The 144179-nt window shown below is 42.0% G+C and overlaps 2 protein-coding genes across 2 annotated transcripts; both read right to left on the reverse strand.

Annotated features, from left to right (window-relative positions):
* Nucleotides 1–10893: 10893 nt before the first annotated feature.
* On the reverse strand, nucleotides 10894–91256 carry LOC147624640 (GPI transamidase subunit PIG-U). The gene is made up of 16 exons (XM_086819657.1): nucleotides 90989–91256; nucleotides 50070–50117; nucleotides 25446–25506; nucleotides 25152–25187; nucleotides 24949–25073; nucleotides 23377–23517; nucleotides 23212–23288; nucleotides 22656–22951; nucleotides 22475–22531; nucleotides 22201–22369; nucleotides 22055–22112; nucleotides 21871–21956; nucleotides 11643–11699; nucleotides 11414–11517; nucleotides 11190–11268; nucleotides 10894–11103 (listed from the first exon to the last, which is right to left on the reverse strand). Exons 1-14 carry the CDS (start codon nucleotides 91164–91166, stop codon nucleotides 11425–11427), a joined length of 1482 nt encoding a protein of 493 aa, XP_086675783.1. The 5' UTR covers nucleotides 91167–91256; the 3' UTR covers nucleotides 10894–11103; nucleotides 11190–11268; nucleotides 11414–11424.
* Nucleotides 91257–121100: 29844 nt separating this feature from the next.
* Nucleotides 121101–123849, reverse strand: LOC147624641 (heat shock cognate 70 kDa protein 2-like). The gene is made up of 2 exons (XM_086819660.1): nucleotides 123334–123849; nucleotides 121101–123003 (listed from the first exon to the last, which is right to left on the reverse strand). Exons 1-2 carry the CDS (start codon nucleotides 123539–123541, stop codon nucleotides 121256–121258), a joined length of 1956 nt encoding a protein of 651 aa, XP_086675786.1. The 5' UTR covers nucleotides 123542–123849; the 3' UTR covers nucleotides 121101–121255.
* Between the last annotated feature and the right edge of the window lie 20330 nt (nucleotides 123850–144179).

A 144179-nucleotide genomic window follows, 5' to 3' on the forward strand; every position in this document is an offset into this window, starting at 1 on the left:
CTAGTTATGCCTACCAAAACATTACCTGAACCTATAATACTTGGTTGTAAGTGGATAAAGGTTGCAAGATGTATAATTGACTGGTCGGTCGGCAGGGTGTGTCTCTGTGGGTGAAACCACAACTGAACAATCTACTCGTAAATCCCTACCACCTCTCACTATTATCGAGGGATGCAACAAGGAGCAACCTCAACATCCACAAAATCTATGGAAACCCCCTCCACTTCAGTTTCCACTATTCAAAAAACTCTTAATTCTTCTACTTCCACACAGCACCTACATATCAAAAGAATAAACAGATACAACAAGCAAGTGGCAACCCAAATTATCTTAAAATGGGTTCCCAAGATTTCTCCATCCATACTACCTCAACCGACCAAGCAAGGAGGACCTCAACACAAGAATCGGCACAGGAAGTCCAAGTTACCCCAAATGGATCCCCAAACAGTTATTAAAAGCTCAAGGCTACTATGAGAGTAACCATTGTATTTGGATACCATAACATAAAAGTATACCACTAGTCTCACTACCGCCACTTGCAAATTCTCAAGTCTCCTCAGTGATGGATAAAAGCTTCAATAGCTCAAATTCCAACAAAGAAAAAGCTATTGTAAAAGAACATTCACCACCAATGCCCAAACAAGTCTCAATCCCAAAGAGAAACCCTATCACACAAGACATGGTGCTTGATGGTGAAGCTTCTACAGCACGTTACAAAACCATTGTTGGCTATCCAAGCCCCAACCCCATTAATTTTCCTAGAGTGACCCACTATGCAAGTGTCAACTCCATTGCTCATCTATAAAGGTGAGCCCGTAATCTCCATCCAGTCTTATGAGAGCCCTTTACCACCATTAAAGCTAGAAGTTGATATGTGACAACAAGTAACAAAGGGCACTCCTAGCCAAAAAAAAACAGTGAATGGAGCAAAGTTGGAAGGAATGGTTACAAAAACCCTACAATACCTTCCGCCATGAGGTCAAGGTATGATAGAAACCAGAAAGGGGGGACATGCTAATATTATTATGTTTTCCCTTCATGTTTTCCTCCCCGTGACAAGATCATTTCCATATCAAGAGGAAGCCTGTTGGAAAAAAGTTAACCAACAGTGTACAGCAATATAACAACTATACACACACTAAAAATTTGACTAATCACACAAATAAAATAATTTTTTTTAAAGATGATGAGAAATAGAACATGTCAAATAAAAGAATGGAGTAAGACTCTTTTGTGAATCTAGGCCATGAGCATGGACTTTTTGTGGAGGACCGACACCACCCAGATTACCAAGAATGATAATATCAAGGGCAGCTAAGTATTCCTCCTTTCCAAACCCACTCACACTATTTTTATGCACCCCTAGGTGAGAAATGTTGTGGAGCCACCTTTGTGGACTTATTCTACCTACAATTCCATCCCCTTGCACCATGACTTACCTGTAGGTATCGCATGTTGTACGCAGCGTCCTACTTATGTTGGCACTATAGAACTTATGTTAGGCACTATGGGATAGGACTATCACAGTCTATGGTAGGAGAGACACCATAATGACACAATCACATGAGTGTACATTACCTAGTGGGAGGACCCTATCAAGTTAGAACTGCATAGGAACAACTTATAGAGCAAGGGAGGAGGGTAAGAACTTATGGACTTACATAGTCATTTTTTGGAGTAATACTTCTGCTTCCTTGTCCCTTCTGGAGCATGGTGGGTGATTTCCTAGATAGCTTAGCTCACGGTACCTACTTGGCTCATGTACGGATAGTAACCATGCCATATCATAGATAGTGAGGATGCACTCAAACCGTTGCCTAGTATACTAGAGGACAGATATATATACGAAGCAGAGGACCATTATGTAATATACTAGAGGATAGATATATATATGAAGCACACCCAAGTGGGGGTAAATCAACCTATTGACGAAGAATCGGAGCATGCTTACGAACTATGGTTATCTAATGATGAGCTTGCTAGATGAGTTTAATTTACAAGTTATTGAGATGTAGTCATGAAGATCAGATCTAGATTTACAACATGAGGTGCTATTGTTTTAATCTTTTTATGATTCTCCATTTAGTATTTTTTTGAATTCTTGCTTGCATCGTTATGTAACTTGACTTTCAATTTTCTAGCTATTACTTGGATAACCCTTTAGGCTTTGGTCCTAGTCTCTTCCTCCCTGAGATCAACCATAGAGTATGCTAAAGGAGTATGCCAAGTACTCCACCTTCCTTAGTGTGACCTCTTTAGTTAGAATTGAGCTTTCTAGGTGAATTGTTAAAGTGAAAATAGTTTATTTTAAAAAAACAAAACAAAAATACCCAAAAAAAAAACCCAAAAGGAGTTAACCATTGCGCAATCTAAGTAGGACTTTTGGCTCTTAGTGATGGAGCCTTGGGACTGTAGCCTTAATCTCCATGGGATGGGACCTTGTGGCTAAAATCCTATCAATAAAGGGCTTTTTTTTTAACATCGTTGTGGAGGTTCTTAGCAGTTCTTAGATACTCTTATATGAGGTCTCTGGACCATTGCTTGGGTCTTTGTAGGGTGGTGCCCTACTTTTATATTTTTAGAATCAAAATGAACGCTTATAATAATCACTTTTATCGATTTAATTTATGAGGCTAGATAATAGCTAGAGATGGTTTCATCAAAGTGATAGTGTGTTGGGACTAAGGTCATAACCTGAGGCATGATTTTTTCTCCATCTTAGTTTAGATCGAATTTGGAACAACCTTAATATTATCCTTATCTTAACTAGAAAATTTGACAAGTCATCGCAAAAATCTTTCCTCACTGCTTGATTGGTGTTTGCATTATACTTAAATTTAATTATTTTCCACAAGAGCACCTTACTCGTGGTATGATGTTGCCTTGCAGACCTTCCAAGACCTCTGACATTTCATATATCTAGCAACAACCTCGACAAATCTTCATCAACATATTCTGAGGACATAATCTGTATTAGGAAGGGGGCATGTTAACCCTCATTGGACACCTCTACATCATCGATGCCATCCATTGACAACTATCACTTCATTTACCCGTTAACATTAAAAATTCTAACATTGTATATTTTACATGTGTGATCGTCGTCGCTTGTCTATGAAAGGCGCACCACGAGATTAATTATGGAGATTTCATTCTTAGATTAAGTATTTGCACAAGCCTAGGTGGCCCTAGATAGCCATGCTCCTATATTTTGAGTATGGATGCCCAAGGTGTGAAGGTTGGGGGCCAAGATAAGGGTCATTTTGTATTCTTACCATTCATTCTCTTATATGCAACTAATAGAGTGCTCTTGTTCTCTACTCTCTTGCTCCCTTGTGTGTCTTTCTTGCTTTCCTAATTCAATTAGAGCTACTATATGCTCATTGTGTATGTGTGAGTGCATGTGAGAGAGGGAGATTGAGCGAGAGGAGGGTCAAGCTTCCATTGGAGTGTGGCGTGATGGCATTGAAGTGGAGCTTTGAAGTGTGGTTGCATGGCAACATTGTCTCCTATGAGAATCCGATTATTACAAGCATTCACAAGGTGAGTGAAACACCTTGCCCATGCAATTGTGAGCTAGGTGATGGAAGATTAGCTTCTTGGTTTGAGCTATTTTAGGCTCCCAAGTGCGGTTGGGCAAAGCTCCCCACAACCTTGGTTAGTTCTTACACTCTTTCTATGGTGCAAGGGCTTCCCACCTTTCTTGTTGCAAGAATTCACCATAGCTTCCTTTTTCTTTATTGAGCTCCTCAAGTTGAGGATTAAGCTCTTAATAAATTCAAGATCAATGCTTCTCTCACAATGAGTGTTCTCAAAGATACGGTATACGTTAAATAGACTCGTGAAGAATTGAGTGTTCACCAAGATACGGTATACATGAAATAGACTTGTGAAGAATTGAGAAGTGAAGTGTGAGGGCTATGGTGGGAGAAGATTAGATAAGGATTAGATACGTGAAATAGACTTGTGAAGAATTGAGAAGTGAAGTGTGAGGGCTATGGTGAGAGAAGATTAGATAAGGATTAGTGAGAAATTAGAGAAGCAAAAAAGAAAAATTAAACTAATGCATTTAGAGAACTAGACCTATGCTCTTGTGTCTAGTCCATATGTATTCCATAGTCGCTACTATAAAAGTTGCCATGTGCTCGGCTTCATAGCTCATAGTGGCCATTGTGCTTCTTTCTGAGCCATGATAATATACATGAATCACCAAAATAAAAGTAAAAGCCACTAGTAGACACTCATGTATCATACATCTAGTCCAATGTAAAAGCATGTAGCTGAGTATCCCCCCTTATACCATTGAGAATAGACTTAGGGGATTGAGTTCCCTTTAAGTATTGGAAAACTCACTTGGCAAAACCTACCAATGCTTACTTGTAGGAATATGTGTATAAACATGCTTGATTGGGAGACTCCAAACTCAATGTTTGACCTTGTATTAGATAGATACACGAGGCACCTAATAACCTACTAATAAAGTGATGCATCAAATGGTTCCAAGATTGAGTCTAGCACTTGTCTCTACTAGTATAGGTTTTGAGAAAAAACCATGTAAGCTATCTATGTATATACTTTGACTACACTTGCGTCCTCGAGCCTAGCACTTGTCTCTACTAGAATAGTCTTTAAGACCAAACCATGTAAGTAGTTTCTATATGTACTTTGACTACAACATCACAATACCATCATCACCATCCTACTGCATAAATTATAAGACCAAATAATAATGCAATAAGACTAAATCTCTATCATCTCAAATGACACATGTAATTTATCCTTCTTGTAGGTTGAAATCTTCTCCTCCTTAGGGCCTACAAGTACGCTCTAATGAGGAGTAGGCACTCATTAGGGCATGAGAGTAGGCCCTAATGAGGAGAAGCATATCATCATGTCATCATATCATCAATGAATATTTCTTACTCCTATTTACATGGAGGTTACTCTTAGTGGATCGTTGTAAAAACCAATTATACATTTTTTATCTCCTCCTTATTAGACCCTAATGAGAAGAAGCATGTCATCATCAATGAACATTTCTTACTCCTATTTACATGGAAATTTACATGGAAGTTACTCTCAATTATGCATTTATGTTCTCATACCATGCTTTGGGAGCCTGCCTTAAGGTCAGATAAATCTTTTCTTAACCTACATAATTTAAACTTATAACAAAACCATGAGGCTAAGATATATAAACCTCCTCATGCAAATCACCATTCAAGAAGATAGTCTTGATGTATGAATCCACAAGGCTGACATGTATAAACCTCCTCATACAAATCACCGTTCAAGAAGGCAAACTTGATATCTAACTAATGTATATTCCACCATGATTCCATCCATGATGTGATGCCAATGCGATAATACACTGCATTATAGTTAAACAAGATGTAGGGGCAAAGGTCTCATCATAATCTATGCCCTTCTCCATAGTATAACCATTTGCAACAAGACTTTCCTTGTGGTGGTGGTCAATACTACCATCATCAAATTTATGCTTAAGCTTTTAAAGCCACTTCATACCAATGTCTTTTTAATTAGAAGGCAAATCTACCAAATATCAAGTGTCATTTTTGAGGATTGAGTCATTCTCATCCTGCATTATGGTCCGAATACAATGATCGTGTTCATTTTCTTCCTCAAAAGAAATAGGTTTCTCTTCATTACATATATACTCTGAGAGCACGATCCGCAAAAGAATAAGATGCATGATAAGAATTTGTATGTGTCCTGCTAGATAAAGGAGAAGCTAATTTGCTATCCTGTAATGTCTGTACACCATCCATTTTGGTATACACATGGATGCCTACATGGTTTCCCTTTTCTCATCCACTAGGGCTAAAATTCAAGCTGATTTTCAACTGGTGTATGGGCTGGTTTGTAGCACCTTGTTGAGCAGTTATTTTCTCCATATATGGTTATATTCGACATTGATAAATGTATCAAAGATGACATGTGAGCATACATATTGATGTTTTTGGATAAAATCTTGGGTTGAATTGGGTTCTTAATAACGACAACATTCTACTCACCAAAATCGCTAGATGGTAAAGCCTGTACTCTTTGCTTTCTAAGCTATATCCCATTAAAAAACATCCACAAAAATGCATTTTACCTCCTTATCATCCAGCTTATTATGTTGTTGCTTAGGTGCCAAGAGCATAAGTAAGACAACAACAAAAAAAGAGTAAATAAACCACAAATTTCAAACTTCATAAGAGTAATGGTTTGCAACGGCTTGGTGTGGTATCTATTTAGGATGTAAGTGGCACACATAACTATCTCCAACCAAAAAACATGAGGTAAATCTTGGCCTTTAGCCATGCAATGTGCCATCTCCATGAGAGATTTGTTCTTCCTCCGTGCATTTTATTGAGGTATGTAAGGCACCATGCATTGATGTTTTATACCTCTTTCAACCATATATATATATATATGAAAATCCTTTGACATGTCGATGTGTACGAAGGGTGCTAACTTTACAAGTACACACATTCCCATCAATAGAAATGAAGTGTCTAAAGCATGTAAAAGCATATGTCTTTGTCTAGAGAAGGCTTTAAAAGTCACAAAGTAGAGATACCCCAATCCATGGTGTCCTCATAGGACCACATACATCACTATGTATAAGCTTTAATTTATGGGGATAGCCCTTATTGATCCATATTTCGGGAATGATGCCCATTGCACCATTCTCGAAATATGGCAGTCCCATATGGGGCTAATCCATATTTTGGGAATGATAAGCCCCATTTCTGGGGACAGCCCTCACTGATCTATAATTTGGGAATGATGCCCATTGCATCTCGCCCAAAATGCACCCTTCACATACATGTTCGATAGGACCTCAAGCTGTGGCAATATTGTGACACCATCTCTCTTGCCTTTTAAGGTGCAACAAACTACCAAAATTCAAGTGACCAAAGCGGTCATGCCACAGCTCTTGTCACTCATAACACGGGTGGCAGTAATTGTGACCATGATTTATGTGCCAATATCTCGTACATGTGCCTATCCAACCTATGAAGCATGTGGCTTAGAGTACCATATATTACAATGATGTCTCCATCACTCTGTTAAAGAATTGTACACTTGCCAGCAACAAATTTGGATAGTAGACCTGCTCAATTAATGGTAGAAATTGATATTAAATTCCTTTTTAATGCCAACTACAAACAAGAAATTTGAGAGAGTGATTATCCCATCATTTTTAGCAATGAGAATAACGACTCCAACTCCTTTAATTAGATGTGAGGAGTTGTTTGCACATGTTATTGTGCCTCCTTAGGAGCAAACTCAAAGGAGGAAAACAAATCACGTTGAGAATTAATATGCTTGCTAGCACCACTGTCAAAATACCATACATGTTGATATCTCATTGACATATATACATCATGGATAGAAACGCCAATGGTGCAAAAGGAAAGGCAAGGTGAGTATGAGGAAGCCATGGTAGACCACACACAAGCTTTGACAAACCAAGCTCATACTAAGGTGGTGTAGGCATGAAAGCATCCACGGGTAGCTCAAGCTCAAGCAAGGGCTACCACAAAAGTTGGCCAAACAGGATAGAAGATAGATAGTAGAGAACCGTTTGAATTATCTAAAGAGATAGTTACATAGGAAACTCTAGTGACTGTAGATAATGAAGAGGCTTAGCTGGTTATACCATGGTAATAAAAAATGGACGATCAATTAGGAAGGAACAGCTTTATGAAAGTCTTGCAAAATGCATGACAAGTGAAGCCTTGAAAAATATAGCATGATACTATAGTTGTGAAAGCAAAATAAGAAAACCAGATCGTAGCATCATATATCTGCAAAAAAGAGTACCAAAATGATAATTAATACTAGTATAGTATCATAGATACAATGCACTCCAAAGGTACTATGTCAAAGCTTGCCCATGCTCTTAAAAATTGAGAGCCTCCTCAAATTTACGAAATGCAGAAGAGATTGGAGATATTGTATATGGAATATACTCGCATAGCTAGGGACCTTCATGTGTTAAAGTCAGAGCTAAAGGAAAGAGCAAGTTTCATAAGTGAGAGTTTGAAGGGGAATGTCCTTGTCCTCCATATGAGGAAGGAAACAATCAAAAAATAGCTTACAAAGAGAAATGTAAAACAATGGTTATGATAGAAAACTCCTCCTTTATATGATTATCCTCTGGAAATACTACAAGATGATTGGTAATGGATGTGTGATCTCCACATCATAGATTTTGGCTAAGTCCAACGGCATTGTAGCCACCCCTTTGCCATCTAAATTGCTTTGGCATGTAAATTACCTTGGGCACAATGAAAATAAAGCGGCTCTTTTTGCTAGGGGCAAACATAGCATCCAAAAAAAAAAAACATAGCATGACAAGATATGATAAAAGATACATACCTTGGTTTTGGTTATATTAATCTTTGGCGCACCTAGAGAAGTTATCACATTCCCTGCTTATACTAGCATACACGTATGGGGCACCATTTTGAGCAATTATTCACACATTTGTTGACTGGAGGTTCATAGAGAAGTTACATGTGATGATGATCTCTTGTCTCAGTTATAGGAAACCCTCCATCTCACCTCACATAATTCTATAAGAGTTTACAGTCTGGCACAACTACAAATAGATGTCTCATTTTATCTTATCATATGCATGTAGAGAATATGATGTCTTAGGGACACAGTAGAAGGTAGACTTTGTTGGCCTTATCTTCATCCATGCACCTAGAGCATCACAAGGGCTAGATAGTTTCTTATACACCAAAACAACACAATGGAGGCCAAAGCACAAACCTCCATGAATGCATTGCCAACTTTTCAACTACAAATAGATAGCTCATCATATGCACATAGAGAATATGATGTCTCAGGGACATAGCATAAGTTAGACTTTGTTGGCTTTATCTTCATCCATCCACCTAGCATCACACAAGGGGTACATAGCTGCTATACACGAAAACAACATGATGGATGACAAAGCGTAAACCTCCATGAATGTATTGCCAACTTTTCAACAACCTTTTCAATCCCAAGTAATATCATGGCAAGAGAGGAGAGAGAATTTGCTAAATATATATTTATAGTAGCCAAAGACACTCTCATTTAGAATGAGCTTATAATGTTAGCTTAGGAAATGGTTTGAGCAACATCGGGAACTAATCGTATCTTTATAAAAACTTAGGTAGGGGTAAGTTTAAGAGTCTTACATACCCAATCATCATTTTCAATCTTAAGAAGACGTTCTGAAGCATATCTCTATGATTGATATATATGAATATGCACTAAGTGCTTACAACGAAAGATGTAAGAGAGAATGATTGTTATCATTTTCTAATGGCTTGGATTATTATCAACAGTCCCACCTTAGAGAGATTCCCCGTCCCATGTGTTTTGATGATTTTCATTGTTATTTTCCTTTGTTGAGTGGATTGCATGTATACTTTGATCCAAATACTACGCAAAAATTGGAAGACCTTGAAACAATGTGGAAGGAATGTAAAAATGATTCCTATAAAGCTTTAGTCTATTGTAAGTGGATTCTTCCATGGTGTTATGAAGCTCATAGCACTCTCAATTTTGTGCACTGGCAATAGACACGATAATGATGATGAGTATGATAGGGACAATAAGGGGGCCGAGGTCCTCTTGGGCAGGGTGCTACTACATTGCATGTTCCACATGCTCCAATCTTGCTAATAGGGTATCTTTGAGAGATTGAAAATTCAATGGCAAGAATGAGGAGGATCTGGATTACACACGACGTAAATTTTAAGAACATTTATTAGCTCTGATAGTTTAAAAGCAGAAATCAGTATGAGAAGGCACTCCAAGAACTTGTCCTAGAAAACACCAACAGCATCTCAAACAGCCACAAACCCTCTCAGCAACACTAAGGAATCACGACCATATTATCTGGACGGCACCTTGAATGTTCAATTGACACACACCACTTAAGTACTGCATGTTCAATCCCACCCTTAGTGAACTTGCTGGGGTGAATAGTACAGACAAAATTTGCAGAGAGGTCCGCTTGTGTTACATTTCTATCCCAATGCACAGCTTGAACCAAAGCCTAGGCGATAGTGCAGCAGAGATGCAAAAAGCAACAGAACCCATGTGTGTAAGAAGTGGGTACTACACATCCAGTGAACTCTTTCGGTGTACACCCAACAACAATATTGCCTACTACATGCTGCAAGTATATGAACCTCTACAGCAATAAGTCAATCTTTTATGATGCACAGTTGAGATCCCCTTGCGTGTGAGCCTAGATGTGGAGGAAGAACATCTCCATCGATTAGAAACAGGCTCATAGCATTGAAATCAAATGCCATCAGGAGAAATGAGTCACCCCAACTCAACGCCCCTACATACATGTACTAACATGATCCTTAATGCCACCTTACCTTGGTAAATATCCAGTCAGGTCTTCAGGCTCTCCTTTTAAGTTCATCTCAGCACCCATACAAAAGGTTAAAGAAGAAGAATAGCAATAATTGTCTCAATGTAATCGGTGGAGAACATTGCACTTAAATTAGAGAAAATCAAAGCAGAAATCTTTCAAACATCAGTATCCCCTTTGACTTGAGCTAGACTCATCAAATTGCTCTAAAAAAGATAGCTCAAGGACCATACAACTCCTGTTGTAACGCTGAGAGAAGCGCAGGATAAAAGAAACCATTAATCGCTGCAAAAATGGAACGAGTTTTACACATTCTTCCTTAAACATTTGTAAATGTGCTTTTTTGGTCCAAGAAATCGATGTTTATGCCTTGTATAAGACTTACACATGGAACCTATGACAAGGTGACCATCCAAGAGGCATAAGTTTTTCACTTCTCAATGCAAGAGTCAGTTCTATGTGTGTGAATGTTGTCTGTGACCATCCAAGAGGCATAAGTTTTTCACTTCTCAATGCAAGAGTCAGTTCTATGTGTGTGAATGTTGTCTTCCTTCATGAACTCCTATGCTCCTGAGACTCTCACTCTATTAGTCCTTTAACATCTGCTGAACTTTCAGGCGGAATGGTGCAGCACAAGCTATGGATACGCAGCTGACACTGCATGATCATACACCATTGCTTTGTACCATATCAGAGGACCCCTGAAGAATAGTAAACACCAGAGTTAAGAACAGTTTACTGGTGTGTTAATGATGGATTAGGAAGACACTTCATAAGTTCAGTTCACCTAAGGGATCACTGCACGATTTCCTGTTCCTATCTTAAAAGCTGCAAAGCTCAAATATAATGGCGACACAGTTGTTGCTCTGAAATCAATCAAAATAGCCGACTGTACATCATTTAAGGCCCCTTATAAATGCAAAATAGATATAATCAGATTAATTTAAAAAAAGCTCTCTTGCCAGCTACCAGATCAATATCGCAAATATGGAGTAACGCAAAAAAGCATACCTTATTGTCTTCTATGACACTCTCTGGGCATTGAGACCTTTGAGCTTGCGTAGGTTTCTATCAAATAATAAGACTGTACTCACACTTTCTACGATCAGGATCAACTGTGGAACCAGTAAAAGATGAGTCAGTACCTCCTTATAGCCAACATTGCTGTCATTTCCATTTAGAGAAGATGACGATTCCGTCATCAAAGGATCATGCCAGTAATAAATGGATCTGAACTTACCTGAATGCATGCGTAAGTAAGAGCCATGGCAAAATAAAAGTTTGCATTCCCTGTCCCCTGCAAATAAGTAGGCGCTGAGAACTGGAAACATTGCCACACATGATGAGGCAAAACTTTTTACTGGGCACAACTAAGTAAAGCACGAGGTAGAGCCTGGTTCCTAACACACATATTTCTCTATCGATGGACGTAAGAGCATTCAGACTAATCACTTGATTCCACTGTTCTTTTTAACCTCTTCCATTTGAATCAATTCGAATCAGAAATTGTCAGAGAGTAACAGAAGCAATTCCACTAAATACAATTAAAACTCAAACACACAGCAATGGAATTGTAATATCCATGCATGACACAATATAGCCATAGGTCTCAACGGTCTCAACACACCCCCCCCCCCCCCCCCCCAATTGAACATTCCCCTCTTTTGCTGGATATGAGAATGACAAGTACAACGGCTACCCGCCACTCCTAGCGAAAGGCGAGGTAGAGCTTTAGGCTGTGTTGCTTGAGGAGTGCGTTTGCGCCACCACCTACGATCCCTAGCCCTAGGGCAATCCCACACAAAGTGGCCCATCTGGTGATAGACTGGCACTGGTCAGGTCTACCTGATGTCTCCATACGTTGCTTCAAGGGACCATAAAGTCCCGGCTATAGTACAAAATTCTCAAAGGACTCATCATCACGAGCCAACATCATAACCTTGGGAACAGTGTCACCCAAGGCAGTGACTACCTGGGCAGCAGAAGTGGGAAAAGCAAGGATGGTGGGCACCTGCAAGACCGGTCCAAAGGCTGCCCCAATGGCCTCCAACAATGAGGGAGACCTGGGAATCTGAGTGTAATAGGGTAACGGTTCCGATCTTCTTCGACAGGGTCAAAGTAGTTGATGTAGGGTTAGGAAGAAAATCTTCCTTGGGCCCAAAGGACTGCCCTTGAGCATCCAGTAACTAGTAGATGGGGCTGGGACTGGCACTATCGAGATGTGAAGGTGAGAAACCTGAAGGGCTAGCCCACCACCTTCCTCCTCATAAGCCATGACAATCTTGGCCTCAGTGGCCCAAGCGAGAGTGCACCATGTAATAGTATGGGAAGAGGCCCTGTCCATAGTGAAGACGCAGAGAATCCACTGCCAAACATGCTGAGCCTTTGGGCAATCCTAAAGACAATGGGACTGAGACTCCTGGGGGCTGATCTACTGCAACGGCCAACCATGTGGCAACCACCCCTATATGCTAGCAACCACAAAAAGAGGGTGATCTTCCGAGGTCAAAAACTGTCCCAAAGCCTCTTCCAGAAATCTGAGCGAGATCGCATTGTTTGAGCCAGAGATGGGAGATTTGTGGCAGCATTGCCGCAAGGCACATCTGGAGAGCTCAATGCAGCGTAGCCATCTAAGGCACCCACACTCTGCCTACGGAGTCCATCAGGAGCATCTGGATCAACATCATTCATACCCTCTGCGGACAGTGGGGGAAGCTTCAAGGTGGTTCTGACCATATGCGGAAGCGTCGGGAAGCCTTCCTGAGGTTCTGGCGACCCGGTCCTTTTCTCACAGATAGTGGTGGTGAGCCCACTTGGCACCACAGACCACATGTGTGGTTATTCCCTCCCCCACCCTTAGCCTTCTCCTCATAGAGCGCCCGGAGGAGAAGAGCATCCTCCCCCCTTTTTTGTTCTTTGATCCTCGCTCCATACACGGAGGCGAGTTTGTATTTAGCCTTTTGAGGCTGTTTTTTGTTAACTAATAGAAGGATCTTGTTTCTGGAAAAAAAAGGCCTGCCCTTGAGCACTTCCAAGGCTACCTCCGCCACATCAAAGTCTACTTGAAAGAATCCTCTCCCAAGTAGCCTTACATCTTTAAAATGGAGCACGAAATCGGAGCGCAACGCCACTAGTACCCACTCCACTCATGGGCTTGTTCGATACGAGAGGGGTGGAAACCAAAGATTTCTCTAATGAGCGTCATCTTGGAGTCTCTCAATTTTGGCAAAAGAGGGTTGCAACTCATCTTGTGAAACATGGATGATTCGCCCAACCGGAGGGGATTAGCCATGAACCCTGTTTAAGAGTAATCCGTTCTTGACGCTAAAAAGAAAAAGGGGCACCCAAGGATGATGCCTCTCCCAAAGACAATGTATAGAGCAATCATGTATTGGGTCAGAGGGATGAGTTTGCAAAATCATCCTCGCAAAAGGATGTTGCATCAGGGCAGAATGACTTTGTTGAGTCCTCCTTGCTTGGGACGGACAATATGCAAGATGTACTTGGTATGGATGCACATGACACCCTGCCATCTTATGAGGCCTTGCAGAATGACAGCAGGATATATGCTACAATGCCTTGCAAGGCACCCACATTGTGCATGTATGTAGAGACTGTGCAGAGTCCAAAACAAAGTGAACATGTTGACATTGGACTTTGCTCCAAGAATTACCCCCTCCTCCAGCATTATGGGGTTTAACTTCGCCAAGCGGTTGCTCAGGTCCGGAGGCAAAACCACTTCTTTACCATAAGGTTTGTCTCATGGAATGTGTAGGGTCTAGGGAGGCTTCCCACCTGCAGTAGGAAGCACCTTGTTGAGGATCAGCTCCACCCTGCAATTACAGGTGGACCTATGGATGTGTTGCTCTAGCAAGAGCACAAATTGGATATGCTTCAGCGTGGTAAAAATGGTAAGATTCTTTCTGGACACACTTTTTGGTGGGGACCAAAAAAGGTTGGGTATGCATCTCAGTGTCAACATCACTTTTGCCTCATGTTATTGGTCATGGTGGTTTCATACTTGCAAGAGTACAGTGGATTATGGTTTTGCAGGAGGGACAGAAGTTGGGTATCTTGAATATCTATGCGCCTAATGTGCAAGGAGAGAGGGTGGCCATCTGGGACACCATCACAAAATTGCTCCCCCAAGTTAGGAGACTTCAACATGGTTGAGCAGCCTTTTGACAAAAAGAGTGGACGTGAGGGTAGAACACACCCTGTGGAGAGAGCCTCCTTGAAGAGATTCATGCTCTCCTTCTATGGTAGGGATTGTTGGACGACAGAGGGTGATTTCTTACTCATGGCATAACTGTAGAAGCAGGAATGGATGCATCTTTGCATGGTTGGATAGGTTTTATGTGGATGATTGGGGCCTGGATAGAGGAGGTTCTATTATTACTCATGACAGAGGGTGATTTCTTACTCATGGCATAACTGTAGAAGCAGGAATGGATGCATCTTTGCATGGTTGGATAGGTTTTATGTGGATGATTGGGGCCTGGATAGAGGAGGGTCTATTGCCATCTTGCATGGTACTACCAAATCAGATATATATACCGTCATAAGGCCAGATGAATCTGAACTTACGAATAATAGAAGAGAATCACCAAAAACAAACCAAATTTAGGTTTTTTTTTTAAGGCTTAATAGAGACACCCGAGAAAAAAATAATAATAATAGTAATAATAACTTGCAAAAATAGACAAAAACATAACTAAATCACACCCGTCCACATACACACAAATTCTTTATTGAACCACAACAAAAGAATTTCTAACAAACTAGCTAAACAATTTTTTAATAACTAATTAGCAAAAACAAACTTTAAATGACTAGTTCACTAAAATAAAACAAGTAAAGACAAGAATACAAAAAGTGCGAACTTTACCTCAAAGATTGTCCAATCATTTAGTATAAGATCATCAACTTCATCATGCATAGCATGGACTAGGTGCTACGACATCCCTACTCACGTCATCAGCGCCCCAGAGTAGGTGCACGTTTTCATATAATTTTTTTTCCCCTAACCAAGAGGACAATTTTTATACAGAGACCAACGAGCTGAGTTTCTATCACTTCTCCGGAGGTGAAGGGTAGACGCAGCCATGATGAAGGCTAGCACTTACAACTAGACTAGCAAAAACAAATCACTTCCCTATTAAAGCAATGAAGCAAGACTACAAACAATGATAAATAACAAACTAAGAGCTAAAATGATCTAAACAGAAAATGGAACTTATTATTTATAATCTTAATATCCAAAAGCAAAATTCAAAAAGATATATCTACTTCATTCAAAAAGCAACAAACTTTGCTTAAAACCTTTTTAAAACAATAATCCTTTTGCACAAGAAAATTGATCAGTTGGCAAACTCAAGTAATAAAAGCAAACTTGTTTGAACAAATACGAGAGAATTTGAATAACTGAGAAGAGACAACACCATATTTAGTTATTTTAGAAATGTTAGAAGTGAAGTGAGGCATTCATATGATATTTAAGTTGGAATACTCGGGTTGTAAACATTTATCATATATATTTACATCTAAACCAACACAAGATTGAGAAATCTTAACGTCCAAAAAAGAACAATGGTCATTATTTGCAGTGCAGTTAAGTTCACAAAACTCTTTGGGATAAATTCCTCCACCTAGAGAGTTAATTTACTACCAAATCAGATCACTGCCTGGTTGTTTTGTGCCTCAGGGAACTTGGGAGACAGAAGGGTTCACCTTGTGTTCGCATCCCATACTCTCTCTATCTGGATGCAGAGACCTCATTGGAGGTAAGAGAGATTTGCAAGCTTTGTGATGATCCTAACCCCCGAGAGAGACTTGCCTTGGCCTTGGAGAGGACTGGCCAGCACTATCAATTTGTTGCTTTGGCCAAGAAAGAAGAGGCTATGGACAAGGAGCGAGCTATCTAATGCAGGTTGCCTGTGCTTTAAGAGGGAACACGAGAAGCATCCTGAGCCCCCTTGGATCCCAAATCTCTTGTCTACTGTTAGAGCTGACTCAGCTGAGTTACAGGAGGCCATGGATAGGTGGGCTGAGTTCGCATTTCATGCTAATCATGCATTTTGGACACAAATGGGTGGCAAATGCAACAAACCGTTTTTCTCAACGCATGGACCTATGCGCAGTAGGGAGAGTTTGAGATGCTTGCAGGATTCACAGGGAGAATTTCACACTGAGCTAGGAGTATTGCCTCAGATTTTTATTAGATTTCGCTCTTTGCAGAGGCCAACTCTTTTGATAGAGATATTGCACAACAAAAAGACTGAGAACACATGATAATATGTGCGCTTCTTTGGATACCCCCTTTTCGAAGGATGAACTAAGACATGCTTTGCAGGCCCTCTCGAAAGGCAAATGCCCAAGGGGATGATGGTCTCTCTCCGTCCTTCTTTTTGCAGTTTTGGGATTACATTGGTGATGATCTTACTATTGCTCTACAAGAGATGTGGCATATTGGTATGATGCCTCCTTTTCTCATATAGGGTCTTATCCACCTTGTCCCGAAAGGAGGGGACAAGACCAATATTGGGTAGTGAAGGCCCATAACTCTGCTTGGATCTACTTACAAAATCTTAGCGAAGGCAGTAAGTATGAGGCTTCAGCCTGTTTTACAGAGGGTTATTCATGATACACAGAATGGCTTCCTCCAAGGAACTAGTATTTTTGATAATATCTTCTCATTTTGGGAAGTTGTGGAGTGGGCTAAATCTAGCCAACAACCCCTTGCCATTCTCTTGCTGGACTTTGAAAAAGCTTATGACAGAGTGTTGGAAGGCACAATGGCATGGATGGGTTTCTCCCATGAGTGGACTAGAGAGGTCTCTTGCATGTATAGGGTGGTCCATAGCACAGTTTTGGCCCACGGGGGCATGGTGAGCGCTTTCAGATCTCCCATTCCGTGAGGCAGGGATGCCCCTTAGCTCCACTACTTTTCCTTATAGTAGCGGTCCGCGGAGGCTGTGAGCAGGTTTTTAGGGTTACCCCAGGAGTTTCGGGCCTCAGGCTGCCTCTTCGCACAAAGGAAGAGTTACTGGACTCAGAGTTAGTAGATGATACTATGTTTTTGGAGGCCTCATAGACATGCCTCTGTGCTTTCCACACTGCTTTGAAGATGTTTTGTTTGGCAGCAAGCGCCACCATCAATTGGCACAAATCAGTGGGGTTTTGGATTATTGACTCTTTGTAGGCAGATTGGGGTTTGGATGTGTGGTTTACTTGGATTGAGAGAGGATGCACTGCCAGATACCTTGGCTGTCAGGTTGGCATTGACATCTCGCCTGCACAACAATTTGCTCCTGTGCTCATAAGCATTAAAAGCAAACTTCAACATTGGAGTGGCAGGAAGCTTGATCTGGCCTCTAGAGCCCTAGTAGCTAACCGAGTGCCGCCTGGCGACAACTGCTTGGTTTGTCACGTCGTGTTGGGTTTTTCATAAGGGATGCATTGGTCAGCTTCGTCAGCTTATTCGGAACTTCCTTTGGTCTAGATTAGATGGCATTGTACACACCAAGGCGAGAGTAGCTTGGGATACCATTATTATGCCTAAGAAAAAGGGAGGATTGTAAGGCTTTGCTTTATAAGCTAGTTGAGTTGTTAAAAAAAAATTCATGGCATTGAGCCTTGGAAGGACTTTCTATAGCAGATTTGGAGGTACACTTTGATTAGGGGAGGTGATTGGATTTACAACCAAAGTTTATCTTTTCGGATGCAGAGCACCGACCACCTTCTTCACCTCTGGTGATATCTCTTCTGCGAGCTTGGGATTGCACGAGGAGTTTGTTGGTTCATATTCTTCCGTGGTTAGTTGAGGAGGCTAACAGGCAACCCATTGTGTGGAATGACTTGATTTTGGATGAATATGGTTGGCCTCTTGGGGCAGCCACGCATATCCAGTGGACTACTTGGGCGATTCTTTTCCCCACAGTGTTGGATTGAAAGAGGCTCAAAAGCCTCACGGAGGATGAGAGAATACTTCACACATAGCACTTGAGGGGCATAGTCAAAGGTTTATGCAGATGGATGCAGCCATACCCAACCACTGGATCACAGGAGACTTCGTGGAAGGGCCACATCACTCATGGTTTGGGGGCTTGGAGAGAAGTATTGGGCAGGATATCATTGAGGGTCCAATGGTCCGGCCGGTGCCCTCAACTCACGTTTGAGGGGAATGAAGGAGATATACCAAGGGAGTAGGTTGGCGGTGCCATCTTCAAGACATGCTAGAGTCAGGTTGCGTATCACTAGAACACAGATTGGACACTACATGGGAGATCATTTGCTAGCATCATAGCCTCGCACATTTGGAAGGCTAGATGCACTGAGGCCATGGAGGGCACCTTGGTTTATGATACACAATGCATTTACAGAATTTGGTGTGATATTATCCATGGTTGTTTCTCGTACCAGTACGAACGTATTCGTACCGTATGGTTCTACAATACGAGCCCCCCCCCCCCCCCCCCCCCCCCCCCCCCCCCACCAACCTTGAGAAAAACATTCCAAATGCTCCAAAAAAAAAAATCCTACACAACAAAGATCCCGCAATACTTTGCAACTTTCGTGTCCACTCAGTATTCCATATGGGGTTGCTGAGAGACCTAAAAAATCTGGCAAGGTAGACTGGTAGTGTACACTTGATTGGTAGGATGAGGAGAGAATCTTGCTACATCACTTGGAGATCTCTACTAGTATAGGTAGGCTAGACAGCCATATCCTCAAGTTATGTACAAGGGAGAAGATTTGGACAGGGCCATTTTGATCTACAGAGGAGTCCCTAAACCTATCACCCTAGATGCACTCCCCGTATCTGTGCAAGGACGGTCCCTTAGTCAAAAACACTACATTGGGAGACCTTTGGTATCGCATTACCCATGCAGGCTCTTTTTTGGAGACAATTGGGAGATCCAACTAGGACAGACACATCTCCATGTTGTGGTTCCTCAAGCATTGTGGACTCCCCTGTGGACTCCCCCCCCCAAACCTTCCCTCACATTCAAGCTTGAAGCTCCTTAGTTTGTAAGTGTTAATAAAAAAAAACAGTATTTTATCGTACGGTATCCCAAAATTTCATATCGTACCAAAAATTCCCGTACTGTATCATACCTATTTTCGTACCATGACAACTATGATATTATCCACATGTTCATGGCCAGGATTTAGGAATCTTTGAGGGCTGCAGACAGAAAACATGGCCAGTTCATGAGAGAGTAGGATCATGGCATCTTTTTCACTACATCTGACACGAGGCACCAGCTTCGTTGACATTTCCCCTACTTGATCTGAAATCTCCCTTTTTGTTTTAAAAAAATCATACTTAATAGAAGTCTCTTTTCCATTTTTTAAAAAAAGTACTAAGGCTGTTTACTTCATCTTATGCCTAAACAAACCAGGAGACCATCAGCCAGTCTCACCTTCCATCTGAATCTGTCTGTCACTACCCCGGATTCCGTCTGCTGAAGGTTTGACCACGTACTGCTGCATTTCCAGCTATTTCTGAGGTTCCTTTGAATGTGAAGGGTTGCCTTTTTTATTTAGTAGGGGGACTAGGATGAATGCAATGGTGAGAACAGGCTGGGGGAGGCTTTTTATAGGCAAACATCACCCCCTACTCCTGGTCAGCCTGTATGACCGGAAGTCATGATAAAAGACCAGTCATGAGAGACAAATAACCCTTTTGCCCTTTTTTTAAGGGGGCTTTCACACCCTTCACCTGGCCACCCACTTTGGGCACATGGCCAGCTGCTTTTGGGGATCCCCTAGTGCCTGGGGCTGCCCCACTGCCTGCCCCAACTGCCCCCAGTCAGACTGGTCTGATCATTCTACTGAAATCGCCTTGCTTTCAGCCTTCACGCACCTCCCCTGGCGTCCAATGGCATCCAGCAGGATTTTGCGCACTTCTGCTGGACTTTGGTTCCCAGCCTGCTCGTTCTCATAGGTCTGTTACTTCCGGGCACTCGTTAACCCATTCTTGGCTTTGCACCTATGCTACGCTATGCAAACAATTACTCTCACAGTTCACTCCATGACCATGCCCCCACTCAATGAGGGCTAACAATGGTCATTCTCCCCATGTCACCCTGTAAATCATGACATATGCATCTGAGGACCGATACATGTGACAGAAATACAACACACAAGGTTCTAAAGAAAAAGGAGCACCTTCCAGGTGTAAAAGAAGACTCACAATTTTACGTATCACATCTATATGTGCGCTAAAAGAAGGGAAGACAAGTATTCATACAGTTCATATCTTTACATGACTGAAGCGACCCACCACCACAAAAAGAATTTTGATAACCATCTTAAATCATGCACCGTGATTGTATCTACGTCTGTGGTCAGCAGTCTGGACCATGCAGTTTTTTGTTGTCATGTGGGTGCCCCACACAGGTTACTGATCTTAAACCCTTCCAATCCTGATTCCTATTATGCCTCAACATCATCGTTGCTTGATGGCAGGCCCATACTTGCGCTCTAGACAGGTTACTGACATCAATCTCCTAATGCCCCCATCCTATTATGTCTCTACATTGGTTGTTGCTTGATGACGGGCCCATACATCCTAATTCTCCTTGTCTGTTCCATGGCTCTTCTGTTGTCTGCACAATATCTCTGGCATAAGAGTCTTACTGGTCCTCCCTCCTCTTTGTGTTATACAAGCTGTATTTTCCTTTAGTTACTCAACTCTCATCCTCCTAGTACCTACTAAATAACTCCATGTAGGGGTCCAAAGGCCTGTCTAAAACAAGCAAATTAGCAATCCTAGAATCACCAATCTCTCCCCTTGGCTGCAACACAGACTAGGCATATAAAGAGCCAGTAAGGGACAAGAAGGGAAGTAGAGCTGCAAGGCAAAGGCTGGCTCCACAAAGGTTGCAGACGTAACTGCACATAAGGCAACGTGAAAAGTGACCGTTGCGTGCAGACGTAACTGCACGCAAAATCGCCTCTAGATTAGCTATTAATGTCGTGACACTGATTCTCATTGAGAGCCCTAATTATCACCCCCAATTATAAGTTGTGACACTGATTCTCATTGAGAGCCCTAATTATTGCCCCCGATTATATGTTTGCATGGCCTATGTACCCACTCCCCACCAAACGCACACAAACCTCTGTACAAATACAAATACCCAGGAGTAGAGTGGAAGGTCAAACCTTGTTATTCACCAGGTGATTTTCAAGTCTGTCCTGACAAAAAGTTTATAGAGCCTCTGGGTGCCTTACGTGCCTTATAATCCTTCTTTAATACGAGTAAAATGCAAAAAAGGTAGCATAACAGCACTCATTGGAAGTTTAGACATTCAAAGAACTCATGCACATACACAGAATGTCCTCTCTGACTTGAGATTTATACGACTCTAAATACTGGAAAGAAAACTTGAACACAATTGTGAAAGAGACAAATGCTAAGAAAGAAACCAACACACAAAAACTGTGCACGGTAGTATTACCCTCCATATCCACAGGTTGTACATAACGGGACTCAGAAGTGCTACACCAATGTAACCATTTAGTAGAAAGAATGTGAAGCGCATTCCTGTAATCCAACATGAAGGCCAAGGTATGCTTGATAAGGTTAAAAACATTCCTATTGTTGGGAAAGGCCATGAGCACAGCGTTTTGGCTCTATGATACCTGAAAGCTCATTAATGAAAAGGGGCATCAACCCCATATACAAAGCAGCGTCACCAACCTATAACACAGTACATGAGTCCACGCATAAGTGATGAAGCGCTTAGGAAAAGAGAGGTGTTTGCAATCAATAAAAAATTGTCACTTACAGAAGGATAAGACTTCAACATGGCTGAGATAGAGCAGAAAACAAAGGCAAGAAATATGGGCCTGTGATGCAGTCGGATGGTGAGAGGTAAGATCATGAACAACACGTTGGCATGGAAGACCAAGAGGAAGAAAGGCCTGAAGAAGTCAAAAACCTCTGTAAAGAAATACCTGCATCAGAAAAGAATGACAAAAAACAGCTCATAAAAATTTTACTGCATTAAAGGTATATATTTAGCTGAGCTCAATCTGGCAGATGATGGTTCAAAAACTCACCAGAACACCCCCAGATTCGGTGAAAGTTCCTCTACATTTAGAATAAAACCATAAGTCCTGTCCAAGTTTAACCCCGAGAAAGTGTGGCACATGAGCACAAAAGGTTTCCTATAATCTATTTTTAATTGAAAAATTCTACAACCAAACTGATACTAAAAAGAACATCAAAAGTCATACTCACTCAGAAAACATCTTTCGAAGTCCCCCAGCTCTTCCTACAGAGATCATGCACAAGACTAGAACATATGCCCACCATATCATACACCACATGATCAAATCTCTAAGCATTTTGGCTTTAAAGGTGTAAGGAAAATTTTCCATTGAACCCCCATCAAACACTTGAGTTCCTTCCTTTGTGTCAACTGCAGGTGTATGGCTACTCTCAAATTCAGTCATGGTGGAAGCCTTGAGCAAGCTCGCCGCTTTAAACAACTTCTTTGGCGGATGATCAATTCCAACAGCCAAGTTCAAAGCTATCTGTAAAGAAAAGCAACTACAAACCTATGAAATGGATGTGGATACAGACCACAAGATATATTACAGCAAAGTCAAAGTAAGGCTGGATACAGAACAAGACCGCAGGTCAGCATGGGGACCCATTGTGGCTGCCTCTCTCCCACCTCACCACCTCCCCGCCACCATTCCACAGGCAGGCACTGTTCTATATCCAGCCTAAGACTAACGATAAAATGAAACTAAGAAAATGAAAGCATGAATGAATAGGAACAAGTTATTACAGGAATGAGTAAAATTGCAGGATAAAGAGAGCAATGTGTTGCTATCACCCATCCAAAAGCTGCAAGCGGAACATTTCCTGTAACAGACCTTGACACTAATCAACTTTACTGGCCCCAGACAACAAATAACTTTCATCTACAATGACATTATAAAAAATCTCCCACCTGATACAGATCCATAAAGTGCTAAAATGATCATAGCATTTTCAATAGACGAGGTGCATCCTCCCACACAGCTTACTATTGTAAATGGATTCCACAGATAAAATGTTGCTGCTATATCTCCCACTCCAAGCTTTGTCACATCTGCAAATATAGATACTCATCTTCAGAGTTCTTTTGCATAAAACACGTACATTGGAAAACAGCACAGCTATCAGCATTCATACAAAAAACGCCTGCAGCAGGTACAAACCTCGCTATTTGCATTTTATAGTCATAGTTGAATAAGACCTTGGAGGGGCTGGCTAGCTCACCGGTCATCACCCAGCTATAGCTCTCCTTAAGAGCAACCCCGAGCTTGAGGCTAGACCAACACCATGCCTGACTTCTCAGCCAAGCCCTACCACTAGTCATAGTTGAATGGGATCTTCTTGGAGGGACTTGCTATTTTCATGACTAAGTCATAAATGAGGTATGAGCCTTGCTATTTTTGTGTCTAAGTCATAGTTGAATGGACCTTCGTGGAGGCACTGTCTAGCTCGCCACCCATTAATTCCCCTTGTGAGCATCCCCAAGCTTGAGGCTAGGCCAACGCCATGCCTGACTCCTCATACTAATACTAGTAAGTGTCCATATTTGGGCCACTGGTTAGCAACAGTCTAACCTCATCAGTATTACCAGTCTAGTTATATTTTATGGGGACATAACAACAGCTGACCTAAGGACCACATCTTGCCTTGTTCTGATAAAAGACTATGCAAGTGTGTTGCTACTCATCGCATGCTAGGAACACAACCTCTAAAGGTGTAGGGGACAATGAAGGTTCATTTACACACTCATATTCCACTGCAATCATTGTAATTACTCAATCATTCAATATATACATAAGGAGTAGGTTAGGTAAAGAGTCTCTCTCTTCTCCTTCTCTCTACTCATCATTACAAATGTGATTAGCATTAATCTTTCTTGCTTAGTGTTAATCATCATTAATCACAGTTCCGCATAGTTAGCATGTTACATTGGGAGTTCAATCCGACCACGCTCTTGAAAGCATTCACGAGAAACTGTTGTAATGGAGTGTCCACTGCCTACCAAGCTTGACTTAACCTCCCAAGTGGTGGCAACCAACCACATTCCCCTTGCCACAGTAGTGTGTATTAGTGGTCCTTACAATCTTGCATGGGTCAACTGAGAAGCATGATTTGGAACATCCTCTGTCAGAACTGAATGGTATATAGATACAGAAAGCTCAGTAGCTTAAGGGACCATTATTCTTCCATGCATGAGGGCATCCTGATATTATAAATCCCAATGCACAGTGCAAAGCTCTTTCCAGAAAGTTGATGGTCAAGGGGCGTAAACCAACGAAGCAGCCTTTTCAAAAAGAGATGCACTCCTCTTAAGTGGTAGAGAATTGGACTCTTAAAACGAGTTGAATTTCCATGTGTTGCAAGCACTAGATCATCTTCATCTCCCTATTCTGGCATGCAGAAATAATATGTTTTTTTCATGGTCATACAGGGAAAGCTTCACAAGCCTCACACCAAACTAGAAGACTTTCAAGGTATTGCATACCTGCAATCAGTAAAAGCTCAGTTAAACACATTGATGAGAACTGCTTCGAGCGAGCAGATTGCAAGTGTCTTCCAATTCCAGCCAAAAATAAGGCTGCAATGAAATCTGCACAGACACATAGCAAACTGCAGTCCAATATCATTGTGAGCATTTTAGACAAAAGAGATCAAACAGTGTCTCAACGAATAGAGGCAGATACATACCTCAAAGTGAGTTCCAAGGCAGGTTGCCCTCTTGCTCTGTGCCAAAAAAAATCATACGTAAAATTTCATCAAAATCCTTAAAATGCCATTCAACTTGCAGGGAGGAGGAAAACTTTTTTTATTTGGGCTTTAAGGTCACTGTTGTCTTAGTTTCCATTTCACAAGATAGGCTAATAAACTTAGTTTCCATTTACAAGATAGTCTAACAAACTTAGTTCTCTACAACTATCATCTTTCTAAAAAGCTCAGAGCATTGTGTTTAGCTCAAAAGGTTGACTAAAGTTAGTTCCTCACCTGCTGGTTGTTAAAGGGCCAAGCACTGCAAGTAGCAATGGTGACCCATGATATGCTGAGCCTGCACAGTCATCAGCGAGAATTGATAAGTGGCTTCAGTTGAGCCTCTCAAACACAATTGAAATAATATTTAAGTTGCCAAAGTTGGAGAGAGAGAGAGAGAGAGAGAGAGAGAGAGAGAGAGAAGAAAGAAAGAAAGATATTAACATCTGCGAAAGGCCAAAGTGGCCTATGAGACCAAAACATAGTACACAGCTGATGGTGTCTCATCAAAAGTAAGACAAAAAGGACTAAAAAAGTCCTAAAACAGTCCTAAACAGCTATGAAAGGAAAATACTCCTGCAAAAGAAAGAAAGTTCTATTAAGGTCTACAAAAGTCCCAAGGATCTATGAGAAAAATTGTTACAATGTGTCCATAAAGTGACTTAATCATGGAAAAAACGTTTTAAAAAACCCAACTAGAGCTGAAAGAAAAAACACCCATGTAAGTGCCAGTGGTACAATGATACAATGTGAGGGGATCAAAGGGGGTCCTCGACATCTATGATTGTATAAATTCTCTCCACGTCCACTGTCTGTGGAGGGGCACTTCTATATCTCTAGAGGATTTCTCTGACCTGAAGCTGTCGGGTGGTGGAGCATCTCCTCAGACCAGTGGTTCTCAAGCATCTAGATCGCTGCACCTGGATCCTTCTATCTATAGAGATGCCCGAGTGATGGGGTGGTAACCTGTGGAATATGGCCTCTCTGCATAGTTGATATCTATAACTGCGCAGCTCTATTGGGTACACATCACTGGTCTAGGAAATCAATGACCCGAGACAGTGGGCCCTAACTAAAGAGGCAAAGAAACCTCGCTCACATCTCAAAAGTACAGTGGGCATCTGAAAAGATAGGCCATGCGATGAGACTGATCTGGCTGATCACAATCCTCATGGCACATAGTGGTTGAGTACTTTAGGTACAGTGTGGTATGGTACATGTACGGTACGAGTACGTAAAGTACGCATCAAGATAAGTACTTTAAGTACGTTCACGTTTTTTACTATATATATGTGTCACACACACACACACATATATATATATATGTGTGTGTCTGTGTGTGTGTGTGTGTGTGTGTGTGTATATATATATATATGTGTGTGTATGTATGTAAAATAAGAAATATCTAACATTCATACAAAAATAGCATGAAAGACAATGGTAATACTGAAATGAAAACTAATCTATTATCTACTGAGCAATGACCGCTAACTAAAATACTTAAAAAACGAACCAAATAAGTGTTGTACATTGAACCTTACATTTGGTACGAACACCTTATCCGTATGAGGTACGGTACGTATGGAGTGATACGGAAAGTACTAAAGGTACACATCGGATGAGTACGGGTATGGAATGCAACTATGTCATGGCATGTGTCATGTGTCTGTGAAGATAGCCACGCTTTTGAATGAAGCCATCGCCAAAGCCACATACTGTCTCGTCAGCTGAACCTGTTATGATGGGCGCATAGTGAAAAACATGAGACGAGACAATGTTTACCGGATCCCTTGCATATGTAAAGCTCAGTCTAGAAGCCACCGAGTGTGAGTGTTGAAAATATCATAACCTTGGCCTTGCCAAGGTTAACTGTGAGGTCTCACTAATCAGACATTATATCAACAGGCTGTTGGTTGCTTGATTTATGTATGCAACACAAGGCCAAACATTCAATTTGGGGTCTCTCAATAGAGGAGGTTTATGCATAGCCCAAGCTCTACGCATTGGCACTCTGTCAAGTGGGTTTTCCACTACGTACAGGGCACTCAGCACCTCGGATTGTTCTATCCCAAGGGGGTTTATTCAGAGTTGCATGCCTTTACAAATTCGGATTGGGCTGGATGTTATGACACGTCAGTGTCCACTAGCAACTTTTGCTTTCGTTTTAGTGATTCATGTATATCATGGCTCAACAAGAAGCAGCCAACAGTGGCCACTTCCAGCTGTGAAGCTGAGTACAAGGCAACTTTTAGAGCTACAATTGAGTGTGTCTAGCTTAGACGCCTTATGGCTAATTTGGGTGTTGGAAAGTCGTCCTCCACTTTCATTTTCATTGACAGTCAGAGCGCATTGGCAGTTGCAAAAAACCTAGTGTTACATGCTCTCACTAAGCACATTGAGGTGCATTATCACTATGTCAGGGAAAGACTCTCAACAGGAGAGATCAGCTTGGTATATGTGTCTACACATGATAACATGCAGATTTATTTACGAAGGCCATTTCTTGTGAAAAGATCTAAGTTTTTCGCAAAGCTTTGGACTCATCCCTGTACATGTTTACATCATCACTCCAAGGGGGTTTGTTGACATCTATGTCATAGGCAGTTGTGTGTGAACACCGTAGGATAGCCAAGGCACTTTTTGCTCTCCTTGGGAGGGGTTTTTTCCCTGTGCGCACGAGCACACCCTATGCCACTTAGTGTGTGTTACCTTATCATGTTATTGTACTTTCATTTTGGTACAATCAACATTATTGAGTTACGTGCCTTTTCCTCTCACAAGCTAACACGACTGTGTACTTGCTTCTCTATGTGTGTGTAATCTACCCAACATTCTTCGCCATACTATTCTCTTGTCTTACTTGTCCAAAAAAAGGATAGTACTTTGCGAATGTATGTTGACTATAGAGCATTAAACAAGGTAACCATCAAGAATCAATTTTCGATTCCAAGGATTGATGATATCCTAGGGTTTGGCACCGATATTTGGAGCAGCACGACGCAGCCTACATGGTTGTTTTCTTCTAGAGAAGTAGTGTACCTAGCAGCTTGTTATGTTGCTTTTGTAGCTAAGTTGCTGTGGAGATTGCTTGTGGAGCAGCAAGCTTTCCTCGTACCTGTTGTTGCTGCATTCTTTTGTATTTGACAGAGGACGACTTCTTCGGCTTCTCGGAGTATGTTCAGCATCTAGTGCTGAGAGGGGGTGTTAGCACATTCATCCCCAGTTTCTGCCCATTTCTGGTGTCCTTTTGGTCCCTTTTGCATGGCCCTTGATTGTGGGCTGGCCACCCAAATTTTATATATTTTTCTGGGATTCCTGTATGGTTTTGTCCCAGTCGGCCAACGTATGTAGTTCCAGTCTGCCAACTCTCCCCACCTATAAATAGGTGGGCTGGCCTCTCACTTTTTCATCTTGCCTTGTCTATCTTTTACTCCCTCACTTATGAGACTACTTCTGTCTCTTGCTTGGGACTGTATTGCTTCAGTATATTTAGCATAGTTGCTCCATATCTCTCTCTCTCTTGCACTCTCTACTCAGCACACTCTAGTGCTTATTTGCTTCCGTTCTGTGCACTCTTTCACCAAGGGCCTGTGCTTATTGTGCCTAATCTCTCCAAACCTTTTGTGGTAGAATGTGATGCATGTGGAGACTGCATTGGAGCACTCTTGAATCAAGAAGGACATGCCGTTGCTTTCGAGGGTAGAAGGTTGCAAAATGCCAAACTCACATATGTTGTTTATGATTAAGAGATGCTTGCAGTGATCCATGCCCTTAAAATCTGGAAGCACTACTTATTAGGTGCCGATTTTATTGTTAAAACGGATCATCAAAGTCTCAGGCATTTCCTCTCACAACCAAGATTTCAGAAAAGCATATGAGATGGGCAAATTTTCTTTCCATGTTTCATTTCCAAATTATGCATACACCTGGAAAGAAGAATTAGTGGCTGATGCTTTTTTTTTTTTCAGAAAGAGACTTCTATTAAGTATGAGAAAAACATACAACAATCACAGCTATAAGCCGGAAGAGAATAGAATCACCCCAATATGTAAGGTGATTTCAACCACTGAGGAGCATCATGATGCCATGTAAGACCTGTGGTACTAAAGGAAAAGAAGATACCATGGTCCCATTCCCGCATAAATATCACACGCTTCTCCTGCGCAGAACAAGAGGGGGCGAGCCCAAGTAGCCATAAGAGTGTGGATGATATCACCCCATATAGTAATAATGCACTGAGACCCAAAAATCTGGACACCCTCAATAGCCTCCGTGCATCTAGCTCTCCAGATCTGCCATGCTGTAATGAAGACCTAAACAGGGTTAGGGTTAGGGTTTACAGAAAGAAAACAAGCATAGAAAACCAGCAGGGAGTGAACACGACTGCTATAGATATCTCAATGAATGAAAAATATGAAGTACAAGCCACATGATAGTGACCCCTAAAGGATAAGTGTTCACATGACCGGCCATAAATGTGCCGGGTGGACCAAAACACTTATAGACTGCATATAAGTGAAAATGAACTAAACTGGGGAAAAAAACCTCCACTAACTGAAGTAAAAAGTGCCCCAGTAACCTACTGATGATCACTAGCACTCCTCTGGGTGCATACACAGCATAAAACCCAACAAACCCCCCTGGAGTGATATGTGATCACTGTACATCATCCACCAAAAGGAAACAAATTCAAAGCATTGCGGAATGCTTCAAATTTCGGACGTGGTAATGCCTTGGTGAAGATGTCTGCCACATTCTGATCTGTAGGACAGTAGATCAGACTGATATCTCCTGCCTGGAGTCTCTCCCGAACAAAATGATAGTGAATCTCAATGTGTTTCGTGCGAGCATGAAACACAGGATTCCTGGCCACAGCAATGGCACTCTGACTATCAGTATAGATAGGTGTAGGCTCCTCCACTGAAATATCCATATCAGTCATAAGACGACGCAGCCAAACACACTCAACAGTAGTAGTGTAGGCTGCTCTGTACTCTGCCTCACAAGATGAAGTGGCCACTGTGGTCTGTTTCTTGCTTAGCCAAGAAATGCATGAAGCGCCAAGGAAGAAACAATTCCCACTAGTGGAATGTCTGGTATCAAAATCACCAGCCCAATCTGAATCACTGTAAGCATGTAACTGCATGTCACCCCCCTCAGGATAAAGCAACCCAAGAGACAAGGTACCCTGCAAATAACGGAATACACGCTTCACAGCTTGCCAATGTGACAACCGTGGGCTGTGCATGAATCTGCTCAACTGAGAGACTGCATACTGAATATCTGGCCTTGTATTACACAAGTAAATGAGGCACCCAACAGCCTGAGCATATGTAGTGGCATCAAAGGAAACACTGTCATCTTGTAGTGACAGTTTCATCCCAGGCTCCATAGGAGTACTAATAGGCTTGCAATCCTGAAATTTAAACTTCTCCAGAAGTTTAGCAACATAACGTGATTGCAACAACCCAATGCCTCTGTTATCCTGCACAAACTGTATGCCCAAATAGTAATGTACAAGGCCCAAGTCAGACATGTCAAATGTCTGTTGCAGTATCTCTTTAAATGCTGCAATTTTGTCATCATTTGATCCCATGAGCAAGAGATCATCCACATAAAGACTGATGACCAGCAGATCTGTCTCTTCTTTCTTCACATACAAAGTGGTCTCTGATGGACTGTTCACAAATCCCTGAGTGAGTAGAAAAGCATCTATTTTTGCATACCAAGCTCGTGGAGCTTGTTTCAAACCATACAAGGCCTTTTTCAGCCTGCATACTTTCCCCTCATGACCATGTTCTGCAAATCCCATGGGCTGAAATACATAAACTTCCTCCTCGAGGTCCCCATGTAGGAATGCAGTCTTTATGTCCAACTGATGAACAACCCAACCACGATGTGCAGCCAATGCAATGACACACCTAAGTGTCGACATACGGGATGTAGGAGCAAATGTCTCCTCATAATCAATGCCCTTCTTCTGTGCATAGCCCTTTGCAACTAGACGGGCTTTGTACCTGTCAATGGATCCATCTGCATGTCTTTTCAACTTGTAGACCCATTTAGTACCAATGGCTTTCTTGCCTTTGGGCAGATCAACCAAATCCCATGTTTGATTCTTTTTAATAGAATCAATCTCATCCTGCATGGCTTTGTTCCAATGCACATTATCTCGTGCATCCACAAATGAATCAGGCTCATCATCATCCTGTAAACTGGCTGCCATAACCAGATTCAAATCTATGATGTGTGCATGCTCATTGGTCCTTGTCTCCCTACGAGTACGACCAGCAAGAGGACCCTCTAAATGGCTGTCCTGTAGTGTCCTCAAATACCATCTAGGTATATGTCTGACCTGTGGTGCCTGCTGTCCCATATTTGGTTCAGCTTCTGGCTCATTTGGCTGCAGAATTTCTGCACCACCTACATCATTTGCTGGCTGTCCATTACCCTCATGAGTTGGATCACCAACTGTGGAATGAAACTCCATGGGTAGAAGACCTTCAAATACATCATTTTCAGCCTGATTTGCCTCATAACCAGCCATGGATAATTCTGATTTTTCATCAAAAATCACATCCCGGCTGATAAATATCTTCCTGGATAGTGGGTCATATAACCTGTAGCCCTTGCTTTCACGGCTATACCCAACAAAAATGCATTTTGTGGCTTTATCATCAAGCTTCCTCCTCAACTCTTTGGGTATGTGTGCATATGCAAGGCACCCAAAGATACGAAAATGCGATACAGAAGGCTTGCGGCCATGCCAAGCCTCAAAAGGAGTAATAGAAACCAATGCCTTTGTGGGACATCGATTCAAAATATGACAAGCACACATTACTGCTTCCACCCAAAAGATATGTGGTAGTCTTTTTGCCTTTAGCATACATCTGGCCATCTCCATGAGTGACCGATTTTTCCTTTCTGCAACCCCATTCTGCTGTGGAGTGTAAGGAGTAGTATACTGATGTTTTATACCTCTACTCCCAAGAAAGGAATTCAGCACATGTGACATATATTCCCCCCCTCGGTCAGAACGGAGAGTCTTCACCTTGCATCCAGACTCTGTCTCAGCAAGTGCTACAAAGGCCAAAAATGCATCATATACCTGTGATTTCTGTGTCAAAGGATATACCCAGCATATACGAGAGAAGTCATCAATAAATGTTGCAAAATAAAAGCAACCACCTAATGACTTCGTCTGCATGGGACCACAAAGATCACTGTGTATAAGTTGCAACTTTGCAGTTGCTCTTAGAGCCTGATCACGTGGGAAGGAAAACCTGTGCATTTTTCCCAAAATACATCCTTCACAAATGTGATCTGGAGGCTTCTCCATGAGAGGTAGATCTGTAAACATATTATGTCGCTGCATAAGCATAAGACTACCAAAATTTACATGCCCCATGCGAGCATGCCATAACTCCGCATCAACCATAGCTGGAGTAAGAGTGAATGCATGATAAGCAGACTGATCCACTGGCTGAAATGCATCCAACTCATAAAGTCCATGACATAATGTACCAGTAAGCATCAAGGTCAAGGCATTTGCTTTGTCTCTAACCATGCATTTATCATCATCAAAGTGGACTTGCATTCCACAATGTGCTAAAGAAGAAATGGACAACAAATTCTTCTTTATCCCTGGTACATATAAGGCATCTGTAAGGCGGAGAATGGAGCCATCAATGGCTGTAAGCTGAATCTCCCCAATGCCACACACTGGATATGAAGCATTGTTGGCACACTGAACAGTTTTGCCAACAGGGGCAGGGCTAACATGACTAAACAAATCCCTGCGAGATGTGATATGCTTTGAGGCACCACTATCAAAATACCAAGTACATGCATGCTCTGTCATACTGAGTGCCTGTGAAGACCAAGAGGCATCATAGCTGCATGTATAGAAACAGTAATCCCTGTCCTCAACAAAAGAAGCAGTCTCTGGAGGAGCTTTAGGAGCATCATTAACAGACATCCCAGCTTCCTTTGCCTTCTCTTTGGCAATCCTCTTCCTACATTCCGTGATGTAGTGACCTGGCTTCTTACAGTAATGACATTTGCCCTTCTTCTTGGGCTGTCCATCACTTTTCTTGGTATCCTGTGAAGAACCACCATCACCTGAATTTTGATTTGCACTCTTTGGCTGAGATTTCCCTTTCCCCTTTTGACCTGTAGTAAATGCTTGTTCAGCATTTGTGTTCATATTCATATTCTTCCTCATTTGCTCCTCTTGTAGTAAGAGAGCAACAAGTTCCTGATACTTGAGGGGTTCAACAGCATTCCTCATGCTGAGGTTCAAAGAGGTATGGAAAGCCAAGTAAGATCTTGGCAAAGAGTGCAAAATGGTGGACACAAGCTGTGTCTCAGGAATAATCTCATCCACATTGATGAGTTGCTCTCTCAAATCCTGCAGCTTGTTTAAGTGGCTAGACATATCATCTCCTTCATTCATTTTCTGATTTTCCAGCTCTCTTTTCAAAAATGAGATCCTAGCCTCATTACGAGCAGCATACATCTGCTCCAAAGTCACCCATGCATTCTGTGAAGTGCCAGCTGAACGAATATGAGGTATAATGGACCTCTGAACTGACAATGCAATGAGTGACAACGCTTGTGCATCCCTGGCATCCCATGTCTTTTGAGCATTTGTTCTCTGAACAGGCAATGGCTGTCCTGGAGCCTGTACCTGTTGTCCTCGTCCACGAGCACCCCCTTGGGGAGGAGTCTCTGGAGCCAATGGACCTGGACGTGGTTCATCACCACTAACAAAATCCCAAAGACCTTTTGCCACAAGCACATTTTTCAGCATAAAACTCCACAAGGAGTAGTTCGTGCCATCCAATTTGTCTTCCTTAGACAAATATGTGAATACATCACTTTGCTGTTGATTTGCCATTATGCTTTACGCACAATGTTGTACCTGTTTACCAAAAAACCCAAAAGCAAAAAACCTGATAACAACTGTACTCCACTGAATACAGTTTACCCAAATCTGCCTGCACTCTCAATCCTCTGAATGTGCAGCTTAATGCACCAATGACTGAGTAGAGCAGCAAATGGCGTACACAATGCCAAAATGCCCCAAAATTTGCTGCACCCAAACTGTGCAAAAAACCTGTATATTTCCTTGCTAGAAAATCTGCCTGTTGTGCCTGTATATTTTCACAGAGAAAATAAAAATGCCCAATATTCAAGACTTGTACTGCTTACCAGAGTTGAGATTTCAACGCAAATGACTGTTGTACTGTGCAGGTACAGTGTACTGTACGGAGCAGATTGCAGGTACGGTGAAAGTACGACGGATGTACTTTCAGACAGAGCACTGTACTGAACAGTGCGTATGGGTACTCTGCAGATCTGGAAGTCGCACAGCAGGTACAGTCGAAGCAGGTACAGTCCAAGCAGGTACAGTCGGGTACTGAAGCAAGTACACAGCATGCGCAGGTTCAGTCGCCAAGTACAGTCGCCAAGTACAGTCGCCAGGTACAGTACCAACTGAAGTCGGCAGTGAGAAGAACAGTCGGCGCTGACAGTTACAGTCGGCGGTGCTGACTGTTAACCGGCTGGTACAGTGCGACGGCGCTGTCAGGTACGGAAGCTGCTGTACGGCAGCGCTGACAGGTGTAGCTGAAGGCGGCGCACTGTGTAGTTGAAGGCGGCGCTGACTGGAACAAGAGCTGCAGTACAGTACTGGTACTGTTAGCTGCAGTCGGCGAACTGGTACGGACAGGTACAGTTGTACGGACTGTACAGAAACTGTACGGAGCTCAGGAGTACGGCGCTCAGAAGTACGTGCAGCAGCAGAGGCCGGCGCTTGACTGAATGTGTGTATGCTGTACGGGCAGCAACAACAAGTGTACTGGTTGTGTACGGGCAGGGCAGGAGCAAGCTTCTTGGCTCTGATACCAATTGAAGACCTAAACAGGGTTAGGGTTAGGGTTTACAGAAAGAAAACAAGCATAGAAAACCAGCAGGGAGTGAACACGACTGCTATAGATATCTCAATGAATGAAAAATATGAAGTACAAGCCACATGATAGTGACCCCTAAAGGATAAGTGTTCACATGACCGGCCATAAATGTGCCGGGTGGACCAAAACACTTATAGACTGCATATAAGTGAAAATGAACTAAACTGGGGGAAAAAACCTCCACTAACTGAAGTAAAAAGTGCCCCAGTAACCTACTGATGATCACTAGCACTCCTCTGGGTGCATACACAGCATAAAACCCAACATGTAATACTGGCAATAATCTCCCAACTGGTGTCAGTCCTATGTCTAGGGGGTGTATAATCAGAGTGAGGAACATCCTGCAATAAACCATGCTGGGCAATACCTCTACGAATGAAAAAAACAGAATCTGTACCACTGCCCTCGTAAAAAAGTTGCGGACCTGACCTGGAAAGAAGAATTAGTGGCTGGTGCTTTGTCTAGAAGGCCACAAATTAATGCTATTACTACTATTCATCATCATGACTTATCTGCCATGCCTCAAATGTACGAAAGTGATGATTTTAAAAGTATATGGGCTGATTTAAATGTTGGTGATTCAGTCCAATGGTTATATGTATATGCACAACCGCATTCGCGTGGTGAAACTTTGCAAAAAGACATAGATCAGTATGTACGTGAATGCATAGTATGTCAAAAAGTTGAATTTGACAAGCATAAAACACTTTGTCTCTTGCAACCGTTGTCTATACCCCATGAGCCATGGGAAAGCATTGCCATGCATTTTATTATGGATGCGCCCAAATCTACTTATGGCAATGATGCCATTTGGACTATTGTTGATAAATTTTGCAAGCAAGCTCACTTTATAAGTGTGTGAGAAAGAATATCAAGCCACATCACATGGCGAGATTATTTCTTTCCCAAATTTTCTAACACCATGGAATGCTTAAATCAATTGTTGGGGACAAACTATAAGCTTATTTTGGCGAGCACTACTTGATAACACGGGCACCAAGTTGAATTTTTCATCTGCATACCACCCACGCACTGATGGACATAGTGAAATTGTAAATTCAGCCGTGCTATCCAATACAAAATGTGTGGGGGGCATGAGCCCCAATATATATGGCAAGGGGCTGCAGTCGGCCTGTAGAAACAGGGCCGACAGCCCCTACATGGGCCCACGACTAGGTCAAGCCTAGTCAGCCAGCACAAGGCATGGTCAGCTAGCCCATGACCAGAGCAGCCTGGTTGGCCAACCCTTAGGTGGCAGGCCCTCCTAGCCTACAAGTCGACCAGGGAAAAAACAGCTCCCCCACGACAAGCAAACAACTGGAAAAAACGGGAAAAATAGGAACATGATCAGGGAGTCCTCATACGGCGGGCACACCCACATCACAGGCCCTCACTTAGTATGGTACAGACAGGAGATGAATGCTGACACCCCCTCTCAGCTCTTGGATATGGAATCAATCCCAGTGAGCTGGAGTGCTGACGGAGCATCTGCTGAGGTAGACGCTTTGTGAAGAGGTCCGCCACATTGTCCTCCGTCGAACAAAAGGCTAGCAAGATGTCACCATCCAAAATCTTCTCTTGAACAAAGTGATATTGTATCTCTATATGCTTGGTCCAGGCATGGAAGATCAGGTCCCGAGCAATAGCTAAAATAAGCCTCAAATGGAGTCATCTTAGGCACTGCAGTCGTTGGAGATCAATTGAGGATATGGACAGTCGTAGCCACAGCCTCTCCCCAAAGTGGGCGAGGAAGGTCGCGATGCTCCAACATCGCCCTCGCCACCTTTGGCTCAACCACTCCATTCTCTGAAGGAGGCCCTGTATTGGTCAGCTCCCACTTGATGCCATTCTCCACACAAAACCGCACAAAAGCATTGGAAGAGTACTCTCCTTTGTCAACCCGAATAGTCTTCACCTGCAATCCAGACTCCATTTCCACCAAAGCATACCAATCCTTCAACCGAGCAAAGGCTTGGTCCTTGTGTGGTAGAAAATACACCCATGAACCAGCTACAATCATCAACAATCAGCATGAAATACAAGGCTCCTCCCAAAGATGGGGTCTGCATAGGCCCACACAAGTCAATGTAAACCGACTCCAGTGGTTTCGAAGCCCGCCCGGTAGCCTGCTTCGAAAAAGACTCCCTATGCTCCTTCCCACGAATGCAAGACCTACAATGTCCCTGCCTGCTACTACCAACATTTGGCAAGCCATCCACCATCACCTCTCGGAAAGCCTGCCGCCGCAGCACATCCACATTCAAGTGGCCAAAACGAAAATGCCACCAATCACTGAGCTGAGTACCCGTAAGAGAAGAGACTGCTGAGAGTTCGTAAATCCGATTCTCCACACCGTCTTCCCAAACAACCTGGCCTATTGCTTTGTCTCGAATAGCAACTAAATGCTCATCGAACTCCACTTGCATGCCAGTCTTGGAAACCTCATGCACTGACAAAAGATGAAAGCCAAGAGATGGGACATAAAGAACTGGGGAGAAATACTTCCCCCCTCTGCCATCAAGAACGATCTCCAACCTGCCCTCACTGTGAATTGGGATAGTGGACTTGTCACCAATAAAGATGTGACATGTTTGCCTCCGAAGGTCCTGTCGAGAATAAGTCGTGTGCCTAGAAGCACCAATATCCAAAATCCACTCCTGAGTATCCCCAACGGTGAGACCAACCGCCTCCCTGCTCGAAGAAGATGAAGCTCCGGTGTCCATAATTTCCAAGTGCACAAAAGCTCGAGTCTTCACGGCTGCAGCTGAGGAATCTGCAACTTTCTCGGTGCTCCGTTGAGGACATTTCCTCCAATGATGACCTTTCTGGCCACAATGGTTACAGGTCCACTCGGCCTTCAAAGCATCACGATCTGAGTCGGGCTTCTTCTCAAAAGACTTCATCTGTGAAGACTTTCCTTTGCCCTTGTTGTTGTTGTTGTTGCGGCCTTTCGACCGCTAGCCAATCAAAGCCTCAAAACCTCCACCCTATGGAGGGTTTAGAAATTGCTCCTCCTGGTCCAATATCATTGGCACAAGCTCCCCACAAGTAATGGTGTTGATCCTCCCACTGGTGATCAAAGAGCTGAGTACTGAGAGGATAGATGAGACAACAGGGTGATGGCCATGTCCTCCGATGATATCTCCTTCCCAGCCTGAAGAACCTCCTGCAGAAGAGCCTAGTGTTTGTTGATGACATCATCGAAGACTTTGCAGGATTCATCACTCGCATCTGCACTTCCAAGGAAACTCTCTTCATGGGTGATACCCGATTGTAAAGAGAGGCCAAGTGCTGCCAAATCCCTCGAGCCAGCGTCATGTATTTGATATGATTGATCACTTGGGGTGTGCAATAAAGAAAGATGAAAGAGCGCACACAAGCATTGACACATCCCACAACTGTGCCTAAGCCTCCCGCTCTTTAACTAAAAGTGAAGAGTTCTCCGCCGGATCTAGCCTTGAAACACCAACCGTGACAAAGTCAACCAAATCATAAGATTCCAAAACAAACTCCATCACAAATGCCATAGTTGTTCCTGTCCAACTGTCAGTCCACCGGGAACCTCGAGAGGGTGGGGATCTTCACACGTTTCTCCGCCATCTCCAGCAAATCTGCCATCTCGGGGGTTCACGTGGTCTTGTGAAGGGAGGGTGGGTAGGAAAAAAAAATGAAGAGGCTGCGTTTTCTTGCAAGGTGGTTGTCCAGCAATGACACCCACCCGCTTCTCCACGTCCCGTACAACCCAAATATTCTCCAATCAGCACCAAAAAACAGTAACCCCCCAAGCTCTCACCGTCTCCAAAGCTTCAAGCCACCTGTGGCTCTGATACCATGTCGGAATGTGCAGCAGAAATGAGACAGAAATCAGAGAGCAGAAAACTGCAGCAGAGCAAGAAAGGAGATGTGGTGTCGAACTCTGCTATATACACAAGTATATCTAGTATATATATACTTGTGTATATATATCTCGTATATATATACACAAGTATATATCTGGTTGTGGGCCAACAACTAGGTCAAGCCTAGTTGGCCAGCACAAGGCATGGTCGACTGGCCCACGACCAGATCAGCCTAGTCGGCCAGCCCCTAGGTGGGAACCTCCTGGCCTACAAGTCGGCCAGGGAAAAAACAAGAAAAACATGAACATGATTAGGGAGTCCTCATACGGGCGAGCAAACCCACATCACAGGCCCTCATTCAGTATGGTACAAACAAGAGATGAATGCTAATAGATATGCCTAAGTGCAAGAGGCCATTGACAAGAATGTCCACAAGCGTAAAGCTGCACTAGTCTCTCCTTTGCTTCCGCTTGCTGCCTTCAAGCATTCTCTCAAAGTGTCCCAAGAGGCCATTGACAAGAATGTCCACAAGCGTAAAGCTGCACTAGTCTCTCCTTTGCTTCCGCTTGCTGCCTTCAAGCATTCTCTCAAAGTGCCTAGACACACACATTGCATACTAATCCATGTTGCACACCCAGCTTCCAACACACCCCCCCCCCCGGACCAATACATGAATACCCAGTGGCACGAGATCGGGCTCAGAGGCTTCTCACACAATCGATAATGTCCCAGTTGGTGCCCTTAGATTTGATAGATAAGTGAGAAACGTTTTAGAAACTCCTATTTTTTTGGTTTCTCAAAAAAAAAATGTTTCTCAAGGTTAAAAGTTCCTATTTTTTGGAACTTTAGCAATGCAAAATTATATAGAAAAAATCCGAAACCTTGGCGCTTCTTAGCCGAAGGCCGAAACGTTTTGTCCCGAAACCTCAAAAACCCCGAAATGTCAAAAACCTCGAAACGTTTCTGGTGACTATGATCAGCAGACAGTTACGAATAACTAAAGAAGATGTCTTTAAGACAGGACTACATGGTACGGCCATTACAAGTTTTTCGTATTACCTTTTGGGCTCATGAATACTCCCGCTACTTTTTTGGCAGATCATAAATGATCTCTTTCAAGATTATTTGGGGACATTCGTTGTGGTATTCTTAGATAATACTTTGGAGATTTTAATCATACTCTTGATGAGCATGTCAAACATCTCCCGGTCATCTTGGGGATTCTAAGACGTACGCAACTTTATGCCAAAATCTCCAAGTGGGACTTCGTTTGCAAGGAACTCATACGACTAGGTCACATCAGATTTCTAGACAATGTATAAGCATAGATCTTGAGCAGATCCAAAAGGTGTTGGACAAGCCACTTCCAGACCGAAATTGGGAAACGATTGATCACCATGACTCAACCTTATGGTTTAAAGGAGATTTTCTATGTGCTATATCCTAGTGGTATGGGATGCTAGGATCTACAACATGTAGAGTTCCCTCATGTATCTATAGTTCTAACCTGGCATGTCCTATTCCTAATGGGATAGTTAACCTACGATAAGAGGAAGGAAGGCATGGTGGACAGAACTTATGCAAGATTTTGACTTGGAAAGAAAGTATAGAAAGGGTAGTTTGTGTAACTCGCGGCGGTGCCCGGGGGACTAGGGCCTTTGACACACTTGTTGATACCATCAATGCATATTAAAACATTTAAACATGGCCACAGCCTTAACACATATCCATCATCACTTTGCATAAATCATAAAGCTGGACAAAACATCCACAAATGCTGAAAATGGAGCTTGCACATGTGACACCACATAGAGGCCAGAATGGGCCGACCCCCCCCCCCTTAGAGTATTTTATTACCCAAGGAGAATAATAGCATGTACAACCTTTGCGGGCCTTACTCTACCCACGGGAGATGCCAGATTATCCATATAAAAATGCCATAACACAGCCCAACACAAGGCTACCAAGCCAGAACATGGGCTGTAGAAATGTCGAGCCAACAATATAATCCATATACCTCCGTGTGGGTACTGATTCTTCCCCAAAAACCACGGGTCTTCATGCGATAGAGCTGGTACAACAGGTTCAGCTCTCCATTCAGCTGGTACAATAGGTACACTGGCTGGTACAGTAGGTACAGTGGCTCGTACAGCCGGTACAGTGGCTGGTACAGTCGGTACAGTGGCTGGTGCAACAGGTACAGCAAGTACAAGGGCTGGTACAGCCAGTACAATGTTTGGTACAGCAGGTACAAGGGCTTGTACAGCCAGTACAATGCCTGGTACAGCAAGTACAAGGGCTGGTACAACAAGTACAATGGCTAGAAATCATAATAAATGATTAAATACCCTTGCCTTCAGTATTTCTTCGCGATGGAAGCCTCCAAAACAGTCCCCAACAGCCGGTATTCTTCATGGGCAGCCTTCAAGAGAGAGAGAAAGAGAGTAGCCATCATTAGGGCAACCTGTAACGGTGGTAGAGGCTAGTGTGCAGCAAGAGAGCCTCCATTAATGAAGAGAGAGGGCTCCAATTTATAGATTTGGGGCTCCCATGAGTGAAAATGGAAAGAGAAGGCTATGATGACAAGTGGAGAGCCACACAATAGTTGGAGTGAAGTGTGAGGCCACTTGTCTCACTTTGATCCACTTTCTTGCCACATGTTCCAAGCTAAGAGATGGGTTCTCCCATAATCTTTACCTCTAAAATATATCCCAACTAGTAGACATTCAGTCATAGGCACTTTGCTAACTCTTGGTATCTGCTCAATTCCACATGTAATGACGCGAACAGAATTTCCATCGGAGTCGGGCCAAAAATAGCAACTCTCCTAAATTTTAGGAGTGTGGTCCTTTGTATTCTAGGATAATCCCCCATTCCCAAAGCTTGTACTTTCCAAATATTTAGACATCCTGGAGTCCACCAGACCCCTTTCATACTAGGAAATGTCCAGGCTGGTGACATCCTTCCCAGCTTCTTAAAAATTGTCTGCAACTTTAAGCTTCAAGCCATATATTCAAGATATAATCATGTCCCATTAAGTGGGCGAGACGAGATAGTCTCAAAAATCTAATATAACTGAAGAATCCATGTCCCAAAGAAATGGGTGAGACTAAATAAATCTCCTTAATACCAATATCCAAATCATGTCCCAAAATAAATGGACGAGAATTCCATAGAAGATATGCTAGACATAGGCACAAGAGCTATCACCAATATCAATGAGATAATCATATGCCAATGAAAATCACGAACCAGGTGCTAAGACACTTAAATAAAGGCCATGCACAAGAAACTAGTGCCTCGCACAGAAACATGTGCTATGCACACAAAACTGGTGCCATTAAAGAGCACAAACCATGGTGACAGAAAAGTTGGTTCTCCATAGTTCTGGCAATCCTTTCTCCCAATCCCAACAGTTCCCATGTTCTCCCATATAATCCCAACTTTGATCAACAAGCATGGTGTGGAAACAATGAAACACTCACTCCACAATCGCAAAACGAATCCACGTGTATGGTGGAGTGTTCATTGAATTGCCCTCTCACAATCCCAACATGAATCCACATGCATGGTGAGATGAACAATGAACCTCTTAGCCTCTGTATGGAGAGATAGTGATTCTAATATGGCATAAAGCTAAATAAATCCATGTCCCAAATAAACTAGCGAGACAAAACAGTCCCATAAGTCCAGATATCATAATCATGTCCCAAGTAAATGGGCGAGACATATCAGTCCCATAAGTCCAGATATCATAAACCATGTCCCAAGTAAATGGGCGAGACAAAATAAGTCTCCTGCCAATAAGGCATCGGTCCACATGACCCTTGGCATAGACATAAGTCCCGTGCCAACTAGGCGTCATGCCCAATTTACCACTTGCACTCCGTGTTGGTACTCAGACCACACACCTTGGATGAGAGGTGGGCTCAAGTAACAAGATAAAACAATCACTCACAGATGTTCCATAAGCGTTTCTGCTACACATAGTCTATAGGCATTTCGGCCACCAATAGTTTGTAGGCATTTCGGCCACCAACTCACACTACCCTCTCAAGTGCCCATGTTCCTTTCCATCTGCTCTCTATTGTTTCACCCAGATATGGTAGAAACAATCTTCAAGAGAGCACGTAGGACAAGAGAACACAACACACGGTATGTTGTGCTCAACACTACCCTCTGAAGTGCCCATGTTCCCTTCCCTCTACTCTCTATTGTTCCACCCACATAGTAGAAACAATCCTCAAGAGAGCACGTAGGACAAGAGAACACTACACAGGGTATGTGAACCATGAGTTTCATAAGTCCAATGCATCCCAATTAAAGGGAGCCAAAAAGAATAATCCATAAACCTGAGGATAGATCCAAATCCCTAGAAAAGAAGTCCACAAATCCATAGACCTGTATACCATAACTCTTACCACATACTCCGTGCTAACCACACACCTTGGAGTAGAGATGGACTTTATCCATAAAAGCATCATATCGATGAGATATCCAAAGATTTCTTCTCTATAAACTCGGACAGATTCGTCCATAGAAATTGCTTGTGAAGCCCAATATCTATATAGCTCTCGTCCAAGAAAGAAACCTCCATAGATATAATCCATCCCAATAAAGGGAGCCATAAACAATGTTTCCCTGAAACCATCTCAAGGCAAACAACGCCACCTTTCTCCTTGCATGGCATATCCTTAAGACATCCCGAGATATATCTCCATATAGCTTGCCTGTAAGCTTGATAATATAGTCCACAATATCCATATGGAAAGAGTACTAAACGTGTGCCAATAAAGCCAACTCCACACTTCCAAGATAAAATTTTGTGAATTCATAAATCCTTAGATCAACAAGCTGTCTACTGCTCATGCTCTTGCTTCATAAGCTATGAAGCAGCTTAACAGCAATGATGGTAAGTGTGGTCCCCACTTGAGATCTTTTCTCTTCCTTATTGATAGAAGGAAGCCTCCGCTTCCAAGAAAACCTATGCTCTGATACCAATGTAACTCGCGGCGGGTGCCCGGGGGACTAGGGCCTTTGACACACTTGTTGATACCATCAATGCATATTAAAACATTTAAACATGGCCACAAGCTTAACACATATCCATCATCACTTTGCATAAAACATAAAGCTGGACAAAACATCCACAAATGCTGAAAATGGAGCTTGCACATGTGACACCACATAGAGGCTGGAATGGGCCGACCCCCCCTTGGAGTATTTTATTACCCAAAGAGAATAATATCATGTACAACCTTTGTGGGCCTTACTCTCCCCACGGGAGATGCTCGATTATCCATATACAAATGCCATAACACAACCCAACACGAGGCTACCAAGCTGGAACATAGGCTGTAGAAATGCTGAGCCAACAATATAATCCATATACCTCCATGTGTGTACTGATTCTTCCCCAAAAACCACGGGTCTTCATGTGATAGAGCTGGTACAACAGATTCAGCTCTCCATTCAGCCGGTACAATAGGTACAGTGGCTGATACAGCAGGTACAGTGGCTGATATAGCCGGTACAATGGTAGCTAGAACAGTGGCTGGCTGGTACAGTAGGTACAGTGGCTGGTGCAACAGATACAGCAAGTACAAGGGCTGGTACAGCCAGTACAATGTTTGGTACAGCAGGTACAAGGGCTTGTACAGCCAGTACAATGCCTGGTACAGCAAGTACAAGGGCTGGTACAACAACTACAATGGCTAGAAATCATAATAAATGATTAAATACCCTTGCCTTCAGTATTTCTTCGCGATGGAAGCCTCCAAAACAGTCCCCAACAGCCGGTATTCTTCATGGGCAGCCTTCAAGAGAGAAATAGAGTAGCCATCATTAGGGCAACCTGTAACGGTGGTAGAGGCTAGTGTGCAACAAGAGAGCCTCCATTAATGAAGAGAGAGGGCTCCAATTTATAGATTTGGGGCTCCCATGAGTGAAAATGGAAAGAGAAGGCTATGATGACAAGTGGAGAGCCACACAATAGTTGGAGTGAAGTGTGAGGCCACTTGTCTCACTTTGATCCACTTTCTTGCCACATGTTCCAATCTAAGAGATGGGTTCTCCCATAATCTTTACCTCTAAAATATATCCCAACTAGTAGACATTCAGTCATAGGCACTTTGCCAACTCTTGGTATCTGCTCAATTCCACATGTAATGACGCGAACAGAATTTCCATCGGAGTCGGGCCAAAAATAGCAACTCTCCTAAATTTTAGGAGTGTGGTCCTTTGTATTCTAGGATAATCCCCCATTCCCAAAGCTTGTACTTTCCAAATATTTAGACATCCTGGAGTCCACCAGACCCCTTTCATACTGGGAAATGTCCAGGTTGGTGACAGTTTAAACCGGGTTATAGATGCCTTAAAATAGGATAGGGGGGGTGAATCTTTTGAGTTTCACTGAGGTTAGTGCTGACTTATTTGTTCCAAGAGAGAGTTGTGTCATATCGATAAGAATTCCAATCAGTATTGGCAGCAATTTTAGGAGGGGAGCTCCATAGTTTGACTGGGACTCTGCTCCATAGTTTGACTGGAACTCTAGGAGATCATACCACTTGCCAGGGTCGCTAGTAGTCAGTACTTTATTTTGAACAAGTTGTCGTTCTAGGATGATAGAGTTTGTGTATCATATAGTGTTGGGTTTGTGAGTTTAGGAGAGAGACCTTAATTAGATGCCATGACACTCCTACAGCAAGAACATCCGAGGATACAGCGAACTTATGATTTGGTAAACAAATGATTTATTGGACCTAAGATTAAGGTGGAAGTCCACAACAATGTGGTGAAATGTCATCAATCTCGGGTAAACAAGGTTGAATGCCTTAGGATTGGAGGGTTGTTACATCCTCTAGAGTTTCCTTTTAACAAATGAGAGTGTTTCCATGGGTGTTCTATTGTCGGATTGCCACGTAGCAAAGGGCATGATGCTATTCGAGAGGTGGTAGACAAGCTGCTGAAGATCGCAAGATTTCTACCCACAACGACAACTGTGGAAGCAATTGAATGGAGACAACAATTGTTGAGCATCTTCTTAGATTGTATGGTCTACCTTGTGACAAAGTGAGTGATAGAGACTCCAAGTTTTATGGACACTTCTATCAACTAGTTTTCCACGAACTGGAGACTACACTGTGTTTGAGTTCCTCTAATCATCCTCAATCAGATGGGCAACAAGGAGGGTGAATCAAGGTTTGGGGGATATGCTTTGTGGCCTATAAGCTAGATTATCTCCTAATGTGCCATTTTATCCAATTTTCCATGTGAGTAGACTAAGGAGAAACTAGGGACCGAGGATAATACTGTTACTCCTCAGGAACTTGTTGAGGTTCAAGACTTGTCCTCTATTCCACATGAACCGAAGCTCTTGATTGACTTCAGGGAGAGCCATCTTAGAAATATGTCGATCCCTGATTGCAAAATTAAGTAGAAAGATAGAGCGGGGGATGTCTCAAATCAAGAGAAAGTGGCTAGTTGTAACATCAGCTCCCTAACTTCATTTAGCAGTAAATGTCGGAGGGGAAGTATGTTACATACCTAATACTAATCCTCAAGATTAGGGACTAATTTGGCAAGCTTAGGAGGCCCTAAGATTAGGAAAAGCAAGCGAACATGGGTGGCTATATATATGTGAAGCATTGTGATTAACAGTTGGACTATAATTAGACTAGAGTAGACATACTCTTGTCATGGACATGGTAGATCGCAGATAGTCTTGCCAAGGGTCTGTAAGGGCAAGCTCTAGTGGTATGGAACGCCAAGGCTGATTTGGCGTAGATCTATAGGAGTGACCTTTAGCTCCTAGCTCAAGGGAGGTCTGCGGACGCAAACCGTAATTGGGTGGTGGGCTTGCCTACACCCTTTTATGTTGTTTGTACTAATCTTGTGTTTAACCTATGATTTAGGTGATTTCCTTGAAGGATCATATAGTCTACTTGTTACCTCCAACGTCATATGATCGACTGGAGTGGGGCTAAGAAGTCTGAGATAGAGGTCTGAGTAGTATCCTACTGGACTCGCCCTCTTGGGTGGAACCACATCAAAGCCTCTCTATAACAACGGAGATCTATTGAAGAAGATGGACATCTGAACAAGTAGTGCTCCTCTGTCTTTATCTCCACGAGAATGCACATCTTGCAAACCCTCTCCTCTCCAGGGATGCCATCAGCTCTTCCTGCTAGTGGGAAGATACTTTGTGCTAATCAATGGCAATCCTCGTGGCATGAGACGTGTGTCTGTAGTGATATCCAAGTTTGGGAACGAAACCATCTTTTGTAACCCTCAAGAAATGCTCTTCAGAATTGAAGCTTCATAGGAAGCTCTGACAAAGTCAACTATGCCCGATGCATAGGGAGTCGGTTCAAGTTTAGCCCAATGATGCATTGCTCTCCTGTCTAGTAGGATCGAGAAAGGGGAAATCTAGATTGTAATAAAGAGGGGTAGATCTTCCATCTGCTGAAGGCCATGCGAGGCCAACCATCTGGTTATGCAAGTGATAGAAGTAAGACTTGCTCTTCCCTTCTCTATGTCAAGTGCCATCCTCAAGAGCCAATCTTTGTAGTGTATAGACATGATGTATGTAAGTTAAGGGTTGAGAGAGAGAGAAAGAAAGAAAGAAAGAAAGTTATATTAAATGTCTTCAAAAGACCCAATGGGTCTATGAGACCAAAAGTGATACAATAGTCTCCGTGTAATCTCATCATGGTACAAAAGAAAACAAAGACTAGAGCTATGAGTGGTAGCTTATAGAAGGCTCTGCAAATCCAGTGGGCGTGGGAAGGTGGCTCAATGCCTCTCCAAGATCTCCTTAAGTTGGGGCTGATGTCTGTGTTGCTGGCAAGGTCCACGAAGTCTAGGACATCGGGCTCATTGTAGTGCCGTGGTCCGATCTAGAGTCACACCAGAGTGGGGCCTGGCACGAGGTCGGGCACTCGAGAATGTGTGGCTCGATTAAGCTGTGGTTATGTCATCCATGGCTGGTGTGGCGTCCTCTTGTGGTCAGAAAAGAACTCAGTGATGGTTGCCTGGCGGCGCTGGGTGGATGTCTCCCACGGGGTCTCGACTCCCTAATCAATGAATCTCTATGGTGATGAAGCTCTAGTAGGGGCATAGTGACATGAAATGTTTTGTCGTTTCGAAGGTTTCGTTTCATCTGTTTTGGACGGAACACACAGGTTTCGAAATGACACTTCTTATATACACATACCAAATTTATAACATAGCCAACAGAAAGATGAAGATGCATTTTTTGGGACTAGTGGGTATGAAAATTATGATTTTGGGAGTAGGTTTTTTGGTATTTTCAAAATTTGGGCGAGAAAAGGAAAGAAAGAGAGGAGGAAAGAAACAAGTTGGAAGGGAAGAGAGAGGTGAGAAGAAAAGGGAAGCAGGTGAGAAGAAAAGGAGAGAAAGTTGGAAGACAAGAAAAGGAGAGAGAGAGAGGAGGAGGGAAGAGGAGGGCTGGACCGTGGAGGAGAAGAGAGAAAGAGGAAAAGGGAAGAGGAAGAGGAGGCGTGGAGGAGAAGAGAGAAAGAGGAAAAGGGAAGAGGAAGAGGAGGCGTGGAGGAGGAGAAGAGGCGCAGCAATAGGTTGCGGCCGAGAAGAAGCGTCGGATGCATGAAGTGGCAAATGGGTAGCAAACAAGGATGGAAACGATGGCAAAATTTGCATTTGCAAAAAAAAACCTTCCGCCCGTTTTTTTTTACCTCACTTTACATTTGGGCGAAACACCGTTTCGATGGGCAGGTTTCGTTTTGTTTCGAAACGTTTCATGCCGTTTCGAGAGGGCAAAACAGGTTTTTATGTTACTATGAGTAGGGGTGTAGTGAGAGATGGGTGGTGGTGGTGAGGATGGTTGGGAAAACCAGAGGATGAAGGAGAGATAGGCATGGTCAGCTCCAAGGGGGCGGGTGGGAACAGTGAAGGCATGTATGGAGAGAGAGAGGTGGTACTGTGCAACACTTCAATATGCACCAGGCAACTTTGTTAAATTCATTAAGGACTACAGCCTTTTGACAAAGACCCACAAAGCCCAAAAAGGGAATTGACAAATGGATAAAAATACACATGGAGGAGGAGGAGGAGGAATAGTTTTAACGTCATAGCCAAGCCAGCAGACCATAAAACATCCATATGACAGCACTGAAGTGCGGGGATGGGACTTGAACCCAGGATGCTCTGCATTAATTGCCCCATGCATAAACAGCTATGCCAGCAGTCCCGAGAGAGAAGACCCATGTGATTGGAGACTGTCATCCTCAACAATCATGGGAGTCACTCTGCACAGAGGAGACCCATGTGACTCGAAGTTGCCATCCTCAACAATCATGACAATGCGGTCACATAGACATCGTCCCAGCAACTTGTACAAGCCTTCTGCCATTACTGCTTAAGCCAATCTCGGAGGTGAGCAAGCTTCAGCACGAAAAGTTCCAGCACCTGAGTGTCATCACTTTTCTGAAAACGAATTGCAATGAGATGGTGTCTAATTTGCCACTGTTACATGTAGTGTTAAGACATACAAAGCTTGCTTAAATTCTTGCCAAAGCCAAGCTCGCAGCCACAATTCCGTTACAGCTCAAACATACAAAAAAAAATGAAGACATAGGGCAAGAAAGGGCTTCTCTTTTCATTTGGGCCAAAGCAGTAAAGACAGCAATCCACATCGACAGATGAGAGCACATCAAAGTGACTGAAGGGCATGACCCCCATAACAAGCCTACTTTCGTAAGAAACCTTGAGCATCACATTCAATAAAATTTGGATGCAAATGACATATGCATGTGGTTAGATGTCCAAAGAACCACATTCGACCGAACAAGCCACAAGTGCATCTCCTTGGGATAAAGTGAGGTCCGTGGAATACAAAGGTTGATAGAGCTATGTCCCTGGACTCTCAGACAAGGATAATCATGGTGAGCAGACCTGAGGGTAGCAGTAATGACTAGTATGCTACGCATTTAATTAAAAGTGGTCCCTTCTAATGCCATAGGCATGCACCTCTTTTTGTAGAATGTTAGTGCAGTATTTAAAATTTGTACCTGCATAAGGAGAGCTTCCAATCTGCTTCAACCAATAACCTTCGGCTACTGCACAAGACAAAGCTCTGCTATCACTATTTTGCATGTAAATCTCTAAGCAAAAGTGACGTGCATAGCCGTGGGCATGGCTAGTCCTTAGTTAATCCCTGATTATGCAGCAGTCTACAATACAGAGGATCGAGCAGGTACAGTAGAAGTCCCTAACAGGCACGGCCGACTGGGGCTGCCTGTTGGGGACTTCTACTGTACCTGCTGGAGCCTCTGTATTGTAGACTGCTGCCTAATCAGGGATTAACTAGGAGACTAGCTATGTCCATGGCTGTGCACGTGACAAAAAGAGAGCAATCATCAGCACGCTTTCACTTATATAAAAAAATCATAGAACGTGAACATATGCATAATCCATAATCAAGTAGTCTCTTTTTTAAATTTACTGAAAACAAATGCAAAAGTAAGATTCAGAGTCTACTTCTCATGACCAAAAAATCATCCATGCTCAGACCAAAAAATCTTCCTCCACAAGTAAGAACATTTAGAACCATTAAAGAGAAGCTGAGATTCCCCATTCAGCTTAAGTTTAGCATAAATCAAATGATAAATTAAGGAGATTTTTTTAATGTATTTTGTTTGAATCATTTAACAAATGTTAAGTTTCCCTTACCATTATGTGCCTAATCTTATAATTATTGGGCTCGCTTATGACTGTTATTATTGCTGTTGCTGTATTATTGACTCCAAGTGTGAGGATTTCTCCCTTTAAATTATGAAAATGACACAAAATTAAAACTTAATACTGAAATCAAACGTGTAGGATGGATAGCCAAATGTGTTGAATTGAAATTAAGGCTCTCTTAAATAGAGGCCGAATGGTTACACTGAGAAAGCACGTGAGGAGTCATGCCGTGTGTGTAAGAATGAACTCCCATGAATGGATGTCTGGTCACATAACACATTGCAAGGGTTGAAACCTTTCACAAGTGTCCTTTAAGGTAGTAATTAAGTGTAAAGAGACCTAAGTCACAATTGTAACATTCTCTCCAAGTCAAAATGAGACCCTTTGCTAGAAAAGTAATCGAGAATGTTGAAAGAACTATTGGAGCAACTAAGGATTTCTCCCTTTAATAATTAAAATGACACATGATTAAGACTTGATATTGACATCAAACAAGTGAATAGTGGAAAGTTAGATCTGTTGGATTGATATTAAGGCTCTCTTACATAGAGGCTAAATGGTTACATTCAAGAAACATGCGAAGAGTCATGCCTTGTGTGTGGAGCTGTGAAATTCCATATATGGATGTCTGTTCACGTAACCTCTTGCAAGGGTTAAGACCTTTCAAACTAATCTTTGGGGTGATAATCAATAATTAATTGAAGGTAAGAACTCTTGCTAGGGTTGCACAGTAACCAGGCTATGGTGGCTGAAAGGCTAAGGCAACCATGATGGGGAGGGAGAGATGGGGAGGGAGAGAGAGAGAGAGAGATGAAAGTACACGTGAAACAGTTATTTGCACGATTCAAATGATGGGATTAGATTGATGTGAAGAACACCAAGTACATGCTGTTTTTAATAGGTTGCAAACCTTATCTTTTGCGTCACATAAATCACATACACATATGGGGACATGACACATAGCACACACTTATCTTATCTAGATAAGAGGGTGTTCACACACATTTATCGGGATTTTTTTCCTCTTTCTTTGGACCTCGCGGGGGAAGAGAAGAATGCCCCTTGGAAATGTTAGTGAGGTTTAGTCATTTCGTTTGGCAAATAAATAATGTATATGTTCACATAGTCTTGGCATTTTAATACCCTAGAATAAGCCTTGTAATTTTTCTTTTTTGGGCAAAGGTTTGGAGGGGATAGGGTTTTTTTTTTCTTTTTTTGTTGAAGCCGTGAGCATGAAGGCCCCTTTTTCTATCCCACGTGCCCTTCTTTTCGCTGAAAGGAGAGCCTTTGTAGGCTATAAACGCTCCCCTCTCTCATATCACTTAGAGGGGGCGTGGTGGCCTTGGCTTGTGGTTGCCTTGGCTTGTGACTTGTGGTGCTTGTGCGCCCGGTGCTTGGGCGTCTTCGATCCTTCACCTATGTGAAATGGCGCCTTTTTCCGGTGCCTCAGCTGTTGTGAGCTGCATGTTGGTCGTGGTTCTCCTCGATGATTATGCGCTGCCGTCGACTGTGCATGTATCCAGCGCCGCACCACACCCCAGTTTTCAGGAAAAAAGATGAAGAAGAGGCCAGATTTGAAAAGAGAATTTTTTGCTCAAAAAAAGAAGCTTTTTTTTTGTGATAAAAGGACGCCATTTTCTACAAACTCAGCGCAGCACAAGTCTTTTACAGCAGAAAAAGAGAAGGGAAGAGCTCTTGAAAACCTATATAAGCAAGCATGTGTGTGACAATGGAAGGGATCAAGGTAGAGCACAACATCGCCTGTAAGAGGGGAGCCCAACTTTGTCACGACCTTTGTGGGTGCATTAGCAAGAGTTCAAGTTCTTTTCACTCAAGAAAACCTCTACCTGATAAGGACGAGATTACCGTACTAGCCGAATCCTCACAGCCACTGCGGGTGTCATGTTGCAATTGTTCGTCACGAATGGTGAAAGTTCTTCTTTGTACATGTTGCATGGTTGATAATGGTGAAGAAGTGGAGGATTCCTCCTAGTTTTCTTACTTCAAAGAATAATTTTGTATCCCCTTTGTTATAGAAGCTGTATTCATTGTCATTTTATCATATCCATTCTACTCAAATCAAAGTTTTTTATCAAGAGAAAGAGAGTGTTTCACATTGGGCGAGTTTGTTTCTCTTCAAGAAATCTAAGAGTGTGGGTTACACAAGATGTGTGCGCGTAAAATACACCACATTAAGAGCTTCTCTTGGGATTCTTTGCTCATCAACATCAACTTTCTTCTTCTTCCTCTCCTCTAGATGTTTCCTCTCTCTTTGGTTTTCTTGCAACTAAGGGGATGTCCGGTTTTTCTTTTGTCTTGAGAGTATGCATGTGTGTTTGACAAAGTGTTATCTTCCAATGAGAGAATAGAGGACGCTATAGAAGTTTATTCTCCTTTATTGCCTTCTTTTTGGTGCCCCCACTGAGGAGTTTTCCATCGACGACTTCAGTTTACAAGAAGCTGATATGGCTACGCAACAAGCCCATGAAATGGCTACCTTTCATGGATACCCACTACTTTATGGTGGAGCTAATGAAGATGCTGAGGATTTTCTAGAAAACATGAAGATGTATTTTTTCATCTTTGGGAAAGAAACACTGGCAGAAAAGCTGTGCTTCACAATGGTGTTGCGAAAGAGTGCTCGTACTTGACTATTATCTCTTTATCCAGGAATTCGTGAGAATTTTGCAGAATTGGAGGCAGCGTTTCAAGCAAAATATATCAAGGCTCAAACTACTGAAGTTCTCTGGCAACAAATCTAGTCTTTACATCTTGTTGCCAGTCTTTACATCAAGAGAACCTGGAGGAATATGAAGATTATGAAGAAAAGTTTAGCACAGCCTGGACGAATTGGCCTCATTCTGTTGGTTTGCTGTAATTGTAATGAACGTGAACATGGTATGTATAACTGTCCACATCCTAGGGGAAATCCAAGTGAGGCTTTTCCCGTCTCTCCTGTTCTAGTGCCTCAAAGAACTAATATGCCGGGAAATCCACCTGTTTAAGGAGGGAATCAAGATAGGGGAGTAGTCCTCCACCTAGAGAATCAACGGAGATGGTTGCACCTATTCCACCTTTACCAGGTAGGGGGGTGCATGTAGTTGAGTTGGAAGAAAGAGATAAAAAGTAACAGAAAATAGAACAAGAGGAGACAGGGGAATGTTTTGCTGAAAAAAGAACACAAGCTCATAAGCAATCAGAAAATAAGGAATCATCTGATGTGGCACAAAAGAACAAGATAAGGGAAGATATTGTGGAAGGGAGTAAGAAGAGAAGAAGGAAAAGAAGAATTGGGTTGTTAGATTTTACTCTTGACCATGGAGTGGAACCATACAACTTGAGAGAAGATATGAGGATGCACGGACCTAACATTAATTGGCCTCAGTTTTTTGCTTTGTGTCCACAGGTAAGAAGGGAAGTAAACAAAAGTATGAGCATCAAAATCACTAGAAAGAGGAGTGTGCAGCCAGCTCCTATTGTTCTCATAGCACCGTTGGAGGTCCAAGAAGATGTCGATCCCACTTTGGATTGTGTGATTAAAGGAGAAACGGTTTCCAAGATCTTAGTAGATGGAACCTTTAATACATCAATTGGGACTAAAGATACATGAGGTTTCTCCAATCAAGGTGAAAATGGCAAATAATAGCAAGGTTAATTGCATTGGAGTCATCAAGAATTTAAAGGTAAGTGTCTTTGGGGTTTCTATTGCCATTGACTTCTATGTTATGGCAACCAAGTGAGATAGCAATCCCTTGATTTTGAGTCATCCATGGTTGACTACTGTCAAAGCTACTCAAAAATGGAATAAAGGGCAACTGGTGATGCAACTCGATGGAAAGCAAGCACTGGTTTACGACATGAAAGAAAAGAAACAGAAAGGTATCCAGTATAAGGATTCGGATGCTGTGGAGACCGATGAGGAGTATTCATATTCAGAGGAAGAATTTGAGTCCTCTAGTGCCACTGAGGATTCATCTTTGGAACACTTTATTCACAAGGGAGCAAGGGAACTGTGGCTAAGGATCAAGAAGAGATGAAGACAGATCAAAATAAGTTGGAAGTTATGTTAGCACAGATGACTTGGAGCCTAGAAAGCGGAAGGAATTTTTGGACATGCTAAACACGTATCCTAACTTGTTTATTTCTGATTTTACACAGATTAGAGGAGAAGATACCATAGAACACCACACTAGGTTGAAAGAAGATGCCAAACCGGTAGCTCAAAAATTGCAACGATTGGGAATAGTACAGCATGATGCTTTACTTAAAAAGGTACAAAGCTAGATTTATTTACCCTATCGAGAATTCTAAGTGGGTTTCTCCTATGTAGTTACTCCTAAGAAGAACGGTAAATGGCGGGTATGTGTGGATTATAAACCACTCAATGCGGTAACAAAGCGAGATCATTTTCCCCTACCCTTTCAAGATGAGATTCTTAATGAAGTGGCTGGTCATAAGCGTTATACAGTATGTGATGATTATTTAGGTTATTTCAAGATACAGATTGCAAAAGGAGATTAGAAAAAGACTATTTTAATAACCCATGGGGATGTTTTGCGTATCGTGTGATGCCTTTTGGATTGACAAATGCTCCTTCAACTTTTCAGAGCTATATGACTTACGTCTTTCAGCCATTCTTTGGAAAGTCCATTAGGGTATACATTGATGATTTTTGCATCTGTAGTCCTCCTATTTCACATTGCTAGAGGGTGGAAGGTCTACAACGATTGGATAGCTAGGGTGGGCAATAGATTATGAATGACATGCCACCAATGGTTTACACGCTATGTGACAACCACTTTGGTGTACAAGAGTTATGGCATAGTTTTAGTGCCAGCTCATGTAGTCGGGTTCACACTATGGACCAACCTTATATGTTATAGTAGGAAAGTATTTTCCCTTATTGTACGTACTCTTATCTTTATCTTATGGTTGTGGAGAAGATCTCTCTCGTGTCCTTGTCTACTCGTGTGTGTGTGTGTATTTGTGTAACTCAACTCCGTGTTGGGACACAAAGGGGTTTTGCAAAACACTTGACCGTTAATGCAATTAAACACTTAAATTGGTTAGATCCTTAAACATATACCAATTAATTCCACAAAACTGTAAAAGAGAAATGTGCACATTTGACACCACATAGAAGCCGGAATAGCTCCCCCCCCCACCCCCTGCCCCTGTTAGAGTGCACAATGCAGAGTCAAAACACAAGAGTGAGGGAGAGATGGAGAGATGTCAAACAACGATCAACTTGATTATAGCAAAAGGTTTACACAAGGCTTATACTTACCAAGAGATAGGTGAAAACAATAATGAATGGATACAACAAGAGGGACAAGGAGCCTTTATATAGGGAAGCCTTTAATAAAGTGCCAACCCTAATATAAGACCAATTCCCACACAAAACATGGGATGCATATATTTTATCACCCCCTCTGCAACTCATAGTGTACAGATGTCTGAAGAAGAAAAGCTGATGAAGACGCAATCATGGACACCCCAATACTACAGATACCAGATACACCGCGGAGCAGTGAGCGTGTCCTTTGTTACCTTCAAGGCACTCAAGACTTTGCATTGTTTTATAGCAATGTGTCTTCTTTATGCTTAACTGCCTACACTAACAGTGACTGGGCAAGATGTTATGACACTAGGATGTCAACCAGTGGTAATTGTTTCCTTCTTGGAAGTTCATGTATTTCATGGCCCAACAAGAAGCAACCGACAATGGCCACTTCTAGTTGTAAGGCTGAGTACAGGGCAGCATTCACAACTACTGTGGAGTGTGTATGGCTCCGCCATCTATTGGCAGACCTTGGTATTAGACAGTCGTCTTCTACCACCGTTTTCACTGACAGTCAGAGTGCATTAGCAATCGCGCGGAATCCGATTCTTCGTGCGCGGACACAGCACATTGAGGTGCATTATCATTATGTCAAGGAAAGGCTCCATGCAAGAGAGAGAGCCTTGACTTACGTGCCTACACAGGCCAATGTGGCGGCAGATAGGTTTACCAAGCTTTCCGCAAAGCTGCCTCCGGGAAGTCTTGGTGTGAACAATCTTATACATGGGCACTTTTTACCCTGTGCTAGCAGGGGTTTTTTCCCTCTGTGAACACACTCTAGTGTGTTGGGCACGTCGACCCTAGGTGTCACGTGCATCCCCCACTTGGATGCCACATAGACATATCTGTACAAAAGGTGCAGGACCTAGGATAGAAAACTAGTTCCACGTGAGCCCAGTCTGGGACGAGTCAACCAGGGTTCCATTCCAATCGTCCGAGGTCAGGTGTGCATTGTCCTACACATGAAATAGTGCCAGTCCGCGCTATGAGTCTCCCTCTACAATGATGTCAGTGGTTCCTTGTATCTGGTATGACACTGGATGCCAAACCGCTGTTTAGACACGTAGGATTTGCAGGTAGAAGGGGGCATCCATTAGTGCTACCCCACAAAGGGGATTATACCCCATGGTTGGGCAGGGGGTAGGCCTTAGGCCACCCCAAGGGGCCCATGGCCCTTGCCCATCAGCCCAGGAGGGGCTGGGCAGGCTGCCGGCCAGCCCAAGAGGGCTTGGCCAGCCAGCCAGCCAGCCCAAAGTGTTGACTAGCCCATTGGGCAGCCTGGACTGCAGGCGGCCAGAGCCCAGCAGGCTGTCCAGCAGCCTGCGCAAATGGCCAGACAGCCCCAGTATGAACAGACATGATATTTCTAGCATTTAATGCTATTGGATGCAGTCGTGAGGCACTGACTAGCCAACCAGCATAAAAGATGGGTATAAATACCCATTGCATAAATCAGGTCATTCATCTCAGATTTCACCAAGTGCTGAAGCCAATCAAAGGGCCAGGACAGCCAAGGATAAGCTAACGCAAAGCGGTGAAGGATTGAAGGTCAAGGGCAGAGGATTCTCCTCAGCCAAGAAGGTTCAGGTTCAGTCTTTTATTTCAGTTTTGCATCATTCTAATAAAAGCAAATACACCATTCGTGGTGGGGGCCCTACAGAGGGTATTCGGGACCCAATACTGTGTCCTCTTCTCCCCCGACTTCTCCATTCCGCCACCCCCTTTTGAAGCTGACCATGCCTACCTCTCTTTCACTCTTACCTGCACACCACCCGTCCCTCCACCACCCCCCCCCCATCTCACATTACACTCAGGTCCTCTTTGCTCACGAGCTTGACCTTGTTTACTCCAACCACATCTACCGCCAACTCCAGGATGTGGAACCTACTGTCCCCCTATCCACCCTCACAACACAACTCACTACCATACTCCACACATCCGCCATAGCTTCTTTCATCTGCACACAAAGGTCTACCGCCAAGCCACCTTGCGGTTCCATGCCCCAGAACTGTTGGCATGATGACGAATGTCGGGCCACACGCTCCCGTCTTAAGCATGAAGTATGGATTGGGCAAATCACGAAGCGCCAAGCACAATGGATTTCTCAACGGCTCACCCGACGCAAGAAATGGGAGTTCTATGCTTGGAAAGAGGATGAGTTATACCGACTTTTCTTAGGGCCAAACTGCAAAGAGGCATGGAGGAAACTCCGAGAACATCGCCCTCCCGCACCTATCACCTGCCTAGACACATGGCACTCCTATGCACACTCCCTCTTATCATATCCCCCTTCAGCCACCCCTACCCCCACCACCAAACCCCCGCCCCACTACCTCCACCTTCTTCACAATGGGGCATGGTCCTCAAGGCCATTCATAGACTACGCAATGGGCGAGCCCAAGATCATGAGGGACTCACTGCCGAGTACATCTCGCATGCCCATGATACCCTAGCGCCCCTACTAGCCTACATGTTCAATAGAGCCCTTTGTGAAGGATTTCCACCCTCTTGGTCCACCAACACCATCACCCCTATCCTCAAAGCCGGAGATCCACTTGATCCTAATAACTACAGGACGATCGTGATTGGCCACACATTGGCCAAACTCTATGGATCAGTGCTAGAGGCGGAGCTCAGTTCATTTTTGCAGAGAACCAGGGATGCAGAGCCTCAGGACAGGCTGGCTTTCGGAGGAGCTACTCTACCCTTGACCACATCTTCACCCTCTGTGCCATCATCAAGGAGGGTAGAGCACGACACCAGAGGATTTACTGCAACTTTGTGGATTTCCGCAAAGCTTTTGATACTGTACCCCGAGCCCGCCTCTTACACCATCTACAAGAGATCGAAATCCCATCTGACATGGTTTGGAGCATCATCGCCCTCTATGAGTCTGTCACCGGACGAGTGAGAGCCCCAAGAGGTACATCCATGAGATTTCCAGCACTATTGGGGTGAAACAGGGCTGCCCTCTATCACCCACTCTTTTCGGCCTCTACATTGATGAGATCTCAAGCTTCATTGATGGATTAGGCGGGGCTGGTCCCACACTGGTAGGCATATTGATCCCCATACTACTTTATGCAGATGACATCGTCCTCCTCTCAGACTCAGCCGAAGGGCTTCAGAGACAGTTGGATGCCTTACATGACTTTTGCACTCAGCGGGACCTCTCTGTTAACCTTGGTAAAACCAAGGTAATGATCTTCAATACCTCTCTGTTAACCTTGGTAAAACCAAGGTAATGATCTTCAATACCTCTCGCCCCATCACATCCAGATTTAGCTTCACATATAGAGGGGATCCTGTGGAGATTGTCTCATCCTATGTCTACCTTGGTGTCACTTTTAGTGGCCCACGCTTTACCATGCTTCCCGCAGCACATGCCAGAGTGATGCGGGGATATGCAGCCTTGAGCTTACTTGAGTGGCACTGCTTCCAGGCACATTTCCAGGAGCCTAGGACGAAGGGCTGGCTTTTTGACACCCTCGTCACACCAACCTTGATGTATGGAGCAGCTTTCTGGGGGCAGATTTATCCGATGAGGATTGCCAGCAAGTTGAGAGGCGCCAGGTCATGATGTTCTCCCGTATGATCCGCAACAAACCATCAGTCCCACACCAGATTATCCAGGCAGAGTTTGCTGCAACCCCGACGGTAGTGGAGGCACTCTTCCAGACAGTCACATACCTCCATCGCATCAGTCACATGGATCCCCACAGGTACCCGAGGCTTGCCCTGGAGTCCTCAAGACGGCTAGCACTTGGGGGGCATTCTGGAGTATGGTATGCATTAGTTTCCACTTGGCTCTAAGTATATGGGCTCTACATGGACCGCCTACCCCCCCTTCAGTACAGTTTGGACTCCCCTTTTTTCCGGCTGTCTCACAAGGATACCAACCGGGTTATCCGGTCAAATCTTCTTAGCCTCTACACACATTGCACATGGATCACACCCCCGGAGCTCCCCACGAAGATGCACTTTTACAGAGACCACTTCCTCACACTCACTGAGGATGGATTCATCCAACAGCCTGGCTACTTGCGTGTTCACATGTCCCATGCCATGCAAATTGCGATTGGCCAGATACGAGTTTCTTCCCACCGCCTCAGAGTGGAGATAGGTAGAGCTGAGCGCATCTTCAAAGCTGGGAAGCTCGTACGGACACCCAAAGAGGAGAGGATCTGCCGACTATGCCACACAGAGGTTGAGACGGAGGAGCATTACATATGCCGCTACCCAGTATACTATGAGATCCACCGGAGGTTTCACTGTCTATTTCATGAGGGATTCGGTCGGATCATTGACTTCCAGGACCAGCATTGCCTGGGCCTCTTCCTGCTTGAGATCCGTAGACACAGGGACACCTTCTTGAGACACGGGCCCCAGCCACCCCGCCCCCTCTCTCAACAGCCAACCATCACCAGTTTAATCTGGACCCAGGAGGTGGAGGACACCGACAGAGTGGATCTTGTGGACCCTCCACGAGCTGCTCCGGACCTACCTCGCCCGAGAGGAGTTACCTCATACCGAGCCTCTGCACTCTAGCGTGCCCAATGCCCTCGACCCCCCCGTCGGCCACAATCATCTCATCAGCTCTAGATCCAGGACATGCTCCACCGCCATCGAGCTACCTTTCAACGTGACATAGCTGAGGGAGACCTCTCGGCCATACTCGTTATCCCCATGCTTGACATTTTGGAGAGTGGTATACCATCTACTCGGAGCTGAGGTTGCTCCCATGTTGTTATGTTCTCATTATTCCATGACGAGTTTCCATGGACAATTTTGTATCACCCCAGTGAGATAGCTATATTTATGTTTTCATTCTATTTTATTTTCCATTCCATGATGAGATATGACATGGACATTATTGTATCACTTTGGTCTCATAGGCCCATTGGGTCTTAAGTAGACGCTTAATATATCTTTCTTTCTTTCTGTCTCTCTCTATTTTTCTGCACATCTACATTCAGTTTTGTGCGTTAATTTCGTCGCGACAAGTGTGCTGATTTCTGAGCATTGAAGTTACCGATCTCCCCCGAAGCTTCCGCATGCTATAGTGGTATCAGAGCCTACTTCAAGTGTAAAGATTCAGCAAGAAACCAGAAATTTTTTCTCGCGCATGTGGTTGGTTTTCAGACTCCGGTGGACCACCCCTTTCGGAGTGACTCCTGTCCCTTGAAGGATGGTTGGTTTTCAGCCTCTGGAAGCCTCCAGAAGTCTCCCGCACACATAGTGGATGGTCAGATTGCGCTCTGAAAAGCAAGTGCATTTTCTTGCTATGGCGAGCTTCGACGACGAGAGAGACCAAGAACCTTGGGACCAAAGTGCACTAGGCAGCCCAGCTACGGCATCAGGCATGAGTGTTAAAGAGATGTTCCAACAAATGATGCAAGCGATTTCGCAAACCAAAGTACCAAGTTGGAAGAGCAAAAGACGCAGATATTGGCTCTGGAAGAGCGCACCCGTTCTCCAGCGCCGCGTTTTCCGTCTCCTCCTCCCTCTCCTTCCATATCCCAGATTCCAAATCCTCTACACAGGGACCCTCTCGAAGGGTCACAACCGCAGCCGAGTTCGATGCTTAAGTTGCAGATGCGTACATTAGAGATCCAACAAGGCAAATCGAAGCCATGCAATGTGTGGAACATGAGTGTTACCTTGCAGCTTTGGACACAAGATGGACACCAGCGGCTTCCTCGAATCATTTTCCCGATAAAATGAACTTCAGTAAGTATAATGGTAAACTCGACCCCACAACTCTTTATTCATGGTTGCATCAATTTGAAGCTTACTTTGCCACAGTTAGAAAGAATGATACTGACAGAGTGATCTTAGCCGGTTGGTACTTGGAGGGTAAGGCCATTCCTTGGTGGACCCAGTGGGCTCATGCCCACACCAGATTAGGTATGGTAGCTTATGTTTGGGACGAGTTTGTTGTCTGCGACCTTAAGCAACTGTTTCTACTGCCCCATTACCTTGAGCGACTCGAAGACGAGTTTAGGGGAGCGTGTCAGAACGCGCAACCAGTCCTTCTGTTTGCCAATAGAATTTCGAACTTATGTTTGCAATTAGGCTTATCTGATACGGACAAGAAAGGGCAATTTTTGTATGGCCTTGATACACAAGTCCAGTGGGAGGTGCGTATGTTTAGCCCAACCACCTTCGAAGACACACTCTCGCTTGCGTAGAGTGCTAAAATGAAGCACAATGGTGGCAAGCCCAAGACTTCCCAGTCGGCTACTCCCAGGGTTACCACCTCGAAAGGAAAGGGCCAGAACCAAATGGGGTCTTCCCCAAGACAGAGCATGGAAGCCTCTGGCTCCAAGAACTCCACCAACGCGCCCAAGCTTACTCCAGACCAGAAAGCGGAGGCAGGCAAGACAGGTGGCAAATTGAGTGCTGAGGAGATTGCATAGTATAAGAAGGAGGGTAGGTGTTTATTTTATTATAAAAAAGGACACACTTCTCGGGAGTGTCCTAAGAAGACTACCGCTCCAAAGACCGCCACCTCGGCCTCCACAGCTTCCGTGGTGAGCCCAGCTCCCACATAGACCCCAATGGCTACCCCTAGTTCTTCGAATCCCAATGCTTCAGTTGGAGCAATCATTAGCCGCGAGCTCGAAGATAAGCAAAAGGGCGCCCATAACCAGGAGTATGAGCGCAACGAATTGCTTAAGACCTTTGGCTACATAGGTAGCCAGAGAGTCGTTGTCTTGTTTGACAACGGCAGCACGGAGGACATAGTCACGGAACAGGCCGCTCGGCATGCCCGTTTCGTCCCGACTTCGGTGGACAAGCAAGTTGACGGTTTTAGCACAAGCATGACAACAAGCATCAAGTATGAAGCTCTAGGTGCTAAATTAGTTATTCAGGGCATAATATTTGTGCGTGATTATATGGTTGCCCTCTTGTAGGAGCAGACATAATATGTGGCATTCAGTGGTTTCACAAGTTCCGGATGTCAAGTGGGACAAGCACACTTTCCAGATTAGTCGGAATGTGTCAAACGCCCCAGTGACCATTAAGTGTGAGCCAGGAATTCCAAACTTTTCGCTCATAAGCCACTTGCAGGATAAATGAGCAATCAAGAAAGACGCACATTGTGCGATGATATACATCCAGACTGCCCAGACGGTGGCCAGTACTTCCGAGAAGTATTTGGCTCTCCATGAAAAGTTCTAGAAGATTTTTCTTCGGGACAATCTCCCTTTCCAGCTCCCCCTGTCCAGACCGGAGAACCACAAAACCAATCTCCTCCCAGGCTCGGAACCCCCAAGCAAGTTTCCATATCGCCTTTCCAAGGCAATGGAATCGGAGTTGGACCGCCAACTCCAAGAATTATTGCAATCTGGCTTCATCCGCCCTAGCGTGTCGCCATTTGCAGCACCGATCCTGTTTGTCAAGAAAAAATATGGGTCTTCTCATTTGTGTGTCAATTATCGTGTACTCAATAAGCTGACTATCAAGAGTAGATTCCCAATGCCTCGAATAGATTATATTCTGGAGAAGCTGAACGGGACTAAGGTGTTCTCGAAACTCAATTTAAAGAGTGGGTACCACCAGGTGAGGATTGTGGAGGGGAACATCCCCAAGACAGCCTTCCGTACGGAACAGGCCCACTATGAATTTGTGGTCATGCCTTTTGGCTTAACGAACGCCCCAACCACATTCAACCGCATGATGATGCATGTGTTCCGGGGATCGATTGGAAAGTGTGTGTTCATTTTTCTGGACGACATACTAGTATTTTCAGCTACGGTTGAGCAGCATGACATTGATGTGGAGAAAGTCCTAAAGTTGCTGGAAAGCAACGAGCTCTACGTCAATGAGAAGAAGTCGAAAATTTATTTATTCGAGATTCATTACCTTGGATATATTATTAGTGCAGAAGGCATTCGACTTGATCCGGCTAAGGTGGCCGAGATTGTCGATTGGGAAGTACCTCAAACTGCTTATGACATCGGATCCTTTGTGGGTATATGCCAGGCATACTCCACCCACATAGACAAGTTTTCTGACCTCTCGGCGGATCTCACCGATATGCTAAAGGGTGTCAAGACTAAAAGGCAACGGATTCGAATGACTCCACGAGCGTTGGAGGCATTCAAGAACCTCAAGGTTGCTTTAGCAGAAGCGCCATGTTTAGCACTTGTGTCACCAGCCTGGACATTTCCCAGTATGAAAGGAGTCTGGTGAACTCCAAGATGTCTAAATATTTGGAAAGTACAAGCTTTGGGAATGGGGGATTATCCTAGAATACAAAGGACCACACTCCTGCTATTTTTGGCCCGACTCTGATGGAAATTCTATTCACATCATTACATCTGGAATTGAGCAGATACCAGAAGTTGGCAAAGTGCCTATGACAGAATGTCTACCAGTTGGGATATTTTTAGAGATAAAGTTTATGGAAGAACCCATCTCTTAGATAGGGACATGTGGCACTTGTTAGAAAGTGGATCAAAGTGAGACAAGTGGCCTCACACTTGTCACTTCAGCTATTGTGTGGCTCTCCACTTGTCATTGTAGCCTTCTCTTGCCATTTTAGCTCATGCAAATCTATAAATTGGAGCTCTGTCTCTTCATTAATAGAGGCTCTCTTCATTAATAGAGGCTCTCTTGCTGCACACTAGCCTCTACCACCGTTACAGGCTGCCCTAATGATGGCTACTCTCTTTCTCTCTCTCCTGAAGGCTGCCCATGAAGAATACCGGCTGTTGGGGACTGTTTTGGAGGCTTCCATCGCGAAGAAATACAGAAGGCAAGGGTATTCAATCATTTATTATGATTCCTAGCCATTGTACTTGTTGTACCAGCCTTTGTACCTACTGTACCAGCCATTGTACTGGCTGTACCAGTCCTTGTGCTTGTACTTGTTGTACCACCCATTGTACCGACTGTACCAGCTTCTGTACTTATTGTACCAACCACTGTACCTGTTGTACTAGTCATTGTACATGCTGTACCAACATTTGTACTTGCTGTACCTGCTGTACTAGCCACCGTACCGACTATACCAGCCACTATACCTACTGTACTAGCCATTGTACCGACTATACCAGCCATTGTACCTGCTGTACCGACTGAATGGAGAGTTGTACTTGCTGTACCAGCTCTATTGCATGAAGACCCGTGGTTTTTGGGAAAGAATCAGTACCCACACGGAGGTATATGGATTATGTTGTTGGCTCGACATTTCTACAACCTATGTTCCGGCTTGGTTGCCTCGTGTTGGGCTGTGTTATGGCATTTGTATATGGATAATCCGGCATCTCCTGTGGGGAGAGTAAGGCCCTCAAAGCTTGTACATGATATTATTTCTCCTTGGGTAATAAAATACTCCAAGAGGGGGGTCCGCCCATTCCGGCCTCTATGCGGCGTCACACGTGCAAGCTCCATTTTCGAATTTGTGGATGTTTTGTCCAGCTTTTTGTCTCGCCCATGGTCGGCCCATTTCGGCCTCTATGCGGTGTCACACGTTCAAGCTCCACTTTCAGCATTTGTGGATGTATTGTCCAGCTTTTATGTTTCATGCAAAGTGATGATGGATATATGTTAAGGCTGTGGCCATGTTTAAATGTTTTAATATGCATTGATGGTATCAACAAGTGTGTCAAAGGCCCTAGTCCCCCGAGCACCCACCGCGACTTACATTGGTATTAGAGCATAGGCTTTCTTGGAAGCGGAGGCTTCCTTCTATCAATAAGGAAGAGAAAAGATCTCAAGGGGGACCACACTTACCATCATTGCTGTTAAGCATGGCCAGCCGCTTTATAGCTTATGAAGCAAGAGCATGAGCAGTAGACAGCTTGTTGGTCTAAGGATTTATGAATTCACAGAATTTATCTTGGAAGTATGGAGTTGGCTTTATGAGCACACGTTTAGCACTCTTTCCATATGGATATTATGGATTATATTATCAAGCTTACATGCAAGCTATATAGAGATATATCTCGGGATATCTTAAGGATATGGTGACGAGATATTTCTTTTGGCTTCATGACCAACCTGGCAAAGAAAAGCTAAGTATACTTTGAGTTTGCAAAGTTGGTGCTTTGGCTATTTACTATGAAGTATTTTTGATGTTCACTAACCCTTGTATAGCCATGCAAGGAGAAAGGTGTTATTGTTTGCCTTGAGATGGTTTCAGGGAAACACTGTTTATGGCTCCCTTTATTGGGATGGATTATATCTATGGAGATTTCTTTCTTGGACGAGATTTATATAGATATTGGCCTTCACAAACAATTTCTATGGACGAATCTGGCCGAGTTTATCGAGAAGAAATCTTTGGATATCCCATGGATATGATGCTTTTATGGATAAAGTCCACCTGTACTCCAAGGTGTGTGGTTAGCACGGAGTATGTGGTAAGAGTTATGGTATACAAGGATTATGGTATACAGGTCTAAGGATTCCTGGACTTCTTTTCTAGGAATTTGGATCTATCCTCAGGTTTATGGATTATTCTTTATGGCTTCCTTTATTTGGGATGCATTGGACTTATAGAACCCATGGTTCACATACCTTGTGTAGTGTTCTCTTGTCCTACGTGCTCTCTTGAAGATTGTTTCTACCATGTGTGGGTGGAACAATAGAGAGCAGATGGAAGGGAACATGGGCACTTCAAAGGGTCGTGACAAGCACAACATACCCTATGTAGTGTTCTTTTGTCCTACGTGCTCTCTTGAAGATTATTTCTACCATGTGGGTGGAACAATAGAGAGCAGATGGAAGGGAACATGGGCACTTGAGAGGATAGTGTGAGTTTGTGGCCGAAATGCCTACAAACTATTGGTGGCCGAAATGCCTATAAACTATGTGTAGCAGAAATGCTTATGGAACACCAGGCTATATATGCCTACGAGTGATTGTTTTATCTTGTTACTTGAGCCCACCTCTCATCCAAGCTATGTGGTCAAAGTACCAACAAGGAGTGCAAGTGGTAAAGTGGACATGACGCCTGGTTGGCACGGGACTTATGTCTATGCCAAGGGTCATGTGAACCGATGTCTTGTTGGCAGGAGACTTATTTTGTCTTGCCCATTTACTTGGGACATGATTATATCTTGAATATATGGCTTGAAGCTTAAAGTTGCAGACAACTTTTAAGAAGTTGGGAAGGATGTCACAAGCCTGGACATTTTCCAGTATGAAAGGAGTCTGGTGAACTCCAGGATGTCTAAATATTTGGAAAGTACAAGCTTTAGGAATGGGGGATTATCCTAGAATACAAAGGACCACACTCCTAAAATTTAGGAGAGTTGCTATTCTTGGCCCGACTCCGATGGAAATTCTGTTCGCGTCATTACATCTGGAATTGAGCAGATACCAAAAGTTGGCAAAGTGCCTATGACAGAATGTCTACCAGTTCGGATATTTTTAGAGATAAAATTTATGGAAGGACCCATCTCTTAGATTGGGACATGTGGCAAGAAAGTGAACCAAAGTGAGACAAGTGGCCTGACACTTGTTAGAAAGTGGATCAAAGTGAGACAAGTGGCCTCACACTTGTCACTTCAGCTATTGTGTGGCTCTCCACTTGTCATTGTAGCCTTCTCTTGCCATTTTAGCTCATGGGAGGCCCAAATCTATAAATTGGAGCCCTTTCTCTTCATTAATAGAGGCTCTCTTGCTACACACTAGCCTCTACCACCGTTACAGACTGCCCTAATGATGGCTACTCTCTTTCTCTTTCTTGAACGCTGTCCATGAAGAATACCGGCTGTTGGGGACTGTTTTGGAGGCTTCCATCGCGAAGAAATACTGAAGGCAAGGGTATTTAATCATTTATTATGATATCTAGCCATTGTACTTGTTGTACCAGCCTTTGTACCTACTGTACCAGCCATGTACTGATTGTACCAATCCTTGTACTTGTTGCTATACCACCCATTGTACCGACTGTACCACCTTCTGTACTTGCTGTAACGCGCGGAAGCTCTGGGTAGTCTTCTTTCAGCCCTAAACACTCTTGAAGACCTCCTGATGCAAAAACGCATCTTGATGCAAAAACGCAGGTAGAGAGAGAGTAGAGAGAGAGAGTGAGAAGTGCTGGAAATTCAGTATATACTATGTACAAAAAAGGTACAAATCTGTACAGCCATGGGCTGCCTTCATAAAAAGGTTGTTAATCCCTAAATCTGTCCTATGTCTAGACCCAACTCAAAAGGAGTTGAATGAATACAATCATAAGCACTCTATGCTATATATAGGCTCTTGACCAATGGATGAGCTGGCCGACTGCTGTCGGACCAGCCGACTGGATGGGACCCCACAAAATTCTGGTTGGGCTGCGTTTTCTTGCCTTGTAGTGATGCGCTTGCAACCCGACTTCTTCTGGTACAGCCGACCCTGGTTATCTTGCAGCCGACTGAGCCCTCCAAGTCCTCCAAGTCCTCCAAGTCCAACCTACTGCCTCATCTGCATCTTGTGCTCCAGGTCCTAGCTCTGACTGGTTCATAATCTTTATTTGTTTGCCTCTTCTGGATCTAGCCCTGAGAATGTCCATGGCATCTGTGATGCACATGACACTTGCTGTACCAGCCACTGTACCTACTGTACTAGTCATTGTACATGCTGTACCAGCATTTATACTTGTTGTACCTACTGTACCAGCCACCATACCGGTTGTACCAACCACCCTACCGGATGTACCACCCACTGTACCGGCTATACCAACCATTGTACCTACTGTACCGGCTGAATGGAGAGTTGTACTTGCTGTACCAGCTCTATTGCATGAAGACCCATGGTTTTTGGGGAAGAATCGGTACCCACACGGAGGTATATGGATTATGTTGTTGGCTCGGCATTTCTACAGCCTATGTTCCGGCTTGGTTGCCTCGTGTTGGGCTGTGTTATGGCATTTGTATATGGATAATCCGGCATCTCCCATGGGGAGAGTAAGGCCCTCAAAGCATGTACATGATATTATTTCTCCTTGGGTAATAAAATACTCCAAGGGGGGGGTCCAGCCCATTCCGGCCTCTATACGGTGTCACACGTGCAAGCTCCATTTTCAGAATTTGTGGATGTTTTGTCCAGCTTTTTGTCTGGTCGGCCAATTCCGGCCTCTATGCGGTGTCACACGTGCAAGCTCCACTTTCAACATTTCTGGATGTATTGTCCAGCTTTTATGTTTCATGCAAAGTGATGATGGATATATGTTAAGGCTGTGGCCATGTTTAAATGTTTTAATATGCATTGATGGTATCAACAAGTGTGCCAAAGGGTCCCAACTGAGTTAGTGTAGTGGTCAAGCTTGTGACTTGCAACCTCTAGGTTATGAGTTCAAGTCCCACTAGGCTCTCTCATGTTATAAAGGGACACCTATGCTTGCTTGATGTGTTTGGTTGCTCGGGCTCTCCAGGCACATTTCCAAGAACCTCGCACCAAGTGCTAGCTCTTTGATACTCTAGTACGACCAGCGGCTATGTACGGTGCAGCCTTTTGGGGGCCACGCTTAGGGAAGGATCACTGGAGGAGCATAGAGAGGCTACAGGTGATGATGTTGTCACGCATGATCAGGAGTAAGCCATCTATACCACATGACATTCTACATGCAAAGTTTGGGGTGGCCCCACTGGTTACAGATGCCCTTTTTCAGCCTGTCATTTATACTCAGCATGTATACACGCTTGACAGAGATCACCTCCCACGACTAGCACTAGAGTCCTCTATGCAATTATACTGCGAGAGGGAGAGGGAGCGATTGAGACGAGCTGGACTGCCCTCCTCCTCAGCTACACGGCCACCACCATTACCAACACATGCATGGTACTCTGAGGTAGTAGAGTGGTTTCATGCACATGGCATATAGATGGACCGTCCCCCCATTTCAATATAGCTTGGATTCCCCCTACCTTGATCTCTCACGACAGGAGATCAACCGGATCATCCGGTTAGATTTACTCGGGCTACATACACCAAACATGGGTGTCTCTGTGAGAGATCGGTAAGAAGTGGGAGTTCTACAAAGATCACTTCTTGACTCTCTGAGGATGGATTCTTTGAGATCCCGGAATACATACAGATATACACATGTCACATGCCATGCGTATCATGATCGGCCAGCTCAGGGTATCCTCCCACCACCTCAGAGTAGAGACGGGTAGAGCTGAGGATAACCACATGAGGAGAGGACATGCACAGTATGCACCATAGGAGCAGTAGAGGATGAGGCCCGTTATATGTTTAGTTGCCCGGCTTACTACGAGATACGGGGGAGATTCCACTGCCTCTTCCAAGAGGGATTCAGACCACTCACACGGGTGATACAGTTTGAGGATCAGAGGTGCTTGGGCATGTACTTGTGGAGCTCAGATGACACAGGAGCGTGTGTTGAGGCAGCGTGCTGAGAGACAGCCCCGGCTCCGATAGGACACATCACAAATTGCCATCACTGATTTCTTTGTAGTACACATCCACATCGGCTGCATGAGGGCTGGTCGGCTGGTTTTCAGCCTGTTGACAAGTTTCTACAGCCATTCATCGCGACTAAAGTTCACCGGATGCATGGGAGAAGCTGGCCGACTCTTGCTACATGTTCTCCACTGCTGGGCAGCTGATTTACAGCTTGAATAGAGGCTGGACAGAGGTTAAAAACAGGGAGGAAGAGCTGATCGTGGGCTTCTAGACAGTTTTCCTTCCGACCGGAGGTTTGCAGGCTTGTGCACAACTGCTGGTTGCTTTCTTCTGTGGCTTCTGAGGGCTGGTTGACTGCTGAAAACAGCCTTTGAGGGCTGATCAACTTACCCTATGAGCCAGACAAAAAGAAGATGAAGATGTTGAGTTGTCCACGGCTGATGTGGGAGTGCTATGGGCTGTCCATAGTTGTCCTGCATGTGCTTGATGCCGGGAATGCTCACTTGTGTTGAGAATTGTCAGCAAATTCAGATTATGTGATGTTTTCTTGTTTTCATATTGTATTGGAAGAAACAGGTGCAACTAGTGGTGAAACCTGGGCACCCGCAAAGTTGTATTGGAAGCAGACTCCTTTTTGGTAATCTAACCATAAGGGGGGGGGGGGGGGGGGGGGTCAGCCCATCTTCTCGCCCCTAGTGTGGTGTATTGTGCAGCTTTGTCATCTTGTTTTATCTGGCATGCATATGTGTATTCTCAGATTTCATGATTGATTAGATTTTCCGTGTTTAGCTGCCCCTTCCATTTACAGTTTCTAGGGGTGAAAACGGCCGTTTCGTGTTACAATATCACTTGGGAAAGCGGTATTCCATAACATACATAATCTATTCCGATTGTTGGACCTAGAACGGGGCGGAACCAAGACTTTTCCCAAAGATTGCATTGCCTCATGCAGCAAAGGCTAATACATAGCAAGACAATTCTCCACCTCCAGGCATTCCTGCTTAAGAATTTCCTAAAACTCAGCCAAGGGTCTCCATGAGATAGCATGCACCAGCTGGCCCTCAAAAAACAAAGGCACTTTCTGAAGCACCAACTGCCAAGCTTCAGGCATTTTAAACATAATTTCAAAAAACATCTTGGGTCCATCAAAAATTTCATCTACCACATCTGACTACAGAAGGGAAGTCAACCATTGACGGATCATATGCATTGGCGGTAAGCGCCCTATGAAAAAAGAAAATTGCAGCCTTCTCATGGAAGGCTGCCAGGACCTGCAAAACACAGGGCGTGTCCATTGACACTTGCAAAACATCCTCTTCAGGGATATCCACTACCTTTGATTCATTATGTTCCACATATTCTTGAAGAAGGGAATTCGCGAAATCCAACAAGAGATCCCAATCCACCTGTGCATCATTACAAACATTGTTCGACCCATCACCCAACAAGGGCATATTTGTCTCCGTGGTTGCTACCACAACCATAGCCTGAACGGAGGGTTTAGAGCTTTCGTCTGCCATTTAGCCTCACCCTCCTGCTTATCATCACACGTAGAGTCATAAGAGATGACATTGGCACATTTACAGCCATAAAACATGGATACACAGAAACACTCCCATCAAGGATGAGCCTATACTGAGATCAGTTTCTATAAATGGGTTTATTTAGATGCTAAAGACTCATGTCACATGCACCAAGGATCTCCATGAGCTTGTTAGCAGCCATCTTCTGATTTATATTTACACCAGGGCCTCTGTTGTGGGTGTGCCCGCCCGATTTAGGTGTTTTCTCATTTTTCCCCACTCTCCATATTTTTCCTTATTTTTTTTCCCTATTTTTACCAGGTGTGGGAGGCTGTCATGTGGTTCATGGAGTGATCCAAGTGATGGTCGACTGGTCCTGCTGCTCCCTACTTCTCTCTACTGCTAGCCGACGTCACACGTGTGATGGCCGACTGACTGAAGCTGGCCGACTCGGAGTTCAGCAGGTCGGGTGTCATTATATGGCTGTCGGCTGTCCTTGCTATTGGCCAACTCGATCACAAGGGCCATATAAAATGGCCCCTTGCCCCCACACATGTAGTATTCAGTTTCCAAGATTTTCTTGTGTATATATAGCAGAGTTACACGCCTCTCTCTCTCTCCTTCTCTATTGCTGTGTTTTTCTGCAGTGCACTTGCTCTTGAGTTTTCAGATTTTGTCTTCATCTCCGCTGCATATTCTGACATGGTATCAGAGCTATAGGCTCTTGATAAATCTTGGGAACTGTGTGAGCAAGAGGGGGGCTGTTTTGTTGCTGATTGGTGGACCGTTCTGGACCGTTTGGGAAGAGGAGAATCATGACAAAGACGGGCTGATTTGCTAGACAGCCACTTGCAGGTTTAAGTTCCTTTTTTTCCCACCCACCCACCCTTTTCAGTTACACTCCCGCAATGGCAGATCTACTTGAGATGCCTAAGAAGCATGTGAAGATCCCGACACTCCCCACGTTCCCGGTGGACCGTCAGTTGGACGGGAACAACTACGGCATATGGAAGGTAATGATGGAATCTGTTTTGGAGTCTTACGACCTTGCTGATTTCGATGTTGTTGGGGTTCCACGGCCGGAGTTAAAGGAAGGGGAGTTACCCTCAATGTCACGTGCATCCCGCACTTGGATGCCAGGTAGACATTTCTGTACAGAAGGTGCAAGACCTAGGATGGTGAACTGGTCCCATGTGAGCCCAGTCCGAGACGAGTCAGCCAGGGATCCATCTCAGTCGTCCGAGGTCAGGTGTGCATTGTCCTGCACATGAGTCCAAGGTCAGGTGTGCACTGTCCTGCACATGAAACAGTGCCAGTCCGCGCTGTGAGTCTCCCTCTAGAATGATGTCAGTGGTTCTCGGTATCTGGTATGGTATCGGATGCCAGATCACTGAGTAGATTATGTTTAGGACAAGGGGCCAGCCCATAGGGCTACCCCGGATTTGAGTGTGGGCACGGGAATGGTGTAGAACCACCCCCATGAGGGCCAGGAAGGCCCAGGCTGAACCCACCAGCCATGGAGGGACTGTAGGACAGCCCTAGGGCACAAATCAGGCAATCTCCAGGAGATTACAGCCTTTATATGGCTGTAGGGCATGTATGGGGCAGCCCATACAGGCTGCCCAGCCCATAGATTGTGGGCAAAGGCTATGCCCAGCCTTCTAGAAGCAAGCGCCTACCTCCCCAGCTTGCTAGGAAATTTATGCAGAATTTATTAGGATTTATTTGAGCATTTAATGCTGAATTTACTCAGTCGTGGGACATGGACTGTTTTTCAGCTGGCCGACTGCTCCTGAGGAGGAGTATAAATAGGGGAGGCCATAATCCCATCATTCATCTCATAATTCACCAAGTGCTCAAGCAAACAAGGGCCAGGACAGCCAAGAAGTTGCTAACGCAAAGGGGTGAAAGACTGAAGGTCAAGGGCAGGATTTTCCAGCCAAGAAAAGGTCAAGTTTCTGTATTTGTTTTCAGATTTACATCATTCTAATAAAGCAAATACACCATCCGTGGTGGGGGCCCTACAGAGGGTAATTGGGACCCAATACTGTGTCCTCTCCATCTCCCCCTTCTCTCTCTATTTTTTGCACATCTCCTTTCAGTTTGTGCATTAATTCCGTCGCGAAAAGAGTGCTGATTTCTGAGTTTTGAAGTACCGATCCTTCTCCGAAGCTTCCGCATATTACAGTGGTATCAGAGCCTACTTCAAGGACAAAGATTCAGCAAAGAAAACCAGAAAATTTTTTCGTTGGTGTGGTTGGTTTTTAGACGCCGGTGGACTACCCCTTTCGGAGTGACTCCTGTCCCTCGAAGGACGGTTGGTTTTTAGCCTCCGGAAGCCTCCGGAAGTCTCCCACACAGATAGTGGATGGTCAGATTGCGTTCCGGAAAGGAATTGCATTTTCCCACTATGGCGAGTTTCGGCGACGAGAGAGAACCAGAACCATGGGACCAGAGTGCACCATGCAGCCCAGCTAGGGCACCCGGCTTGAGTGTCACAGACATGTTCCAGCAGATCATGCGAGCAATCGCAGACCAGACAACCAAGTTGGATGAGCAGAAGGCGCGGATTTTGGCTCTGGAGGAGCGTTCTCGCTCTCCAGCGTCGCGTTTTCCATCTCCTCCTCCCTCTCCTTTGTTTTCAGATTTACATCATTCTAATAAAGCAAATACACCATCCGTGGTGGGGGCCCCACAGAGGGTAATTGGGACCCAATACTGTGTCCTCTCCATCTCCCCCTTCTCTCTCTATTTTCTGCACATCTCCTTTCAGTTTGTGCGTTAATTCCGTCGCGAAAAGAGTGCTGATTTCTGAGTTTTGAAGTACCGATCCTTCTCCGAAGCTTCCGCATATTACACTCAATTTGGAAGGAACACGAGAGGACCTGCAATGATTGTGGCAAGAAAGGCCACTACTGGAGGAAGTGTCCTAAGCAGACTGGGAAGAGTGCTGATTCTTCAGCTTCAGCTGCAAAGACTCCAGCCTTTGTGCACTTAGAGATGATGGACTCGGATGTTTCATCTTCTTCGAGCAAGGGGGCAGTTGGCTTCACCGCAAAGGATACTCGGGAGTGGATTCTCGACAGTCGTGCTTCTAGGCACATGACTCCTTCCCGTGACTTCTTTTTGGATCTGAAACGGCAGTCATGTCGCATTTTCATTGGCGACAATTCCACAATTCCGATACATAGTGAGGGCCAGATGGAGATCATTCCCAACGGCAAGGGAGGTAAGCATTCCTCTCGTGTTCTTTACGTCCCAGCACTTGGTTTTCATCTATTGTCAATGCATGAGGTATGCAATACTCGCTTCCGGGTGGAGTTTGAGGAGCATTCAGTTGCTCGTCCATTTTGGGGAGAGGTTCTGGCTACGGCTATCCATATCCTCAACCGGTCTCCGACGACTTCAGTACCTAACATGACTCCCTTTGAGGCATATTTTGGCAGGAAACCTGATGTCTCCCATTTCCGTGTGTTTGGGAGCGATGCGTATGTACACATTCCGAAGAAGCAGAGGGGGAGCTCGACTCCAAGTCCCAAAAGCTTATATTTGTGGGATATAACTCTCTTTCCAAGGGATACAGGTTGGAGGAATGAGATTGTTGTCAGCAAGGATGTGGTCTTTGATGAGTATATTCCGGTTTCCACTGTTGATGAGCCGCCACTTCTTGGAGACCCAGAGGATTCTTCTGATGATTCCCAGCCTATTGTTCTAGCTGGCCAACCACAGTCAGTTCAGGAGGTTGAGCCCGCAGCTTGAGTTGAGCCCCCACAGCAGCAGGAGGCTCCGCGTTCTATTCGAGTACCCAGGTGGTTAGTGGACACCCTTCGGGTGTCGGGTGTCACGGAGCTTCCCTCCGAATGGACCACAGAGGACGGACCTCGAAGATCGCACATAGTCCGTGACAAAAGTCATTCAGCGGAGCTTTTACAAGTAAACTATGCTTTGATGCCTCATATCATGTGGGACAAAGAGCCCACTTCCATCAAGGAAGCCCTTGCACACGATACTTGGAGGAAAGCCATGCAGGTGGAACTGGATGCCATCGAGAAGAACAACACTTGGGAGTTGGTACTGAGGCCGTCAAAACCGTCAGTCATTGGTGTCAAATGGGTCTGTAAGACCAATTATGCGTCGGATGGGTCGGTGGACAAACACAAAGCCAGACTCGTGGCCAAGGGTTATGCTCAGCAGCCAAGCATCGACTATGAGGATACCTTTGCACCGACAAAAAGAATGACCACGATTCAGACCGTTCTTGCCCTTGCTGCTTCTCAGAGGTGGCCTGTGTATCAGATGGATGTCAAATCTGTGTTCCTTAACGGTGACCTGCAAGAGGAGGTGTATGTTGAGCAGCCTCCAGGCTTTGTGGTTCCAGGATCAGAAGGGATGGTTTACAGGTTAAGGAAGGCTGTCACCAATTGGCCGACCATTTGGTCCATCTCCAGTTTTTGCATCTCGTTCACTTGAGGCCAGGCCGGTGTCTCATGTGAAGAGGCCAGTATTTTGCTGACATGGACGGGAGCCAGACTGGTGCCACCAAGGTGTTAGCAGGATGGTGTCGTATGGACGGGAGCCAAACTGGTGCCACCCGTGTATGACCTGGACTGTGTTCGACCCATGGGATTGTCACGCCATGGACGAGCCAGTATTCGTGCCGTGTTTTGCCTATGGGACTGTCACTGCATAGGGAGGCTCGTGCCTGGAACTGTGTCTTACCTATGGGACTGTCACTCCATAGGAAGACCAGGTTTTATGTTTTACGTCGTGCCATTTTTGTGCCGACAGATATTTTGTACTTGTTCCATGAACGAGAGATATGTCCATGATACTTTTGCACATGCACTCATGTTCTGCATGTTTGAAACTGTTTTCGCATGACTTGTATTTTTGTGTTTGCCTGCTTGACGTGTTACTTACTGAGCGGGGACGCCTGCCAGTGAGTCGTGAAGTCTGCTCTGTCTTCTGACGAGTTTTGGTGCATGTGAACAGGTGGTAAGTATATTGCACATGTTGTTTTAATATTTCATATTTTAACCCTTCATTTTATAAGGTCATTTGTTCACACTCACTTAAAAGTGGGCACCCACTTAGGGGCCAAGGTGGGGAGCCCCACTTAAGTGAGTGTGTGGGGGTGGGTGCATGGCCACATGCAAGAGTGGGGAGCCAGCCAGCACTTATTGGTTAACTCCACTTTAAATTTTATAAAAAAAAGCCTTCTCCTCCAGCGTAGAGATCACCCGGCGATCCTTTTTCCACCAACCTTTGAAAACAAGAACCTGCCGGCGACCTCCTCCTATGCATAGTCTCAAGCAACGCCATCATCACACCTTCTGCCTGGCGACTGGATTTGCTGCAGGCGGCTACCATCTCATACTTTACTGCTGCACGTACTCATCCTCACAAGCGGCTGCCACAATTCAGGCTACGTTTCTGCTCCTTCCTGGGCGGCTGCATATCTGTTTAACCAAGCAGCAACTGTATGCTGCGCAGGCTGCCTACTCTGCAACAGGCAACTTTGTACTTCTCCAGTCAGGCGCTGCAGGCAGTTGTGTACTTCTCTGCAGCCAGGCGCCCACTGTTCATCGGGTGGCTACACCCCAAACTGACGGCTGTGCTTGCTACAAGCGGCTGACTGCCTCTTCCATACAAGCTGTGTTGCCTCTTCATACAGCCAACTATGTGCTTCACCTCCAGCAGCTTATACTCTGTAGCCAGGCGGTTTCTCTTCAAAGTGGTGGTTATTACTCTATCTCCCTCCTCCACAAGAAGGTGGCTGTGTTCTACACAGCAGGTGGCTAATCTCCTTGGTAGGCGATCGTGCCTCCTTTCCATAGGCGGCGTCTTCCTTCTTCAAGAGGTTACATCTGGTGTCTCTCTCAAGTAGCTACCAATACCTCGGGTATTGGTCCTCCATCTGCCATCCACAAGTAAGTGAATTTTCAGATTTAAGTAAAGTACTTTGTGATAAATCTGATAAGGAATTCTATCCACGGCAACACCCGTTCGGTGCCGGGTAGTCCAAGCTCTATTGGAGAACCTCGGTCCAAAGGTGCTGAGATCAGGAGAGCCAGGCGTTAGTACGAGAGCGCCTGTTTGTGCGTGGTCTTGGAACATTAGTGAGGCGCTCTCCGCGGAGTCCAGTGAAAGCACAGGACCGTGGAGACTGGACCACATTCTGCTTCGAACTTCTACTTCGAACGTCGACTTCCACCCTATTTGTTTGGTACTGTATTCATATGTACATGGACATCATCTGGTTCTTGGAACCCATGGAGCATTGTATTTGTTAAATACTCCCAATAAATATATCATATATTGAGGGGGGGGGGGGGGTGGGGGGTCGGCCCGTTCCGGCCCCAGTGCTGGTGTCCAACTTTCCATTTCATTTCATTTCAATTTCAGGTTGTATTAAGTTGTCCATTTCAAATTGTGGTTTTAAAGTTGTGCTATTACGCGTGTGGGTGTCCAACGGAGTCATTCCCACTTGACGGGATCGGTTTCATTGGTATCGAAGCACGGTTGTTTCCTTCTTCCTAGTGGGAAAACGAACCTGTGTACTGGACATCCCGCTTTTAGCACACTTTAAACACAATGGACAGCCAAGGCAACCCTTTGGAAGTGCCAAATTCGAGGGGTCCATCTAGTGCCTCTCGTGGGTCTGATGCCCTGCGAGGAAGACACAAGCCCCTTGAAAGGGTTAATGATAGTGAATATCTTTGATTCTCATATTGTGAAAATATGTTACAAACCACGTTTTTGTAAGGACACATAGCTCAGCTTTGTGAAAACAAAATCCCAGCTTGGTGAAAATCTATTCATTTTCACAATGTGAGAATCCTATATTCTCATTGTGAAAATCATGTCTTCTCATGAACAAGTCTTTGAGGTTAAGCCAGTTGATGTACTCTCTCCTTGAACTTTTGGCAAGCGTGAAAATTGATCATTTTCATAGCATGAGGATCATTCTAGTCATGATGTGAAAATCATCTTAAGAGCAAAGATGCTGAGTAAATAAAGCCCACTAATAGCTCACTAAACCTTGTGGTTTGCTAACCAAAAAATTTAAAAAGTAGTGGTGTATTTGCTACCCGCGGGATACAAATCCGCATCTCAAAGGCTGAAATCTTTTATGCAAAAGGAAGAGGTGACAGTCACCTCTCGACATGCATCTTCTCCACAAGGCACAAAGCCTGACAGATATATGTATGCTAGTGCTCATAGAGGGCATGAAAGTCACATGCATTCAAGACATGTATCTCTTGGTAAGGGTGACAGGTCTGCTACTAGAAAAATTTTGCCTTCTGAGTTGTCTCATGGAGAGACATTGCCATATGCAGGAAAGTCACATGCATCTGAGTTTCAAGTTCGTGGAGCACATGCCACCGTGCCTCATGAAACTTCTATGACGGCCCATGGAGCCCATGCAGATAGGGCTGCCCCGTTGGAGAGACATTGCCATATGCAGGAAAGTCACATGCATCTGAGTTTCAAGTTCGTGGAGCACATGCCACCGTGCCTCATGAAACTTCTATGACGGCCCATGGAGCCCATGCAGATAGGGCTGCCCCGTTGGATAAGGGGAAAAGAAAAAGAGAAGACCATAAGCCTCATGCCACAAAGCTCAAGGAATTCAAAGCAGGTGACAAATCTGTTAAGTTTGATGTCTTTCATGGTGAACATGATGCTTCTAAAGAGTTAGCATTTGTGGCACAGTTCGACATTGCTTTAGCAATGAGGACTTCACCGAAAAGTCAAAAGTACGCCATGCTAGCATGTTTTTGAAAGGGACTGCTGCTCATTGGTGGATCACTGAAAAGATCACCAAGGATCCCATTTGCACTTGGAAGGAATTTAAGGATAGATTCTATGCTCAGTTTTTGCCACCAAATGCGGAGCAAACTCTCACCCAAAAGTGGGACAGGCTGGAGCAAAGAGATAATGAAAGCGTGCAACAGTATGTTAACAAGTTTTGGAAAGTGTTGCTAGAAGTAACTCCCTTTATGCAAATCACTGAGGATGAAAGAAAGAGGAAGTTTCGCTCTGGACTGCAACCAGCATATCGTTCGGCCATTGAATTGCACCCGAAACATACTTTGCAACAGCTCACAGCTTCTACTCTTGCTACAGAGCAATTGGTGCTCAAGATTAAACAGGATCAAGGAGGTTCAAAGAGGAAAGACAAGGCTGTCCCAAATCTGCAAAAGGGAGGACAGCCACCTAAAAAGAACTTCCGGGAGACCTACAAGGGTGGTAAAGCTGAAAATAACACATCTAAAGATCAGGGCCCAAGGAAGAACAAATTCGGCTTAACCCCGGAGCAAAAAGAGCAATATGCCAAGGATGGAAAATGCTTTTCTTGTGGTAGCAAAGACCACATGTTTCGACAATGCCCTGACTGCAAACCTAAGCACGAGGACAAGCAGACCAAGGCTAATGTACATGCAGTTCCTGATGTGCAAGGAAATACAAGTCATGTTGCAAAAGAGCGAATGGTATGCAAGGCTTGGGGGCAAATCAAGGATCAGCCCGCACTATTCATGTTTAATGGCTGTGCAACCGATAACTTCATCTCTATGCAAATGGCAGCTGCATTGGGTATTGAGGTTGAGAACATGGGACCTCAGATTGAAGCCGAAGCTGCATTTATTGGTAAAGAGGTGCAGGTTACCCCATTGATAGGGAAGTTGCGCATCCATATCCAGGGCTACCTTGATAATGAACATTTCCTAGTTGCTCCACTAAATGGATGTGATGTATTGTTGGGCAAGCCATGGCATCATCATCATAGGCTTGATCCCCGCAAAGACTACAAGTCCAATATGATTTCTTTTATGCATAAAGGCCGCATGCATTTTATTGATGCTGGCAAAGAAGGGGATTCCATCCCACTTGTATCACACATCCAAATTAATAAAGCAATGAAAAAGAGTCTTTCTGCGTACTTGGTTTTTGTGCGTGATAGCCTTGTACCAAGTCTTCAAAATGTGGATGCTATGTCTAATGATAGGCTGAATTTTCTTCATACATTCAATGACTGTTTTGCTGATTCATTGCCAGGAGAATTACCTCCCCAAAGGCCCGAAGATCACCGCATAGATCTTGTGCCATGTAGTTCTCCACCCAACAAACCCGCATACCGAGTGAGTGCTGCACAACAAGAAGAAATCATGAAGCAGGTAAACGAGCTTTTAGAGAAAGGTTTGGTTCAGCCCAGTTCCTCACCTTACTGCTCTCCTGTGCTTCTTGTTCAAAAGAAGGACGGATCATTCCGTATGTGTGTGGACTATAGAGCTTTAAACAAGCTTACCATCAAGAACAGATTCCCAATTCCGCGAATTGATGATATTTTGGATAAGCTTGATGGCTCGGCTTGTTTCAACCGACTTGATCTGAAGAGTGGTTATCACGAGATACGCGTGGTGCCACAAGATGTCCATAAAACTGCTTTCAGGACAGCCTTCGGATTATGTGAATTTTTTGTAATGCCTTTTGGTCTCACCAATGCTCCTGCTACGTTTAATCGTATGATGGATAGGATATTCCGACCCCATCGCAAGTTTACAGGAGTATTCTTTGATGATATCTTGGTTTTCTCCAAGAATGAGCAAGAACACAGAACTCATTTGGTCACAGTGTTCGAAGAGTGCGGAAGCATAAACTTTTCATTAATGCCAAGAAAAGTGAGTTTTTCCTTTCAGAGATTCATTATTTGGGTCGTCATATTGTATCCAAGGATGGAGTTACAATGGATCCTGCAAAGATAGAGACCATTCGGAATTGGCCCGAATTGCAAAACGTACATCAAGTACGTAGTTTTCTGGGATTATGTTCGTATTACAGGCGTTTCATAAGACATTTTGCTATGATTGCCACTCCTCTACATGATCTCACAAAGAAGAAAACTGCTTTCAAATGGACTTCAAAGGAACAGGATGATTTCTTGCAGCTCAAGCATGCTATCATATGTGGTCCAGTTTTAATTGTTCCTGACTTGCACAAGTCATTCATAGTTGAATGTGATGCTTGTGGTGATTGTATAGGAGCTGTCCTAAATCAAGAAGGGCATGCAGTTGCATACGAGAGTCGTCGTTTGCATGATGCCGAGCTTCATATGGATATCTATGAGAAAGAGCTCTTGGCTGTAATTCATGCCTTAAAGATATGGAAACATTATCTTCATGGGGCTGAATTTGTAGTCAAGACAGATCATCAAAGCTTGAGATACTTTCTATCTCAAACAAAGCTTTCACAGAAGCAGATGAGAATGGCAAATTTTCTTTCCATGTTTCATTTTCAGATTGTGCATACTCCAGGAAAGAAAAATGTGGTGGCCGATGCACTATCCAGGAGGCCTTATGTAGCTGCAGTCTCAGTGGCCTCTCATGGAAACTTATCTGCTATGCGAGAATTGTATCATTTGGATACTGATTTTTGCCATATATGGACCGATTTGATGGCTAGTCATTCACATGCCTCTTATGTTATCAATGAAGGTTATCTTATGAAGGATAATTGCCTATGTGTGGTGAAGGATTTGCGTCCAAAGGTTATGGACGAATGTCACGCTCCACCTTATGCTGGTCATAGGTATTATGCCCACTACCCGCATGATTCAAAGATATTTCTTTTGGCCAAGCATGCGTAAAGACATTGAGGCTTATGTACGTGCATGTATTACTTGCCAAAAGGTGAAATTTGATAGGCAAAAACCTCCAGGTTTGCTTCAGCCACTGCCTATTCCCTTGCAACCTTGGGAAAGTATTACTATGGATTTTATTATGGACTTGCCTGGATCCCAGCATGGAAATGATGCTATTTGGACCATTGTGGACAGGTTTAGCAAGCAAGCTCATTTCTTGCCCGTCAAGAAAACCATTAAAGCTGATCATATGGTAAAGCTTTTTCTTGCTAATATTTTTAAGCATCATGGTATGCCTAAATCCATTGTTGGGGATAGAGATCCCAGGACTACGAGCCTCTTTTGGAGAGCTTTATTTGATAATATAGGTACTAAACTTGAGTTTTCATCAGCTTATCATTCCCAAACGGATGGCGAAAGTGAAGCTGCAAATTCAGTCGTGTTGGATTTATTGAAGTGTTATGTGGCAGATCAAAAGACTGCATGGGAGAAGTATCTTCCACTTGTTGAATTTGCCTACGACAATACGATCCATGCCTCCACGGGAAAGGCTCCGTTTGAGATTATTTATGGCAGAGTGGTATTGCCACCCATTCTTCGTACAAAGGATGAGATTTTTGCAGCTGATGAATATGTTCGTGACTTGGATGTAGCCTTTGGTCAGGTACGGACAACCATTGCAAGATCTCAGGATAAGCATAAAATGGCTGCTCACAAGCATAGAAGGGACATGGAAGTCAAAGAAGGTGATTGGGTTTTGCTGAAATTTGAGAAGGCTAGGCTTCGGAAGAGGCCAGGACGAGAAGGATCATATCCTAAGCTTTCTCCTCGCTATCATGGACCCTTCAAGGTGATTCAAAAGATCAATGAAGTGTCATACAGGCTTGCTTTGCCTAGTCACTGGAAGATTCACAATGCTTTTCATGTGAGTCTATTTCGGAAATATGTGGGGCCAGATCCTGATGAGCCTGTCACAGAAGATCCGCCAAAGATTTAAGAGCTTGAGGAGATCCTCCAGCCAAAACAGATTGTTTTTCGCAAGGAGCAAAACAGATTGTTTTTCGCAAGGAGCAAAAGCTACCTACAGGAAAGCTTTCCAGAAGATACCTTGGGAAGTTTAAAAATTATTTGCTATTAATGCCAAGTGGGTAAATGAGGACTATTTTGTTGATTATCCACATTTGCTGCAGGCATATCTTGAGGCTTTTCAGTTGAGGACAACTCTTTAGAAGCCCAGGGGGATGTCACCAATTGGCCGACCATTTGGTCCATCTCCAGTTTTTGCGTCTCGTTCACTTGAGGCCAGGCCGGTGTCTCATGTGAAGAGGCCAGTATTTTGCTGACATGGACGGGAGCCAGACTGGTGCCACCCGTGTATGACCTGGACTGTGTTCGACCCATAGGATTGTCACGCCATGGAAGAGCCAGTATTCGTGCCGTGTTTTGCCGATGGGACTGTCACTCCATAGGGAGGCTCGTGCCTGGAACTGTGTCTTACCTATGGGACTGTCACTCCATAGGAAGACCAGGTTTTATGTTTTACGTCGTGCCATTTTTGTGCCGACAGATATTTTGTACTTGTTCCATGAACGGGAGATATGTCCATGATACTATTTGCACATGCACTCATGTTCTGCATGTTTGAAACTGTTTTCGCATGACTTGTATTTTTGTGTTTGCCTGCTTGACGTGTTACTTACTGAGCGGGGACGCTTGCCAGTGAGTCATGAAGTCTGCTCTGTCTTCTCACGAGTTTTGGTGCATGTGAACAGGTGGTAAGTGTCAGAATCGAGCCAGCGGAAGTTTGAATACAAGTAGAGAGAGAAGGAGAGAGAAGTTGACGTAGAGAGAGAGAGAGAGTAAAGTTGACGAACAGCTTTGATATTAGCAATGAATAGTTGAATTTACAATGGGTGGGCATGGGTATATATACCCTCACAAGTGAAATGGCCGACTCCTTTGTTACGACTTAATTCCACATGAGATACTATATTTTAACACCCTCTCTGTAGCTCATAGTGGGCATAGATGAAGAAACCAAGTCGATGCAGATGCAACCATGGACACCCTAGCGTGGCCTTTGCTAGGTACACCTCGGATAATGCACCAATCAACCTGTCTCCACAAGAAAATGCCATCTTGAGCTTTAGCTGCCTCATAGAATAATGAATTGCAGACAACTCCACATTCATGATCCCCCATTCGTTGAACTGCGATCACATCACGTTCAAAAAATCTCCTGAACATTGAACTATCGAAACATGACGTCCAAAATTCTCTGACAATGAACTAGGAACTCATCCCATCCATAGTCTACTACCAATGAACTACGAACACATCACGTCCATAGATTTGTCAAGCTGTTCCATGCCAGATGCATGTGCCTTGAACTCCGACACACGGGTCCAAATCACCAAAACGGGAGCACAGACTTCCCCTCTCTGCCACTCACATGCCTCTCTCTGGCTGAAGCACGTGGTAGCATCCATCCACCAAGCTAGAATGCTGGAGTATGTGCCAGTGAAGTCCTCGCCACACCGGCAGACGCAGTAGTATCCCTCTTAGAATCACTGTCACTGTCATCCTCGTCAGCTTTGCCTTTGCCTTTGTCATTTGTCGAGCCTTGAGCTTTAGCTTTGGATTTGCAATCCCGAGCCAAATGCCCTCGCTTTCCGCACTTATAACAACGGCTCCTAGACTTCTTATTGGATTCCGATGCAGCATGTGCCGATTCTACATCCTTCGGAACCCGAATCTTGCCTTGGGAAATGAGCACTGCTTCCTCCTCAATGAGAAAAGAGCTGAGATCATCAAATTCCAGCTTTTCCTTCGTGACTTGTAAGCGTAATGCCCTCGAGACCATCTCGTACTCCCCAGGCAACTTCGTAAGAACCAAGGCAGCTAACTGGGTACTAGTTAATGCACCATTCATAGCCGATAACTGATCATGGATAACCTTGGCCTTCATTAGAAGTGACTGCATAGAGGTCCCGGTTTCAAACTTGATGGAAAACAACTGGCCGAGAAGGGTTACTGCTCGCATTGTTGAGTCTCGATCAAACAGTCCTGCAAGCTTTGACTACATTTCCTTGGCAGTCTTTAAAGTCTAAATGGCAGGGGAAATTTCCTTGGTGAAAGATTCTGCAATCGCCGACATCGCCTTCGCATTGTGAGCATCCCAATCCACAAGAGATTTGAGAAACTCCTCCTCCTGAAGACGTGTGAACCGATTGCTATCCCTTCGGGGACGTTCCTCCGAGCCATCAACAATGTCCCATAAGCCTTTTCTGCTAAACCACAGCCTCATGATCAAATTCCAATGCGCATAGTTGTCGCCATTCAGTTTGTCATCCTTGCTCGAACACGGGAGTCCCATCTCGAAAACTCCGTCCACCTCTTCTCAGTCGACCCGGTCTTCGATAACGCACGTCTCCTCCCTTCGCCTTCTCTTCTCCCAGCCGGCGGTTCTCTTGCGGCTGCACTCCTGCTGCACGAGCGGTGCCACTGGCCTCCTCTTGCTCTGCCGCCTGACGACGTTAGGGTGCCGGACGCGGGCGATGGCTTGAACTTCCGTCTCGAACTCCTTGAAGCACTGGGCACCGCCTTCGCCCAGCCGTCGAACGGCCACCGGCAGCCCACTGCTCAGCACTACCTTGTACACGATCCCCAGGCCACCCTTGCCAAGAGCGTAGGTGGACGCTCGCAGCAGCTCGTCCAACTCGAATCCCTTGTCCAGCGCCACCAGCTCGCCTTGCTCCGGTGCCTTCGATTCTGAGCTCCCCTCCGACTCCTCGCTGCCCCTTGCTTCGTGCCTACTCGCCTTGCTTGGCTGACCTGCCGCTTCTACAAACAAAACACAAGCTTCTCTTTACCTCTTGCTCGCTGCAGCCGCTTGTGGTGTGCAACCTTGCGCCACCAAGCGCTACTGGAACAAAAGCGCAGGGGTCTCCCCGTTAGCCTCTGCCTGTACTCTCGGCCGTCACCTGCAGGCTCCACGACGTCGGCAGCGAACCACACTCTCTTCCTCTTCTCCACCTCTCTATGCGCTTGTCCAAGGACCCTAGAGCCTCAGCTCTGATACCATGTCAGAATCGAGCCAGCGTTTGAATACACGTAGAGAGAGAAGGAGAGAGAAGTTGACGTAGAGAGAGAGAGAGAGTAAAGCTGACGAACAGCTTTGATATTAGCAATGAATAGTTGAATTTACAATGGGTGGGCATGGGTATATATACCCTCACAAGTGAAATGGCCGACTCCTTTGTTACGACTTAATTCCACATGAGATACTATATTTTAACAGTAAGTATATTGCACATGTTGTTTTAATATTTCATATTTTAACCCTTCATTTTATAAGGTCATTTGTTAACACTCACTTAAAAGTGGGCACCCACTTAGGGGTCAAGGTGGGGAGCCCCACTTAAGTGAGTGTGTGGGGGTGGGTGCATGGTCACCTACCCACACCCCCAAAGAGCTGGCCGTCCACATGCAAGAGTGGGGAGCCAGCCAGCACTTATTGGTTAACTCCACTTTAAATTTTAAAAAAAAAAGCCTTCTCCTCCAACGTAGAGATCACCCAGCGATCGTTTTTCCACCAACCTTTGAAAAGAAGAACCTGCCGGCGACCTCCTCCTATGCATAGTCTCAAGCAACGCCGTCATCACACCTTCTGTTGGCGACTGAATTTGCTGCAGGCGGCTACCAACTCATACTTCACTGCTGCACGTACTCATCCTCACACGCGGCTGCCACAATTCAGGCTACGTTTCTGCTCCTTCCTGGGCGGCTGCATATCTGTTTAACCAAGCAGCAACTGTATGCTGCGCAGGCTGCCTACTCTGCAACAGGCAACTTTGTACTTCTCCAGTCAGGCGCTGCAGGCAGTTGTGTACTTCTCTGCAGCCAGGCGCCCACTGTTCATCGGGTGGCTACACCCCAAACTGACGGCTGTGCTTGCTACAGGCGGCTGACTGCCTCTTCCATACAAGCTGTGTTGCCTCTTCATACAGCCAACTATGTGCTTCACCTCCAGCAGCTTATACTCTGTAGCCAGGCGGTTTCTCTTCAAAGTGGTGGTTATTACTCTATCTCCCTCCTCCACAAGAAGGTGGCTGTGTTCTACACAGCAGGTGGCTAATCTCCTTGGTAGGCGATCGTGCCTCCTTTCCATAGGCGGCGTCTTCCTTCTTCAAGAGGTTACATCTGGTGTCTCTCTCAAGTAGCTACCAATACCTCGGGTATTGGTCCTCCATCTGCCATCCACAAGTAAGTGAATTTTCAGATTTAAGTAAAGTACTTTGTGATAAATCTGATAAGGAATTCTATCCACGGCAACACCCGTTCGGTGCCGGGCAGTCCAAGCTCTATTGGAGAACCTCAGTCCAAAGGTGCTGAGATCGGGAGAGCCAAGCGTTAGTACGAGAGCGCCTGTTTGTGCGTGGTCTCGGAACATAAGTGAGGCGCTCTCCGCGGAGTCCAGTGAAAGCACAGGACCATAGAGACTGGACCACACTGGTGGTCATTCTGCTTCGAACTTCTACTTCGAACGTCGACTTCGACCCTATTTGTTTGGTACTGTATTCATATGTACATGGACATCTTCTGGTTCTTGGAACCCATGCAGCATTGTATTTGTTAAATACTCCCAATAAATATATCATATATTGAGGGGGGGGGGGTCGGCCCGTTCCGGCCCCAGTGCTGGTGTCCAACTTTCCATTTCATTTCATTTCAATTTCAAGTTGTATTAAGTTGTCCATTTCAAATTGTGGTTATAAAGTTGTGCTATTACGCATGTGGGTGTCCAACGGAGTCATTCCCACTTGACGGGATCGGTTTCAAAGGCCTTGTATGGTCTTAAACAGGCTCCTTAGAAGATTGATTCCTTCTTTCTCCGAACTGGATTTCAGAGATCGGTTGCAGATCCCAACCCTTATCTCTTTCAGGAACGCGGAATGGTTATGCTAATCATCCTTTATGTGGATGATCTCATTCTCATTGGCAGTCATGTGAAGCACATTGGAGTGACGAAGGCTGCCTTGTCAAAGGAGTTTGAGATGACCGACTTAGGCTTACTCCACTTCTTCTTGGGATTGGAGATCTGGCAAACCCAGAGGGGGTTTTTTGTCTCTCAGCAGCGGTATGTTCATGAGTTGCTTGAGGCCTTTGGGATGGAGAACTACAAGCCTCTTACGTCGCCGATGGACCCGAACACGAAGCTGACAGTGAATGATCCTTGTGAGCCAATTGATGCCTCTCTATACCGGATGCTGGTTGGTTCATTGATCTGGTTGCTGAACACCAGATTGGACTTGAGCTTTTCTGTGGGGCTGGTGAGCTCATTCATGCGAACGCTGTTGAAGTCTCATTGGGACACACGATTTGTACGTGAGAAGATCTTGGCTGGTGACATCTTGCTTCTTTATTGTTCGACGGAGGACAATGCGGCGGACCTCTTCACGAAGTCTCTACCTCAGGCTATGCTCCGGCAGCACTCCAACTCACTGGGGTTGGTTCCACATCCAGGAGCTGAGAGGGGGTGTTAGCAGTCATCTCCTATCTGTCTATTTACACCAAGGCCTCTGTTGTGGGTGTGCCCGCCCGATTTAGGTGTTTTCTCATTTGTTCCCACTCTCCATATTTTTCCCTATTTTTTTCCTATTTTTACCAGGTGTGGGAGGCTGTCCTGTGGTTCATGGAGTGATCTAGGTGATGGCTGACTAGTCCTGCTTCTCTCTACTACTGGCCAACTTCACACGTGTGATGGCCGACTGATTGAAGCTGGCCAACTGGGAGTTCAACAGGTCGGGTGTCATTATATGGCTGTCGACTGTCCTTGCTACTGGCCGACTGGATCATAGGGGCCATAGAATGGCCCCTTTCCCCCACACATGTAGTATTTAGATTTCGGGATTTTCTTGTGGATATATAGCAGAGTTACACGCCTCTCTCTCTCCTTCTCTATTGCTGTTTTTCTGCAGTGCACTTGCTCTTGAGTTTTCAGATTTTGTCTTCATCTCCGCTGCATATTCTGACAGAGCTAGCTCCAGGTGTCATCACATAGCTCCACATCGAAGTAAGAAAAGAGGTTGCATTCACATGTGAGGATTGAAAGCTGCAAACATGCACGGTATGTGCTATTCGTGAGGTTGAGACCGAGGAGCATGCCATCCTTTGATGCCCAAGATACTATGAGATTAAAGGCCACTTTCACTAACTATTGAGTAAGGGATTTAATCCTCTTTGCGGAGTCATAAAAGTATGAGAACCAAACTCTTTCTGGATAGAATACAGACACACAGAAACCGACTCATGGAGAGCCAAAGGAGGTAAGGAGAACAAAGCCAGTGTCAGACACTCGTTACAGCTTTCCTCCAGAGCATTGGACAGTGCTAAGCCCAAGAGACAGATGGAGAAGGACAAGCCACAAGTGCAGCAGATTAGGACACGAATAGTGAGGTTGTCGCCACAAGGAGTTTCCATCCACAGTCCGAGTGGACAAACCAGGGAGACAAAGAAAGATATGCTCGTAAAGCTTGATACAAAAACTTACAAATGAGACTGTTGTTTGGTGCACTCCAAGGCCGGTTTCGCTGATGGGACAACACTGCCAACACACTAGATACACGCTAGACCCAAGCCCCCACCAAAGGAGAACCCAGCTCAGTTCCCAGCTAGGGCCCATTCCCAAGCTTTTGATGTGCACTCAAACACAGCTGCACATGCAGCTGGCAACCAACACCAAGCCAATCCCAATGAGTTAATTGCTTGCTCTGCTTAGAATTTCTAAATGCTACTGTGGGCCCCGCTTATAGAAAAGAAGAAATAGGTTTTCACCCTGTGTGTAGCTGAACAGTAGATGCTAGCCATCAGTTGATGGCTGGAATTCCTTCCCTGCGATGGTGTTGGCAGGCAGTGACGGGCAGGTTCCTATTCTGTAACCACCCTAAGCATGCTTACCGTGGGAAAAGGACAAAGAGCACATCCTCAGATACCAGTGTCAAACACGTGTTTTGAAAATGAAAAAATGTACGCATTATGTATAGTCAAGGAGCTAATCACGTGATAACAGCCATTGGTGCTCTTAAGAACAAAAGTTAGCTTCTACCCCTCATGATGTGCAAATGGCACTCTAATCGCTGAGGAAAACGTTGGTAGTAGCCTGCCCATCCCCTTTGTCAAACTATCTGAGGACGGGCCGGGGGCAGGTGTTGATGGGCAGGCAATGGCATTCTGATGATTCGAAAACAGTAGTGGGAGCTTGTAAAATTATGCTTTAATGTCCTCTTGTGTCACAAAAGCGTCTTAGAAACAATCCGAAGTGCTCAAAATTCTGTTTCGTAGACGTAATGCAATGGATGAGAGACTCACATCGAGTGATGCTGTTGACAGGGGTGGAGATCTCCACTCGGCGGCCGAGCAGCGAGGGCGCCCCCAGCAGCACGCAAGCAATCCGGAGGAGCAGCGCCACCGCCCATCCAAGCCCCAACAACAGCCTCGCCTTCCATCCACCACCACCACCACCTGATGTCCCAACATCCTTCTCCATATCCTTTGCAATTCGCTCTCCTCGAACTGTACACGCTGTTTACGAAGCCATTGTGCGTAGTCGAGTTTGGGATACCATACACTAGGAGTGGATGTATTAGTACATCGTTGTTCTCACCCCTACTCTTAACCTTTGCCTAAGTAGTCTAGTGGATGTATTAATTAGTACATCCTTGGTAATCTCACCCCTACTCTGCCTAAGTAGTCTAGTTTGGTATACCATTCACTAATCATTAGTCTACTCCTAACCTTTGCCTAAGTAGTCTAGTTTGGGATACCATTCACTAATCACTACTAGGAGCCATTAGTGGATGTAGATAAACTTAATGCTCGTAACACACTTTTACTTCTCAACGAATTCCATGAATTGGGGGATTGGTAACTTACCCAAATAAAGGCAAGTGGATGGAACCATAGGGTTTTGAGGACCAAGAAATAGATCAATCAAGTGTAATGGGATGGTCTCACGTGAAGTTTGGGTGCTAAAGTTTCTTAGAATGATTGTTTTTGGTCCCTCGTTGGAGAACCAGGGCTCTTGGATCAAGGTTTTCAAGACAAGTTAAGGACGAAGATCCTAGATTCCAACTCCTTTCTTCCAGAGTAATCAGGTGTCAATCCAATATAATAATCAGATCTATGTAAAGACTATGTGTGTTTGGAGTTTGCTTTGGGTAAAAAGGCTCAAAGACTTTGATTTTGCTTGGTTTTTAATTTTGAGTATTGAGACTCATAGTAATTTTCCAAACACATTGTTGTTACAAGCTATCAATAAGTTTTAAGAGCCTATGTAATTCATTCTAGAGTTACTAATAGCTTAAATGAGAGGCTTGTTCATGAGATAATGAATCTTAGGAAATTGAAAGATTTATGGCCAAAAATCTCCCCATGAAGTTGGTTCATGGGATTTGACAAGGCTATCACACTATGTAAAAAAGGATAGCTACCCTTCTTATGTCAAGAGACTCTTAGAAGATTTTGTGGAAGACCTTCTAAGAATGCATGCTCCTAAACCTCTAGATTATGTAATAGAGCTCATAGAATAAGTCACTCCTTTTAATAAAAGCCCTTTGTCATTCGATGTGTTGCGTTTATGCTAACTTGAAACATCAACTTGCTAACTTGATGACATATTGAAGCAAGATTATACTAGGCTAGTCATATCTATCTTTTTCCATAAGAAAAGGAAATGAAGCTCCCACATTTGTGTGGACTATAGAGGGTTGTAAATTGACCATCAAGAACAAATACCCTTTACCATATAAAGGCTACACACCGATGACTTATTGGTATGATTGTTTAAGGCCAAAGTCATTTCATAGATTGAGCTCAAGTATGGATATCACCAAATTTGGATAAAAGATAAAAACATCTTAAAGACAACTTTAATGGACAAATTTTACAGTTTTCGCTTGTCAAATATACCCACAATTTTTATGAACAACAGTTCATGAGTATTCATGCTAGTAATAAAGAGCACAAGGTATATTTCAAAAAGCTTTGCAAATTTAAAGGGACAATAAGCTTTATGTTGAAATGTCTTAATGTTTCTTTGCCAATAAAGAGAGCAAATTGTCTATCTGTATATGTAGGTTATGTAATCTTGACCACATCAAAGAAAGCCTAGAATGGCCAATTCCCAAATGTGTCAAAGATTTGAGAAGCTTTCTTGGATGGATTAGCTAATTATGTAAGGAAACACATTGACTTTTCTAAGATAGCCTCCTTTGTTAGATTTAACTAAGAAAGAATTTAGATTTGGATGGGATGAAAATGTCAAAAAGCATCTGAGGTTGTCAAGGACAAAATGATAGAATATCGTATCATGAAGATCCCTCCGATAGATATATCTTTCATGATAGAATGCAACGTCCTTTAAAAAATAGATAGATACACCTTTTCATGATAGCATGCAATGCCCTAAAAAATTATATAGATGATTATGATACAAGGTATTCAACTCATGACTTATAACTAGTAGCACCAACTCATGCATTAAAGCATTGGAGGCATTTTTTGCTATGGACAAAATTTGAACCAAGAATTAGCCACCAAATTCTAAAATTATATAGATGATTATGATACAAGGTATTTAACTCATGACTTATAACTAGTAGCACCAACTCATGCATTAAAGCATTGGAGGCATTTTTTGCTATGGACAAAATTTGAACCAAGAATTAGCCACCAAATTCTAAAATATCTATTTACTCGGCCCCTTCTTAACAATCACCAAAGGAAATTGATGGAGTTGTTATGCTACAACTTTGACATCAAGTATCTCACGAGTAAATAAAACAAGGTGGCGAATTCTCTTAGCATAAGACCTCTTTACAATGTAATCACCATAGTGAGATTGAAATTACAAGATGAAATTAAAATTTCCTTGAGGATTGATCCTTATATTTAAAAGTTCCTTTAGAACCGATGCTTATTTTAAAAGTGCCTTGAGGATTGATCCTTATTTTAAAAGTGCCTTGAGGATTGATCCTTATTTTAAAAGTGCCTTGAGGATTAATCTTTATTTTAAAAGTTTCTTGAGGATTGATCCTTATTTTAAGAGTCAAACATCCTTAAACATCATGGGCCAAAGGGAAAGATGAATTTATACTTTAAGAAAAAGTTATGTCTACCAAATGTGTCTAAATTCAAGAATTCAATCTTGAGAGGTTGTAATGGAGTTTCTTTTTTTGGTCATGTTTGGGTTTAAATAAGAAATTTCATAATGTTGTTTTACTAATTTGGTTTAAAGGAGGATGTTGTTAGACACGTGAGTGAATGCTTACAGTTTTAGAGAGAAAGTAAGTAAATGTTTTAAGTGTAGCCAAGAATAACTCCAAGGACGTTGGAGCTATTAGACATTCCTAACATGAAATTAAATGGAAACTACTCAAAGAGGGTATTACATTTTTTGTGGTAGTTGATAGACTCCTTGAAATTTCTCCTTCTTTCTAGTGAAAAAAAAACTCCTGGAGCACTTGAATTTGCTTAAACCATCGCACACATAAGTATCTTTCCCATGATTATACTCATTCGTCATGTGGGCGGCTACTTTGTTAAAGTCTTAAGGTAGCCCACTATGTGCTAGATCAACTCCTTCCTCTTCTAAATCTCACCTAGAAGAGCTAGCACCTCACTAACAAGGGGAACACCATAATTCTACCTACTACTCTTACACTCTCTCATCTCCTCTTCTTCTATCTATGCTAATCTAATTGTGATTTCATTTTCTTGAAGTCTTTCAAATCAAGCACTCTTTTCTTTAGGGAAAATACAGGATCCACGCTCCATGGTCTATTCTTGTCACACTTGACAACTTAAGAGAAGTGGTGGTGTGATCGTGAATTGGAGTGAGGTCTGTAATATGACATGATGGTACATGAGTGACATGATATAGTGATGGTAGATAAGTGAGATGATATAGTGGTGGATGATAAGGGATGGTAAATAAGATGACATGAAGTGGATGGCGAGTGAGATGATGTGGTGGTGAAAGGTGTGTGAAGTGGTGAATGGTGTGTCAAATGATGTGGATGTGAATGGTGTGTGAAATGATTTGGTTGGTGTGCAAGTGATGTAGTGGTGGTGGTGAATGGTGTGTGAGGTGCTCTCTCAAGCTAAATGATAGCCAACCAAATGTTGAGAATCATGGATTAAGCTCTCCTAATGATAAGACATCTACCTAATTAAAAACTAATCTTACACTAATGATAGCACTAATCTAAGGTGTATAAAAATGATAAGACATCTACCTAATCAAAAACTAATCTTACACTAATGATAACACTAATATAAGGTGGATAAAAATGAAGAAAACTCATCATGAGTGTGTATCAATTAAAGATGCACTCAAGTACAATTAAACACCAAGATAAATTAGCATGGATACATAAAGAGACTTGAGATGAGTGCAAATTGCTTGAAAATGGCTCCTTTTTATAGGAGTTGGGTACATGTTCTTGGGCTTCCATGTGTGGGATTATCCTTTCTTTGCCTATGTGGATACTTGCTAGTCTTGTACTTCATTTGGACTACTCATACTCACTCCCTACCTCTTCCTTGTGCTCAATGGCACCTCATTTCTCAACACACCCCCTTGTTGCCATATTCTTTAGGCTACTACAAGGTGGTTAGATGCGAGGTTTACAAATACTTCACCCCACCTTAATGTAGGTGGTAGGTGGATTGACATTTGGACTTGGACATGGAACATCACCCCCCTTGGGTGCTTGATTAGCTACTCAGGTGGTCAAGAATATTTACATTTATATCACTTCCACTAGGTGCTCTCTAGCTACTCTTAGGTGGTAAAGTGTGCTTCCCAAACATCAGATAAATGATTAATTTATTCCTCATAGGAATTCGTGATTAGTTTAGAAGTCAGTTAAGTGAATATTCAATGAATGAAATTCAGTAAAATAGTAATTGAAATATCACCCCCTTTTTGAGAAAGATAGTTTAGGAGAAGAACCTTCAAACTCGAAACCTGAATCAGACTATGACCAAGACCAAACTCTTTCATCAGTTTCAAGGAAAGACGATGTGATCAGTTCAGGAAAATAGACTCAAATCACCCACCAAATCTGAAACTAAGTTGAGACCCTTTGAATTGATCTGAGGATCAAGGTTACAGAATTTGAGGAATTCTGTTTTGAAATTTAGTATTACGTGTATGAAGTTTTGGGGATACAAATTTAAGATATACTCATTGTACTCAAAAGAAAATCAAAACTCAAAACTTGCATAGAAACCTTGTTTTCTTAAAGGACTGTCTCATGTACTTGTGCTTCGAGCATACATAGAAGAGTGATTGATGAATCTATGATTTTTTGCTTATGATGTGTATGCACATTTGCTTTGATTATGCACACATATGCTTGCATACTCATTTGGTTGCAGAATTTTTACAAGGGTTATATGCTTTTTTTTCACACACATACGTTAGAGTGCTCATTTGGCCGCTTTTACAACAAGGATTACACAATGGCTTTTGATGAACATTGATGGTGATGATTGTTGTCTTGTGGAAGCCCATTTTGGTAAAATCCATGCTAGTGGATCCCATGTGAAAACATAGTTTTCAAATTCCATGTGAATTTCCTCTTAAGGAGGGCTCTTTTACTCCAAAGAAAAAAGATAACCTTATCTCTTTAAAATTTTTAATGTTTACTTTTTATATGTGGCCACCATTAGCATTTTTCTTTTCTAATGTTGCCACTGCAGTTGCTGTTAATAAAGTCGCGTTGTGCATTTTTCTTTTCTGATGCTGTGCTGGTAGATCTGCTACTTGTATTGGTCGTCTGATTTAGGTGAAGTGTTGGCAGATTTGCATAGGGAAGAATGTGCTTCTATAAAGCCCATTCTTCACTTCTCTATTGCTTTGAGCAGATTCGCTATTGTGGTTGGCCAACTCCTTTAGCCTAGCTTTTCTTTCTCTTGGCTATGGTGTCGCTCTCTTGCTTAAGTCTCTTTTGCCTCACTCGTTGTGTGAGCTTTTGAGAAGGTCCTTGTTGGCTGCTACACTCTAGGAGCTTGTAGGCAACCTCCTTGCAACTATTGATGCTCTCTCCTTTTTCTCCTTATCACGATGCTCAAATGTGAGCATTACTACTGATTGAAGCACTAAAAGGTTTTGTGCTATGGCTATGGAGAAACACCCTGTCTCTTCTCTTGATGAGTTAGCTCTACGGCTTCTCTTGAAGGTTTTAGCTTCTTTCTTGAACTTGACTGTTGGCTGCTTTCAAAGTTGCTCTTGATATCCCTAATGAGAAACACAAACCTAATGCAAGAGGGCTAGAAGAGAAGATAAAGCTAATCTAAGACTAAAAAATTTGCTAATGAAATCTAATCATTTGCTAAAATCTAAGACTAAAACACTTGTAAATGAAATCTAATAATTTGCTAAAATCATTTGTTAGAAGAGAAGATAAACCCAATCTAAGACTAAAACACTTGCTAATGAAATCTAATGATTTCCTAAAAACTGGAGAGTCTCATCCTAGCTCTGATACCATGTTGAGAATCATGCATCAAGCTCTCCTAAATGACAAGACATCTACCATCTTAAAAACTAATCTTACACTGATGACCACTAATCTAAGATGGATAGAAATTAAGAAAACTCATCATGAGTGTGTGCTAATTAAGATGCACTCAAGTATAATTAGACACTAAGATAAATTAGCTTAGATACATAAAGAGACTTGAGATGAGTGTAAGTGATTTGTTCATTACTTGAAAATGGCTCCTTTTTATAGGAGTTGGGTACATGCTGTTGGGTACATGCTCCTTTTACTTGAAAATGGCTCCTTTTTATAGGAGTTGGGTACATGCTCTTGGGCTTCCATACATGGGATTATCCTTGCTTTGCCTATGTTACTGCTTACTAGTCTTGTACTTCATTTGGGCTACTCATACTCACTCCCTATGTAATGCTCCTTGCATTATAAGCTTGAGGACTTGTAAGACTAGTACTTTGATTCTCCACCTAACCATATCCCAAATAGTCCCTAAACTCATGGTTACATAGGCCTAAGTGGTGCATGACCTTCTAACTTCAGTCCCTTGACCTTTCATTGCTAGACATTGCCTTTTCCTTGTTCAATGCCTCTTCAACCACCCCTAGAAGGAGAGGGCGCCTACTTCTGTGTCCCTTGGGCTTCCATTATGCACCATCTACTTTCCTTTTTACTTTAACTTTAATGTCTATTAACTATTTCTTAGGTATTTCCTATTTGAAATCCCTTGAACCTCATTTTATATGCAACCTTTTACATATAAATAATCTTTCCTAGTCTTACCTTAGTGTTTCCTATCAGTTTCATAACATTTCCTCCCCCTTGAAAGCAAAGTTTTCGTCCTCAAAAACAAACTCAGAAAATCTTTTTTTTAGTGTAACCACTCTTTCCCAAGTTGATCCTTCTTCTGGTCTATGTTTCTACTTTAATAAACATTCTTTAAACACAAAATGTCTAGTTTTCTATTCTCGATATTCAAGAATCTTTTTAGGCTCATGTGAAAGAATAGGTGGTTTTATAAAATCAACTACTGCTTCTTTTCCAATGATGATATCATTGTTTCCCATCTTGCATTTCAGTCTACTAACATGAAACACAGGATGTACTCTAGATCCTTTAGGTAAAGCTACTTGTAAGCTACACTTTCAATTTTTTTAATTATTATATAAGGACCACAATACCTTGGAATTAACTTTGAAACTTTTTCACTTTTTAAAGTTTCTGACTTTTCAGAAACTTTAAAGCTACCTTGTAAGCTATACTTCCAATTTTTTAAAGTATTGTATAAGGACCACAATACCTTGGACTTAACTTTGGAACTTTTCCACTTTTTAAAGTTTATAACTTTTTAGAAACCTTTACATAAACTAAATCACCTTCCTAAAATTAATTGATCTTCTTTTACCTTTCTCATAACTAATAGAATGATCTTGAGCTTTTTTAACGTTGCTTCTTGCAACGTTTAACATGTCTTGCATGCCTTTGAGAAATTCTTTTACACTGCAATTTTTCTTTTTGTAACCCAACTGCTATGGGTGCTGTTGAAATCCATACATTAGCATGAATGGACTAAAACCAGTAGCAGAATGTCTAGCACTATTATAAGTAAATTCTAATAATGAAAGATACTCATCCCAATTGTTTTGCTTATGATTAGCTTATGCTCGAAGCATATCTTCTAGGACTTGATTAACCCTTTCTGTCTGTTCATCACTTTGTGGATGTTTAGACGTACTCATACTATGTTTGGTGTCCAACTTTTTGAACACTTCTTTCCAAAAATGGCTTGTAAACTTTGTATCTCGGTCACTTACTATATCTGTTGGCAATCCATACAATCAATCTGTCTAGATGATGGATAAACATTCTAGCCAATTCTGATGTTTTTACTTATTTTTTAGTTGGTATAAATTGTACCAACTTGGTTAACCTATCCACTGCTACCCACACTAAATCATGCCCTCTACTTGTTCGGGGTAGTCCCACTATCAAATCCATAGAAATACTTTCCCACTTACCCTCATGAAGTTTTAGTGGTTGTAATATTCCACCTACTTTTAGGTGCTCAGCTTTATTGACTTGGCACTTAGGGCATTCTTCTTTAAACCTGCCCAATAAAACTGTCTTTTAACAAGCTCATAGGTCTTGGAAATTCTTGGGTGCCCCGTGTCATGAAATTCTAGTAAATATTCTCACGAATATTTTCTTCTTTGTGGGTACACAAAAATGCGACCTTTATGTAACAAGCACCCATTAATCGATGGAAATTTTTTTCCAACGATTGACCCTTCTTTTTTACTTATTGACACTTCTTTAAGTGATTCCTTTGAACCACTATCTTTTTTTTGGTGGCACCCTTTTATCACTAGTTACATTTCCTTTGAACCATTATCTTTTTTAAGTGACACCCTTTTATCACTAGCTACATTTTCTTTACTCTCTATTTGAGAGTTATCTTTTTTAATCAAGTAATTCCAAACTACTTGATAGCTCATTAGCACATTTTCCTCAACTCATTTATCATGGGTTCTCGATTTAGAGCATTTGCCCACGACATTAAATTTTCCTTTTCTATATCTAATTTGAAAATCAAACTCTTGTAGGATTTCAGCCCATCTAGCTTTCCTACCTTTTAACTCCTTTCGAGTACTTAACCATTTAAGACTTTCATGGTTAGACAATACTTCAAAATTAGCACTATACAAATAATGACGCCACCTTTAAAGAGCATGCACAATTGCAAATAGTTCTTTTTCATAAGTTGAATAGTTACTTTGAGCTTTGTCCAACTTTTTACTTTCAAATGCAACTGGCCTTCCCTTTTGCAATAATACTACTCCCACAACAAAATTACTAGCATCCGTTTCCAATACAAATGGTTCGTTTGGATCCACTATTTGGAAAATAGAAGCAGTAGCTATTGCTACTTTCAAATTTTCAAAATTAGTTTGTTGATCTCATGAGTCCAACTAGATTGTTTTCCTTTTCCTTTAAGCTCGTTTGTCATTGGAACAACAATCTTAGCATAATTCCTTACAAGCTTTTGATAGAATCATGCAAGTCTTAAAAAGGTTTGTAACTCATCTATATTAAACGGGGCCTTCCATCTCAATATAGCTTCAACTTTATTAGGATCCATACAAATCCCTTCCTTGAATACTATGTATCTAAGATATTGCACTTTTTTTTTGAAGAAATCACATTTAGACTTTTTAGCAAATAATTTTTGTCCTCAATAATTGAAATACTTTTCTAAGTGCTCAATATGTTCTTGTTCATTTTGACTAAAGATAGTATATCATCAATAAAAAACCACCACAAAATTTTCCTAAATAAGGATGAAGTACAGTGTTGATCATGTTCATAAAAGTAGTGGGAGCATTAGGCTAGAACAAAAGGTATAACTAAAAACTCATAGTGCCCAAAAGATGTCTTGAATGCTATTTTTAGAGCATCTTCAATTCTAATTCTTACTTGATGATATCCAGACCTTAAATATATCTTACTAAAATATTTAGCACCTTTGAGTTGATCAAACAAATCATCTATCATGGGAATAGGAAATTTATTTTTTTATTGTATTCAATCCACGATAATCTATGCACAAGTGAATAGGAAATTTTTTATTATTATTGTGATTGCATTCAATCCACCATAATCTATGCACAAGTGCATAGATCCATCTTTTTTCTTCACAAATAATATTGGTGAAGCCCAAGGAGATTTACTTGGCCTAATAAAGCCTTGTTCTAAATATTCAATCAATTTTTATTCAACTTCTTGTCTTTCAATCAAACTTACTCTATAAGGTAGCTTAATATTTGGCTTTGAATCCTTTAAAACTTCTATTGGATGATTTATCCCTTTGTCCAAAGGTAAACCTTTTGGCAATGTTTTCAAAAAAACATCTTTAAATTATCTAATAAATTATTCAAAGAAGAATTAACTACTTCACAAATACTTTAAAAGCTTTTCACAATGCTTTTTAAATTGAGACATTGCATAACAGAAAAACCTTTGTTCTATTTCATTATCTTGATGAAGCTTTTGGAGCTCAATGTTACATATCAAAGGAGAAGATGGTACATTGTGCTCTCCTTGCAATGTAATAAAATTTCCTTTATGCTAAAATGTTAGTGTATTATGCAAATAGCTTCTTGAAAGTTTTTCCCCGATTAAAATAGCCATTCTCTCCCTAGAATTACATCTGTGGCGGTCGACAAACGTATCACTTGAAAATCCAAAAGTGCTTCATACTCTTGAATTTTTATCCAAGCTTAGTTTACCACAGTATGCCACTCATCTTTATCATAGCCATTGGCTAATGATACTATATACGTATGAGAACTTGGGACTTGAGGCAACTTAAGTTTCTTAACCAAGTTGTAATTTAAAAAGTTGTGTGGTCTTTGAGATTTCGACTCATTATTGACTTTGGGTTTTGAAAATGCCTTTGAGACCCATGCCTTTTTGTTAAAAAAATTCATTTGAGAGGTCTTTGAGATTTCGACCTCATTATTGACTTTAATTTTGATAATATGTGCAAAAGTTTAGCAAGGATAGAGCTCAACAAAAGAAGCAAAAGTGAACCACAAGGCATTTTAACCGGCCGCACTCTATCATGTGCAAGAGAAGATGGAGAGAGGGGGCAAAGAATGGTCATCTACCCATGAAGAGAAGACCAGCACCATAATCGAAGGCCTATGACCCCAACAAAAGCAAAACTGCCTACACTTATTGTATAGAAGAAGATCAAAATGGTGGAATGCTTGGGAGAGGTGATGATTGCCATTAATTTGAATCTTTTGATACGTATAAGGTTCAAAACCTTATAAGTTCATGGTTTCCAACACCTTGGAAATAAAAGCATCTCTTTCACTAATTAATTCATTTTCTTTTTTCACTCGTAGACTCCTATTCACACCAATGAGAATTAATAACAAATAAAATCTAACACCCACTCTATTAATAAATGAGTGCTGCCTAAATGCTTACTCTTCCGATGGAACGGTCTTCTAGATTAGGTTATTGGATGATGGTTGGTGAGTTTCTCACTAATTCAAATTCTAATTTTTCTTTCCAAGAACTACGTGCACAATGCACGATGAAAAAGGAAAAGTTCTCTTAGGCCTACCTATGTCACAACCACATAATGATGCACTTGTAGAACACAATCGACCTACACTTGTAGATCACTCTGCCCCGACACTTGTAGAAGGTCACGATCGGTGTTGAAGTGGAAAAATCGAAGGTTCCTTGCAGCTGGAATTGGTGTGTGAACATGCTTTTTCAATCCTCACATGTAGGCTTACCTTACACCTATAAATATCCCATCTCAATGTTTCTACTCCTTTTAATGGTTTGCTAATGGAGCCCTTCTATTATACCTTAGTCTCGCCATCCGAAAAGGTTTATAGAAACTTTGTGAGGAATACCTTAGAACAAAAAAAGGGGGAATAATTAGTTGAACAATTGTTGGATATTCAAGAAGCATAGGAGGAGATACATGTGTGTGTGTGTGTGTGTGTGTGTGAGAGAGAGAGAGAGAGAGAGAGAGAGAGAGAGAGAGAGAGAGAGCATGAAATTTTAAGGAATTGCATTGCTGTTAAGCTTGTATTACACACAAAATAGATAAAGTGCAATTATAGTATGTAAATAGGTGTTTAGTCTTTCTCTCTCTGATGAGAGGGTTTAGCATCTTTGCCTTGTTCTAAATGCATCTTAATTAGTAGAGATTTTCTTGTGCTCCAAAGTGTCATGTGCACAAGACCATCATGGTAGATTATCATTTTTATTGAAACACAATAATCTTAAGAATATTAAATACCTTTGAATTGGCACTTACCCCCCCCTCTCTCTCTCTCTCTCTCTCTCTCTCTCGTATTTGGGTTAATCTTTCCCACCGAAGTATGGATCTTGTGTTGAAAATGTATAATTTGAAATTGATGCCCATTGAGAGAAAACAGGAAGGTAAAAAGTAAACTATGTGAGTGCTAACAATCTTGTTTTAATCACTCATCTTCCATAAATGACTCCTAAAGTCTACCCCAACAACTTGACTCCCAAATTTCGCATACAAAATAATTCAACCCAAAGTGAATTTATGTGTATTTGAAAAATGTGATGAATGGAACAACATACATGGAAACTCTAGCGAAGATGTTTCGTACAAAGTCTTAACATTTTTTGTATGTACAAACTCCATAATCAACGATAGAAGGACATGAGAAGTATCATGGGACCATTATTTTTTAATGCATGATAGGTCATTAAGATTCTAGCGTTTATGTTAATTGATGCATTAGGTTCCCATCTTACATTACTTACCCATGCCTTGGGTAACTTGAGCACATCATTTTCAGAGCAGGTACCTAGAGCATGGTCAAACAAGATCGGGGAGTACCTTGTTACCATTGGATTTCAGATATCTAATAGAGATTTTTCACTTTATGTGAAAAATATAGATAGAGGGATTATGCTATTAGTCATTTATGTGTGGATGACGTGATTATTACTGGTGACATACATCTTTTTCACTTTATGTGAAAAAGATAGATAGAGGGATTATGCTATTAGTCATTTATGTGTGGATGACGTGATTATTACTGGTGACATACATGATGTCAGGTGGCTTTTGAAGTAGAAGTTTGAGATGAAGGATTTGGGTGAGTTATGGTATTTCTTAGGCATAGAGGTGGTGAGATCACCTCATGGCATTTTGTTTTGCAAGGAGTTCTATTCTAGTTGGAAGGATTTGACAAAGAAGCCAAGGAGTTCTATCCTAGTTGCAAGGAGTTCTATTCTAGTTGGAAGGATCTGACAAAGAAGCCAAGCTCTGATGTCTTGATCCTACGATTTCTAAAACTTTAACAGATGATAATCCCATAGATTCAGCCTGAGATGACTCCAAAAAGATATCCAATTCTGGATGGAGAAAATGAATCAATGCTATACAAGACAAATCGAAGAAGAATCCCAAGAGGTTAGTTTCGAGGACAATGATCAAGAAAAGAACCAGAGGTAAGTCTTATCATAGTTTTGAAACTATAAGATAAAAAATGAAAAGGTGTGTATCAAGACCGAAAAGAGAGATACCAAAAGAACTAGGTGTGTCTCATGATGGACTTGAGGAAACTAAACAAATTGACCTAGCATAACTTGGGGAAGAGCCTAAAAACGTGTGGATCCCTACAAACTTCACCCTTGAGAAGGAAACAAGAAAGAAGGAGATTGAAAAGAAGAGACAAGCTCAAAGAGTAGCCAAGGCTCATGAAGAAAAAAAAATGAGGAGAGACAACCTGCCTATTCATATGTTACAATGGTTAATGATGATATAGAAGAAGAAGTGAAGCCCGCAAGGCTTTTCTTGGAAATGAAAAGAATATAGACAAACTTGCTCTCTTAGACATATGATCATGAAGGACTAGATGTCCTATGCGATGGATCTTATTAGGAAAACCAATCCTTGAGCTTATAAAGGCATTAGTGCAAATTGTTTTAGGCCTGTTTATAGAATGAGAAAGATAAGTAAAGCTTATTTACCGCATCAACTCTCGCCCCATGTAAGGTCTTTTTCATGACTGCAGAAACATGATTGCAACATTAACTGGATGGCAAGGAGTGTGACCATCATACTTGAGGGAATGACAATGAATGTTCTTCTCACCAGAAGGGGAACTAGGACAAATCTGATTTGAGATCCAAAAATTGCTCACTCTATTTTACAAATAGGTCCTATCGAGCTAGTAATAAGTACAATTTTCTACAAGCTCCAAGCCTCATCAAAACAACCCTTCCTAATCTTATTCAAGAGCTAAAGCCAACAAGCCAAAAGCCATGGGAGATGGATCTCCTTCACTGATTCTAAGCCATGAGCTCATACGATAGGACTACCAAGGTGTTTCAAGTAGATCCAATCCAAGGCTAATGTGGACAATGGGTCACCCTCGTGAGTCCATCCAAAATGCACAAAATGCACTTATCACTTGCCAAGAGTGGGGCATGCCTAGGTGCTTCAAGGGCCAAGTGGGTGTGGTGATGTTCGAGCTAAGATTACCAAACCCCACTTGACAAATGTGATGGATAGATGTGAGGCTACCATATCTAATAAAGCCCAAAAAGTTTGTGTGGACTTACTTATCCTTCTATAAGCCAAGCATGCATTCATAGAGGTGGACTCAAGGGTGGTGCTTAAGCTATAAAAAGCGTATAAATAAACAGCTAGATGCCACAATGTAGAATTTTATAGAGCACATCTATAGAGAAATCAAGAAGCTCTAAAATGGGGCGAGGCAATATCTCGGTACATGAGATTGCTTCTCACCAAAATAATTTATGTAGGCCTCCAACAGAAGACCAAGCCTCTCCACAAACACCTAAGAAGTTAAGCAAAAGAGAATTAGAATTACCTCTAAGACCCAATCCGCCACCATTAAAGAAACTAAGAGTGAAAGAGACCCTAAAGACCACCTCAGAAGATCCAAGCTCAGAAAGAAAAAGTTGGTACTAAGGAGAGTAGACCTTGTTATGGTCTTGGTACTAAGGAGAGTAGAGCTCGTTATGGTCTTGGAATCAGACTCAGTCTCACCCTCTCTCAGGATCCACCACAAAAGGGGAAGGGCAAGGAGACCAAACCACTCACACTACCAGAGAAGATAGCTAAGCTTGGTGTAGCATCTAGCATGAAAAAGAGACAACACTTGGTACTAAGAAGAAACCACCTAAAGCAAACACAACCACTTTTGCACCTACAAGACATGAAACCCTTCAGCCTACTTCTCTATTCATAGAGATGGTGGGACCACTATCCTCTAGGTGTCCTCATTGTTGCTGGAATCCCAAGCTCCTCATCAAAGCTCATCTCTGATCCACTAGAATCTCCATTAACAAGAGAATGCCCTACAGAAATGTCAGGCATACCAAGGGGCTCAACCACTTTCTCTTTGCCTTTATATGATGTACCAACTACATTTTCAGGATTGGTATTATGACGTAGCCTGCCACTCCATGGTCTATCAACAGAACCGCTGGATGAGGACTCTCCTAGTCTACTTAATGACTGTGATTACTGACTTGCATTATGTGCAACCACATTTCCACTTAGCATCCTTTTCAGCAACATACCAGCTACTCATCTCATCAAATACAACATCCTTGCTTACCCTCAATCCACGTGTAGTAGGATTATAATACCTATATCCCTTTTTCTCAAGGGAATACACACATTTTTCTACTTTTGGATCCAGCTTGTATACGTAACTCATTTGGTATACGTAACTAATTTGGCACATGCACATATGCAATACATCCAAAAACTTCCAAGTGAGACAAATTAGGTTTCTTGCTAGTAAACCTCTCCTCTGGTGTTACATCATGTATGGATGCAGTAGGAGTCCTATTCATGATATAAACTGCTATAGACACAGCCTTAGCTCAATAGCTATGTGGCATATTCTTCTCAGCCATCAATGCTCGTGCTATCTCTGCAATGTGCTTGTTTTTCCGCTCAGCAACTCCATTTTGTTGCGGATTGTATCTACATGTAAATTGTCTCTGAATGCCATTCTTTTGCAAGAATTCAGAGAACTCATTGGGGAAGTATTCTCCCCCTCCATTTGACCTTAGGCACTTTACATGCTTTCCTGTTTGTTTTTCAGCCATAACTCTGAAATTTTGAAAATGAGTGCACACTTCACTCTTCTCCTACATGAAGTACACCCACACTTTCCTCGTGTGGTCATCAATGAATGTTACTATGTAGTACTTGCAGCGCCACCTATAGTTTATGAATGTTACTATGTAGTACTTGCAGCGCCACCCATAGACATAGTCTTTGCAGGGCCCTATACATCTGAATGCAAAATATATAGCACATTCTTGCTCACATTTCTGTCATGTGGAAATACATGTTTTGTTTGCTTTCTAAATTAACATGCTTTACAAACTTTCTAATTACCTTCAACTTTAAACTTAGGCAGCCTTGTCACAATTTGTTTAGTCTGCATAGACTTCATTCTTTTCACATTTACATGCCCAATTCTCTTATGCCAAATTTCTGTATCTACAACAACTCCTGAACCATTTGCAAACATTGTAGCACTCACTTCAGGTATATTCACATTCAATGTAAACATTTTGCTCACTCTGTTTCCTTTTGCAACCAACATGCACTTATCTTTGAAGTCTTCTACATAACAGCCATCAGGGTTAAACCGAACATGCAAACCCTGCTTAATCATCTGGCCAACAGAAACCGGATTCTTTATAATGTTCGGAACATGAAGTATATCTGCAAGGTACTTCACTTTACCATCCTGCATAGACAATGGCACATCTTCAACATGGGCAATCGGATGAGTAGTGTCATCTCCTATTTCGACAAAACCTGGTCTTTTAAGACTCTTCATTTCCTTGAACCACTCACCATGACTTGTCGTTTGGTTCGAAGTACTTGAATTAACATACTATGACATGACTTGTCGTGTGGTTCGAAGTACTTGAATTAACATACTGTGACATGAAAAATTGATATCTTTCATTTTCAATTTTGTACATATTTTGATGGTTTCTCAATGGTAATAAGGTGGAAGCTTGTCAGGGAAGATTGCGGTGCCCACAATGGAATAATGGCGTGGTGATGTAGCGGCGTGGCGGCTACCCTGATAACAGTATTCTATCTTCAAATATAATGGTTTTACTTGATTTAGGGTACACACATTGTAAATGCCACAAGTATGCTTGATAAATACTTTGGTATGGTAGATAGGCTAGTGATGTGCCCTCTTGTTTGGAGCTGCAAGACTAGCAGAAATTCTTGCTTCTCTCGAGCCTTTCATCTTTCCTTCCATGAATTGTGATCTCATCTTTGATGTGTGTATCTTTATCTTAACCTAGGGAGAGAAAGGGAGGTGAGGAGGCTGTGAGGTTTCATACAAGTGTGTTTTGATTCTAAGAAGTGAGCGAAGTCAAAACCCCAACTTTGTGTCACAATACCATGCATCATCTTTACATGCTGTTACATCATTTTCAGACACAACATTAACCACATGTTGCTTAAGAAAGAACCTCTCATTATCCTCATTATTTCTACTAGAGGATGCATAGTTATTTTGCTGCACTTTTTCATTTCGCACGTCACTCTGCTTCTTATAGCAATCTGCCTACACATGCCCAGGTTTACCACAGTAAAAATAGCCTTGTGTATCATTATGCTGCCTTTGTCAATTACCACGACCTTGTTGACTCCCCCTGCCTCTAAACTAGCATCTTCCACCTATATGTTGTTGTTGTGAATCTTAGGACTGTTGTGTTGCTGACCATAATTCTGATTACCTGCTTGGCCACCACCTTGGCCACAGCCACGACCTCTATCTCGTCCTCTACCTACACTTGTGTAGAACGCTTTGCTGCTCTGAACTGTTTCTGTTTTGTGAATACTGTTGATCTTCACCCAAGTTCTGCTCTTCAATAATCAGCATTGACACCGAATCTGTGAAGTTGGGAATGTTCTCCCGAGTTTGAATAGACGTCTTGAACGCCTTGTATTGTGGCCCAAGACCACGCAGACACACTTCCACCTTATCATCATCATCAACAGAAACACTAATTGATCCAAGGCATTCCACAATGCCCTTGATCTTCAAAGCATAATCATTCACAGATATATTCTTCTTTTCCATAGTATGAAGCTCATTCTTCAACTGAATTTTTCGTGTCTTGGTGTTGGTTTCATACAGCTTCACCAATGTGTCCCATGCCTCCTTAGGTGACTTGTCATCCTGTATATGCTCAATCATAGTGTACTGTATGTATGCCCACCAATCATAGTGTCCTGTATGCTGATAGAAAGCCAATATATGATTTTCCTTGCTCCTTGATTCCAATCCTTGAACTCTTTTATATTTGCAGCAGTTGCCGATGCCTCCTCATGTTCACCTTCAATGTAGTAGTAACCTTTTCCCATCAGGAAATTTGTCAATCTAAATCTCCAAGCATGGAAGTTGTTCTTGTCAAGCTTATCTGCAACAATCTGGTTTATTTCATCATTTGATATCTTTTCTATAACACAAATTTACCAGCAAACAGCACTCTTTCTTGACCTGCACAAACTGTTGTATTCTCTGCACTGGTACTATACTGCACCTAAACTGTCACAACCAGGACAGTTACTTTACAGCACACACAGTCTGCAACAATCTGGTTTATTTCATCATTTAACATCTTTTCTATAACACAAATTTACCAGCAACAACACTCTTTCTTGACCTACACAAATTATTGTATTCTCTGTAATGGTACTATACTGCACCTAAACTGTCATAACCAGTGACCTTACTTTGCATACATACACCCAATGGCAACTTTCAAACCTCTTTGTAGCAGCACACAACACAGTGTCTGCACAACCAATCGCCTTTCCTGCAGTTCCAAAAACAGAGTTCTGTAGAGAATCGAAACTTACCCGTAATGCTTGTGAATGGCTGGCGAACTAAAAAAAGGAGGTCCAGACGCACCTGAAACATGTTTTTGGCCCAAAAATGGACGTCTAATAGGATAGCATAATTGCCCTGTAGCTTTCCTCCCGCGCGAAGAAAGCTTCTCAATCGGAGTTCATTTGCCGGTGCCTCCCGAAGAGCTCCAGCGAGACAAGGGTGTAGCAGCTAACACAAAGGGGGAAGAGTAGATGAAGCTCTTACCCTCGTACCGCTTCCTGTGCTTTCTTACTTGTTTCTTAGCCCTTAGCATGAACCAGGGCTCTGATACCATGAAAAGATGTAGGGGAGAAGAGAGCTTGAGCTCTTGCAAGCACACACACACTCACACAAACCCTAGCCCTTAGCATGAACCAGGGCTCTAATACCATGAAAAGATGTAGGGGAGAAGAGAGCTTGAGCTCTTGCAAGCACACACACACTCACACAAACCCTAAATCTTGCACACAAGGTGAGAGGCTGAGAATTCTTCTTGTTCTTCACACAACAAAAGAGGTCTACAAATAGAGTATATACAAGCAGTCCATAATGTGAACATGCTAAGAGGAGTGGGTAGATGTGGACTAGTCGGTGTAGTCCAGCTATGGAATCTCTAGCGAAGATATGTCGGTGCCAGCTACCAAACCCGCCAATGATATAAATGTTGAACGTTCATGCAAGCGCCTCATGAGTGTCAGCTCGTGTTGAGCTTAACATCTCAACAACAACAGTCTCTACTCATAAAGAAAGACTAAGCCATATTCTATAAAAGGAACAGGATTCAACCCACAATTCTTTGGCCGATGAATAATAAAAGGAAGACTAAAGACTTAAAACAAAACATAAATGCTTTGCATGCACTGGAGCTTGTAAGGAACGATGTGCAAATCAAAGAGATGCATCCAGAGCTAGAAAAGTAAAGGGCTTACATATACATATGCATCTCATTAATTCGTGCTCATACTTGCACATACTTCCATATTTGCCTTCACAAGACATGCACCACATGTGCACACACATCTTGCATTCATGCACATGCACGTACCCTTACATCACACACACACATACACCCACATTTGCACCACCTTTCCCCTCTAGGCACATACCTTTGCACAATTGCACATGTACACCCATTCACATGCATGTGCACAAACATTCACGCTAAAAATTAATATTGCTCCCCACCAAGGTAATAAGGTTGATAGATCGATATGTCTAACATTACCTCTCTTGATTTAGCAACCACCACGTAGGGCATGCTCTCATCAAGTGAGATTGTACTCACAACACACAACACACAAAGTAAAAAAGTATGTACAAAAAAAGATCCATTGGTCTTTAGAAGGCGCAATCAGAGTTAATAGAAGCTAGATTGGTGTCGACAATTTATGGGTTGTAATGCCACTCACCCAGACTCTCTAGAGTCGACTAGGAAAAATGTTGATAAAAGCCAAATTGGTGTTCTTTCTTCGATCCTAGATTTGCGTCACCATTCGATGGGTTGTAATGCCGCTTTCCCAATTGACTAGGCTAAATGTTGAATCTAAAGAGTCGATTAGCGCAAGTGTTGACAAAGCACTGCTAAAATACATGGTGTGAGCTTAAGCTTGGCAATGGTTAAGTGAATCAAACAATGAAGATGATTACCACATAAGCTAACTCACACCAATGAAGAAACACTTGCAATTACCACATAAGCTAACTCACACCAATGAAGAAACACTTGCAATTACTTAGATTAAGATAAGGTGTGACCAATGAGCAATAGAGTGTGCTCAAGAGTCACCACATAGGCATAAACATAACCTTAATTAAGTAAACCACACAGCATTATTTCCACAAAGGACTACTTGGTATATTATGCACTAAAAGCAAGTACACAAAGTATGCTTATCACACTCTCCATACACTAGAGATGTGATGTGAACACTTGTATATATAGGCTCAATGGAGGAGGGAGCTTGAATCCCTTGAATCTCTCCACCTCCTTAGATTTCTCACCTGACTCACCTAAAAGATGATGCCTACATCAAGAGAATGTACCTACTAAACCTACACCCAGTAACTATGATAAATGGTCTTCTAACCTTAGACCAAAGCATTCTAAGGTACCACCAAGGTTTACACTAAGGATGGATGCTAGATCACTTAAATTCTAACACCCTTCCTTGATCAAACATCCATATAATGTAGGGTGTGCTTGGATCAAATATACCACAAAGGAAAAAATCACTAAGGCAATCACTAAGATAGAAAATGCCCCACGGGCTATGAAATCCCATACAAAATGTAATGTCACAAACACAAGAAAAAACACCAACATATGTAGCATGTTGCCACTCATGCCTCATTGATGAAGCCACTACAAAGGTTGTGATGATGGCCATGTTGCCACCAATGCCATCCACATAAAGAAGAGGTTGTAGTCCCTCGCCCCACTAGAGTCTTTACCTCGAAAGTCACCAAGCTGATGTAGATACAAAGTAATCATATCATAAAAGGAAATGTGCATCGACTCATAAGCTCCAAGATGTCCTCATTGCTGAAAATGGTGGAGCAATCATGCTCTCAGATGTATTATATGTACCAGGGATCAAGAAGAACTTGTTACCTGTCTCTTCCCATTACTAAGGCTGGCTTAGTGGTTCAGTTTGTGGATGACAGATGTATTGTTCCTAATCACAGTGATGGAAATACAATTGTTGCTTTTGGTACTTTATCTCATGGCCTTTATAGGCTAGGTGTATATAAAAGACAAAAACATGCTCTACGTACAGTCTCTGCCACAAAGGCAATGGGTGATGCTAAGCTGTGGCATGCATGCTTTGGTCACTTGAACTTTGGTAGTTTTGTACGTTTGCATAGGCATGACATGGTATCTAAGCTATCATATCTTGAAGCCCCTATCAAACATGTTTTGTGAGGGTTGTATTCTTGGAAAAATGCAACGGGCATTATTTTCCAAAGATGGTTCAACTAGAGATGTCCAAAAATTATAGCTTATACATAGTGATGTATGTCGTCCCATGAGCATACCATCTATTGGGGGCTACCTCTATTTTGTCACATTATTCGAGACACATCTAGGTATATCAAAAATCAGATGTTTCTATATGCTTTAAGCACTTTGTTGCTATTATGGTTGAAAATGTTTCTTGCGTACTGGTTGAAAGGGGGGGTATATGTCTAAGAAGTTCCATGTATACATGGCTGATCATGGGATAAAACACCAATGTACTGTGTCCTATATGCACTAGAAGTAGTCATGTGTATAACATATGTTTTGAACAGGTGTCCTACAATGGCTTTGCATACAAGTATGCCTTTTGAAGCTTGGAATGGTAGAAAGCCATCTATGGCTCACTTGCACATTTTTGGTTGTCTTTCTTATATACATGTGCATGAGTAAATTTGTAGAAAGCTTGATGATAAGGCAATTAAATGTATTTTTGTGGGGTATAGCTAAAAAAGTAAAGGTTACCATCTCTATCATCCTACTGCCAAGCAGATTTCTATGAGAGCAGAGATGTATTTGTGGAAGATGCAATTCAGCCCTTACTTTCATGTATTAAATGGACATATATTATTATTGAAGGTGGGCATGTTACATAAAGATTTGTATGCCCCAGCAGCTCTCCTTGGGGAGCATCCGGGGAGGATGACACTCCGCCTCTGCATAGATTATCGAGGGCTAAATCAGGTCACTGTCAAGAATAAGTATCACATATCCCTTGCATCAACGAGCTTCTTGAGAGGCTTCATGATGAGGACAAAGATTTCTCAAAAATAGACTTGAGGTCTAGTTACTACCAGATCAGAGTCAAGGAAGCAGATATACCCAAAATAGCTTTCAATACCCGTTATGACCACTATGAGTTTACTGTAATGTCATTCGGGTTAACCAATGCTCATGCAATTTCAACCGCCTCATGCTCATTCACAAACTTGGAGTAGACCAAGATGTCATCAAAGAAGACAAGCACAAATTCATCCAAGTTAAAAAGAGTAAAGGACAAAGATGTTTTGGCAAAGTTAAATGGCAAAACCACCTCAAATGAGGAATTTGAAGAGTGTGTGAATAAATTAGACTTCTACTTTGAGATGAATCCAAGAAGTGAGAAAGTAAAAGTTTACTTTGCTACTTTGCATTTTGCATTTAGAAGAGGGATATGCTCCTGCTTGGTGGAGGAAACCACAATCTTAAGAATGTGACATTACAACTTAGAATGCCCTTCAAGATGAAATGAGAGAACCTTTTATCTCTTAATTGCAGAAGGACAAGCTAGTGTGTGATTGGGATGACTTACAACAAAGGCAAAGTAGTATCAAGAACTATAGAACTTCAAGATTATTAAGTACATCAAAGGGCTGAGAATGAATATATATTGGGGCTAATGTGAAAGCACAAAGGCCAACTACCCTCAAAGAGGTCATGTTATTGGCAAAAATATATATGAGGTAGTTATTGGACTGATTTTCCCTCCAACACATATGAGAAGTCTACAAAGGATGCGAATTCTACTTTTACCAGACCTAAGTTTCCCTTGGTCTAAGGTAGTGTGGTGGAAAGATAAATTACAGATTTGGCGATGTTTCTCAAAATCCTTCTTATGGTGGTGATGGAAAGCCCTCCAATGGTGCTAACAAGAGAAAGTTTGTGAAGGAGGACTGCATAAATGAGTTACAAAGCAAAGGGTTATGCTACAAGTGTAGTGAAAAGGGTTATGCTACAAGTGTAATGAAAATGGCATAAAAATCATGCCAAATCTTGTAAATCACAGAATGTAACTCTTAACATGGTGCTTTCTAAGCTCATTGAAGAGGACAATAAGAAGAATAGAAATTTATTTGCTAATGGCCAAGACTTTGTGAATGATGATCATGATCATGAGTCAGATGGGGAGTTTCTTTTAAATCATGGCAGTGCTTTATATAAGCCATGTGATTATGATGATGGCTTACTCACACCTATGTGTACTAGCGATGATCCATGCATGAAGACCACTTTATGTACTTTATCTCATTATTTGTGTGCCTCTTGTAAGGGTGCACAAACCTTGAGAGTCAAGTCATGCATTGATGGAAGGGTGGCTCATGTTTTGGTTGATAGGGGGAGGATACATAGCTTTGTAAGGGTGCACAAATGTTGAGAGGAGTCAAGGCATGCATTAATGGAATGGTGGCTTATGTTTTGGTTGATAGTGGGAGGATACATAGCTTTGTCAATATAAAATCCATGTGCAACCTTAAACTATAGGTGGTGTGGATTTGGAGCTCTCACAAGCTTACACATGCAAAGCTGATTTGCTAGTACTTTTCATGGCCCCCTATTGGTATCATTTTGGGATGTGATTAGCTTTCTAATCTTGGTGGTGCTATTACCATGAATTTGCAAAACAAGGTTACATGGGGTTTATGGATGGTAAAAAAAGTGTTACATTACGAGGAAATAAAGTGTCTAAGATGAGCTTGATTAATGGAGCTAAACTCAAGAGAGAGCTTAAGAAAATGGGGAATACAAGTTTGTAAAGATGAGAACAATGTTGAAGAGAGAAAAGTCACAACAAATAATTGTTGAAAGAGTGTGAAGATGTATTTCAAATGCCCAAGTGTTTGCCACCTAAGCAGGATATTGATCATGGGATATAAATTAAGGCTAATGCCAGGCCTGTCAACAAGCCTTAGGATGAAGAGTGGTGAAGAGTACAAGACATCATTGAGGACTCAGAGGGTTCTCTATCACTTTATGGTTATACCGTTTAGGTTTCATAATGCACTCGCCACTTTTCAAGCTTTGATGAACAAGGTGCTTTAACACTATTTGTGTAATTGGACACTAAAGTGTCCCGAGGACACTTTAGTGTCCTGTTTCTCACCAAAACTTTGGAATTTTTTGGGGAACCTAGAAACAACATTTCTACACCTTGTTTCAACCATAGGTCGGTTAAAAGTAAAAAAAAAGGGGATTTTTCATGATGTCAAAACACAAGCTATATTAGAAATTTGACAAAAAAACTCTAACTTGAAATTTTCATTGAAATTTGAAGCTGTTTTGTCAAAAATCTCATAAAATGCCTATAACTTCTTAAATAAATCATGTTTTTCATGTTTGTAAAAGTCAATTGGTAGAACTTGGGGTTTCAAAACAACACAATCTCCTTTAGGTCCTAGTTCCTAAGCTACTTGTGAACTATAACAAAAATCTCATAATTACCAAGATGCTGAAAAAGAGGAAAATTTTGGACTTCCAAAGGTACTTCCATAAAACTAGGGTTATGTTAGTGCAAATTGGCAATCGGAAATGATTATATAGTTCAAAACCAAGTTAATACATATTTTTTTGGGGTCCCAAGCTCAAGTAAATCTTGCTACTTGAGCGCTATCTTAGTTTTTCAATCGTGCTACATTTTTCAAAATTTCTAAATTCTCTCTTAACAACCATGAAACAAAGGTTTTAGGTGTCCAAATTATGTTTGTATAATGTACCTTAACGGAATTATTCTATACAGACAAAATGTTGCAAGTTTACTAAGGAATTTAATGCGTATGACTCAAGAATCTAAATCCAGAATTTTTGTTGTGTGCAGTTTTGACATTTTGAAACAATTAATATTTGTAGCTTACTAAGGGGCTTTTACATATAACTTTAAGATCTCAATGGATAGAGTAAACATTGTATCACCTTAAAAAACTTGCAAACACATTAAAACCATGTATTGGTTTGGATACAAATGGATGCTAAAAAGTGGTGTATCAAACACACACAACTTCCTACTATTTTAGACACTCTCAATTGAATTTTATTTCATGTGAAACTTGGCAAAATCTTTGACACAAATATGAAATAATTACTTGGAATTTTTCACGGGGCTTAGTGATTTTTTTCTCTAGATGGGGTTACATGAGTTGAATAACACTGCATATGTTTGCTATAATTTCTTGTGATGTACTGTTATAAGACCTTGGGGATGTCAATTTTGAGTGTATTTTGGTATTTACACTTCATTTCAGATTTGAGCCTCTTAACTCCTCCAATCATACCCCTACAAATGATTGGAGCTGAATAAAGCATGATATGGATCCTTAATGGAGACCTCACTCATTGGATTGGATTTTAAAGGCCTTTTGGATACATTCTTTGGGGTTACATGAGTTGAATACCATTGAATATGCTTGCTATCAAATTTGAGTGTATTTTGGTACAAATGATTGGAGGTGAATCAAGCATGATATGGATCCTTAATGGAGACCTTACTCATTGGATTGGATTTTGCATCTATTTTGGTTTTGAGGACAACCATTTTATGTAGCAGATTCACATGCCTTGTAAAGGTGGTCAAGCCTTGTAAATACTGGACTATAGGGACCATGGGCCAAATGTGGGGGTGAAGAGAAAAATTGTGTGAAAAGGGATGAGTATATTAGACAAGTATAAGGCCTTATCACAATTAACTAATAATCACTAATAATGTTGATAATCACTTTCTCTTTCAAGCAAGCTTCAATGAAAATCTTCTCCCTCATGAGATGGTGCATGTGTGTACGCCATGCTATGAGTGCAACCTGTCTTTCTTGTAAAAGTGGTTTCCCACTATCCTACAATTCCTTGCATGAGGACAAGAAGATTCTTTGATAAGAACATGCATCTAAATTTGTTTTGATGAGGTTGCATAATTCCATGTGAAGAACAAATTGAATTAGTGCTATGAATTTATTGAAAGACGACTTATACCCTCAAAACCAAGAGGAGTGATTTGTCATGGTCATCGGACTAATAGAAATGACAAGAACAAAACCAACTTGGAAAAAAAGGAATTTGTAGTGTTTGAGGTTAATACTAGGCCATGTCCCACTAGGCAAGTCTCACCTGCTTTTAGATATCGTGAAACTTGGCTTTTAGATATTGTTGGGCAATTGCCAACTTTAAATACCTACATTTCTACTGATGCTTTCTTCATTTCTATTGATGCTTTTTAGCTATGTATGCTATCCAATGGTCTAGGTTCTTTTACCCTTTTTTGGGAATATTAATTTTTTGAAGATTTGGTTGGGATTAATGGCGTTTATTTGTATTCTCATTTTTTTTGTCATATGAATGTAATAAGTATATTTGTGTGTAATATATTTTAATGTTTAAATTGTGATTGAAATATTTGTATGAGTGATGCGTGTAATAAGTATATTTGTGTGTAATATATTTTAATATTTATATTGTGGTGGATTTAAAATGTGTGTGTGTGTAAAAGTTGAAGATAAAAAATATTACGTGAAGATAGAAATATTCTCAAAGGAAGCAACGCCTACGTCGGTGTTGAACTTCACTAGAAACCAAGATCTGGCTAAGAAGAAGAACACGTACAAGGGCGCCTCCAACGTGTATGCTTTCTATATAATAAGAGAGCACTCTCCCTCTCCTCTCTCTCAATATTTTTATTATCTTGTTCTTAATCAGGCTTAGGGACTTTCCCAACTCCCTCAATATATTTCTTTACACGCACTTTCCCAACTCCTTTATACTCTCTCAATACTTTATACTCACTCAATACTTCTTTATACTCACTTTCCCAACTCTTTTATACTCTCTCAATACTCTTTTATACTCTCTCAATACTTCTTTATACTCACTTTCCCAACTCCTTTATACTCACTTTCCCAACTCCTTTATACTCTCTCAATACTTTATACTCACTCAATACTTCTCTATACTCACTTTCCCAACTCCTTTATACTCTCTTAATACTTCTTTATACTCACTTTCCCAACTAGGATAATCTCGTGTCCCCCCCAGAGTAAATGGGTAACAGAGAGTTGGTGAGGTGAGTAAATGGGTAACATGTGCAAACAATTCTTCTTATCCAGTCAAGAGAGTTGGTGACGTCATCCTCACAACAACCATTCTTATTTTTATGTACACTTCTTCTTTACTCTTCCCAGCTCCTCATTTCACCATTATGTATGTCTTATACTCTCTCCTTTGTGTTTATATACCCTCCCTGTCACTATTTCTTTACTCTCTTTTCACCATTATGTATCTCTTTACCATCACAATTAGGATTATGCTCATGCCATTATGTATCACTTTACCCTTTTGACGGTCACAATTAGCATAGGAAAGTTTTTGATTATTAAAGGATTTTAAAAGGTTTTTATGTGGCATGTTACTTTTTTTTTCCTGGTAAACCTTGAAGTATGTATTAAAAAAAGGATTAAACGAAACTTATTATAAAAAAGCTTTTTAACCGAAGAAGCTTAACTTCATCAACCCTACAGTATCACCACTAGAGAGTAGCTTGAACCTCAACAAGGTCCATAATGTAATGCATCAATTTCTCATCCCTGATAGAGACAACTATGGATTCCCTTTTCTTGTATTCTAAGAGAATTTCATTTTCTTTAAACTCTCTCATATCTGCATCCATTCTAGCCATTTCATTATCTTTGAGTTCTTCAATCTTGGCAATCAGTAGATCCTTGGTGTCTCTTAGGGCACTGCAAATCTATAGAGCCAAAGAGCTTTTCACACCCTACATACTATCGAATTGCTTATACTAAAAAACATGCATATTTCTACCAATCCAAACATTTCATAAAAATGTTGATCTGATAATGTTCCATACTTTGGTTGAGCAACCAAAGGCTTCACCAAGCAAAATCTCTTTCCAATTAAGATCATGGGGATGAGTGAGAGAGACACTAATTTAAGAGGTTCAAAACTATTTTGACTCTTGGACAAGAAATGAAGAGAAGGGGGATAAATTCCAAAGTACTATTAAGTCTTGAGAAAATACCATTGCCTATTCCAAGTTTGCATGCACGAGCATCGATCCAAAGGGCCTGATGCAAAATACAAAATAAGCCACATTAAGCAAGAGATTTTTGATGGATTTTTTAAGATCGTAATTTGGTAAATCTATATTCTCACTGGCTCCTGTTCCAACTAGATTCCACCTTTTATTAAGCTTGATGTACAAAGGAGGCTTAACACTTTTGAATCGAGGAACTGGTAAGAGACCGTCCTTTCCAAACCAGACACGCTTTTGGAAGTAAAGGACCTTTTAACTAGATAAAGTGTTCTTCTTTGTTCTGCCAAACACGTTTTGCAAAATGGACAAATTCTTTGTGTCAAAAGGTCCTCCTCATTGTTTCCTTGAGTTCAATTATAGATTTCCACAAGGTCCTCCTCAATGTTTCCTTGAGTTCAATTCTAGATTTCCACCCTTCATACTATAATTCCACACATCTCCCCAAGTTGTCAAACCTTTCTTGGAGAGCTTATATGTATATAGGCTATGGGATAAATGTACAAGTCTATGCGATGTAATTTTGGCAAAAGATGGAAAACCATATGGAGTCCTTGTGAAAGAGAGGCACTTTAGTACACGCTTTTAGTTCCAAGGCTAAAAGATGGAAAACCATATGGAGTCCTTGTGAAAGAGACGCTTTAGTTCTAAGGCTCTCATTGAGAACAATGTTTTCCTTGAGTTTGTTCCTTGAAGTATGTAGAAAGCAAACTACCCTTAGGTTTTATTTGGGTGTGTTCTTCATGAAAAATTAGGTTTCACTAATTTTTCAATGTGGCATGCAAACTACCCTTAGGTTTCACTAATTTTTACTACCATTGGTTTCACTAATTTTTCATGTGGCATGTTCTTGTTTAGGTACTAGTTTTTAGCTTGAAAATTTAGACAAAAATTATTTACTTTGGGTAGCTTTAGATCAAAGGTACTAAGTCAAAATTTCATTTTTGGCATATTAAAAAAAATTATTTTTCAAATTTCTTGAAAGTAGAGATTTAAATGTTTTTATTAGCTTTTTCAATTTATAGATAATGAAAATTTAGATACGTTAGAACATTTTCTAGCATCATTTGACCAGCTCATTTTCTAGCACCATTTGCAAAGGAGAATTTACAAGATAATGAAAATTTACATTCTCAATGGACTCTTAAGTTAGCACATTTCCTAGGGAGAATTTACAAGCTTTTTTTAAAAGAACTTTATTTCATCTTACGGTTTTTAAATACATCTTTAAAAAAAGCCATGACGGTTTTTAAATACATCTACGGTTTGTAAATACATCAAAAACAAATTATATGTACATCCATCAGGTTTCTATTTTTTGCATGATTTTCTCAAATATATGCACCCAAAACATTTTTCCAGAATAGTGACTGGGGTGACTGGGATTAAAAGTGATGCGGTGATGGCCTAAATAAATAGTAAATGGCTGTTTTTGCCTTAATCTATAAATATATAAATATTTTGGTTCCCAAAAAAAAAGGGTATTTTGCATTAGCCGATTTACGGTTTAAAAGGATAAATACAAAAGAACGAGACCACTTGCAAAAATGAAAGCTCCTTCTGGGTACACAATAAGCAGCTTAACTAAAAATAAGACTTACTGATCTTCCAACCTCTGGAGACTGCAGCCGCAGAAATAAATCACGTCATATAGAACTAGTATTAAGGCTCGCGAGGAGTTTTTAAAATTTTATTTTTTTACAAATTCAGTAGAGCCCGCAAAATAGGGACATTTTTAAAAACCCATTACATACAAAAACAACCCATCTTCAAACTACAGAGCAAAGTTCCAAGAAAACTATTCCTCTAGTCGACTTCCTCGATTTTGGGTCCAGCAGCTCCAGCTCCACTTGACGGGGCACCATCATCAGCAGCTCCATAGGCACCAGGGGGCACATCACCTCCAACACCTCCCTGGTACATGCGGGCAATGATGGGATTGCAGATGCTCTCCAGCTCCTTCATCTTATCATCAAACTCATCAGCTTCAGCAAGCTGATTCTGGTCCAGCCACTGAATGGCCTGTTCCACGGCATCCTCAATCTTCTTCTTGTCTGCGGCATCCAATTTACCAGCGATCTTATCATCCCGGATGGTATTTCTCATGTTGTAGGCGTAGTTCTCCAGAGAATTTTTGGCTTCCACCTTCTTCTTGACCTCCTCGTCTTCAGCCTTGTACTTCTCCGCATCCTGTACCATCTTCTCAATCTCCTCCTTGCTCAGCCTCCCCTTGTCATTGGTGATGGTGATTTTGTTCTTCTGTCCAGTCGTTTTATCTTCTGCAGAAACATTCAGGATACCGTTGGCATCGATATCAAAGCAGACCGTTATCTGAGGCACACCCCTGGGGGCGGGGGGGATCCCAGAAAGCTCAAACTTCCCCAGCAGGTTGTTGTCTCTGGTTCTTGTCCGCTCTCCCTCGAAGACCTGAATCAACACCCCAGGTTGATTGTCTGAGTAGGTGGAGAATACCTGCTCCTTCTTGGTGGGAATGGTGGTGTTCCGAGGAATCAGAACAGTCATGACTCCTCCAGCAGTTTCTAAACCATTGGACAAGGGGGTGACATCGAGCAGAAGCAGATCCTGCACCTTTTCATTACCCTCTCCACTCAGGATTGCAGCTTGCACAGCGGCCCCATAGGCAACTGCTTCATCAGGATTGATACTCTTGCACAGCTCTTTCCCATTGAAGAAGTCCTGCAAAAGCTGCTGCACCTTGGGAATCCTGGTGGACCCACCGACCAGCACCACATCATGGATGGAGCTCTTGTCCATCTTGGCATCCCTCAGGCATTTCTCAACAGGCTCCATACACTTCCTGAACAGATCCATGTTCAACTCCTCAAATCTGGCACGGGTGACGGTAGAGTAGAAATCGATACCTTCATAGAGGGAGTCAATTTCAATAGTTGTCTGTGCAGTGGAGGAAAGAGTCCTTTTCGCTCTCTCGCAGGCGGTTCTCAGCCTGCGCAGAGCTCTTGCACTCCCGGTAATATCCTTCTTGTACTTCCTCTTGAATTCTTGAACAAAGTGATTGACCATCCGGTTATCAAAATCTTCTCCTCCCAAGTGTGTGTCTCCGGCGGTGGCCTTCACTTCAAAGATGCCTTCTTCGATGGTAAGGAGGGAGACATCGAAGGTGCCACCACCGAGATCGAAGATCAGAACATTTTTCTCGCCAAGACTGCTAGTCTTCTTGTCAAGACCGTAAGCAATGGCAGCAGCAGTAGGCTCGTTGATGATTCTCATCACATTCAAGCCAGAGATGACACCGGCATCTTTGGTGGCTTGCCTCTGGGAATCATTGAAATAGGCAGGCACGGTAATGACGGCGTTCTTCACAGTGCTTCCAAGAAACGCTTCTGCAATTTCCTTCATCTTGATGAGCACCATGGAGGAAATTTCCTCCGCGGCAAACTGCTTCTCTTCACCCTTGTACTGGACCACAATCATAGGCTTGTCTCCGGGGCCAGCGATAACCTTGAAAGGCCATAGTTTGATATCGCTCTGGACAGAGGTATCAGAAAACCTTCGTCCTATGAGGCGCTTGGCATCTGGAGAGCAAAAAAAATACAAGAGTGAGAAGTAGAGGCCATCCGAAACCGCAACAGATATCATTTAACAAAACCAAATTTGACACACGGTGCATGTCGCATGCAGTGAAAATTAGACATGAACCACACTCAGACAGAAGATGGATATCCGTTACAAATTATCAAAGAAAGGGACAATTTAAGTGCGGCAGGACATGAGGTACTCGGGACAAGCTGCCAAAAGGGAGAGTGCGCTTCATGAATACAGTGAACGGAGAGGCAAGGTGGCAGCACACACACACAGAGGGAGGAGGACAAGACATAAAAGGAGGAGCAACGGGAAGGACTTACCGAACACTGTGTTGATGGGGTTCATGGCGACTTGGTTCTTGGCAGCATCGCCGATGAGGCGCTCGGTGTCGGTGAAGGCTACATAGGAGGGGGTAGTGCGGTTGCCCTGGTCGTTGGCGATGATCTCCACGCGATCATGCTGCCAGACGCCGACGCAGGAGTAAGTGGTTCCGAGGTCGATGCCGATGGCAGGACCATCTTTGGCCATGGCGATGGCGAGACGGAGAGCTTAATGTGCAAAAAGAGTTGAGTATGTATTAGGGCAGAGAGAAGAAGAGAGAGAGAGAGAGAGACAGGCAGCTAAAACTAAAGCACATATGAATCAGCAACGAGGGTGGAGGGGCATTTTAAGGTTTCCTTCCGGGCTTTCTAGATGCCTGTGGACCCTTCCGGCTTCCAGAACGTTCTGCCGTGTGTAAGTAAAACTAGTCTCCAACCCGTCCTCCCGACAGCATACCATGGAGGCAGGCCTTAATCTGTAGCCCATTGAACACTTGTGCATGTCCACCAAAGCATTGCCCAAGAACCCTTGACACACAATTACATTAGGAATTTGTTTGTCCTTGTCACTTGCTCCTTTAAGGCTCACATGCCTAAGATGCAAGTGAAGTGGACCATGTCTAGACTAAGGCCTTCAAATTGTATAACCATTTTAAAAAGTTCATTTTTCCTTGACCTCCTCCTATTGGACACATTGTGCAAATAGTGCACACCAGCACTACATCAAGTGGGAGACCCATCAAGTGGGAGACCAATGGTACAAAAACAAAAAACAAATACAAAAACAAAAGCCTCAATTGCATAAATTACACTCTTGCGATAGCCCAAGATCAAAAGGATGAGAGACCTGTTGTGATCCACGACATGTGGTTGTCCGCAGTTTGATGTCATCTTCGAGCTTGTGGAACTGATTGTTTAATCGACATAATGTGTTGATGTTCTGTTGATCCTCTCATGTTACCTCCGTCTGTGCCTTCGCCCTTTTGTTGTCAAAGAAAAAGAAAAAGACACCTACATTACAAAACGGACATAAATCCATGCAACCATCAAAGGATGTACTTGGCATTCAAAAAACCTAAAGAGAGGAGTCCTAACACTCGCAGAGAGCTTTCGGAGCATGTACTCCACGCATTCCATCATGCCCTTCTCCTCCTCGCTTAGTTGGTTGGATGGCGGAGAAACCAAAACTCTCTCTCTCTCTTTCTACGCTAACATTTTCTACTTTTATTATTAAGAAAACAAAAAACAAAAACAAAAACAAACTAAAACATGGCAATATTTTTCTACTTAACAAATCTAAAATCTCTCTCTCTCTCTCTCTCTCTCTCTCTCTCTCTCTCTCTCCATTAACATTCTCTATTTTTACTATTGTTAAACAAACTAAAAATGAAAAAAAACTCTCTATGTCCACCCACTAACTTTTTTGTTTGTTATTATTAAACAAACTAAAAAATAGAAAATATTATAGAGAGAGAGAAGGCGTAGAGTAGAGCGACTGAGTTTTGAGGGCATAGAGTAGCATCCGGAGGCCATAACTACACAGAGAGAGAGAAGGCATAGAGTAGAGCGACTGAGTTCTGAGGGCATAGAGTAGCATCCGGAGGCCATAACTACACAGATATGCGAGTGAAGCTGGCTGCTACTAAGAACGCATTCTCCAAGCTTTATATTTCCATTTAAACAAAAAAACCCATGTTAATAAGGTATGTTGGTCCGGCAAGAGTGCCACCCACCCTGGCCTACTTGTAGCCCCTCCGCCTCAAGGCGGGTGCTTGATGAAAGGGTTTCGGCAAGAGGAAGGCCCGTTGCTGCTAAACCCATTAAGCTGTTCAGCTTCCACATGATTAGCCAGTCCATCAGTCTATCAAAAAACCCAAAGAGAGGAGTCCTAACACTGGCAAAGAGCTTTCGGAGCATGTACTCCACGCATTCCGTCATGCGCTTCTCCTCCTTGCTTAGCTGGTTGGATGGCCGAGAAACCAAAATGCTCTCTCTCTCTCTCTCTCTCTCTCTCTCTCTCTCTCTCTCTCTCTATGCTAACATTTTCTACTTTTATTATTAAGAAAACAAAAAACAAAAACAAACTAAAACGTGGCAATATTTTTCTACTGAACAAATCTAAAAAATCTCCCCCTCTCTCTCTCCATTAACATTCTCTATTTTTATTATTGTTAAACAAACTAAAAATGAAAAAAAGCTCTCTTTCCACCCACTAACATTATTGTTTGTTATTATTAAACAAACTAAAAAATAGAAAATATTATAGAGAGAAGGCATAGAGTAGAGCGACTGAGTTCTGAGGGCATAGAGAAGCATCCGAAGGTCATAACTACATAGATGTGAGTGAAGCTGGCTGCTAAGAACGCATTCTCTAAGCTTTATATTTCCATTTAAACAAAAAAAACCCACGTTAAAAAGGTATGTTGGTCCGGCAAGAGTGCCACCCACCCTGGCCTGCTTGTAGTCCCTCCGCCTCAAGGCGGGTGCTTGGCGAAAGAGGTCCGGCAAGAGGAAGGCCCGCTACTGCTAAACCCATGTTCGAGTTCCACATGATTAACGAGTCCATCAGTCTGTCCACACTGTGTCTCCCAAATATCATCAATTGTCTCTCGCTAATGATTAAAACGTTCGATTCGTAGATGGTAAGACCCCCGAGGGCCTCCTCACCCTTCCTATGCTGAGCCTGGCTGCTGCTGAGGCTTGAGCGCGCGCTCTCTCTCTCTCTCTCTCTCTCTCTCGTACCTAGCATGCACTAAGTAGCAGGCTTGGCCACACAGAGGGCAGGGCATCATCCTACCACAGAAGCCCATTTCTGCGTCATGTCATTGGCCGCCCTCCTAAAGCCCATTAGCCACCACCGTTTAGAATGACCCGTATTTATAATGTATTGTGCTCATTTCTAGTAGTGTGACGTAACAAAAGGAATGTGCAGAGACTGAGTGGCACTCATAGTTCACAGCCTTTTCCATCGTGCCACCTTCTCAGCCTCCTCCGGTGCAGGTGAAGAGCGCGGTGAGAAGGAGGGCACAACCAAAAGCTTCGTGGGGGGAGGTATGCGGAAAGAAAATGACCTACTTCTTGCTTCCGAATGCTGGCGTCCGGACACCATCAGAGCTACGTTTGCTTTTGAATGCTGGCGGACACCATCAAAGGGAGGTGTGCGGAAAGAAAACGAACTGCTTCTGTTTTTTTCCTTCGCTTCCGAATGCTAGCGGACACCATCACAGCTACTTTCGCTTCTGAATGCTGGCGGACACCATCGGAGCTACCGAATGCTTGTGGAAACCATCACAGCTACTTTCGCTTCCGAATGCTAGCGGACACGCTTCTTTCGAATGTTGGTGGACACCATCAGAGCCAATACAAAAATATTTTTAAGAAGTCCCATGTTGTTGGCCAACATGTAGTCTGTTGTGATGCGGGGCAACCACGCCCAAGGAACCATAGCGAAGGGGAGTTGGAGAGGCGCCACATATAAGAGACAATGCACAGTAGCCTGGAGTCTTGAAAGGAACGCTCAGAGGTATGAGAGCAGGAGGAAAGACCTCGGCAGTTCAAAAACACACACTTAAGAGCAGGAGGAAAGACCTCAGCAGTTCAAAAACACACTCACTGACGCAGAGAGAGAGCTACTCACTGTGGGCAGAGAGCCGTTGGCGGTGTATTCAATGTGAGAGGGGTAGGGGCTAGAGAGCCTCAACAGGGCTTGCACCTAAAAAAAGTCACCACGTGGCATGTAGGTGCAAGCCTTGTAAAAGATATATAGATATAGATGAGCCTTTGCCGTTCGATCAATCAACCTTCTTCTACGGCACCGCTTCACTACCATTCATCTCGACAACACGTGGCTCCACGAATACACACATTCAAACTATAGTGAAGAATTTTTATCCAAATATATAAAGCCACGCGTTCTTTGTCCGAAAGGATCTAGCACTAAAAATAGAGAAAATACCGGAATTATATGCATCTCCAATCGAGATAATTATATTCACTCAGACTCATCGACGATCTAGCACTTGGCCCATGCGCTACCCCTTTTGCTACTACACTATTGCCATGTGGCATGTGGCTAGAGAGGAGCTCTCAGACCTACCACAAGGTAGATATAGGATTAAGTTTCCCACACTGATGCTCGAGCGGCTGTGGCCTATAGCGCTTCCACGTGGTAGCTCTCTTGCCACAGGCACCCTTAGGCCATGCTCTCCTCTTGCCATGTGACAGAAGAGAAAGCATCAGCAATTAGCTCGAAATAATATTTTAATTGCACTATGAACAAACTTGTGAGTTTATATTCAAATGTGAGTGACTGTGTGAATACACTCATAGTGTGATGTGCGTATGTTTTGTTGGGATGAACACTACTATATGTGTAGGTTCTCTCTCTCTCTCTCTCTCTCTCTCTCTCTCTCTCTCTCTCTCTCTCTCTCTCTCTCTCTCTCTCTCTCTCTCTCTCTCTCTCTCTCTCTCTCTCGTGCTACTGCAAGTATAGACCCATGCGTTTAGGCAGTGTACTTGTGTGTGTGTGTGTTTTTTTTTAATGTGTGCACACACGTGGACATGTGTAGATGGTGCATGTGTGTGTTAATTGTATGCACACTAACTTTATGTGTGTGCAAGGTATGTGTCGATAGTGTGTAGCACGTGTCTACGTGAGTGCATCGAGTGTGTGCATGCAAGTATGTAAGTGTGTGTGTGTGTATACGTGTGTATGCATTTATGTGTATACACATCATGTACAGGGTGTGTAAGAACGCATATGCATGTATGTGTTAATTCTATGTGCATGTGCGAGTGCGTGTGTCGATTCTGTGTGCTTATGTATGTGCACACACATGGAAGTGTATGTGTGTATATTTGTGCATGTGTGTGTCGTGTGTGCACACCAACTCTATGTATGCACGCACGTGTGCGAGTGTGTGTGCCTTTATGTGTCGATACTATGTGCATGTACATCTACGTGAGTGCCCCTTTATGTATTAAAGCCTTATTGAAGGTGGCTCTCATGTTACCCTCGTGCCGAGACTGTGTAGTACCGACTTTGTGGTGTGTGCATGTGTATGATTGTGTGTGTCGACAAAATTACATGTGTGAGTTCAACACCATGTGCACGCTTGTGTGTGTGTGCGCTTATGTGTATACACAATGTAAGAGTGTGTGTGTGGATCTATGTGCCTATTTGTGTGGATGCACACGTGTACATGCATGTGTGTACGTTTATATGCATGCACATGTGTATGTTTGCATGTGTGCGCGCAAGTGTGTGCATGCGCTTGTATTTGCATGTGTATGTTTGTGTGTGTGCACGCAAGTGTGCGCACGCACATGTATTTGCATGTGTATTTCTACGTGTGTGCGCGCAAGTGTCTATGCAAGCATGTGTATGTGTATGTGCATCATGTGCACGTGTGTGTGCACGCACATATGTGGGTGTGTGTGCACGCACATATGTGGGTGTGTGTGCATGCACATATGTGGGTGTGTGTGATGGGGTGTGTGTTGATTTTGGGTGCATGGATGAGAGTGTGTATGCGTGCACCTATATGTATGTAGGTGTATATCTTTATGTGCGTGTGCGTAATGCATGTGTCGATTCTATGTGCACGTGCAAGTGTGTGTGTCGATTCTATGCGTTTATATGAGTGACCTCCCTACAACACTGTCCCCTCTTTGCACTAAAATTTGAATTTGAAATGGGAATAAAGCTTGTCCTTCACTCTTTTAACTCTCCCTTCTCACATGTGGTAAAATGAGATGGCCACAAAGTGACATGTGGGTGAATGCTATGGCAAGGGCAAGAATAGTGAGAATAATAGTGTAGAGATGTCTTGACTGAGATAAGAGGAAAGGACACGGGTAGTGGTGGCTATGACACCCAAGAAAGAGAACGAGACAAAACTCAAGGTTTGAACCATTTGGATAGTGCAATGTGCATCATGTTGCCATTGCTAGAGGTAGTTTACCTACTCTACTCAATGAAGTCTACTTGCAACCAAGCACAATATTGCACTCAACGATGTTAACTACCACTAGCTAGGAGGGTATTAGTGCTAATTACTAGTAGCTAGTAATAGCCATTTTGATTAAAAGGCTAAGCTAGTATTTATAAGCACTAACTCTAATGATCCTTGGCATGAAAGTTAACAGTGATTGTTAACTAATGATCTTTCTGCTATCTACTAGACTGCTAGACCAATCCAACAACGATTAAGAACTACAAGTATATTATGCATTAATTTTTTGTTATGAAAAAATATTTATTATTCCTTGAATATACGTCATATGACCTTGGGTGAATTTTATGAATGTGATCTTTAAATAAGAAAGAGATAAGGTGCTTGTGTCGTACAAAGATGATATGAGGCCCACCACTACCCATGTAAGATATGGTCATATGCTCTCATCATACAACAAACCCTTGCACAAATAGAAGATACATGTTATCGTATTGTCAATGCACAAATAGAAGATACATGTTATCGTATTGTCAATGTACATGTTATCGTATTGTCAATGTACATCAACAATTATCAACATATAAAAGATTTGTGATGTATTTCTAATGTGTGGAAAAAAAAACCATACGTAGTGTATGGTGGAGAGGTGGCACAAGTCTCCCCAAAGTTTTGGAAACAAGTTTTGTGGTCTATTTCTAATGTGTGGAAAAAAAAACCATACATAGTGTATGGCGAGAAAAAAAAGACCATACATACATAGTGTATGGTGGAGAGGGTTGCAAAAGTCTCCCCTAAATTTATAAACATAAGGGAGCACACCCTTTTCTTGTTTATCAAATGGTTTCTATTTTGGCGCTGGATATAACACAAAACATCAAACTTATGATGTGCTTGGCTCGAACGAGCTAATTACTCTGTCTTGTTACTTTTGGTGCCTTTTGAATTTTGAAATAACAATGTCGATGTTGTAGTTCATCACCTTACTATAGGTTGTTTTCCCCATCATTACAAATGCTTGTAATCCATTACAAAACACACACAAGAGACATGGTAGATGCCTGAATTTACTTCTATTCTCTTCTCTACAACCATAACATAAAGACATAAGAGAACATACTATAAGGGAAAGTATTCTCCTACTATAAGATACAAAGGTCGGTCCATAGTGTGAACACAAGTCGTGTTCATAATGTAAACAATAATTTTCTATTACTCTAACCCAAAAATCACATTATTAGCTCGCATCTTCTGAGCTTAATGTGTTTGTATTGTACATCTTCATTGAGGTGTCCCAAGCCCTCACACATTTATGTGTTGTGTGTATGCACAATCATAGAGTCTGTCACACTAACAAACAACCAATATAACACCTTTTTGTCTCTTTCATGCCATGCTTTATATGCCTGCACACTTGCTGTGGGTGGGGTGGGATTTTTTCTTCGGCAATCTCCGGCTCATTTTCATCACATGTGATGAGCTCCCAATATTCTTTCCCTTAAGGAAATTGGTCATCCTAAATTTTCAAGCCTGGAAATTATTCTTGTCTAGCTTGTTGTTGCTTTACAATATCTCCCATATAGTGAAAATGTAAACATGTTATATTGTAACTATATATGGAATAGTCATACAAACATATATCCACCAACAACTTGTAAAACTCAATTCTCTACAAAGATTGTGTTGCAATCAAATTCCTTCCGTAACTTTACATCGACCCAGAAATTGGACATACATATTCAAAATTGACCTTTCACAGAGAGCTTGCAACAAACTTGTAGAGCCAAAAGGGGGCCCAAAATGGCCTTGAATCCAAATTCTAAAATCACAATATAATGTCCCTTTTGCATCACCATGAATGGCACCTCAAGATTTGACAATGACCTTACTATTGTGTCTAGCAGCTACCTGTAAAGATTTGTTTCTAAATTAAAGGGAAAGAAATGAAGTTACCCTTATGTATGTACTGCTTCCTTTACTTGTCTCTTGAGCTCTTTACAAGAATTGATGCTCTAATACCATAAGAAGAATACGGGGGAGAGGATGAGCTTGGGCTTCTTTCGTAAACACACACACATAAGAGTAGACAAGCACACAAGAGAGATAGATGGCTGAATTTAGGCTTCTATTCTCTTCTCTTCTCTATAATCATAACACGAAGAGATAAGATACATATTATAAGGGAAAGTGTTCTTCTATTATAAGAAGAGAAAGCATTCTCTTCTGTAAAACCATAACATAAAGAGATAAGATACATACTATAAAGAGATAATAAAGCAAACACACACACATAAGAGTAGACAAGCACACAAGAGAGATAGATGGCTGAATTTAGGCTTCTATTCTCTTCTCTTCTCTATAATCATAACACGAAGAGATAAGATACATATTATAAGGGAAAGTGTTCTTCTATTATAAGAAGAGAAAGCATTCTCTTCTGTAAAACCATAACATAAAGAGATAAGATACATACTATAAAGAGATAATAAAGCATTCTCTTCTATACAACCATAACATAGAGAGATACATACTATAGTATGTATCTTATCTATTCTCTACAACCATAATATAAAGAGATAAGATACATAATATAAAGAGATAAGAAAGCATTCTCTACAACTATAACATAAAGAGATACATACTATAAGGAAAAGTATTCTTCTATTATAAGAAGAGAAAGCATTCTCTTCTGTAAAACCATAACATAAAGAGATAAGAAAGCATTCTCTTCTCTACAACCATCACATAAAGAGATAAGATACATACTATAAAGGGATAAGAAAGCATTCTCTTCTATACAACCATAACATAGAGAGATACATACTATAGTATGTATCCTATCTATTCTCTACAACCATAATATAAAGAGATAAGATACATAATATAAAGAGATAAGAAAGCATTCTCTACAACTATAACATAAAGAGATACATACTATAAGGAAAAGTATTCTCCTTCTATAATATACAAAGGTCGGTCCATAGTGGGAACCTGACTACATGAGTCGGCACTATAACTATGCCATACCTCTAGTACACCAAAGTGGCTATCACACAACCTGTAAAAACCACTAATAACATTCAAGGTTATTATTACAATCAAAACCATGATCATGCAACATTTATCATTCACTATGGTGTAAATAGTGATTGCAAATTTACCAGTTAACTAGGCCAACTTTTATGTAGGTTATGAAGTGGTGTGACACACAACAACTTGTCATAGTCCATAAACTCAATCATTTGAAAATTCCCACCATCAAGGACTCTAATGGCATCTACAAAGAGAAATCAACAAAAGTAGTCTGAAGAATACAAGAGAGAGCAAAAGGAGTGCAAGAGAACAATTTGTTAATCACATATTATTGCATGCTTGACTCTTTTGTATCACCATTCATAATTGCATCATGCCGATCGAGATGGAATTTGTATACACATAGCCTAGATATTAACATAACTAGCTTTTGGGGCCCCTAATATACGATCGGTGTTGGGCAAGCACTTGTACATATGAGGCCATGCATATAAGACATTATCAATGATGAGAAAGGACACAATCCCATTATGATGAGATCGAGTTGAAGTTTCTCTTGAACTTTTGTGTTAGTAGCTTGAATGCATGCTTGCTTCTTCTTTGTTCTAGCATATGCTTATGGATTGTGGTGTATGCATTGAGTGCTTTACTTGCTTGCTTCTCTCCCTCTCCCTCTCCCTCTCTCTCTCATTCTCTTTGTATGCATATAGGAATTGAGGTAGAGGTTGAGCTTTCCATAGCCCCTTTAATCTTTGTTCCTCACCCTTTTAAGAAATCACTAGTGGAAGTGACACCATTAGTGGGTTAAAGCTGCTACCTTCCTCACATCAAGGGGTTAGCACTTTCTTACCGACTACACTAGCCCTTGCATTTATTATTATCTTCTCCTCATGCAAGGCTCAAGAGTTCTCAAATTGGTGAACATCTTTATTAGCATTGCTGGTCGGGGAAGAGTAGAGCTAGCTTAGGGTTCCCTTGCACTATTATTCTTTGATAGGAGTCCAAGTGTGCAATCTAAATCCACCAATTGTGTTGGGTTTAACTTATGTTGTTTTATTCTTGTTGGAGATATGGAGCAATGGGGATTTGGAGTATGCTTTTAAGCTTGAGAATCAAGTGAATGAGTAAGTATTCTTGTTATTTCCATTGATTCAAGCTTTTGTTAATTTTTTTGTATTTCCATTAGCCTAGAGTAAAATCATTAAGTTACTTTTTTGGTTTGTGTTTTTTGTTGATGGTAGCCTTTGCCTTTCGATTTAATACCCTAATTCATGAAAAAACCATAAAAACATTAAAAAAACCACTTGATCTAACCTTCACTAGTTTCACTAATTGAACTGTGTTTTTGTATTGAAAATTTGATTGCTTAATGTCAAATATGGAAATTCTAAGGACTTCGTGTACATACTTTCTTAAGACTAGTAATAGAGGTCAGACCATTTTTAAGTTTGGCCGGCCTAGCATGAAAACTAATCATTTGTATATTAGTCATTTTTGACACTAAGCAATACACAATCGTTCCCTTGCAATAGGATATTTACATGTCTCTTCTCTACTCTTGCTTGCATGTATACTATTGGATCTTGCTTGAAAGATCCCTGCCCCCTCCGCGCGATGAATTCCGGGGGTGCTAGCAACGGAAGTAGCACTTCTTGCGCAGGGCAGAACCTCTCACTCGGGGCCTCGCCCACGAATATCCAAACAAGAGACTAATCCCTCGGTTCTTCCAAAACTGAACTCGGAAAAACTTCCCTTGCCCAGACATAGCCGATTCCTCCAGGATATTTTTATTCTAGCGTAGTCAAGAGCCTCAACTAACCAAACTGATCCGATTGAACCCGTAAGTCACATGGTCAGATCAAGGAAAAGACTTGCACTTGGATCATAACTAAAATTTAAAATTTAAAAAGAATTTATTCCTTTGAAAAACATACACTTTTAGGGAAATAAATTTGGAGGAAAAAAGCTTAGTAATATCATACACATCTCATTAACCCAACAAATCAAGCACCAAATGTATACATTTTTTTTAAATTACACTATTTTATTGTTTATCTCTAGTATAAATCCTTTTGGATACAAGTCTAATTTATCTTTTCAAAATCCAAGCAACTAGATGATATGCTCAGATACCACTTTCTAGGATGTGGAGTGCCTATTCAGGCCATACTCATGTGCCTTAATTGAAGAGTTGCAACTTACAAGTTTAAATGTTAAATGTTGACTTACGTGCAATTTATTGCAACCTAGCATTCCCATGATCTTTTGGAAGCTTCATTAGGTCCAAGGGAGCACGATAAACTCACAAATAAGCAAATAGCATAAATGTAATAAAAGTTTAAATCAAATTCAAGTCAATATAATGAGTAAAGCCTCACTAGACCTATTATAAACTACATGTAATCTCTTTTTCTATTGCTAATTTTAGTGAGGGAAGGGGGGGTAGCACCATTGATAATAAGTTGTTGCTCTGCTTCCACATCAAGTGTTTATAGATACTATGTGTATTGGTATGATCCTTTGGTATGAAGCTAAGTTCTAATTTCTAATCATTCCTTCATCGATGTACCTATGGCATCATTGGCAACCAGAACGCTCACCACCTGTTCACTCAGGGGCCTTTTCAATAGTTCCTAGCTCATAGTACCCAGCAATATGATCACATAAGAAAATCCAGATGGACTCTCTGTTGAAGATCAGTAAGATCAACCAACAGATCCATATAAAAGAGCCATGGACTCATCCGTTGAGAACCAGCAATTGAGAACCAGCAATTGAGAACCAGCAAAGGACAATCAACCAGATCCATACCCGAGTTCAGATAACAACTCTAACACCTTGTTCCATTTTTCTTCCCCGACGCACACATGGGTATCTTCAGTGACCCAGAGCCCGAGAACCGTATGGTCAGCACCCTCTAGGCTCCTTCGCAGGTCACCTAGCGCTTCACTCATAGTCTGCTTCCTTGGTCCCTCATCCACCGTATTGGAAGCTCCCCATTTAAATTGAACCGAGGCTAGTCAAGACCTCGATCGACCTTGCTACGCGAGACGTCCTCCGTTGACTCTCCGTTAGCTATTGCAACTTTATCACTTAGGTCTCCATGACCTCATTCACAAGATGGTCAAAATGCTTCCCCAGCATTCTTGACATAAAATAGTCATTAAAAAACAGATCATAAATACAATTTCTAACAAACTCTCATCTTTCCACATTGTTCCACATCATTTCTCGTTATTCCACATCATTTCTCGTTATTCCACATTCTTCTAAATCAATTCACTTTGCTTATTCCACATCTAGTCATATCTATTTCCATCATCCTTCATCCAATCATATCATATTACATCTCATCACATCTATCCAAATCACATCACATTCATCCACATCATCATATCTCATCACATCTATCCAAATCACATCACATTCATCCACATCATCATATCTCATCTCATCCAATTATATCTTTTCAGATCCTCATCACATCTCATCCATTCATATCTACCCATATCCACATCACATCACATCACATCTCATCCATTCACATCTACCCCAATCCACATCACATCCATTCACATCATATCTCATCCATTCACATCTGCCCCGATTCACATCACATCTCATCACATCTGTTCATATCACATCACATCCATTTATATCTCATCATATCATATTCACATCACATCACATCCATTCAGATATCATCACATCACATTCACATCCATTCAGATATCATCACATCACATTCACATCCATTCACATCTCATCGTATCCATTCAGATATCATCACATCACATTCACATCCATTCACATCTCATTGCATCCATTCAGATATCATCACATCACATTCACATCCATTCACATCTCATCGTATCCATTCACATCTCATCACACCCATTCAGATCTCATCACACCCAATTCACATCTCATCACATCCACTCACATCTCATCACATCCACTCACATCTCATCACACCCATTCACATCCATCACATTCATTGCATTCACATTACATCACATACATTCCATCCACATCTATCCTTATCACATCATCACATTCATTCCATCCATATCACATCACATTCATTCCATCCACATTACATAATGTCCACATCTATCCACATCACATCTCATTCATTCCATCCACATTACATTATCTTCTATCTCATCTAATCACATCGCATCCATTTACATCCTGTCACATTCATTTACATTCATTCGGCTCTACATCACATCTTATCACATCCACTTTTAGTATTGTTTTCTACTTTCGATACCGATGGGACTTTTCTAAGTTTCTGCCAATTGCTTGGCCTAGTTATAAAGGTACTTTTTCTCGATGGATATTTTCATATTCTTTCTCAAATTTCTCAAGTGAAGTATATTCAATATTCTTCTTTTGAGTAAAAGATTCATGGGATTTACAAAAATCAATTCTACCCATATTTTCCAATAAAATTAATAATGCTCAAAATTCTACTTTTGATAAATACTCATAATTTGAATTATACCAAAAATTACTCTTTTACCATCTAATTCCTTGGATATCAAATATCATGGGAATTCCTCTTTTTGCATAAAAATAAATTTACCTAAAATTTCTCTTTTACCATTTAATTACTTGGATCTCAAATATCATGGGAAAATAAATTTACTGAAAATTCCTCTTTTACCATTTAATTACTTGGATCTCAAATATCATGGGAATTCCTCTTTTTGCATAAAAATAAATTTACCAAAAATTCCTCTTTTTTTATAATCAATTAATCATGCATAATTACAAAAAAATTATTTCTCATGAATATGATGAAAATCATTCTTTTTGCATAGGATGTCCAATCCTAGAATATGGAAGAAAGTCCTCTTTTAGTATTATGCATAAAAATAAGATATGTATTATTTTCTAAAAATTTTGCCATAGCTTCGCTGCTATTACTGATAATTTTTAATTTTTTCTTAAAAGAATAAAACATTGTAATGCAAATATGATAGAAGATCTATTATTAAGCTTAAATCTAAACTATGAATTTAAATCATAATTTTAACCATAATCATAAACTTAATTATGATTATTCTACTAGATTAAGCTATTTCCATTATTCCTCTTTTTCCAAATTGATAGGATTATCTCTTTCCCATTTAGAATCAATTAAAGTAGTTTTTAACTACTTAAAAATAATTTAAAAGAATTAACCATTATTTTGTTAACATAAAATCATAAAAATACCATTTTCTTATTCTCTAGCTTAACAAGCTTAGAGTTTGATTTTGAATTAATATTTTATCAATGAGAAGCATTCTTTTGCTAAAGAATTAGCCATAGGAATGACTATTCTTTTTTTGAGAGAGATATACATAAGAAAGCATTCTAAATAAGCATAAAGATTAACTTTTTCTTAATTACGCATTAAAATTCTTAGGGAAAGCTTGATTTGAATTTAAAACAACCAATTAGAAACTTCTCAAGCTTGAGAGGTGTTGAGAAGAGAAGTCATTTGAGAATATTAACAAAAAATCATAAAATTCATTCTTACCTCAAGGATTAGCTTGCTTCTTTTTCTAGAAGTGAAGCCCCTAACCAATCAATTGGTTTAGTAAGTGGAGAAGAGAGCTCCAAGAGTTATTGAAGAGAGAGAGAAGCTCCAAGCTTCAAGCTCCCCAAAAGTAGAGGATTTTTAAGGGATAATAGAAAATATGATTATTTTAATGTAATATTGGCATGGTATAGCTCACACATTTTTTTACAAAAGACTAAGGGTCTATTTATAGGTGAGGGAGGCCACTAACCAAGTCCAACTGGGTTCTAGAATTTTCCAGGTTCAGTTTGACTCAATTTGGACAAGATTTGGATCAATTTGGCTCCCTTTTTTATTTGGTTTGATCCAGGAGAGAGGAGAGATAAAAATATCACAATTTAATTAAAAACCCTTCCACACATGTGAAATAGGAGCCTACCTCAAGAGTCCCCCTCTCCTTACCAAGGTGTCAAAAATACATCATTATTCCAAAATATCTCATTTTTTAGTAATATCAGATAATTTTTAACTAATAAACCTTGTACTCAATCAACTCTTCATCTTATGTGAGCATTTACTCATTTTTGGATATTTTCTTTCATTCTTTGGATTTATTTTATCCCAACACTTGGATTAATCCAATTGGCCCATTGGAACCTTAATTGGACCATAATCCCAAAATTTTTTGAAAATGTAGACCCTTAGGCTAAGGTCCCTTATACCATTTTCAGTTAATTCCTAATGCACATTGGAAAGTTCATTTTGAACTTCTATTTTAGGGAAAACCATTTTAGACACTAGGAGAATTTTTATATCCAAAGATATCTAAATTTTAGATTATCTCTCTCTAGACATTTTCTCCCTCTAGGCCAAAACAGGGTAAAACAAGATCTTTCTCCTATTTCAGAGAGGGGAATAATTTCAAGAGCAGAAGGGGAGGGTCTTACACCTTTACACCTCAAAAGCTGGAGGGAGGAATCTTACATTGCTTGCTTGTTGATGGATGCATGCTAGATAGGTTTTTTTGTAGGTTTCCCTCTTGCATTAGCTTCTTCTTCTTCTTCCCTTGTCTTTGTGAGAGGGAACTATCGTGAAGGCTATCTCTTTTTGCCTCCATCTAGGCATAGAGGGTGCTCTACCTTAAATCCTAGGTAAAGGAGCATTTCAGTGTGACAATAGAGTGAGGACGTGATGGACGAGTTTTCCCAACAAAGTGGTTAATCACCCAAGTGGAAGGAGCATCTTGCCACTTAACTTTTTAAGTGTAAAAATATGCCATCACAAAGGTCTAGACCAAGACGAGGGTAGTTGTTATCACAAAGATCCATAACTTTTTTATTTATATATACCATCACAAAGATCCAGACCAAGATGAGGGAAGTTGCCAAGAAAAACATTAAAGGCAGTTAAGAAGCATAAATTCAAGGCTTCAAACTCGAAGTAAGTAGCCAAAAAGCTTGAGGGGCTTGTAGTAGTCCCTAAAAAGGATAAAGGATTAGAACCAAAGGTCCAAAAGAAGAAAACCTCAAAGAGCATGTAGAAATGCAACACACAAATAGTTATTAAAGACGACAACATCGTGTGACTATTGAAAGTGGTTCAGATGATAGCTTTGAAGTTGCCTTTTTTGTGAAGATAAAACAAACGATATTTGCCACAAACTAGCTCTTTCCAAAGAGAAGAAACTCGTTACCATGTAAACCTTCCAAAGAAAGTCAAATAGTACTCCAACTCCCTATTGGGGTACACAAATGAAACAAGGTCAAGAGCTTGTAAATAAGGAAGGTGTAGATTGAACTAGAGCCAATACTTGTGCAAATGTTTCAGTTAAACTCAGGCTTATGATACACATAAGTACTTACTTGAGCAAGTGGTTGTTGTAGGGGTGTATGATACATATAAATACTTATGAGTGAGTACTTGAGCAAGTGGTTGTAGAGTTAGCTACATAAGAACTTATGTGCTCTATCAAAAATGTATAAACTTCTTGAGCAAATACTAATATCCGCAGTGTATGATTTTACTATTGAACTCACTATTAAACATATATCGAATGCCCCACACACTAATAATCCCAAAGGATAAAATAGATATAGATATGTTCATTAGTACTTACACACTAATAATCCCAAAGGATAAAATAGATATAGATATGTTCATTAGTACCACTAATCCCCCGCTACCACCCACATTTGAAGAAGATAGGGAGGAAAAACATATTTATCATTATAATTCATCTTAATCTCTTACTTCTAAACTCCTCCCTTCACATAAACCCACCCCTAACAATATTAACGACCAACCTACTAATGTAGAAACTTCTTCTTTTCACTTTGATTTTCCCACTAACATTCTTTCCCCTTGGGAGTCATTGATAGAGCAAGGCCAACAATGAGCGTCTTCACAAAGGTAACACCACCACCTTTTATTTCCCTAACAATAGATTACACCGATAAAGATGCATTAAAGGAGTTTCTTAGCACAAAGATTTAATACAAATTGGAAATCCAATGCTATAGCCACAAAACTATTTTTCAAAGTTCTAATGTAAATAACAATAACGCCTTTCAACCACCCCATAACCAAAATTTTACAATATAACCCCCAAAAATTTTCATACATGCCATATCCAATCAGCACCCTAATGCCAGAGTGGGAGGAGCTAATGCCCGTGGGTGGCAAGGGAAGGCACGTTTTGGGAGAATGTTGCAATTTGCACACTAAGCTCACAAATCCATAGCTATAGGATCCGCTCGAAATTAAGATGGTAACATATATGATTGCTTATAGCTATAAAACATGGAAAAAGCAACATCTAGTACACATAAGGGGGGCCTACTTAAAGATAGAAATAGATGACGAAAACCCCAAGATTGAGGAGTTTGGAATACAATTAGAGTGGAGGAAATAATTTTTAACCATTCAAGAATATGGCCAAATATATGAGTTCTACAATTGAGTCTGGAATAGGGTCTCGGATATGCTCATACAGGGTTAATGGTTTGTACACAACCAACTGCATTGGCTCTAGTTTAGTTTGCACCTTCCAAGATCTTGGGCTTGTTTCATTTATGTACCCCTCTAACCCCAAACATGGGGTTAGAGTAATGTTTGAGTCTCTTTGGAAGTTTGGCATAGTCAATGGGTTTCTTCTCTTTGGGAAGAGCTAGTTTGTGCCGAAGATCACTCATTTTTATCTCCATGACCTCTGTGAGATAAGAAAGGCATCTTTGAAGCTATAATCTCCAATGGTCATGCCGTTGTTGTCTTTAACAGTTATTTTTGTGTTGTGTTTCTACTTGTTCTTTTAGGTTTTCTTCTTTTAGACTTCTGCTTTTAATCCTTTATCTTTTTTAGGTGCTACTATAGCCTTGCATCTCAGACTCTTTCGCTACTAGCTTCAAGGTTTAAGCATAAGCCTCTTTCTTCTTAGTTGCCTTGGTGGATGTTTCCTTGTAAATTGCCCTCATCTTGGTTTAGATCTTTGTGATGGCATATATAAATAAGTCCTCCTTGTATGGTTAACAAGTTAAGGCTCGTCAAAGTGGCTAATTCTCCTGCCACTTATGTGATTACCACTGTTGGGACAATCCTTGAAGGCATGTTTGAATTCACTCTTAAAAGTATGTTCAAATCTATAGTTGTGACATGTGCCTCTGTATAGAAGGACATAGGGATTTGGCATCAGATTCTGGGATGGAGTTGGGGCACTTAGTGCGCTGCGATAGCTCTCTATGTGAGGACACTCGGTAACATAATGGGAGCCCTTACAATGAAAACATTAAAGAGGTGGCTTGCATGACATGTTATTGAAGGACCATTGCTCCATCGCTTCAAACAAGGACGTATAGTTAATGGTTGGGGACTGTTCTAGATACCTATATGAATCGTACTGCTCATATAACTTGTAGCTCTCCTATTTTGGAATCTCAAAGTCTGCCTGCCTGCTGCTGGCAATGTTACCAAGTATTGTTGTACCAATGCAATTCTAGGAGGAACCGATTGGGGTGGTAATACAATGGAGGTGGGTATGGTATTTATGGCAAACTGGCATATATAACTTGTAGCTCTCTTGTTTTGGACTCTAAGAGTCCATTGGCAAAGTCGCCAAGTAGTGTTGTACCGATGCAATTCTAGGAGGAATCGATTGGGGTGGCAATACAATGGAGGTGGGCATGGTAGTGGTAGACTGTACATACTCTCTGTATAGGGTTCTGATATTATACACCATGGTTGATAAGCACTTGGTATGGGAGGTAGAGCTAGAAGTTGATTTGGCTTTGAGAGCATAACATGGGCTATGGTGTATGGTTTCAATAATGGGTTTTATCGTGGTTCCTATGGTGATGGTAATAAGCATAATATTGTTGTTATATCTAGGCCTTAGTAATGGACACTATACGTGTATGGTGTTGGCAGTAAATTTCATACCAAACCATATCTCTGTGTGTGGCGAAAGTTGTGGCTAACCCACTTGAAGGAATAAGTTGGGGTTGGCCCTACCACTCATGGCCTAAACAATTGATAAATTTTTCTACTTGATCATCCATGCTCATGTCATTGACTAGGACTCTAGCTAGTGCTGGTTGGGCATGTTATGGATCAGAAGAATGCATGGGGGAGAAGATTACCTTGAGCTTCTTGCAAATAAACACACACAAGACTAAACAAGCACATAAGAGAGATGGATGGTTGAATTGTCTTCTATTCTCTACAACCATAAAACTAAAGAGATAAGGGCATATACTATGATGGAAAGTACTCTCCTACTATAATAACAATGGGTCGATCCATAGTGTGAACCCGACTACATGAGCTAGCGCTATAACTATGATGGAAAGCACTCTCCTACATAAAATGGTTGATCCATAGTGTGAACCCAACTATATGAGCTAGCGATATAACTATGATAGAAAGTACTCTCCTATTATGGCATTCAATGGTTGATCCATAGTGTGAACCCAACTATATGAGCTAGCGATATAACTATGATAGAAAGTACTCTCCTATTATGGCATTCAATGGTTGATCCATAGTGTTAACCCGACTACATAAGCTAGTGCTATAAATATACCATAACTCTACTACACCAAAGTGGCTACTACCACACATCATGTTAACCACCCACTTGTGCATATCACTCATAAACTCACCAACTATGCCAACAGTGTAAAGGCAGAAGTTATTACCCATACAGGTCATCAATGTCCATATAGCACTAGTTGAGCTCGATATCTCAACATCCAACTGTGGCTTCATGGGGGCCTACATTAATTGACTCACAAGTCCAATAACATAGCTTAAATCTGGCCTAGCAATGGTCATGTAGATCAAGCTAGCCACAATGTGCCTGTAAATTGTGGGGTTCTTCAAAAGCTCACTTGTATCTACAAAAAGCTTAGTGTTCAGCTCTAATGGCACTGAAATGGGCTTACAACATGTCATACCATACTTGAACAACATGTCCAAGTCATGCTACCTCTGTAATAAAATGACATCAAGTGATCTCACCACCTTTGTACTAAGAAAATCACCCCTGCTTTCATCTCAAACTTCTGCTTCAAAAGCATCCTGACATCATGTATGTCAGCATCACTATCACTAAAGATAATCAAGTCATCATGTATGTCAGCATCACTATCACTAAAGATAATCAAGTCATCCACATAAATGACTAACATCACGATCCCTCTTTTTTTTCATGTAAAGTGAAAAAGAAAAATAGAGGATACAAGATATCCAATGGTAATAAGATACTCCCTGATCCTGCTTGTGTTGGATCTCATAGAATGGGAGCTGGACTCACATACACACAATGCTCAATAATAGGAACATATGAGTGTAGAGTGTGAGAGAGAATGGCAAGATCAAAGCAGAGAGATAAAAGCTCTCTACAAGTACAAAGAGAAAGTATAAATGATCAAGAAACCCTAAATTATAAATGAGGTTACTTATATACTAGCTACCCTGAAGGTGGCCGTTTACACCTGGATGACCATGGGAAAAAATCCAATGGGACAAAAGTGCCCATGGCATAAGTGCATGATGACCTCATTGGTGAAGCACTTCCAAATAACTAATAAACCCCCTATAGAACAAGTGTGAGACATAAAGAGATTGTAGATTAGTCCTTAAAAGGGAAGAGGCTTAAAGCTTTGTGGAAGGCCACAAACTTTTCACATGATAAGGCTTTAGTGAAAATATTTTCCACATTGTCATGTGTACTGTAATAAATAAGATTCATCTCTCCTGCATGGAGCCTCTCTTTAATATAGTGTCATGTGTACTGTAATAAATAAGATTCATCTCTCCTGCATGGAGCCTCTCTTTAATATAGTGTCATG

This window comes from Cibotium barometz, chromosome 25, assembly GCF_041138505.1.
Source record: "Cibotium barometz isolate CiBa-2024 chromosome 25, ASM4113850v1, whole genome shotgun sequence".
NCBI lineage: Eukaryota > Viridiplantae > Streptophyta > Polypodiopsida > Cyatheales > Cibotiaceae > Cibotium > Cibotium barometz.

What these genes read in the sequence shown, in the direction of transcription:
- LOC147624640 (XM_086819657.1), bottom strand. Translation starts at nt 91,166, where the DNA reads ATGGAGAAGGATGTTGGGACATCAGGTGGTGGTGGTGGTGGATGGAAG. An exon ending in CCGAATCTGGGGGTGTTCTG is followed by an intron (nt 22,370 to 22,474) that starts GTGAGTTTTTGA and finishes TTTCTGATGCAG; the next exon opens with GTATTTCTTTACAGAGGTTT. An exon ending in TGTTGAAGTCTTATCCTTCT is followed by an intron (nt 22,113 to 22,200) that starts GTAAGTGACAAT and finishes ACTGTGTTATAG; the next exon opens with GTTGGTGACGCTGCTTTGTA.
- LOC147624641 (XM_086819660.1), bottom strand. Translation starts at nt 123,541, where the DNA reads ATGGCCAAAGATGGTCCTGCCATCGGCATCGACCTCGGAACCACTTAC. An exon ending in CCCCATCAACACAGTGTTCG is followed by an intron (nt 123,004 to 123,333) that starts GTAAGTCCTTCC and finishes TTTGCTCTCCAG; the next exon opens with ATGCCAAGCGCCTCATAGGA.